General features: G+C 41.7%; 10 protein-coding genes and 2 long non-coding RNA genes across 20 annotated transcripts in view; 5 read left to right on the top strand and 7 right to left on the bottom strand.

Annotated features, from left to right (window-relative positions):
- Positions 1 to 6,355: 6,355 nt before the first annotated feature.
- Positions 6,356 to 15,830, bottom strand: ddx47 (DEAD (Asp-Glu-Ala-Asp) box polypeptide 47). Its single transcript, XM_051885815.1, has 12 exons — positions 15,609 to 15,830; positions 14,871 to 14,964; positions 14,592 to 14,780; positions 14,299 to 14,370; positions 14,080 to 14,198; positions 13,910 to 13,981; positions 13,716 to 13,832; positions 13,474 to 13,620; positions 13,256 to 13,393; positions 7,544 to 7,614; positions 6,969 to 7,098; positions 6,356 to 6,866 (listed from the first exon to the last, which is right to left on the bottom strand). The coding sequence occupies exons 1-12, from the start codon at positions 15,744 to 15,746 to the stop codon at positions 6,717 to 6,719; spliced, it is 1,437 nt and encodes a 478-aa protein (XP_051741775.1). The 5' UTR covers positions 15,747 to 15,830; the 3' UTR covers positions 6,356 to 6,716.
- A 169-nt stretch (positions 15,831 to 15,999) lies between these two features.
- On the top strand, positions 16,000 to 17,300 carry LOC127508238 (uncharacterized). The gene is made up of 3 exons (XR_007928736.1): positions 16,000 to 16,143; positions 16,504 to 16,606; positions 17,048 to 17,300. It is a non-coding gene; the product is annotated as an uncharacterized LOC127508238 (long non-coding RNA).
- LOC127508239 (uncharacterized) lies at positions 16,970 to 18,419 on the bottom strand. The gene is made up of 3 exons (XR_007928737.1): positions 17,720 to 18,419; positions 17,383 to 17,589; positions 16,970 to 17,270 (listed from the first exon to the last, which is right to left on the bottom strand). It is a non-coding gene; the product is annotated as an uncharacterized LOC127508239 (long non-coding RNA).
- Positions 18,420 to 19,277: 858 nt separating this feature from the next.
- LOC127508117 (WW domain-binding protein 11) lies at positions 19,278 to 40,486 on the bottom strand. The gene is made up of 12 exons (XM_051885778.1): positions 40,322 to 40,486; positions 39,542 to 39,627; positions 39,420 to 39,451; positions 39,232 to 39,325; positions 38,926 to 39,122; positions 38,636 to 38,769; positions 22,823 to 22,956; positions 21,084 to 21,281; positions 20,797 to 20,907; positions 20,425 to 20,694; positions 20,093 to 20,278; positions 19,278 to 19,976 (listed from the first exon to the last, which is right to left on the bottom strand). The coding sequence occupies exons 2-12, from the start codon at positions 39,603 to 39,605 to the stop codon at positions 19,399 to 19,401; spliced, it is 1,998 nt and encodes a 665-aa protein (XP_051741738.1). The 5' UTR covers positions 39,606 to 39,627; positions 40,322 to 40,486; the 3' UTR covers positions 19,278 to 19,398.
- Positions 40,487 to 48,163: 7,677 nt separating this feature from the next.
- On the top strand, positions 48,164 to 50,595 carry LOC127508181 (uncharacterized). The gene is made up of 6 exons (XM_051885915.1): positions 48,164 to 48,550; positions 48,931 to 49,248; positions 49,346 to 49,675; positions 49,754 to 49,798; positions 49,945 to 50,025; positions 50,136 to 50,595. The coding sequence occupies exons 1-6, from the start codon at positions 48,490 to 48,492 to the stop codon at positions 50,189 to 50,191; spliced, it is 891 nt and encodes a 296-aa protein (XP_051741875.1). The 5' UTR covers positions 48,164 to 48,489; the 3' UTR covers positions 50,192 to 50,595.
- A 35,741-nt stretch (positions 50,596 to 86,336) lies between these two features.
- On the bottom strand, positions 86,337 to 89,153 carry LOC127508180 (uncharacterized). The gene is made up of 6 exons (XM_051885914.1): positions 88,818 to 89,153; positions 88,132 to 88,446; positions 87,711 to 88,034; positions 87,524 to 87,583; positions 87,295 to 87,375; positions 86,337 to 87,184 (listed from the first exon to the last, which is right to left on the bottom strand). Exons 1-6 carry the CDS (start codon positions 88,876 to 88,878, stop codon positions 87,129 to 87,131), a joined length of 897 nt encoding a protein of 298 aa, XP_051741874.1. The 5' UTR covers positions 88,879 to 89,153; the 3' UTR covers positions 86,337 to 87,128.
- A 6,609-nt stretch (positions 89,154 to 95,762) lies between these two features.
- On the bottom strand, positions 95,763 to 96,786 carry LOC127508186 (uncharacterized). Its single transcript, XM_051885920.1, has one exon. It carries the CDS (start codon positions 96,765 to 96,767, stop codon positions 95,901 to 95,903), a length of 867 nt encoding a protein of 288 aa, XP_051741880.1. The 5' UTR covers positions 96,768 to 96,786; the 3' UTR covers positions 95,763 to 95,900.
- A 4,902-nt stretch (positions 96,787 to 101,688) lies between these two features.
- Positions 101,689 to 106,604, bottom strand: bglap (bone gamma-carboxyglutamate (gla) protein). The gene is made up of 4 exons (XM_051885990.1): positions 105,638 to 106,604; positions 105,492 to 105,551; positions 104,422 to 104,515; positions 101,689 to 104,338 (listed from the first exon to the last, which is right to left on the bottom strand). The coding sequence occupies exons 1-4, from the start codon at positions 105,693 to 105,695 to the stop codon at positions 104,236 to 104,238; spliced, it is 315 nt and encodes a 104-aa protein (XP_051741950.1). The 5' UTR covers positions 105,696 to 106,604; the 3' UTR covers positions 101,689 to 104,235.
- Positions 106,605 to 106,761: 157 nt separating this feature from the next.
- On the bottom strand, positions 106,762 to 118,139 carry mgp (matrix Gla protein). Its single transcript, XM_051885991.1, has 5 exons — positions 117,691 to 118,139; positions 117,475 to 117,552; positions 117,304 to 117,333; positions 117,039 to 117,117; positions 106,762 to 107,987 (listed from the first exon to the last, which is right to left on the bottom strand). Exons 2-5 carry the CDS (start codon positions 117,533 to 117,535, stop codon positions 107,837 to 107,839), a joined length of 321 nt encoding a protein of 106 aa, XP_051741951.1. The 5' UTR covers positions 117,536 to 117,552; positions 117,691 to 118,139; the 3' UTR covers positions 106,762 to 107,836.
- Positions 118,140 to 125,763: 7,624 nt separating this feature from the next.
- Positions 125,764 to 127,402, top strand: pde6hb (phosphodiesterase 6H, cGMP-specific, cone, gamma, paralog b). The gene is made up of 4 exons (XM_051885989.1): positions 125,764 to 125,877; positions 126,642 to 126,789; positions 126,879 to 126,919; positions 127,001 to 127,402. The coding sequence occupies exons 2-4, from the start codon at positions 126,644 to 126,646 to the stop codon at positions 127,075 to 127,077; spliced, it is 264 nt and encodes an 87-aa protein (XP_051741949.1). The 5' UTR covers positions 125,764 to 125,877; positions 126,642 to 126,643; the 3' UTR covers positions 127,078 to 127,402.
- A 906-nt stretch (positions 127,403 to 128,308) lies between these two features.
- Positions 128,309 to 131,969, top strand: LOC127508166 (G-protein coupled receptor family C group 5 member B). Its single transcript, XM_051885886.1, has 3 exons — positions 128,309 to 130,988; positions 131,716 to 131,750; positions 131,830 to 131,969. The coding sequence occupies exons 1-3, from the start codon at positions 130,010 to 130,012 to the stop codon at positions 131,920 to 131,922; spliced, it is 1,107 nt and encodes a 368-aa protein (XP_051741846.1). The 5' UTR covers positions 128,309 to 130,009; the 3' UTR covers positions 131,923 to 131,969.
- A 1,736-nt stretch (positions 131,970 to 133,705) lies between these two features.
- zgc:65811 (uncharacterized protein LOC393524 homolog) overlaps positions 133,706 to 144,179 on the top strand; it is a 92,629-nt gene continuing 82,155 nt past the window's right edge. For 2 of the 9 annotated variants that reach the window (XR_007928710.1, XR_007928709.1), the window contains exons 1-9: positions 133,713 to 133,858; positions 134,038 to 134,116; positions 135,600 to 135,702; positions 135,835 to 135,932; positions 136,031 to 136,105; positions 136,185 to 136,286; positions 136,647 to 136,736; positions 137,459 to 137,542; positions 137,676 to 138,399. Coding sequence is in view for 5 of the 9 variants with exons in the window: in XM_051885923.1 (XP_051741883.1) it covers positions 134,057 to 134,116; positions 135,600 to 135,702; positions 135,835 to 135,932; positions 136,031 to 136,105; positions 136,185 to 136,286; positions 136,647 to 136,736; positions 137,459 to 137,542; positions 137,676 to 137,813 (750 nt within the window). In the remaining 4 variants the exon portion in view is untranslated. Of the gene's footprint in view, positions 133,859 to 134,037; positions 134,117 to 135,599; positions 135,703 to 135,834; positions 135,933 to 136,030; positions 136,106 to 136,184; positions 136,287 to 136,646; positions 136,737 to 137,458; positions 137,543 to 137,675; positions 138,587 to 144,179 lie in introns of those variants that run through there. The other 7 variants (XR_007928711.1, XR_007928712.1, XM_051885926.1 and 4 more) reach the window with 6 other exon arrangements.

Below are 144,179 nucleotides of genomic sequence, written 5' to 3' on the forward strand. Positions count from 1 at the left end.
AAACCAGAAACAGCAACCAAAAAAACTGTCAATAACACTACAATGCGTTTTTCTAAGACCAAACAAAACGTTATCAATCCCAAATTGGAAACTACCTTAAAGAACAGATTAACTTTCGAAACTAGCCTCCGACCCAAAACTGGAATTCACAGTTCCTCCACCCTCACAAACATGCGTCGGCCCGTGCCTTTCCTCGTTCTCCCTACTTTAAACCACACAATCTGGTGAGATTGTGATGGGGGGAGTTCGTTGTAAACCCAAAAAACCTAACCTAACCCTAACCTAACCCTAAACCCAAAAAACCTAACCCTAACTCTAACCTCTAACCTCTAACTCTAACCCTAACCCTAACCCTAACCCTAACCCTAACCCTAACCCTAACCCCACCCCCACCACAACCCCTACCCCCACCACAACACTTACCCCCACCATACAACACTTATATAGCAGAGTGCAATACCGTATCTCGACACCTGGTGGCGCTAGAGCTCCCAAATCAAGTTCAATCAACTCCCCACCCACTAATTAGTATATATACCAAGTTTCAACAATCTATGACCTATAGAACCCAAGATATACAGGATAAGAAGGATCAGTCATTGACTCATCCCCGGTATTGGACCCTATATCCTAACCCTAACCTAACCCTAACCCTAACCCTAAACCTAACCCTAACCTAACCCTAACCCTAACCCTAACCTAACCTAACCCTAACCCTAACTCTGGTGAGATTATGATGGGGGGAGTTCGTTGTAAACCCAAAAAACCTAACCCTAACCCTATGTATATATAGTAGAGTGCAATACCGTATCTCGACACCTGGTGGCGCTAGAGCTCAAAAACCAACTTCAATCAACTCCCCGCCCACTAATTAGTATATATACCAAGTTTCAACAATCTATGACCTATAAAACCCAAGATATACAGGATTAGAAATATCAGTCATGACAGATTCCTATTATTTACATAAATTATAACAACACAACTGCACCCAACTCCAACCCAAGTACTACCCATCCAAAACACAAGTCCAACTTAACCATAGGAGAACCACATATTTGCATATATATGTATATATAGTAGAGTGCAATACCGTATCTCGACGCCTGGTGGCGCTAGAGCTCCCAAACTGAGTTCAATCAACTCCCCGCCCACTAATTAGTATATATACCAAGTTTCAACAATCTATGACCTATAGAACCCAAGATATACAGGATAAGAAGGATCAGTCATTGACTCATCCCCGGTATTGGACCCTATATCCTAACCCTAACCTAACCCTAACCCTAACCCTAACCTAACCCTAACCCTAACCCTAACTCTAACCCTAACCCTAACCCTAACCTAACCCTAACCCTAACCCCTAACCCTAACCCTAACCTTCCCGAACAATGCTAGGAAGATTGTTCCAGAGTTTAGGTGCCAAATAGGAGAAGGATCTACCGCCTGCGGTTGATTTTGATATTCTGGGTATTATCAGCTGGCCTGAATTCTGAGATCACAATAGACGTGAAGGACTATAATGAATTAGGAGCTCGCTCAGGTACTGGGGAGCTAAACCATTTAGTGCTTTCTAAGTAATTAGCAAGATTTTAAAATCTATACGATGTTTAACAGGAAGCCAATGCAGTGTTGACAGAACTGGGCTAATATGGTCATACTTCCTAGTTCTAGTAAGAACTCTAGCTGCTGCATTTTGTACGAGCTGTAGTTTATTTATCAGGCGAGCAGAACAACCACCCAGTAGAGCGTTACAGTAATCTAGCCTTGAGGTCATGAACGCATGAACTAACTGTTCTGCATTTGTCATTGAGAGCATATGTCGTAGTTTAGATATATTTTTAAGATGGAAGAATGCGGTTTTACAGATGCTAGTAACATGGCCTTCAAATGAAAGATTGGTATCAAAGAGAACACCCAGGTTCCTAACTGACGACGAAGACTTAACAGAGCAGCTATCAAGTGTTAGACAGTATTCTAGGTTATTACGTGAAGAAGTTTTTCGTCCAAAAATTAGAATCTCTGTTTTTTCTGAATTTAGTAGTAGGAAATTACTGGTCATCCAATTTTTTATATCAGCTATGCATTCTGTTAATTTTGTGAATTGGTAAGTTTCGTCAGGGCGCGAAGAAATATAGAGCTGAGTATCATCAGCGTAACAGTGAAAACTAACGCTATGCTTCCTAATGATATCTCCCAAGGGTAGCATGTACAGAGTGAACAGCAACGGTCCTAGTACTGAGCCTTGCGGTACTCCATATTGAACTTGTGATCGATATGACATCTCTTCGTTTACTACTACAAACTGATAACGGTCAGATAAGTATGATTTGAACCATGACAATGCAATTTCACTAATCCCAACATAATTTTCGAGTCTATTTAAAAGAATGTTGTGATCAATAGTGTCAAATGCAGCACTAAGATCCAGTAACACTAATAGAGAGATACAACCACGATCTGATGATAAGAGCAAATCATTAGTAACTCTAATGAGAGCAGTCTCAGTACTATGGTACGGTCTAAATCCTGACTGGAAATCCTCACAGATACTATTTCTTTCTAAAAAGGAACATAGTTGTGATGATACTGCCTTTTCTAGTATTTTTGACAGAAAAGTGAGATTTGAGATCGGCCTGTAATTGACTAATTCTCTAGGATCAAGTTGTGGTTTTTTAATAAGAGGTTTAATAATAGCCAGCTTAAAAGTTTTTGGTACGTGTCCTAGTGATAAAGATGAATTGACGATATTGAGAAGAGGATCTATGACCTCTGGAAGCATCTCTTTCAATAGCTTAGTCGGTATAGGGTCTAACATACATATTGTTGATTTTGATGATTTAACAAGTTTAGACAGTTCTTCCTCTCCTAAAGCAGTAAATGAATTGAATTTTTCCTCAGGGACACTACAATGCACTATCTGACGCGATACTGTAATAGACGGTTGCATGGTTATAATTTTTTCTCTAATATTATCAATCTTGCAAGTAAAGAAGTTCATAAAGTCATTACTGCTGTGCTCTTTGGAAACATCAGAAGTTGAAGCTTTATTTCTTGTTAATTTAGCCACTGTATCAAATAAATACCTAGGGTTGTGTTTATTTTCTTCTAAAAGTTTTGAAAAATAAGCAGATCTAGCAGATTTTAAGGCCTTTCTGTACTCAATCATTCTCTCTCTCCACGAATTGCAAAATACTTCTAGTTTTGTTTTCTTCCAGCTGCGCTCCATTTTTCTGGCTGCTAACTTTAGGGCCCGAGTGTGCTTATTGTACCATGGCATTGGATTAATTTCCTTAATCTTTTTTAAGCGCAAAGGAGCAACTGAGTCTAATGTGCTGGAAAAGACAGAGGCAAAAGTTTCTGTTACAACATCGAGGTCTTCTAAGCTTTCTGGTATGCTAAGGCGATGAAACTGATCAGGAAGATTATTTATAAAGTGATCTTTAGTGGTAGAAGTGATGGTTCTACCATATTTATGGCATGGAGGCAGTTTAGCCGCCTTGACTAAATGTAGTATACACGAGACTAGATAATGATCTGAGATGTCGTCACTCTGCTGCAGAATTTCAACAGCATCACTATCGATTCCATGTGACAATATTAGATCTAAAGTATGATTACGACAATGAGTGGGTCCTGACACATGTTGTCTAACACCAATAGAGTTTAGAATATCTGCAAATGCCAATCCTAATGCATCTTTTTTATTATCTACATGGATATTATCTGCAGCCAATACTAACTCCGACAGAAAATCAGCAAATTCTTTGATAAAGTCTGTATGGTGTCCTGGTGGCCTGTATACAGTAGCCAGCACAAATGTCAACCTACATAATGTTACGTAAAGCACCATCACTTCGAAGGAATTATATTTGAAAGACTTTTGACTAATACTGTAAATATTACTATAGATTACAGCAACACCTCCCCCTTTGCCTTTCTGACGGGCATTGTGTCGATAATCATAACCTTGAGGACTAGACTCATTTAAAGTAATGTAATCGTCCGGTTTTAGCCAAGTTTCTGTCAAACACAGCACATCTAGATTATTGTCTTTGATAATATCATTAACAATAAGTGATTTTGAAGAAAGGGATCTAATATTTAACAACCCGAGTTTTATCATTTGTTTAGCATTATTATCTCTATTTTTTATTTGTTGAACATCAATTAAATTTTTACCATTAAATGGGTTTGGAAGTTTTTTGTTTTTACTAATTCGGGGTACAGACACAGTCTCTATTTGAAAATATCTAGGTGTAAGAGTTTCTATGTGTTGTTATCTGAATTTTCTGACTTCTGTAACGTGAGGTAGCTAGCAGACGGTCGGTTTAGCCAGTCTGTCTGCTTTCTGACCTGGGCCCCAGTTTGTCATGTTTCAGTTCTAAGACTATGTGCCATATTACTAGAGAAAAGAGCAGCACCATCCTGGGAGGGATGAATACCATCTCTTTTCAACAGGTCAGGTCTGCCCCAAAAGCTTTTCCAATTGTCTATGAAACCTGTATTATTTTGCGGACACCACTTAGACAGCCAGCCATTGAGTGATGATAATCTGCTAACTATCTCATCACTCCGACGAACAGGAAGGGGGCCAGAGCAAATTACTTCTCCTGACATTGTACTTGCGAGTTCACACACCTCTTTAATGTTAATTTTAGTGATCTCCGACTGGCGAAGTCGAACATCATTAGTGCCGACGTGAATAATAATCTTAGAGTATTTACGATTAGCATTAGCCAGCACTTTTAAATTTGCTTTGATGTCAGGTGCTCTGGCTCCCGGCAAACATGTGACTATGGTGGCTGGTGTCTCTATTTTCACGTTCCGTGTAATAGAATCGCCAATAACTAGGGCACTTTCAGCAGGATTCTCAGTGGGTGTATCACTGAGTGGGGAGAACCTGTTTGATGTTCTTATTGGAACGGAAGAGTGGTGTTTTCCGCGGCTAGGCCGCCTCACAGTTACCCAAGTGCCCTGCTGCGCGGGCTCTACAGCCGGAATCGAACAATGTACAGAGTTCACTAAGCTAGTCGCATCCAAAACAGTATCTGAAGCCCTTGCATTCTTACTATCCTCGATTAAAGTTTGGATGCGTGTCTCTAATTCTGAGATTCTCTCTGTCAGCCTGACTATTTCCCTACATTTATGACATGTAAATCCCTCGTCGCTGACAGAGAGAGCTATGGTAAACATGTGGCAAATGGAACAGGTAGCAATGCTGGGAGAGGATGACATGACTCACCGTGTTTGTAGACTGATCCGACTTACCACAGCTGTTTGAAGAACGCGTTCAAAAACAATTCAAGACTCCAGAAACAATACGGAAATCTAATGCAACTGAAGAAACAGAAACAAACTGAATTAAAAAATAAATAAATAAATAAAAAAATTTAAAAAAAGAAAATAATTCAAAGCTCAAAAACAAAAATATTGGTACAACTGAAAAGAGCAGACAAAACGATATAAAGCAACCAAGGTAGAAAAATTAACAAAACAAAACAAAAAAAAATTAAATTGGAAACAGGACAGCACTGCAGCCATAAACGAACACAGAGCACCTACGACTGGAATGCAGTTACAGGCCGTCACAACACCGATTGTCGAGGGCATTCATGTTTTATGAAGAGCCAACAAAACAGAAGCTTTTCCGGCAAAGGCCAGTACAGAAAACAGCGATCCACCAACTGCGTCAGGTTCTCACAGCTTCTCCAACGTCTATACCCGGTTTATGTAAACAGTAATAAACTACATTGCAGCAAAACTCGAAGAGTCAAGGGAGAAACGCTCTCCAAACAAGTCGCCGTCTCGTCTCGAGCACTCGCATCCAGTTTCGGGAAGTGACAGAAGCGCGTTAATGACGCAGCAGTTAACCAAGTGACGCATCCCAAGTAACGCGAATGTTCCCGTTTTTATAGCCCAGCGACGCTGCCAATAAGCTAAAACAGCACCGTGACGTAAGAAAAATCACCCCTCCTGCCACACTAAGAAACGTTCTGCATTGGTTTTGTTTGGAACTATTTTTGTTGGAACAGACATTATTTCTACCAAAATGTAAGTAACTTATTTAGTGAACTTGCAGAAATTCAAAATCACATTTGCCTGCGCCTCGTTCACAACACCAGTCAGTGCTGAGAGGAGTGAATTCATGGTGCATCGCGTCAGCGTCTCATTATGACATCCTATATCAGTGTTATTTATACAGCTCCATTAAGCACAACCTGAGTTGACCAATGTGCTGCACAATAGAATAACAGACAATTAGAATAATAGACAATACACACGGGTGACACCTGCTGGTGAAAACTGTGTACATGCAACAAAAACCCTGGCAGGACATGCAAAAAAAAACAGCTTTTACAAACACATTGCAAATGTTTTATTGACAGTATATATTAAATGCCATTAACAAATCATCAAATACCATTGATGTGGTATTGTTAGGGCTTGTTTTGTCAGGTCAATATGAGTAACTACTACTCTTCCTTTTTAATTACACAGATGTCTCATTAAAACTGCCAACAAATGTATAAAACTGTTTTGAGATCAGGTAAAAACCCTAGACGCTGGTTCAATGGAGGGTGATCTCGGTGATTCATGGGTTCATAATGCACACATCTTAAAGGGACAGTTCACTCAAAATGGAGAAGAGAATGCAGCATTTATTAGATTTACAGGAAGAAACTACAGATGTCATTCAGACAAGAGACTGATCTTCATCTTCCTCTCTTGGAGCCGCCGCCTCTTCCACGCGCTCCTCTGAACGAGCCGCCCTTGACCTTCTTCCTCACGCCGCTGGACTGCTCGCCGTCATCATCCTCCGCCGCTCTGGGCCGCTTCCTCTTTTCTGCACTTTCCTTCATCTCCTGCCAGAAACACAGCCGTCAGACACACTGCTTCAGACTGCTGTTACCTCATCTCTCTCTCTCACACACACACACACACACACACAGAGAACCAGGACGTACAATGCGTGCGAACCGCTGGGCTTCGCTCACTCGCTCCACCAGCATCATCACTTCCTCTTCCTGTGTGGGGAAGGCGGGCAGTTTCTTCCCGATCAGCGTTTCGATTCGCTGAAACAGCTCCACATCATACCTGCGCACACACACACAGCATCAGAAGCCAATAAGATCATGCTCTTCAATAAACAATGTGCACAAACAGAGGAAGACTTCATAAGAGGAATTACAACCAAGACTTTATCAGATCTGCATTAATGACATGTTTTAAAGTGAATTTAACTTGTGCACAAAATTGGAGGGTTTTCTATGCGTATTTTTGCATTTCCATCCAGTGTTTTTTATGCGATATCCCAAAATTCTCATAAAAATGGGTGGATGGAAACATGGCTAATGTGACGTGGCTGAAGATAAAGCTAGCAACATCGAACACTGAATCTGTGGCATAAATCTGAAATAAGGCTTGAGATTCACAGCAGAATCATCTGACTGAAATGATCCGGACTGATGAGTGACATAACGCCGAGTCCTCAATGAATCTGACGAACACAAGCACAGTGAGGACAGGAGGAGTGACTGACTGTGTGACGAAGGTGATGGATTTCCCAGATCTCCCTGCTCTCGCCGTGCGGCCCACGCGGTGGATGTAGTCCTGCGGAGAACACAGCTAGTGTTAGCAAACAGACCTTTCAACAAAGCCTAACACTTCTTCAAATGACTTTAATAATGTAATTTAAATATGAATCCAAATGAACAACAGCATCTAACCCAAGAATTTATCCATTAAATAAGCAACACAAACAGCCAATCATTAACACTTCTGTTTACCACATGTGACGTGATTAATGTTTATATGAGTCAAAACAGATATGAAAGATCATTCACTTGTGTTTCACATAAGAAAGAAAGTCTGGCAGGTCTGGAACAGCATGAGGGCGACTAATGGATGACAGAATGGCCAGTTTGTGTGCCTTCTGGGTGAACGATCCCTTTAAATGACTTTTTATTAACACAGATGAATCTGAAAAGGAACTGTGAGACTCCTGAGAAAGACCAGAATCAGACTGTGTTTTTCACCAGATTCAAGGACTATTTAAAGCACCTTTTAGTTCATATCAAGCACAATAAAGACAATGAAGGTGCCAATCTGGACCATATCAAAGACCTACTGTACCCTGCAGTGATGTTATGGCATATACTGACAACTGAACTCTCATTTAAAGGTCATGTGACCTTTCTAAAACCCAATGAGAGGGCTGGTAGAGCGAACGAGAGACAGAGAGCATGATTGAGTTTTCTTTTAACATTTATTTCACACTGAAAATTAATAGAAATGTTATTCTGTATAAAGAAATATGAAGTAAACATATGAGAATAAATTATTTATATCTCTTCTGGAATACTTTTCTTTGGTGTTTACATTAGTTTGAAAACAGCGCCACCACTCTCACACTTGTGCAACAGCAGCGGCCCTAGGCACATGATCTAAAGCTCAAATCTAGCTCAAATCTCAGATCTGTTGTTTCGATTCAAGAGTCGTACATTCACGGTGCTTAATCACACTCAGTGTGAACGGCCCTTCAGTCGTGTAATCTTCGCATTTGTCTGACCAAATAATGCGCTGACTGGAAATGCAGTTGATGGCACTTATGGAACAGCAGAAATACAGTGGTGACCCTGGTTACCTCTAAACAAAGCAGCACTGCACTTATAAACACTACTTTATTAGGCTTTGTTCGTGGGAGTTTTGAGTAGAGATGCACCGATATATCGGCCAATAAAGCAAATTTTTTTCACACTATCGGTCAATAGTTTAAAAACAGCCGATAGTCAGGGCCGATATATCCTGTCAATCAAAAGCCCTGCCAAAATCCAACTTGCCCCACCAAAATTTACACTTGACCCATAACAAAAAATTAAGTAAAAGAAAAGAAAATGGGCCTATAAAATAAGCCTAGTTATTGTTTTTGTTGTTTTTGATACATATAGCCTTAATAACTAAGGTTATGACACCAAAAGCTACTAGATTAACTCACTTAATTTAAAAATATTGTTAGTTAAATAAACAGTAAGTAGTAAAATAGTAACAAACCTGATTCATTCAGGAAGTGTTGCTCAAAGACGCAAAACAATGCTGTGAGGACTTTGGAACTAGGGCTGCCACTAACGACTATTTTTATATTGATTAATCTATCGACTCATTTAGCGATTAATCGATTATTCTAAACGATTAATTTCTACCAAAAATCAACGTTTCTTAAGAACATTTTATTTAACTTGCAACTTTGGCATTCAGTGGTGTACCATAAAAAAGTATAAATTTGATAATGATATTCAGGACACTATCAGTAAGAGCTGCAGCCAATTGTGGTGAGCAGTCTTCCTTTTGCAGGAATTCAGTCACATGGCTTTGCCTACAATTGAGAGAAAAATAAATACAACTAAATAAAATGTAAATAATAAATGTAAAAATTCTTTTTAACTTGGCAAACTCTTTTCATATTGTATATGAATAGTATTTATTAACTCTGTACGTAACAACTTTCTCCTCCTTTCCAAAGCGCTTTCGCTCCCGTGGCGTCTGTTGTTGCTATGCAACCATGAACTGCGCTCTCCACGATGACGAGGAAGTATCAGCAAAAGATTAATTGATTTCTAGCCCTTGCATTAGCTTTACTTCTAGATATATTTATGGAGATGAGAAATTTTTCTATAATCGATGCCGATGTTTAGAGGTCAGGGTCAGCCGATGGCCGATATGTGCTGCCGATTTTTAGGGCCGATATCTTGAAGTTTTCCCCTTCATTTGCATGCTAAAATGTCACACTAATAATAAGTGGATGCACAACATTTCTAAACTTATCATCATTTATTGAACACTGACTTGATTTACATAAAAGTTTTAGAGCATTTATCAAGCTGAATTTTTCAAGTCTGTTGGAACATAAATGTAAACTTAAATATACATTTAAATAAAATAAATACAACTTTATAAATAAAAATCAATGAAAAACTTTGTCATGTTGCACAGCCTTGTATGCAAGAACAGTGCTAAACTCTTAGTGATTTCTGACATTCTTGACAGTTAACGTTAGACAGGTTTAATGAGGATAATGCGACATGTCATTGGTCGGAACACATCACTTTATTAGGCTGATGTCCATTTTTATTCGCATTACACAGTTGATGGAAACACACGCAGATGCGCATATTCTTGAGCTGAATTTTCATTAATGCAAAGTTGGATGGAAACCCGGTTATTGTCTGCATCAAACCATGCTTCCGAACAAATGTCATACACTTCTGCGCAGTGGCGTAGCGCAAAACCACGGGGCCCCCCCGCGAGCCGAAAGTCCGAGGCCCCCCGAAGGAAGGTTCAACCAAGAAGGGGAGCCAATGGATATCACACAAGAAGCAACATGCAAACTTTGCGGAAAAGTTATGCCGGTAAAAGCTCAACCTCGGTCAGTATTCAAAGTGAAAGTAAAAGTGACAGAGCTGCCTGACGCTGCATTAACGGAGCATTTTCTCTCAGAGACGAATTTCAACATAATATGCTGATAACGGTATATAACTGTCTTAATGTATTCCATTATTTCTCTTGTTGCCCGTACATATAGTGAAACAAATGAGAAGAATAGTATTTTGTGTTAAACAGCTTGTTTTTTTTTTGTTTGTTTTTTTTTAAAGTTGGTGCTTGAAGTAGCCTAAAGCTGCTCTTAATTTTCATTTATGACTGCAGTGTTAGGAAATATTATAGACTGTTAATAATTATAATTATAGGTCTAATTCATTGTATAATAGACCTAAAAAATGTTTAAAACATTTTCAAAGAGGAGCTGATAGCCTAATCTCTTATCCTCACAGCACGTCAGTTATGCGGTGATGCGCTGTGAAATTATTGAGGGGCAAATTTATTATAATATTAATTTAATAATAAAAGTAGCTTACCTAATAGTAATAATAATAGACTAGAAGAATGTAACAGGCTTACATTAATTGGAAATGCCAAATCCTCTTAATATTGCCAATATTTGTCGGAGTAACGTAGCCCTCAATCACGCTGCAGTGTTTGTCAGAGCTGCCGCCTTCTCCACCCCAAGCAACACTTCATAGTTTACTAGTAATATATAGTAAATATATGGCCATAGGACTTTGAAATATCAGAATTTAAGCCTTAGGCTACCTTTATCTCCCAGTACTGTTGTTGAATCTTCCAAAAGTTTCAATTCACATGCGGCAGCAGCACATTCCACCGCACCAATAACACAGGGCTGCCCGCGGACGTGCCTGGCTTTAAATCGGCGCTACTAAACACGGATATCGGCCAATGCCGATATACTAAAAAAAAGACAAACATCGGCCCGATACATCGGTCGACCTCTAGTCGGTAACGTAGAAATCACGTGACCAATGACAAACGAAGCCTCGCTTTCTGTCCAATTACATGCGCGATTCACTTTCAGTGTCGGAAGTTCGAAACCACCAGATCTTACTTTATGAGTAAGTTTTCATTCAGACTTATTCAATTACATTTTTAAAATACCCAGTCATATACAAGTAATATGAAGAATACAAATTATTTCAGGAAAATAAAATACTTGCCATATGCAATTCATATGTGTGTACATTTATTCTTCTGTTACATCATATTGATATCCATACTGGCATTAAATGCCACAGTTTAATGGGTAAATTAATTTACCACGAAGATAAACGCGTGCGCACTATTAGGCTTTTATTTGAGCACATAACATGAAACTGTGTGGCTGCTTCGTCCGACGAAGCTTCTTTCACAGGGTTTTGGCTGCTTTATTTTTTACTAAACACCAGATACTGCTGTTTTCGACACTCTCGAAGCTTTGAATCTTTTCCCGAAAAAACGAGGGGAAAGCCTCAGTGTTTCATGAGGCTTCATTTGCCCATCAATAATTGCACTCGACTCCACTTCACCCGCCATCCTTGGAAACTTTGACGTCATGTGCGTAACGTTAGCTCACACTAGTGGTTATTTTAGTCAAAGCATGAAAACGAAATTTAAAAAGGTAAAATAATATAAAATGATCAGTCGATTAAAAATATTGATGTTGACTAATTATCAGCGTCGACGCAGTCGATTATATCGACCAATCGCGACAGGCCTATTTGGAACTACTTTAGTCGAAATAGAGCGAAACAGGCGATTTGGTGTCTAAAATGTAAGTCACTTGATATTATGTTCTTGTTCATTTAACTGTACGCTATATAAAATCAACATCACATTTGTAATCATGCTGATATATGGAGAAAAACAGCGCTCTTTGTTTAATATTGGTTAACTATATTAAATGATATAAATATAAAATATATACAAGGTCATTTTTGCCCCTCATCTTGAATTCTGGGGCATTCCAAAGGCATTTTAGTAGACTAAATCACACAGTGAAAGCGTACACTCTAAATATGCACGCGCACTAGTCTAACCTACTAGACTACATCACGTAGTGCATGCGTGCACTCAATGGGTGTTTTTGTACAGTGAGAGATATACTCAATTTCAGATCGTTAAATCAACAATTACAATATCATAGATGATATATAACGCACGCCCTACAGCACAGGCCCGATCAGGCAAGTGACCGTTCCGTCTACTGTCCCGAGCGTCGTCCACACTGGCCCCGGGACATCGGGCAGTCCTTATTGTCGAGCCCTGCTATATGAATTAATAACACTCAGTTTCATTTAATCTTCAGAATTTAGTTAATGTGTGTTAATATTAATTTGAGTAATGTTTATGTTTATAACTGATACCAGTTACTCTGAAACAAGTTGATGAAATGGAGAGAATAACGTTTTTATTTGCATTTCTTTCAAAATATAATAATTAAAATTATGATTAATTATTAATTATTAATTATAATGTAATTATCATTCATTTAAAAGAAGCTATAAAAGGCAGAACCCCCAAACTATCGGTATCGGCAGATATCACTCTGAATTATCGGCTATCGTTATCGATGCATCTCTAGTTTAGAATAACTAATGTTTATGAAGCTCAATACTGAGCCCAGCATCACTGAATGTGAACTTCCCTGATACTGAGCTGGTTCAATAGCTTCCTGCGTGTGATCACAATCCATGCGCTCATGCACTTTTTTCAGGTGCTTTCCCTCCAAACAGTAACGCTGTTCTGGTAGCGCATAAAGGCCGACCTTTATAACAGCACCATGCTACTCTAACAACATTTAGTTAAAGGTTAATTCAAGCACTTTCAAGGACTTGTGTTTGCTGTCACTGCTATTTTTAGCTTTTACCTTTGAATGTGTGGGGATGTCGAAGTTGATGACGCAGTCGACGTGTGGGATGTCCAGCCCGCGGGACGCCACATCCGTGGCCAGCAGGACCGAGCGGGACTTGGACTTGAACTTGTTGAGAGCGCCGAGACGCTTGTTCTGAAGGCAGAGAGACACGTCAGTCACTGACAGACAGTAAATGCTCGAAGCTCGACACAAACAGGGGTCCGGCTCCGTACCTGACTCATCTGACCGTGCAGAGGGATGGCCGTGATGCCCAGGTTTCTGAGCAGCAGCGCCACACGCTGGGCGTTATTACACGTGCCGCAGAAAACCATGAAGGAGTTTCCAGCCAGTTCATTCAGGATAGAGACCAGATAACAGTCCTGCAAGACAAACACAGACTCGCTCGTTCATAAGGCCTGAAACACGTCTGATAAACACGCTTGAGCTCAGAGACAGACGGAGACGCCGGAGGAACCTTGTACTTTGATGGGATGAATATGTAGTACTGCTGCAGTTTCTCCACGGTGGCGTATTTGGTGGAGACGGCGCACTTGACGGGGTCCCGCAGAGCCGCGCGCTGCAGCTTCTGCACCTGAAAGCAGCGAGACGCACGTCAACAGACGCTCAGCCGCATCAACGGCTGCTCCACACACCCTCAGAGTGTCCTACCTTTTTAGTCATGGTGGCCGAAAACAGGAATGTGTGTCTGTCGCGCGGAATGATCTTCAGGACTTTATCCACCTGAGACACAAACAAACAAACAAATACCTGAGCTCATGTTCTCTCATATCATTGAGCTCTATATATAGATGTATGTTTGTGTGTGTGTGTGTGTGTACCTCAGACTCAAAGTCCATGTTGAGAATGCGGTCGGCCTCGTCCATCACCAGATACTTGAGCGCTCGCAGGTTGAATCCTTTGGTGTTCTCCAGGTGATCGATCAAGCGGCCCGGAGTCGCTGAGGGTCACAGGGAAGGATTCGTTACCCATGATTCAAATCAGCCCACATTCTGTAATCACGCCACACACTCGACAGGAAACATCAAGCATTCTCTTACCGATGACCACGTGAGGTTTCTTGGCCAGAACCAGAGCCTGAGACATCATATCAATCCCTCCGACGATGACCGCTGAAACACACACACACACCGCACAAGAAACACTGATGAGTGTGTATTCAAAACAACAACACTTACTGCACACTGTTAGCATCACATGACCTGACGTTATCACTTCACATATTCATGCAGCTCTATTATGAAATGACAGAGATGCTGTAATAGCGTCTGGTTGAGTGGTCACAGTACATGCATGATGGGATGCATTATTTCACACTGGAGACTGAAAATACCGGTCTTGACGCCGATGCTCGACCCGAGCGCGTCGAACTGCTCGGCGATCTGGAAGGCCAGTTCTCTGGTGGGCGTCAGGACGAGCGTGTGCAGCCGCTGCGCAGACGCCAGGAGAGACTGCAGGATGGGCAGAGCGAACGCGCCCGTCTTCCCCGAACCCGTCTCCGCCAGACCGATGACATCACGACCTGCGGTGGACGAACACACACGTGTTAGCAGTGGCGTCACACGTGTGTGTGTGTGTGTGTGTGTGTGTGTGTGTGTGTGTAGCTGCTCACCCTCCAGAGCCACAGGAATGGCCTCGATCTGGATCTTGGTGGGTTTCTTCCAGCCCAGCTGATCACAGGCTTCACACAGAACCTCCGTGACGCCCTGAAACACAGACGGGAATCACATGACTTCCTGTGCAACACTGTGTGTTTATGTAATGTGTTCATGTGTGTTTACGTGTCTCTGCTGCTCTAAAGTTCACTGAACTGTTTACAATAACAATAAAGCATATTTTTATCTTTTTTTCTCACTTAAGGGTGAGTAAATTATGAAAGAATTTTCATTATTTGGGTGAACTATCCCTTTAAGGACAAACACAAAAACATGATGCAAATTACGGTGCAAATAAAATAGAGTGGAGAGAAAACAAAAGAGATATATTTAGGCAAAATATACAAAATGACGATGTACAAAGAAACTGAACACTGTGCTAAAATGACTTGTCGTGACTAGTTACTGTAGTAAAATATAACAACACAAAACCGGCTTGTCGCAGGAGCTGCTGATGTGCGCGCGCTTCTCCTGTTTGACCAGCAGGCGGCGGGAAAGTGAACGCGCACCACAGTTTCGCGAAATCAACATGATAATATTAGCGTTTTAAAGCCTATTTGCTTCAGAAAGGGTCGTTTCGCCTCATTATAATAAGGGGTGCTGACAGCCCGTCTTAATAATAACCGAATCTGATGAAGATCTGTCTAATGAAGACTGTGCGCGTGTGAACTGAATCGCGCACGCGTGTTTCTCACCAGATCTCTGAAGGTCTTGTGCGTCTCTTCGGTGTTCGTGTCTTCACTCGGCTCGTTGTCTGTCGTGATACTGTTGTCTTCGGCTGTATGTGTGTTTTTCTTCTCTTCATCTGAAGAAGCTTCTCTAGGATCCGCCATGTCTGCGGCGCGTTACCCACGTGCTGAAGCCCCGCCCACGAGCGGAAGTGACGGAAGAGCGCGTAAACACCGCGAGTGTGAAAGAACAGCAATACTAGTGTTTAAACTAAACAATTGCTGCGTCCGAAACCGCCTACTCAGTGAGTAGGTACTTAATTTCAATAAGTACTTACTTAACGAGCGCTAAAAGAGTAGGTACTTAATAGCCAAATCTCGTTGAGTATGAATGCGATCCGAAAATAATCCGCCATGTTGACGTTATCATGTGACCTACGACGTTATCACAAGCGCAACAACTTAAAAGATATGAGTGACAGGTTTAATTCATCTATCTGTAAATATCTTGATATTGATCAAACTTGCTTATTTTGTGGTCTTGTTGAAGAAACAACTGCCGGTAATTTTCTAATTGTAGTACAACTAATATATTTTGGGTTAATTTAAAGTTCATATATCTTTATAATGTGAGTTTATTTTTTGTTGAATATGTTGTTAATTTCTTTATTTTATATGCAAAAATGTTCATCCACAAGCAAAAGTGGCATACATCTCATTTGTTTTCCTTTTTTTCTTGTTGAATTAGCTCTAGTTTCATCCCTCAGGCTTATAAATAATAAAATAAATACTTTTATGCATTATGATGTATTCAAAATATTTAACCTTATCATCATGCTTTATGTCTGTGTATATAATCTCAAACTATGATGTATACAAACACGTTTGTTTTTTGTCATTATTATTGTTTATTGTTACCTAGTTCGGTTTTCTTCAGTGTTAGCAATGTCTGATGCCAAAGAAGAGATCAGCAGCTGCTCAAAGATCTCGCCTTTGGAGAAGACTGATTTTATACTCAAAAAAATGTAAGTATAACTACTTAAAATTAAGATTACCCCAGAATGAACTGCTTTGCTAGCCCACCCCAACACTTACACACAATGATATTGATAAATGCTGACCAATACTTCATTATATTACTTTTCATTTTACTTCTTTAGTAAAACAAGCAAAATGTAATGTTTTGTCATATGACATAGTTATGCCTGAATACACACTAGACAAATACAGCTGATGTGAATACATCTCAATTTATAGTCAATTCATGCATTAATTCATTGTTTAATAAAATATATAAATTTACTGATAATAATAGCATAATTAATAAAAAAAGTAAAAGAATTAATAAATGTAATAATGACAATAAATAAATGCATATACAAGTCAACAACACATGAAACAAAGCTTTATTCAAATTTATTGATCTAACAATCACGTATTTACAATCCTACTGCCATCTCACACAGCTGTGCCCATTCTGCTGCTTTATTCTGACGAACACCTTCATCCATCATGTCCCTCACTGCTGCTCTTCTCAGTGGGGACATCGTTGATCCAGAGGATGAGGAAGATGATGATGATGGACCCCTGAACCCCACAACCTTGAAGCAAGACTGGGAGAAGATGTGCAGGACAATCTGGCTGCTGCTGTGTCTGCTGCAAACATTCATGTGCTCTCCATCAGCATGACTAAAACAGATTAAAACATTTTACAATTCATTAATGTCAGCATTCTGTTTCTTGCCATATTTCATTTAATATTTTTACAATTACTCGCTAATTTTTGTCGTAGCTTCATTACTTTTGTGGTGTGGTGGGCTAAACCACTGAGCTGGTCAGCAGAAGGTTGCTAGTTCAATCTCTGCAGCATCACCTCCAGTGTGTCCTTGATCAAGTCACTTGGAAGGAGGAGTGATGGAGGTTCTCGTCCATGGCTCTACACCATTTCCAGGACCTGCTGTGGCTCTCCATCCTCAGTGCTCACACCAGTCTGAGGACATTTCACATCCTACAATAATGCACAAATATAATACAAAAGCAGTCATCTTAACAGCACAGTGTCATTTGATTTCTGTATTAGAAGTAACAAAATGATCTTTATATTTTTGTTTCAGGTTTTCCTTTTTTGCTGCAGTCACCTTGTCTTGTAGGTCCTGCTTCACCACAAAGCTCTGCAGCAAATGCACAGAAATCAAGATTCAGAAAAGTGCTGTAATAACTCTGTTTAAATTACAATAATTAAAATAAACTAGACTTTAGATTTAAATAGACTTTGATGGCAGCATTCCTTCATCAGCAGATAAACACACGTGTGATCATCTGTCCCTGTAACATCAGACAAGATTCAAGTTTCCTCTGAGATTTATGTGCTCAATACTACATTTACATGTTTATACTCTTTTTATCCAATACAAATGTTCCTTAATTTACCAACAGTACTAATGGACAAATAAAATAGATTAAACTTATATTTTAGGTATATTTATTTATTTACATTATTTTCATTCATGTAATGTAAGCAGTGTTGACAACAGTGAATTCTACATAATAGCCCACATACATCACTCATACATAATCCATCACTCTTAAGCCATAATACTTAAAGATGTTCCTGTCAGATTTTAAACATTTAATAAGCACCTTTAAGATGTGGTTTAGGATATGTAAATCCACTTCGGAGAATTAAGTTATGTGTGTTTACTAGAGCTCCCCTGTTATCATAATAAATCGTGTTTTTACTGTAAAATCACAACTATAGTGTCTAGCATCTTTACACATTCAGCGGTTTACTCTACAGGAGTTCAACAAATGCTATTTTAACACAAGGAACCGTGTTTTTAGTTTTCAATACTCACATTTGACAGCATCCGCGCCGCTTTTCTCCTCCGTGTTCAATTATGACGTATCCTCTCCCGTGGCCTCCTGGGATAGAAAAGTATCGATCGAGGAACACTTCAGAATCTGGGCGGAAGCAGTAGGCCATCCGGGAACTTCTCGACTACTCATTTATGATTTCTGAGGTTTCTGACATACTTATTTGCTCGCCTACTGCTTTTTCCCTATTATATAGTAGAGAAGTAGGCGGTTTCGGACGCAGCCAATATGATTTACATAAAAATTACTTAATACAGTGACACAAACCCTAAATGAGAAACTGTTCTGGGGAATATGTACTCGAGTTCTGTTCAAACTGAATACCACTACAATTTCACGTAGATATAAAAGTACGTCATTTTATCCTCTTTCCTCAATGACAAGCAAAGCTCACACAAGTTTAACTTATTTAAACAACCAATTGATTTTTAATATAAATAATAAGGAAGCATTTCTCTAGAACAATAATAAATTATATATATATATATATATATATATATATACAAAATCTTTAACACAATAATAATAATTTCAATAAAGGGTGAAGATAGACACTGCTGTATGAACAATTAAACATGGATACTGTTTACTTTCACGTTTATTTGACTTTTAATGTTGACACGGTGTCTGAACTTCATCTTCAGTAGTTTCTCAGGACTCTCCACACCTCCACTATCAGAGAAACCACTTCTGAACACAGATTCAGCTCTTTGAGCATCTGTATGACTGATCTCAGGCTTTAATGAACATATAATCATTGCTAGCGCAACAAACATCATCACAAGTGACACAACTGCTTTTTACCAGTGAAAAACAGCAGCAGAGGTTTGACTTTTTTATTCATGTTTAAAGATAAAACACAATCCTGTGACACTGCTAAGAGAAAACGTACAAAAAAGCTGCAAAAGCAAAGGAAAGCATGTAGTTTTAACGTAGAGACGAGCTAAAGCAGGCCCTCCATCTCCCTCATGAAGGCCTCGTACATCTGGTCCTTGGTCTTCATGCTGGGCGGCGCGGCCCTTTCCGGCTGGCTCGGGTGGGTCAAGGCCTGGTGTTTGGGCTGCTCGCGCTCATCCTCCCTCCGGCCGGCCGCTCTCTCCATCCCGCTGGCCACCCCGGCCCGGTCCCTGCGCACGCGGAGCGCCGTGGGCACGAAGCGCGTCACCTCCGTTTTGGGGTTGATGATCTGCGGTTTGGCGGAGATGGTGGCGCCGCCCGCCTGGGCCGAGGCCGGGCCGGAGCCGCCCGTAATGTTGGCCCTTTTCTCGATGGTGGGGGCGAGCGGGTTGGAGGTGGTGCCGGGGGGCGGCGGCATCTGCAGGGCGGAGCCTCTGGCGGGAGGCGGGAGCACGGAGGAGCTCTGAGAGGCATCGCTGGAGGACGCCGGCGCCGCGGGAGACTTCTGACGGATGCTGGGCGGGGCGCTGAGCACGTTGGGATTGAGTGGAGGTGGGAAGAGAGAGAGGGGCGGGGCCATGCGGGGCGGACCAGCGCGGGGCGGAGGCGGGGGCGGAGGCATTCCTGCAATCCAACAAACACACATCAAACACCAGTGCTCATTGTTCTGCCACTATTTAATGAGTTAAAATAATTAACAATGCATTTGTTTTCACTTCCTGAAACAGATGATCACTCACCTGGAGGGGCCGGAGGCGGCAGGCGGGGTGGGGGTCCTCGGGGCGGCGGTCCGGGTGGCAGGCCCGGTGGAGGGCCGGGAGGAGGGCCAGGCGGGCGGCCCGGCGGGGGTCCTGGGGGCAGCAGGCGTGGCATGGGGCCCCTGAGGGCGGCGGGGAGTCCAGGAGGCCTCAGGAACGGAGGAGCGCCTGTATCACACCACAGTCATCTCACATTGAGCCCAAAATAACATTCACTTAAATATTTACTGCTTTACTAATAACTCCAATGTTAACGTGCTGCTCATTAGCATAGTGTATATGATAATGAATGATGCGTGACTGATGTAACGCACCTGGAGGCGGGCCTGGAGGCGGGCCAGATGGCGGTCCCGGTGGCCTCATTGGTGGAGCAGGAGGTGGTCCTAAAGGAGGAGGCCCTGTGATTGGCGGAGCCTGCATGTGTGGAGGAGGCTGCTGCGCTGCCATTGGTGCCGATGGAACAGGAAGTCTGGGATTGGCCAATGACGGAGCAGCTTCAGCAGAACCCTGATCCTCAGCATCCGACTCCTCAGAGTCCGAGTACTCCTCTTCATCCTCCTCCTCTTCCTCCGGGACAGACTGACCTGAACACACACACACACACACACACACACACAAACGTCACAACCCCTGTATGACACTTCACCCGTAATGGCCGTCAGTGCTGACAGTGATGAGACACACACCTGCCATCCGGAGCATCATGGCCTGCAGTGGCGTGATGCTCTTCGTCTTCACTACCCTCTTCTTCCTCTTGTCTTTGGGCGGCGGCATGTCAGCGAAGCGCACACTGCGACCTGAGAGATACAAACACTGATCATCAGTTCAACATTCACACACACTGCAGAGTTTAGTCTAGTTGAATTTGTTCTAGCTCACATTTACAGCGGTGTTATTTTTGGCGTTCTGGGGAAAGACACTGGAGTAACAGAACTCGTATTTGTACTCAATGGTTGCAGCAAATGAAGGCCACCTGTGTGTTTCTCGCCTCGGTCTCGCTCCTCCTCCCTGTCGTCATGGCGATCGGCTGTCATTCTTGCACCAGTGTCTGTATTGTCTCTCTCTCCGCCGCTGTCGTCCTGAGAGTCGCTGTCGTCATCTGTGTCGCTCTCGCTGTCAGAGTTTCGCCCTCCGGTGTCCATCATTTCAGTGTCTGAACCGCCGCTGCCCTCTGACACAAACACACATTAGTGAGAGTGGAATTACACACACACACAACATGTAAAACGTGAGCAACAAAACCCAAAGGAAGTGTGAACTGGAACCAGAATGGAAGCTAAAGATCTTGGGCTCAGTGTTAGGATGTATCTGGCGTGCTGTGTGTATCTAACATGTAAGCGTGTATCTGCCGTGTTGCATGTTACATGTATATGACTTTCTTAGTTGGGACCACTTGATATTCAACAATGTTTTTGATCTGCCTGCATTGACACCATTGTATGTGAACACAACTGAGCTGGACGATGACATCACTGTTTTCTCCAGTGCTGATATATAGATAAATTAACTAAATTAATAACTACTGATTCTTACAACAGAATGATTCAATACTGAATTTAAATTATTTTAAAATTATTTGCCAGTTAACACTGTAAAGCTGCTTTGACACAATCTGCATTGTAAAAAGAGTTATATAAATAAAGGTGACTTGACTTGACTATATGGCATGTAGCATGTTGATTGTATCTGGTGTGTTGAGTATTACATGTATTTGCTGTGTAGCATGTTATGTGTATCTCTAAGGAAGTTTGAACTAGAACAAGAATGGAAGTTAAAGATCTTTAGCTCAGTGTTAGCGTGTATCTGTCATGTTGCGTGTTACATCTCTGGCGTGTGGCATGTTGCATGTATCTGCCGTGTTGTGCATATCCGCCGCATAGAGTGTGTGGATGGCGTGTAGTGTATATTTGGTGTGTTTGCGTGTATCTGCTATGTAGCCTGTGGATGGCGTGTTGCGTGTGGCTGGTGTTTAACATGTATCTGGTATGTTATGTGTATCTCCTGTGTTGCGTGTTACATCTTGCACATTACATGTATCTGGCACGTAGCGTGTTGGTTGTATCTGGTGTGTTGGTTGTGTCTGACGTGTTGTGTGTTACATGTATTTGCTATGTAGCATGTTGTGTGTATCTGGTAGGTTGGTGTCTGGAAGTTCTTTGGCTCAGTGTTAGCGTGTATCTGTCATGTAGCGTGAATCTGCCATGTTGTATCTCTTGTGTTGCGTGCTACATCTCTGGCTTATAGCATGTTGTGTGTATCTGATGTATTGCATGTATCTGCCATGTTGCACGTATCTGCCGTGTAGCGTGTGAATGGCGTGTAGTGTCTATCTGGCTAGTTGCTAGTTGTGCATGTGGTGTGTTGCGTGTGCTGGCGTTCAACGTGTATCTGCTGTGTAGCCAATGGCTGACACGTTGAGCGTACCTGGTGTGTAGTGTGTGGTTGGTGTTTAACATATATGGCATGCTGTGTGTATCTGCCGTGTAGCATGTTACATCTCTGGCGTGTAGCATGTTGCGTGTATCTGATGTGTTGCATGTATCTGCTGTGTAGAGCATGTGGATGGCGTGTAGTGTGTATCTGCTATATAGTCTGTGGATGGCGTGTGTATCTGTGTATCTGGCATGTAATGTGTATCTAACATGTTGTGTATTTAGTGTGTTGCGTGTGGCTGGTGTTTAGCTCTTATCTGGCATGTAATGTAGCGTGTACCTGTGCGGCGCGTGTTGGTGTACAGCTGCAGGATCTGTGGTGGCGGCGGTCCTGGCGGGGGTCCCGGCGGTTTGCGTCCCGGCGGCAGGCGAGGAACTCCAGCCAGAGCGGCCGCAGAGAGTGCTGAACCTTTCCTGAAACACACATCAACACACATGAACATACAGTCGCACCGCAGACAGTTTCCTGAAACACACATCAACACACATGAACATACAGTCACACCGCACACTCTTTCCTGAAACACACTTCAACACACATGAACATAGTCACACCGCAGACGCTTTCCCGAAACACACATCAACACACATGAACACAGTCGCACCGCAGACGCTTTCCTGAAACACACATCAACACACATGAACACAGTCACACCACAGACACTTTCCTGAAACACACATCAACACACATGAACACAGTCACACCACAGACACTTTCCTGAAACACACATCAACACACATGAACATAGTCACACCGCAGACGCTTTCCCGAAACACACATCAACACACATGAACACAGTCGCACCGCAGACGCTTTCCTGAAACACACATCAACACACATGAACACAGTCACACCACAGACACTTTCCTGAAACACACATCAACACACATGAACACAGTCGCACCGCAGACGCTTTCCTGAAACACACATCAACACACATGAACATACAGTCACACCGCACACTCTTTCCTGAAACACATCAACACACATGAACACAGTCGCACCGCAGACACTTTCCTGAAACACACATGAACACAGTCGCACCGCAGACGCTTTCCTGAAACACACATCAACACACATGAACAGTCGCACCGCAGACACTTTCCTGAAACACACATCAGCACACATGAATGTAGTCGCACTGCAGACATTCCTGAAACACACATCAACACACATGAACGTACAGTCACACTGCAGACGTTCCTGAAACACACATCAACACACATGAACAGTCACACCGCAGACACTTTCCTGAAACACACACAACACACATCAACACACATGAACGTACAGTCGCACTGCAGACGTTCCTGAAACACACATCAACACACATAACACACATGAACGTACAGTCGCACCGCAGACACTTTCCTGAAACACACATCAACACACGAACATACAGTCGCACCACAGACACTTTCCCGAAACACACATCAACACACGAACATACAGTCGCACCACAGACACTTTCCCGAAACACACATCAACACACATGAACGTAGTCGCACCGCAGACGCTTTCCTGAAACACACATCAACACACATGAACATACAGTCACACCGCACTCTTTCCTGAAACACACATCAACACACATGAACACAGTTGCACCGCAGACGCTTTCCTGAAACACACAGACACACATGAACACAGTCGCACCGCACTTTCCTGAAACACACATTAACACACATGAACATAGTCACACCACAGACACTTTCCTGAAACACACATCAGCACACATGAATGTAGTCGCACTGCAGACATTCCTGAAACACACATCAACACACATGAACGTACAGTCACACTGCAGACGTTCCTGAAACACACATCAACACACATGAACAGTCACACCGCAGACACTTTCCTGAAACACACACAACACACATAAACACACATCAACACACATGAACGTACAGTCGCACTGCAGACGTTCCTGAAACACACATCAACATACAGTCACACCGCACACTCTTTCCTGAAACACACATCAACACACATAAACATAGTCGCACCGCAGACACTTTCCTGAAACACACATCAACACACATGAACAGTCGCACCGCAGACACTTTCCTGAAACACACACAACACACATAAACACACATCAACACACATGAACGTACAGTCGCACTGCAGACGTTCCTGAAACACACATCAACATACAGTCACACCGCACACTCTTTCCTGAAACACACATCAACACACATAAACATAGTCGCACCGCAGACACTTTCCTGAAACACACATCAACACACATGAACAGTCGCACCGCAGACACTTTCCTGAAACACACACAACACACATAAACACACATCAACACACATGAACGTACAGTCGCACTGCAGACGTTCCTGAAACACACATCAACACACATGAACAGTCACACCGCACACTCTTTCCTGAAACACACATCAACACACATGCACAGTCGCACCGCAGACACTTTCCTGAAACACACATCAACACACATGAACACAGTCGCACCGCAGACGCTTTCCTGAAACACACATCAACACACATGAACACAGTCGCACTGCAGACACTTTCCTAAAACACACATCAACACACATGAACACAGTCACACCGCAGACACTGTCCTGAAACACACATTAACACACATGAACATACAGTCACACCGCACACTCTTTCCTGAAACACACTTCAACACACATGAACACAGTCGCACCGCAGACGCTTTCCTGAAACACACACAACACACATGAACGTAGTCGCACTGCAGACGTTCCTGAAACACACATCAACACACATGAACGTACAGTCACACTGCAGACGTTCCTGAAACACACATCAACACACATGAACACAGTCGCACCGCACACTCTTTCCTGAAACACACATCAACACACATGAACAGTCGCACCGCAGACGCTTTCCTGAAACACACATCAACACACATGAACAGTCACACCGCAGACGCTTTCCTGAAACACACATCAACACACATGAACAGTCGCACCGCAGACACTTTCCTGAAACACACACAACACACATGAACGTACAATCGCATTGCAGACGTTCCTGAAACACACATCAACACACATGAACGTACAGTCACACTGCAGACGTTCCTGATACACACATCAACACACATGCACAGTCACACCGCACACTCTTTCCTGAAACACACTTCAACACACATGAACATAGTCGCACCGCACACTCTTTCCTGAAACACACATCAACACACATGAACACAGTCGCACCGCAGACGCTTTCCTGAAACACACATCAACACACATGAACAGTCGCACCGCAGACACTTTCCTGAAACACACACAACACACATGAACGTACAGTCGCACTGCAGACGTTCCTGAAACACACATTAACACACATGAACGTACAGTCACACTGCAGACGTTCCTGATACACACATCAACACACATGCACAGTCACACCGCACACTCTTTCCTGAAACACACATCAATACACATGAACACAGTCGCACCGCAGACGCTTTCCTGAAACACACATCAACACACATGAACAGTCGCACCGCAGACACTTTCCTGAAACACATATCAACACACATGAACACAGTCGCACCGCAGACGCTTTCCTGAAACACACACAACACACATCAACACACATGAACGTAGTCGCACTGCAGACATTCCTGAAACACACATCAACACACATGAACGTACAGTCACACTGCAGACGTTCCTGAAACACACATCAACACACATGAACAGTCCCACCGCAGACGCTTTCCTGAAACTCACATCAACACACATGAACGTACAGTCGCACCGCAGACGTTCCTGAAACACACATCAACACACATGAACGTACAGTCGCACCGCAGACACTTTCCCGAAACACACATCAACACACATGAACACAGTCACACCGCAGACACTTTCCTGAAACACACATCAACACACATGAACGTAGTCGCACCGCAGACGCTTTCCTGAAACACACATCAACACACATGAACACAGTCACACCGCAGACGCTTTCCTGAAACACACATCAACACACATGAACGTACAGTCGCACTGCAGACGTTCCTGAAACACACATCAACACACATGAACGTACAGTCACACTGCAGATGTTCCTGATACACACATCAACACACATGCACAGTCACACCGCACACTCTTTCCTGAAACACACATCAACACACATGAACACAGTCGCACCGCAGACGCTTTCCTGAAACACACATCAACACACATGAACACAGTCGCACTGCAGACACTTTCCTAAAACACACATCAACACACATGAACACAGTCACACCGCAGACGCTTTCCCGAAACACACATCAACACACATGAACACAGTCGCACCGCAGACGCTTTCCTGAAACACACATCAACACACATGAACACAGTCACACCACAGACACTTTCCTGAAACACACATCAACACACATGAACACAGTCGCACCGCAGACGCTTTCCTGAAACACACATCAACACACATGAACACAGTCGCACCGCAGACACTTTCCTAAAACACACATTAACACACATGAACATAGTCACACCACAGACGCTTTCCTGAAACACACATCAACACACATGAACATACAGTCACACCGCACACTCTTTCCTGAAACACATCAACACACATGAACACAGTCGCACCGCAGACACTTTCCTGAAACACACATGAACACAGTCGCACCGCAGACGCTTTCCTGAAACACACATCAACACACATGAACACAGTCACACCGCAGACACTTTCCTGAAACACACATCAACACACATGAACGTAGTCGCACCGCAGACGCTTTCCTGAAACACACATCAACACACATGAACATACAGTCACACCGCACACTCTTTCCTGAAACACACATCAACACACATGAACACACAGTCACACCGCAGACGCTTTCCTGAAACACACTTCAACACACATGAACGTACAGTCGCACCGCAGACGCTTTCCTGAAACACACATCAACACACATGAACATACAGTCACACTGCAGACGCTTTCCTGAAACACACATCAACACACATGAACATAGTCGCACCGCAGATACTTTCCCGAAACACACATCAACACACATGAACATAGTCGCACCGCAGACGCTTTCCTGAAACACACATCAACACACATGAACACAGTCGCACCGCAGACACTTTCCTGAAACACACATCAACACACATGAACACACATGAACACAGTCGCACCGCAGACACTTTCCTGAAACACACATTAACACACATGAACATACAGTCACACTGCAGACGCTTTCCTGAAACACACATCAACACACATGAACATAGTCGCACCGCAGACACTTTCCCGAAACACACATCAACACACATGAACATACAGTCACACCGCACACTCTTTCCTAAAACACATCAACACACATGAACACAGTCGCACCGCAGACGCTTTCCTGAAACACACATCAACACACATGAACAGTCGCACCGCAGACACTTTCCTGAAACACACATTAACACACATGAACATAGTCACACCACAGACGCTTTCCTGAAACACACATCAACACACATGAACATAGTCACACCGCAGACGCTTTCCTGAAACACACATTAACACACATGAACATAGTCACACCAGACACTTTCCTGAAACACACTTCAACACACATGAACATACAGTCACACCGCACACTCTTTCCTGAAACACACATCAACACACATGAATGTACAGTCGCACTGCAGACGTTCCTGAAACACACATCAACACACATCAACACACATGAACGTACAGTCACACTGCAGACGTTCCTGAAACACACATCAACACACATGAACAGTCACACCGCAGACACTTTCCTGAAACACACACAACACACATGAACGTACAGTCGCACTGCAGACGTTCCTGAAACACACATCAACACACATAACACACATGAACGTAGTCGCACCACAGACACTTTTCTGAAACACACATCAACACACATGAACGTAGTCGCACCGCAGACGTTCCTGAAACACACATCAACACACATAACACACATGAACGTACAGTCGCACCGCAGACACTTTCCCGAAACACACATCAACACACATGAACATACAGTCACACCGCACACTCTTTCCTGAAACACACATCAACACACATGAACACACAGTCACACCGCAGACGCTTTCCTGAAACACACTTCAACACACATGAACGTACAGTCGCACCGCAGATGCTTTCCTGAAACACACATCAACACACATGAACATACAGTCGCACCGCAGACGCTTTCCTGAAACACACATCAACACACATGAACAGTCGCACCGCAGACACTTTCCTGAAACACACATTAACACACATGAACATAGTCACACCACAGACGCTTTCCTGAAACACACATCAACACACATGAACATAGTCACACCGCAGACGCTTTCCTGAAACACACATCAACACACATGAACATAGTCACACCGCAGACACTTTCCTGAAACACACATTAACACACATGAACATAGTCACACCAGACACTTTCCTGAAACACATTTCAACACACATGAACATACAGTCACACCGCACACTCTTTCCTGAAACACACATCAACACACATGAATGTACAGTCGCACTGCAGACGTTCCTGAAACACACATCAACACACATCAACACACATGAACGTAGTCACACTGCAGACGTTCCTGAAACACACATCAACACACATGAACAGTCACACCGCAGACACTTTCCTGAAACACACACAACACACATCAACACACATGAACGTACAGTCGCACTGCAGACGTTCCTGAAACACACATCAACACACGTAACACACATGAACGTAGTCGCACCACAGACACTTTTCTGAAACACACATCAACACACATGAACGTAGTCGCACCGCAGACGTTCCTGAAACACACATCAACACACATAACACACATGAACGTACAGTCGCACCGCAGACACTTTCCCGAAACACACATCAACACACATGAACACAGTCACACCGCAGACGCTTTCCTGAAACACACATGAACATACAGTCGAACCGCAGACGCTTTCCCGAAACACACATCAACACACATGAACACACAGTCACACTGCAGACGCTTTCCTGAAACACACATCAACACACATGAACGTAGTCGCACCGCAGACGCTTTCCTGAAACACACAGACACACATGAACACAGTCGCACCGCAGACACTTTCCTGAAACACACATCAACACACATGAACACAGTCGCACCGCACTTTCCTGAAACACACATTAACACACATGAACATAGTCACACCACAGACACTTTCCTGAAACACACTTCAACACACATGAACATACAGTCACACCGCACACTCTTTCCTGAAACACACATCAACACACATAAACATAGTCGCACCGCAGACACTTTCCTGAAACACACATCAACACACATGAACAGTCGCACCGCAGACACTTTCCTGAAACACACACAACACACATAAACACACATCAACACACATGAACACAGTCGCACCGCAGACGCTTTCCTGAAACACACATCAACACACATGAACACAGTCGCACTGCAGACACTTTCCTAAAACACACATCAACACACATGAACACAGTCGCACCGCAGACACTGTCCTGAAACACACATCAACACACATGAACATACAGTCACACCGCACACTCTTTCCTGAAACACACACAACACACATGAACACAGTCGCACTGCAGACGTTCCTGAAACACACATCAACACACATGAACAGTCGCACCGCAGATGCTTTCCTGAAACACACATCAACACACATGAACGTAGTCGCACTGCAGACGTTCCTGAAACACACATCAACACACATGAACACAGTCGCACCGCAGATGCTTTCCTGAAACACACATCAACACACATGAACACAGTCGCACCGCACACTCTTTCCTGAAACACACATCAACACACATGAACAGTCGCACCGCAGACACTTTCCTGAAACACACACAACACACATCAACACACATGAACGTACAGTCGCACTGCAGACGTTCCTGAAACACACATCAACACACATGAACGTACAGTCACACTGCAGACGTTCCTGATACACACATCAACACACATGCACAGTCACACCGCACACTCTTTCCTGAAACACACTTCAACACACATGAACATAGTCGCACCGCACACTCTTTCCTGAAACACACATCAACACACATGAACACAGTCGCACCGCAGACGCTTTCCTGAAACACACATCAACACACATGAACACAGTCGCACTGCAGACACTTTCCTAAAACACACATCAACACACATGAACGTACAGTCGCACCGCAGACACTTTCCTGAAACACACATCAACACACATGAACACAGTCGCACCGCAGACGCTTTCCTGAAACACACATCAACACACATGAACAGTCGCACCGCAGACACTTTCCTGAAACACACACAACACACATGAACGTACAGTCGCACTGCAGACGTTCCTGATACACACATCAACACACATGCACAGTCGCACCGCAGACGCTTTCCTGAAACACACATCAACACACATGAACACAGTCGCACCGCAGACGCTTTCCTGAAACACACATCAACACACATGAACACAGTCGCACCGCAGACACTTTCCTAAAACACACATCAACACACATGAACACAGTCGCACCGCAGACACTTTCCTGAAACACACATCAACACACATGAACGTACAGTCGCACCGCAGACACTTTCCTGAAACACACATCAACACACATGAACACAGTCGCACCGCAGACGCTTTCCTGAAACACACATCAACACACATGAACAGTCGCACCGCAGACGCTTTCCTGAAACACACATCAACACACATGAACAGTCACACCGCAGACGCTTTCCTGAAACACACATCAACACACATGAACAGTCGCACCGCACACTCTTTCCTGAAACACACATCAACACACATGAACAGTCGCACCGCAGACACTTTCCTGAAACACACAAAACACACATGAACGTACAATCGCATTGCAGACGTTCCTGAAACACACATCAACACACATGAACGTACAGTCACACTGCAGACGTTCCTGATACACACATCAACACACATGCACAGTCACACCGCACACTCTTTCCTGAAACACACTTCAACACACATGAACATAGTCGCACCGCACACTCTTTCCTGAAACACACATCAACACACATGAACACAGTCGCACCGCAGACGCTTTCCTGAAACACACATCAACACACATGAACAGTCGCACCGCAGACACTTTCCTGAAACACACACAACACACATCAACACACATGAACGTACAGTCGCACTGCAGACGTTCCTGAAACACACATCAACACACATGAACGTACAGTCACACTGCAGACGTTCCTGATACACACATCAACACACATGCACAGTCACACCGCACACTCTTTCCTGAAACACACATCAACACACATGAACACAGTCGCACCGCAGACGCTTTCCTGAAACACACATCAACACACATGAACACAGTCGCACCGCAGACACTTTCCTGAAACACATATCAACACACATGAACACAGTCGCACCGCAGACGCTTTCCTGAAACACACACAACACACATCAACACACATGAACGTAGTCGCACTGCAGACGTTCCTGAAACACACATCAACACACATGAACAGTCCCACCGCAGACGCTTTCCTGAAACACACATCAACACACATGAACGTACAGTCGCACTGCAGACGTTCCTGAAACACACATCAACACACATGAACGTACAGTCGCACCGCAGACACTTTCCCGAAACACACATCAACACACATGAACACAGTCACACCGCAGACACTTTCCTGAAACACACATCAACACACATGAACGTAGTCGCACCGCAGACGCTTTCCTGAAACACACATCAACACACATGAACACAGTCACACCGCAGACGCTTTCCTGAAACACACATCAACACACATGAACAGTCGCACCGCAGACACTTTCCTGAAACACACACAACACACATCAACACACATGAACGTACAGTCGCACTGCAGACGTTCCTGAAACACACATCAACACACATGAACGTACAGTCACACTGCAGACGTTCCTGATACACACATCAACACACATGCACAGTCACACCGCACACTCTTTCCTGAAACACACATCAACACACATGAACACAGTCGCACCGCAGACGCTTTCCTGAAACACACACAACACACATCAACACACATGAACACAGTCGCACTGCAGACACTTTCCTAAAACACACATCAACACACATGAACACAGTCGCACCGCAGACGCTTTCCTGAAACACACACAACACACATCAACACACATGAACGTAGTCGCACTGCAGACATTCCTGAAACACACATCAACACACATGAACAGTCCCACCGCAGACGCTTTCCTGAAACACACATCAACACACATGAACGTACAGTCGCACTGCAGACGTTCCTGAAACACACATCAACACACATAACACACATCAACACACATGAACGTACAGTCGCACCGCAGACGTTCCTGAAACACACATCAACACACATGAACATACAGTCACACCGCACACTCTTTCCTGAAACACACATCAACACACATGAACACACAGTCACACCGCAGACGCTTTCCTGAAACACACTTCAACACACATGAACGTACAGTCGCACCGCAGACGCTTTCCTGAAACACACATCAACACACATGAACATACAGTCGCACCGCAGACGCTTTCCTGAAACACACATCAACACACATGAACAGTCGCACCGCAGACACTTTCCTGAAACACACATTAACACACATGAACATAGTCACACCACAGACGCTTTCCTGAAACACACATCAACACACATGAACGTACAGTCGCACCGCAGACACTTTCCTGAAACACACATCAACACACATGAACACAGTCGCACCGCAGACGCTTTCCTGAAACACACATCAACACACATGAACAGTCGCACCGCAGACGCTTTCCTGAAACACACATCAACACACATGAACAGTCACACCGCAGACGCTTTCCTGAAACACACATCAACACACATGAACAGTCGCACCGCACACTCTTTCCTGAAACACACATCAACACACATGAACAGTCGCACCGCAGACACTTTCCTGAAACACACAAAACACACATGAACGTACAATCGCATTGCAGACGTTCCTGAAACACACATCAACACACATGAACGTACAGTCACACTGCAGACGTTCCTGATACACACATCAACACACATGCACAGTCACACCGCACACTCTTTCCTGAAACACACTTCAACACACATGAACATAGTCGCACCGCACACTCTTTCCTGAAACACACATCAACACACATGAACACAGTCGCACCGCAGACGCTTTCCTGAAACACACATCAACACACATGAACAGTCGCACCGCAGACACTTTCCTGAAACACACACAACACACATCAACACACATGAACGTACAGTCGCACTGCAGACGTTCCTGAAACACACATCAACACACATGAACGTACAGTCACACTGCAGACGTTCCTGATACACACATCAACACACATGCACAGTCACACCGCACACTCTTTCCTGAAACACACATCAACACACATGAACACAGTCGCACCGCAGACGCTTTCCTGAAACACACATCAACACACATGAACACAGTCGCACCGCAGACACTTTCCTGAAACACATATCAACACACATGAACACAGTCGCACCGCAGACGCTTTCCTGAAACACACACAACACACATCAACACACATGAACGTAGTCGCACTGCAGACGTTCCTGAAACACACATCAACACACATGAACAGTCCCACCGCAGACGCTTTCCTGAAACACACATCAACACACATGAACGTACAGTCGCACTGCAGACGTTCCTGAAACACACATCAACACACATGAACGTACAGTCGCACCGCAGACGTTCCTGAAACACACATCAACACACATCAACACACATGAACGTACAGTCGCACCGCAGACACTTTCCCGAAACACACATCAACACACATGAACACAGTCACACCGCAGACACTTTCCTGAAACACACATCAACACACATGAACGTAGTCGCACCGCAGACGCTTTCCTGAAACACACATCAACACACATGAACACAGTCACACCGCAGACGCTTTCCTGAAACACACATCAACACACATGAACAGTCGCACCGCAGACACTTTCCTGAAACACACACAACACACATCAACACACATGAACGTACAGTCGCACTGCAGACGTTCCTGAAACACACATCAACACACATGAACGTACAGTCACACTGCAGACGTTCCTGATACACACATCAACACACATGCACAGTCACACCGCACACTCTTTCCTGAAACACACATCAACACACATGAACACAGTCGCACCGCAGACGCTTTCCTGAAACACACACAACACACATCAACACACATGAACACAGTCGCACTGCAGACACTTTCCTAAAACACACATCAACACACATGAACACAGTCGCACCGCAGACGCTTTCCTGAAACACACACAACACACATCAACACACATGAACGTAGTCGCACTGCAGACATTCCTGAAACACACATCAACACACATGAACAGTCCCACCGCAGACGCTTTCCTGAAACACACATCAACACACATGAACATACAGTCGCACCGCAGACGCTTTCCTGAAACACACATCAACACACATGAACAGTCGCACCGCAGACACTTTCCTGAAACACACATTAACACACATGAACATAGTCACACCACAGACGCTTTCCTGAAACACACATCAACACACATGAACATAGTCACACCGCAGACGCTTTCCTGAAACACACATCAACACACATGAACATAGTCACACCGCAGACACTTTCCTGAAACACACATTAACACACATGAACATAGTCACACCAGACACTTTCCTGAAACACATTTCAACACACATGAACATACAGTCACACCGCACACTCTTTCCTGAAACACACATCAACACACATGAATGTACAGTCGCACTGCAGACGTTCCTGAAACACACATCAACACACATCAACACACATGAACGTAGTCACACTGCAGACGTTCCTGAAACACACATCAACACACATGAACAGTCACACCGCAGACACTTTCCTGAAACACACACAACACACATCAACACACATGAACGTACAGTCGCACTGCAGACGTTCCTGAAACACACATCAACACACGTAACACACATGAACGTAGTCGCACCACAGACACTTTTCTGAAACACACATCAACACACATGAACGTAGTCGCACCGCAGACGTTCCTGAAACACACATCAACACACATAACACACATGAACGTACAGTCGCACCGCAGACACTTTCCCGAAACACACATCAACACACATGAACACACAGTCACACCGCAGACGCTTTCCTGAAACACACATGAACATACAGTCGAACCGCAGACGCTTTCCCGAAACACACATCAACACACATGAACACACAGTCACACTGCAGACGCTTTCCTGAAACACACATCAACACACATGAACGTAGTCGCACCGCAGACGCTTTCCTGAAACACACAGACACACATGAACACAGTCGCACCGCAGACACTTTCCTGAAACACACATCAACACACATGAACACAGTCGCACCGCACTTTCCTGAAACACACATTAACACACATGAACATAGTCACACCACAGACACTTTCCTGAAACACACTTCAACACACATGAACATACAGTCACACCGCACACTCTTTCCTGAAACACACATCAACACACATAAACATAGTCGCACCGCAGACACTTTCCTGAAACACACATCAACACACATGAACAGTCGCACCGCAGACACTTTCCTGAAACACACACAACACACATAAACACACATCAACACACATGAACACAGTCGCACCGCAGACGCTTTCCTGAAACACACATCAACACACATGAACACAGTCGCACTGCAGACACTTTCCTAAAACACACATCAACACACATGAACACAGTCGCACCGCAGACACTGTCCTGAAACACACATCAACACACATGAACATACAGTCACACCGCACACTCTTTCCTGAAACACACACAACACACATGAACACAGTCGCACTGCAGACGTTCCTGAAACACACATCAACACACATGAACAGTCGCACCGCAGATGCTTTCCTGAAACACACTTCAACACACATGAACGTAGTCGCACTGCAGACGTTCCTGAAACACACATCAACACACATGAACACAGTCGCACCGCAGATGCTTTCCTGAAACACACATCAACACACATGAACACAGTCGCACCGCACACTCTTTCCTGAAACACACATCAACACACATAAACACACATCAACACACATCAACACACATCAACACACATCAACACAGTCGCACCGCAGACGCTTTCCTGAAACACACATCAACACACATGAACACAGTCGCACTGCAGACACTTTCCTAAAACACACATCAACACACATGAACACAGTCGCACCGCAGACACTGTCCTGAAACACACATCAACACACATGAACATACAGTCACACCGCACACTCTTTCCTGAAACACACACAACACACATGAACACAGTCGCACCGCAGATGCTTTCCTGAAACACACATCAACACACATGAACACAGTCGCACCGCAGATGCTTTCCTGAAACACACATCAACACACATGAACGTAGTCGCACTGCAGACGTTCCTGAAACACACATCAACACACATGAACACAGTCGCACCGCAGATGCTTTCCTGAAACACACATCAACACACATGAACACAGTCGCACCGCACACTCTTTCCTGAAACACACATCAACACACATGAACAGTCGCACCGCAGATGCTTTCCTGAAACACACATCAACACACATGAACAGTCGCACCGCAGACACTTTCCTGAAACACACACAACACACATGAACGTACAGTCGCACTGCAGACGTTCCTGAAACACACATCAACACACATGAACATAGTCGCACCGCAGACGCTTTCCTGAAACACACATCAACACACATGAACACAGTCACACCGCAGATGCTTTCCTGAAACACACATCAACACACATGAACAGTCGCACCGCACACTCTTTCCTGAAACACACATCAACACACATGAACAGTCGCACCGCAGACACTTTCCTGAAACACACACAACACACATCAACACACATGAACGTACAGTCGCACTGCAGACGTTCCTGAAACACACATCAACACACATGAACGTACAGTCACACTGCAGACGTTCCTGATACACACATCAACACACATGCACAGTCACACCGCACACTCTTTCCTGAAACACACTTCAACACACATGAACATAGTCGCACCGCACACTCTTTCCTGAAACACACATCAACACACATGAACACAGTCGCACCGCAGACGCTTTCCTGAAACACACATCAACACACATGAACACAGTCGCACTGCAGACACTTTCCTAAAACACACATCAACACACATGAACGTACAGTCGCACCGCAGACACTTTCCTGAAACACACATCAACACACATGAACACAGTCGCACCGCAGACGCTTTCCTGAAACACACATCAACACACATGAACAGTCGCACCGCAGACACTTTCCTGAAACACACACAACACACATCAACACACATGAACGTACAGTCGCACTGCAGACGTTCCTGATACACACATCAACACACATGCACAGTCGCACCGCAGACACTTTCCTGAAACACACATCAACACACATGAACACAGTCGCACCGCAGACGCTTTCCTGAAACACACATCAACACACATGAACACAGTCGCACCGCAGACACTTTCCTAAAACACACATCAACACACATGAACACAGTCGCACCGCAGACACTTTCCTGAAACACACATCAACACACATGAACATACAGTCACACCGCAGACACTTTCCTGAAACACACATCAACACACATCAACATACAGTCGCACCGCACACTCTTTCCTGCATTAACGGCATCACAAACATATGTTGCGATGCTGCGATGTGTACGTTTATATCATTTAACGAATGTGCATAAGTTTATTTAAGTCTTATGTTTTACAAACTGAAGTTTTGTTCTGAATACATGTAATTCACATGTACACATATATGTGAATCAGATTCTGAAGTAAAGTGTTCATATAAACAGAACTTGTGTGTGTGTGTGTGTGTGTGTTCTGACCCGAGCGCAGAGCTCTTCTTCAGGATGGAGGGCGGCTGGGCTCCGGGCAGGGGGATGTCCTGGATGAGGATGCTGGACGGAGCGTGAGGCATGTCTGGAAGAGGAATACTGTCCACCTCCACCGACTCCGCGTTCTGACGGAGACACACAGACAGAAACAAGCATCAGCTGCTGCAACATCTTATCTTTGATAACATACAGCGTTTCATTTCATTCTGCTTCTCTACAGCATCACAAGCGTCGATGTAGTGGCCAGACACCTGCTAAAAGTGTCTGTCTTTGACACGGACCTTGACGGAGTCGAAGTAGAGCGACAGCTGCCCTCGCTTGGTCTCGTAGTCGACCTCCAGCTTCCGCAGCTCTTTGTACGTCTCCGGATTCTCTCGCTCGTACAGACGGACGATTCGCTCGAAGGTCTCGCGCAGCTTCTTGCGTTTGTCACGCAGCACTTTCTCGTTCAGCAGCGGCTGCTGCACCGGGTTGAACTCTGAAATCAACACAGTCACGTGATCAGAATCAGGCGCACGGAATAAACCCAACATGTGTTGCACAGTGATCGGTGCGCTGAATTCACACATTTCACATGACCCACACACCCATCTCGTCGAGCTTCTCCATGTCTCTGATGATCTGACGCGGGTCCTTCATCTTCAGCACAGCCGCTCGGACCATCATCCTCTGCTTCTTGTTCTGCCACACACAAACACACAACGGCCATGTTTGTTTTGGCCCATAAACTGAACCAAAGTCATCACAAACTCGGGGTCAGAGGTCATGTACATACCTTCTTCAGCTCTCTCTTGCGCGCCTCCTTCCCTGCACAAACACACACACACACACACAGAGGTCAGAGGTCATGTACACAGGACTGACACAGATATGAGGTGATCTAGTGTCTGTACTCACTGGCCTGGTCGGTGGGATTCATGAACTTCCCACTCTTGGTGGAGGAGGTGGAGCGGCGGCCCATGATGGCTGACCGTCGGCTTCACCTGAACAACAAACACACAATTAACACTGACATCATCAGACGGGAACAGGACGAGCGAATGATCAGGAGAGTGACGTGTTCGTGTGACGTGTCCAGCCGCGCTGCAGTGAATTCTGATGATTATTTCACCAGGGTAAATGATCTGACGGGATCATTACATTCATCAGCTTCTGTCTTTGAAGCAACAAATGACTCCAAGACTTTTTCCAGCAAAACTGTGTTTATGACTTACGTTTTCAGCTGTCATGCAGTTACATTACAGCAGTATAATTATCCTACTAATGTTTCATTTTTTAAAACAAATCTAATATTTCATGACATAGGAACATATCATTAAAATATATTTTTTTAAATTTTGTCTGGCCAGTAAAATTGAGTAAAAGTCTAAAAGGCAGGAAAACAGCACTTATTGTTGAGTCAAACCCTACATGTGCATCAAGAGACACGAGAAAACCAGAAAACAGCAGAACCAATGCAGCATTACACTGAAACTGATTTCATCGGTCAGTCGATTGTTCGTGATTATCTGATGATGTTTTGGTATCAGCTTTAGTGTCTGTGTGTGAATCTGTTCAAACTGATAATCGTATATTCTTAATTCGCTTCGGATAAATGAGTGAAATGTGTGCATGTTTCACATGAACGCGCCGCGCGGTGAATCAGCTTCATGAGATCAGAGTAAAAGTCAAACTCACCTCAATTACTTTGATTAATATCTAATATTCACGTTAATCACTGATCAACAAACGCATCCAACAGCGCGAGCCATCTCTCCTGAGCGGAAGGACGTCACTGCTACTGGAACACACGTCACTTCCGCTACTTCCGGACTTTTATTATTTAAATCGATACCGCACAGCTAAAATCTAGTGGTGGAGAGATGAATCTTCATGAAGTTCTGAAGCTTTCCAGCCAGATGTGTTGAAAACTGGTTCATTTCTCGAGGGGTTAAGTTGGGATTTGTTCTGTGGTTTCAGGCTCGAGGGGTGCGCATGAGCAAAGCCTACAAAATCTTGTTGACAGAGTCCTCTGCTACAAACACTAAAATGCGGATCAAAATCATTCTAGATGCTGGAAGTGTGCAGAACTACATCTCATGACAATAAAATCTTTATGTAGGCCTAAAGGAGAGCATAAAATAACAAAATACAGGGTTGGGTTCATGTCCTTGTCCTTTGGACAAATAAATCGGTCATTCACATGTCCGAGCTAAAAAGATGCTTGTCTGGAAAAAAGAGGATTTATTTGTGGTGTAAATATAATTTATTCTGAAGCAATATTCTCAACAGTGTTCCATCAGCTTTTACATATTTAAATCTGCATATTTGTGATATTTACCCCAAGGAATTTTATTATTAAATGTATGCTTCATCTGTTATTTCAAATTTTTACATTTGATCAATAAATTCAGTAAGAAAAATAAGGCATGGTTATTACCAATCAAATTAAATCATTTGCACTGAAAAATTACAACTGCATTAAATAATGTTATGAGATTCTACATTGAATGCCTACATTGACAGCATTTTCTTTAAGAGCTGCTGTGCAGCCAAAATTATATACCATTTATCACTGTAAAGCTGCTTTGACACAATCTGCATTGTTAAAAGAGCTATATAAATAAAGGTGACTTGACTTGACTTAAGATTGTTTAATTATTTCCGAATATACAAATAAGAAATGTTGGGAAAATTATACTTTTAAACATGAAACTGAACTGCCAGTAGGTGGTCTTAGTTATTCATTCAAACGATTCGTTCAAACGTCCGATTCATTCAAGAATGAGGCAGGTGTTTAGGAACATAGACATAATAAATACATAGACGCCCCATTGGCCACTTTGGACCGTTGCTGCGATACGTCAACGAGTCCGCCATATTGCTAAGGGCAAGACTCCTCAATAAACAAATGCAAGTAAACGGGGAGCTGCGGTTTTTCTGGACAAAAAGCGCAAAAAAAAGTTTACTTTCCTCAACCAATTTCAATGGTTTATGATCTGTGTGGAGTACGAAAAAGGTTTTGTCTCCAATTACTCAGAATCTCGCTAGTTTGAACTTGAGAATTATTAATTGTGATAAGGAATTGTGAAAACTCACACTTCTCAAGCATAGATTTGGTTTATTTTTCCAGGTTAATAATTGTGGAGACGTTCCTAATGTAATATAATTTAATGTACATGAAATGTGCACATCGATTTTAATTGTGGAAATGGTTCAACAACGGCATTTGAACTTTTTCCCTCGTGCCTTTAGATTTTCCTCTTGAATCACCTCACAGGATGTCACAGGACAATTTCAAATGACATCTCAAAACCTTATTAATCTGAAGCATTTATCTTAAGGCCCTTTTCATTTTTATAATTTATTTCTGTACGTGTTGTCTCCTAAACTTATGCTGCAGTTTAACACACAAATGTTTGCTTTATTATTCATAACACAACAACAATTGTCTTTATACAAATTTTACATTATAATAAAAAAGACTGGAGAAAAAATTCTCCATTTTAAATGGACAGCATTATATTTAACTGTGTCTGGCCACTTTAATGGGGTCTAAAGAAAGTTAAACATTAATTATCTATAGGCCTAAGCATTTCACAGATTTAATGTCAGTACACCATACTTAATGTATGATGTCGCTCTAGTGAAAACATTAAAAGCACAGCTTGTACTAATTATAAGACAATCCTTAATAGATCCAGTAAAACATCTGAGATACAGCGGTAGAACATTTTTTTAGTACAATTACAGTACAATATAAATTGTATGTGGTTTTATTCTATAGCATATTATTATTATTATTATTAGCCTATATTATTATTATTTTAAATAACCTAAAAATACAATTGAGTAAAATCAGTAAAATATGTAGTAGTAATATAATAACTATGAATAAAATAGCAGATAGTATATCATAAATTGTAAAATAATATAGTCAATAAAATAAAAATAGCAAATAAAATAGTGAGTAGTGAATAGTACAATCATATAATAATATAATAATAATAAAAAATAATTTTTTACATTTATATAGCGTTTTTCTGGGTACTCAAAGAGCTTTACATATGGAAGGGGGAATCTCCTCAACCACCACCAATGTGCAGCATCCACCTGGATGATGCGACGGCAGCCATATTGCACCAGGATTATAGGATTATAGGGGACCTGTAGTCCGGGAACTGACAGGAACTGAAGGTGATCATAACACATCCGAAGGATGGTGCTTTTTTTTTTTTTTGGACAGTATAGTGTCCTCATCACTATACTGAGGTGTTAGGACCCACACAGACCACAGGGTGAGCACCCCCTGCTGGCCTCACTAACACAAAGTCATATAATAATAACATTATAATAATAATAGGCAGACGAGGTCTCTTGGAAAAGCAGAGAAGAGTCCGCTGACAGTCTTTCTTCAGCCTTCCTTGAGGTTTGTGTTGATCTGGTTCCACTGGATAAACTGGGGTAAAAATATAAATGAGGCACGATTAGATAAATCAAATCACCTGCTCTTCGGGCATGAGTCGGTTTAGGTCTATCTGTACTTCTGTCCTGTCAAAGTCCTCTGGCTTCATTGCACGGAAGACTCACTTGCGATTTTGATCAGTTAATAATATAAACTATAATATAATCTGAGACTTCATATACTTTGAATTCAAATACTTTGAATGTTTAAATACTTTGAATGTTGCGATCCTATCGGGCTTATGATAGCTACCTGAATCGTAACAAAGCACTGTTGGCCAGAGGAGAACTGGCCCCCCGACTAAGCCTGGTTTCTCCCAAGGTTTTTTTCTCCATTTTAACACCTGTTTGCCACCTGATGTTACCTGTTGAAGTTTGGGTTCCTTGCCGCTGTCACCTTTGGCTTGCTTAGTTGGGGACACTTGACATTTGATATTCAACAGTGTTTTGCATCAGCCTACATTGACAGCATTTTCTTTAAGAGCTGCTGTGCAGCCAAAATTATGTACCAGTTATCACTGTAGAGCTGCTTTGACACAATCTACATTGTAAAAAGCGCTATATAAATAAAGGTGACTTGACTTGACTTGACTTCATAAGAATCATGTAATCTTTATATTATTTCTTATAAAGTCTCAGTTTTCATAGATAACTAGCGTTGTCATTAGCTTTTAATAGTCTGACTTTGGTGGTCAACTAGCTGTCAAAATAATGTTATAATGACCAAATACAACCAGAAACAACTGTTCAGACTTACATGTGAAAGGTCATTCCCCGATATGTGCGTTTGGATTGTGCAACGGTTTGTAAAACCTCAAAATAGTCAGGCATCTTTTCTTCAGTCCACTTATGAGAGTTACGGCATGTTGCCCCGCATAATATGGTGGCGCTGTTGACGTGCAATCCATCGGCCAATGGGGCGTCTATGTATTTATTATGTCTATGTTTAGGAATGGGTCATTGAATCTTTGACTCAACCGATTTGTTCAAAATGCTGAATCATTCAGTAATGAAATGAGTGTTGCTGTGAGATGCGCTATGGTTCTTCTGTGATCTTTGTGTGATCTTAGAACAAAAACTGTCAATATTGTGTCTAAAATGTAAGTGACTTTATTGAATACTTGTTTAATAAACTGTTGTATAAAAGAAGTGTCACATTTTAAGTCGTAATTTCAAATACAGTTGCGGGCAGCAATTATCAGGGTTCAAGTGTTTCAAGGCCTTTAAGCACATGCGTAAAAAGGTAATAAAGGTTTTAATTAGCAAGCCTGTAATCATCTCGATCATAGATGGAAAAGACCATTTACGGCAAATACAGGCAATTACCATAGGAAATATGTAGTTTTTTAACAGTTATTGAGATTGGATTAGTTATTGTATTACTACTACTAGGACTAGATCGCCAAAGTTGGTTTTTGAAATAATCTCCAATATTTAATGAACGATTCGATGGACGGTGGTGGTCCTAGAGGCAAAGTTGCTCAGAATGAGGAGTTCTATGGAGGTATGATGGCGGACATGTTTTTCAAGATGCATCAACATCCTCATAGGCAGTCGTGGCCCCTCTGAAAAAGACACTGCACGCCAATTTTCAAGTCAATCGAAGTGAAGTAGTTATAGCCGTTTTCATGTTTTTTACTGTTATAGCACAACCAACAGAATGACGCAACCACAGAATGAGCTCTTACATAGGTGTGCCGGGTTTAGTGAAAATATCTCATTCCGTTCACGAGTTATATCCATTTTAGTAAAAGTGCCAGTGCCTGGCCGGATTTTTCAAAGAACCATATCCGCTACCGTTGGTGCAACCGGTACAGCCAGTCCCTACCTCGCACCAGGTTTCAAATTCAGGGCTAATCACCCGAATTTGAGTAAAAAACCTCAATGATTCTGAAATTAACAAAAGAAGCACCCATTCCGGGCAACAAAAACTTGTTTTCGTTTGGTCGCTGCTTGAAATCTCACCAGAAATCTTAGCCTATGACAGGGCATGCAAATGCTCTTGATAATGCAACGGTCATTCGAAGACAAAAACAACAACATCAACATCTACGAAACACAAACCTGAAGGCCCCGTTTTCACCAAGGTCGGCCACAATAATATCAACTTACAACGTTCGAACACTCAAGAAGACTGGCAAACTACATCAGCTAATTCATGGGTGTATCGAAAATGGAATAGAAATCGTCGCCATACAATAACATTGGTGGCAAACGAATCAACAAGTCGACACACACATGGAGACGCTCGAAGATGGAAACACCTGGCGTTTTGACTTTTCCTCAGCAACTCAGAGGGTCAAGGCAGAATAGGCATCCTAATGAACACCAGACTTTCGAAGAGTCTCAGCTCTATGGTGAAGATATCTGAACGAATAATGGTGGCAAATTTCGTAGGCAAATCCAGCAACAACAATAGTAATAGCCTATGCACCAACCGAGGACAAATGTGACTCCGAGAGAGATAAGTTCTACGATGACCTCCAAAAGTGTGCGAAAGACGTCCCAATCCACAATGTCCTTCTGATACTAGGAGATTTCAACGCTCGTATCGGCAACGACCGACACTCGACCAACTCGAAATCAATCGGGCCTCACACTTTCCACGAAGAAAGTAACAACAATGGCAAGAGGCTAGTTGACTTCTGTGAAATGGCCAACATGAGACCAACTCAAGCAAGATTCCCGCATCCCAAATCTAGAATATGGACTTGGCAACACCCAAGCAACAGAGACAAGGATGAAGGAAATAGAGCTCAGTTGGACCATATCCTAATCAACGGGAAGTGGATCAACTCAGTTGAGAATACAAGAGCATATAACACAGTCGAATGTGGGTCAGATCACAGAATCGTCAGTGCCCGTATCAAGATCAAGCCACGAGTTGAACGACAGAACAGGTGTATCAGAACCAAATTTGAATGGGAAAAGCTCAAAACGAGTCAAGAGCTTCAAGCCCAGTTCAACGTAGCAGTGAGAAACCGATTTGATGCTCTCTATGAAGAAAACGAAGTCAACAACTTACAAACCAAGTATGACAACTTCGAAAGGTCCATGGAGGAGACAGCAAGCAAACTGCTCGGAAAGCTAAGAAAACCCAAGGTCAAGCATTGGGTCTCAAAAGCAACAACTAGCATACTAGAGAAGAGAAACTGAGCGAAAAAGGCCTTCAAAAGTAGTCGTCTGGAGAGAGACAAGGAAATCTGGCAAAACCTCAATCAAGAGTTGGAATCGGCCTATGCAAACGACCAAGTTCAACATCTCGAAGGCAAGCTACAACAACTCAAATCAGCAGCAGCCTCTGGTCACCTTAAAGCAACATGGAGATCGTCAACGAACTTGGCGGGGAAGAACATGTCAAAACATCAACACAAAATGAAAAGAGCAGACGGAAGTAGTATTAACAACAAAAGGGAACTACGAGATGAGTGGATCAACTACTTTAGAGATCTTCTCAATGTTCATTCCAATTTATCGAATGCCGATTCAATACTCCCGGCGCCAAGTGACATGGATATAAACGTTGGTCCTATCTCAGTCTAATGTCGATGGCAACGAAAGTCTACAACAAAATTCTACTCAATCAAATAAGAGAGCCTATAGACAAGATCTTAAGACCCAATCAGGCGGGCTTTCGTCGAGGAAGAAGTTGCACCGACCAAGTACACATCATACGCAGAATGATCGAAAGTGCCGATGACAAAAACCTGCCTCTCTACATAACCTTTGTAGATTTCAAGAAGGCATTCAATTCAATAGATAGAAGAAAAATGTTTGAGATCCTGCATCATTATGGAATCCCAATCAAGTTGGTCAGCGCAATCAAGACCATATACAACAACTCCAAAAGCGCAGTCCTAGTCGAAGGAGAACTAACAGACGAATTCGACATAACAACCGGAGTCCTACAAGGAGATACTCTTGCACCTTTTCTCTTCATCGTCATCGATTACGTCCTGAAGAACACAGAACTCAATCATGCGAGATCTCATGGCATCAACAAAGGTGAAAACGGCTTTGTCACTCAACCAAGATAATGTCGACGAGAACCAGCAACAGCAATTTTCGACCTTGATTTCACAGACGATCTCGCACTACTGGTAGGTAACCTAGAAAGAGCTCAATCCCAACTCATTGAAACTGCCAAACAAGCAGAACAGGTCGGGCTCATGGTGAACGTGAAGAAAACAGAAGCCTTCACTAACCAAGATAAGAGTAAAAACTTGGAGCTAGGTAGCCAAAGGATTGAGTGGGTCAACAACTTCAAGTACCTGGGATCAATGGTCAAGGTGAGCGAAACCGACATCAGCACAAGAAAGGCTCTAGCGTGGGCAGCCTTCTGGAAAATAAAGGACATATTTCACTCAAAGAACCTTCCCATCCGTCTCAAAACAAACATTTTCCAAGCAGTATGCCTATCAGTACTTTTGTACGGTTGCGAAAGCTGGATTATAACAGAGAAGCTCAAACAAAGCCTCAACAGTTTTTCCACCAACTGCTACAGAGTAATGCTCAACATCAAGCGCTTGGACAAAGTCTCAAACGCAGTGATATACCAAACGATTGGTATTGACCCGCTAGACCTCCAGATACAAAGGAGGCAACTTAGATATATCGGTCATTGTCTGCGCAAACCAGAGTTCGAGCTGACCAACAAGTATGTTCTCTATCAACCAATTGAAAGACACAGGTGAAGAAAGTATGGTAAACCAAAGCTTCTCTACCCGCAGTACATAGGCAAATTGATCAACAGTGAGATACCACCATCAGTTGATGAAATGAGAACAGCAGCAAGAAACAGAACGGAATGGAAAAAGATTGTTGACGCCTACAAACCACAAATATTTGCAGCCGACTGATGATGATGAGGAGTTAAAGTGGCTAAATTTAACACCTGCATTTCTCAAAGCTTTGAATGAACGCAGCGACACCTGCTGGTCAAAGCAAATATGGTGCAGGAAAAAAACTGTCAGGAGTTCATGACACATTAACATATACACACACATAAACACATGTATGAATAAATAAATAATAGTTGTGTGAAGTATTTGTGCTCAGATCTGTTTCATAATGTTTCATAATTTTGTAACTGGGCAGTGCTTTTGTTGAACACACAGAAATGAAGTTGTTTAGACTGGATAAAGAAGGTGAAAGTGATGAAGGTGGACTGGACAGAGAGAAGTGGAAGAGCTTGTGTAACATGAGAGGAAAAACTGTGTCTATATGAGCCCAATCTACAGAGAGTAAAATGAGTCTGAGTCAGTGTCACTATATATCAACTCTAGCTGGATTTAAACACTCAGTTCAGATCAGAGGAAGTTCACAACCACAGGAGGAGCTGATGATGATTAAAGGAGGAGCTGTAACTATATAATGAAGAGAGAGACTGACAGAAACAGAAAATGGCTGATAAGTGTGATCTGTGTCTGCTGGGACTGATCATTCTCTCTTCACTGCTCACAGGTAAAGAAATCTGGATTTTCTCTAAAGACATTTAGTGGAATTAGTCTGGAAAGAGTTGATTTGAACATGCTCAGTTTATTCTTGCACACATTCACGTTGTGATCTCAGAGTTGTGTATTGATACATACAGATCATACTGTATTATTCCTGATACTGGACATAGAGTCACTCAAACATCTGATGATCAACAATTATCTTCATATTAAGAGATTTCAACAGCTCTCTGATCAAGACAAATACTTTATTCTGGAGAGTGTGATGATTGTGTTCATGAGGAAAAATGATGGTATTTGAATCTTCTGCTTTTTAATGCTGATACATTGTATGTCTTTATTTATTAATATAGATCATAATGATCACTGAGATGTACTGTGTTTCAGGGATCAGTGGAGTGATTGAGAATGTGTTCATCAGTTCTGGTGAAAATGTCCGTCTGCCCTGTAATAATGCTCTTTCTGACTGCAAATCAACTACATGGATCCATAAGAGATTCAGTCAATCTGAGTATGTTGGAGTGATTGTTGGAGGGATAAAGAATAAACACACAGAGAGACATGAGAGACTGAGTCTGGGGTCTGACTGCTCTCTGAACAGAAAGAACGTCACAGAAGAAGATTCTGGATTATACACCTGCAGACAATATGTGAATGGAGAAAAACAAGGAACTGATGTAGGTGTTTATCTGCATGTTCTTCATGGTAAGTTTATGATTATGTGGTCAATTTAAAAACGGCAGATTCTCCCTTTAAACTCACATGATGATTGAAGAGTCTGTGATTTGTGTCTTGTGTTCAGTTTCAGTGTCTCCATCATCATCATCATCATCATCATCCTCACAGTCTGAGATCAGTCCAGGTCGCTCTGTGACTCTCTCCTGTCAGTTGTATTCATTTGCTGGACTTTCCTGTGATCGTTGGGTCCGTTATGAGGGACTTCAGCTGTTGTGGGTGAATCAGGCTGGTGTTAATCTGACGACAGACTCCAGATATCAGATATCATCAGATCACTGTATCATCACTCTGACTACAACACTCCTGAATGAAGATGACAACAGAGAGTGGAGATGTCAGCTTACTCTCAGAAATCAACTCAAGACCTCAGTCAGATACACAGTCAAGTATTCAGGTGAGAAACAACTATTACTACTGTAAAATATGATGTTAATGTCCTACAGATGAACATCTGAACATTCATCTTCTGCAGCATCAGAAACTGAAGTCAGTGTGACTGCTGGATCATTATTCAGAGGTACGACACGTTCATTTCTACTGACAGCTTTACACTATTAAACTATCAGTCAGTCTGTAAATGCTTCATCAATAACTGTTCATAGTTTAATCCCCTTGACTTCAGTCATGTCCAGTTTCTCTTCTTCTTCCACACGTTTCCTGCAGTGATTGTGATTATTGTTGAGATGGCAGTGTTTGCTGCTCCTACTGTGATTCTTCTTCAGATCATCTGTGCAAGAAGAGCTGGTGAGTTTGAGCTTCACACAATCTGATGATTCACACTCATCTGATCTGGAACAATCTGCAATCATGGTAAAAACACATACGAGAGGTCAGTCCATGCTTTTATTTTGCAGGGAGGAAGGACTCGCAGCACCCAGAGGAAATAGAGATGCCTACAATATTACAATAAAATACTGCTGCGTTTGGAGACAATCTGAAACAAGATTTAAAACAGCAGAAACTCTCAGAGGATTGTTCATTGATTGATTTTCTTCTTCTCAGAAAACAGAGAAAAAACTCCCTGAAGAAATAGTGACACCATCAAGTTTAGATTCAAATATCTTTTACAAATAAAAGGCCAGATTTATGTTCATTTATATGGTTTATGGATATTTTCCTACAGTGTTGAATGTCATTTACTTGTGGTTCATATATAAACTGCTTTAAATATAATATTAAATACAGTAATGGACAGACTGTTTGCAAAATCCACTCTCTGTTCTGTGTGATGAAGATGATTTGGTGATTCTCATATCTTGTCTTTTCATTCCTGTTTTTGTTCATTTTGAATGATTGCTACTAATTTTCTTAATAAAACCGCTTTAATGAAATCTCCTTTCCTGAGATGTTTGTTACAGATATGGTGATTCATAAGCTTGTAATGTGAGGATGAACAGCAGCAAAGATAAACTAATAATGAAATGATTCATTCGTGTTCATAATAATTCATATAACTTTATTCTGGTTATTTCAGAAATCCACTTTGATAAACTAATGACTTTAACACACTCCCTTCTTTAGAGACGCTCATGTAGTGTGTGCAAATACTTTCTGTTTGACCAATCTGGAGCTGATGATAATAATTACTTTACAATACTTTAAAACTGTTTTAGATTCAGGAGTCATGGATAGTGGAAACCTTTTCAGTAACAAACCAGCTTTTACCAGCTAATAATTTAATGATTTTTGTAGATTTAAATGGCATGCTAAAAGAAAGAAGTGAAACTAACAGTAATGCACGAGTTTGTGTGCAAAAGAATATCTTATAAACTGTGTTCAGATCAGATGTGTGTTGAGTCAGTGTGAGTGCTGAGTTTACAATATAAACTTTCTCACACTGAACAACATGTTTCACACTGATGTAAAGCAACACTTCACTGTGGTATAGTGTCACTATATTAACTCTAGCATGATGTCATCACTCAGATCAGGAAGAGCTGTAACTATATAATGAAGAGAATGAAGCTGTTAGACTAATTTTGAAATGGAGAATGTTAGGGTTAGGGTTAGGGAAATATGCAAATGAAATAATGGCTTTCTCCACTTTTTCTTTTGTCCTCTTTGAGTTCTAGTGTTTGCATGACCTTTTGTCTAGTTTTATACATGTGCTTTCTGTGTTATTTTCAGAGGTGTGATCTCACTGTTGAGGTCTGGAAACATGTTACTGCTGAGTGAGAGAACTCAGTTAGTTTAACCACACAAGTTATTAAAGAAACTCTTAAAGAAAGAAGAGGAACTGAGATCTTAACCCACACACATCTCTGAACCCAGTTTGAACTGCTAGGAGTGGGTTTCTTTAATAACCAGTGTGGTCAAACATCATTTAGTATCATACAAAATACTAAGACACTTAGAGGCTCCTTTCAGTGTTCATTTACAATGGAAACTTGATGTCTGAAGTCACTTATGGACGTCACGTTGATGTTTGCATCGTCTTACTAAAGCAGCAATAACAGCAATTCCTCTCTGTTCCACTCTTCTTTCCCCAACAACCTGATCCATATTTCCACACAAAATCAGTTCCAAGCCTAAAACACTGTAATGAGACTGAAGCAGGACACCTGGGTCAAATGATTATTATTTCATTTTCTGATAAGATTTTCTTTATTTCAATATAATTTTTAGCAGAAATGCTCAGAGTTCATCATCATTCTGATCTGAATGTGCTTTTATCAGTTTTAAATCAGTGTGTTAGCATTAGAAAAATCTGCTGCAGATATACAGTTTTACAGTTTTGTGAAGTATGAATGACAAAAGTGTTCATGGATTTTGGGAAATGTGCTCATTGAATGTGAAAGCAATGAAAAATGATTGACAGTTCAGTCCACACAGACTTCTGTTTGACTGAATGTGTGAAGAGTTTTGAACATGTGGCTTCAGTTTTGACCAATGCTTGTTATCAACTGAGAAACAAACTGTAAACCATCCCAAACAAAAATATAGTGATCACATAGTGATTTTTGATCACGTGTCACTTAAGGTGTGGTTATGAGTGTATCAGATGACCCCTCCCCCTTTTGTAATACGGGGCACCAGTCAAGAATACTAATCCGGTAGCAGAGACGTCTTCCACTGATGATGCAGGCTGCATGCAGTGGGAGGGCGCGGAATTGCGATCCAGTAGTCGTGCCACACTGGGCTGGAGGATGCTGAACTTCGGTTGCACCAAGAGGGTCTTTTGGGATGGCCTGGGCAGCTGGGTCAGATGAATCTTCACAGGTTCCTTTGCAAGCTGGCTGCGTCGCTGAGGAGCCGTGTGGTACAGGCAATGCCTGCCGATGCAGAGGTCCTTTACGGACTGGGCTGCGCTGCTGTAGGAGCCTGTAAGGGTCAGATGAAGTCCCTCAATGCTGGGGCTCTTTTTGCAGCTAAAGTGAACATTTGTTAATGTTCATTTATGATTGTGTAAATAATCGTAACATTGAGGGCTAGACTCATTTAAAGTAATGTAATCGTCCGGTTTTAGCCAGGTTTCTGTCAAACACAGCACATCTAGATTATTGTCTGTGATAATATCATTTACAATAAGTGCTTTTGAAGAAAGGGATCTAATATTTAACAACCCAAGCTTTATCATTTGTTCATTATAACTGTTTTTTATTTGTTGAACATCAATTAACTTTTTACCCTTAAATGGGTTTGGGAGTTTTTAGTATTTACTAATTCGGGGTACAGACACAGTCTCTGTGTGATAATATCTAGGTGGAAGAGTTTCTCTCTGTCAGCCTGACTATCTCCCTGCATTGATCACATGTGTAAATCTCACCGCTGACAGAGAGAGCTATACTATGCATGTGACAGGCAGTGCAAGTAACAACAGGATGAGAGGATGACATGACTCACCGTGTTTGTAGACTGATCCGACTTACCACAGCTGTTTGATGGACTCGAGTCGTAGAAAAAGGAGCGCGTGAGAGAAAAGGATGGTTTGTGGTCCGGATGACATGCTAACAAGCTAGTGAAATGCTAATGTACCGTGTAGCGGGTCTGACGTGTCACACTCGTATAATGTTCAATATGGGCCAGCTGATCAGAAGGAAGGTGCGACTACTGAAGAGAGGAAATGCCACACAGCAGGTAGGTGAAAGACCAAGAGTCTTGTTTGCTGATTGAGATTTTGTATTAAGGAAACATTCTTAATTGTAATTTGTTTGAAGTGTGTAAATCTCAAATACTCTCAATTAACAACATGCAATGAATGACAATATTTGTAGTCAACCCTCTTTTTGAAATTTTTAGGTACTTGGACTCAACAGCCCAAGCAGTTCAACTCAGTTGGGAATCAATTCTCATATACTTTGTACAATAAAATAATAAAATAAAAACATTTGGAAAAGACCCAACAGTCTCAGTGTGTTTGTAAACCCAGCAAAATTGAAGAAAACAGTAAACGATATTCTCAAAACAAAATATTACACACTCAATAATTCAGAAGTTATTTGAACAGTCAATCTGAATCAATGTACAGAATGTAATTCTGAATTTTCACTTTCTCAATTCGATAAATCATTCTTTCCCCTCAAAATTCAATAGTCTTTTCAGTTAGATGAATCAAATACTCAAGATTCACTGAATATATAAATATCAGTCCATGAATCAACTGATTCAGTTCAAAAGATTGTTGATTCTTTAGAATCGTTCAGTTCAAAGTTAATGTCTCTCTGTTGAAAGTTTGAAGGAAAAAATAGGCAAAACAAATAAGATCTCAGCGAGTTTGCGTCCTGTTTGTCCAAAAGCAAAAAGAAAAGAGTTTTCCTACCAGTTTGGATGAGTTCAAAAGCACAGTTCAACAGGCGAATTGAATCCATTTATATACGCTTAAACGTGTCTCGTGTGTCCAGGATGGAACAGGAGAAACTTTCATAGATGATCATAATCTCTCAAAAAACCAGAACAATAATTAATCTTCCATTCAAACACTTTCATCAACAAATACCATGCATACACTTCAAACAACATATCAACTCAACATCTCGACACTTATTGAACACGTTGACACTTCAACATGACACTTTGTCACACCTCATTGACTCGTTAGCATTTTCACATGTAACTAGCTTTAGCCCACGTGCAAATTAGCACTAGCTTGCGCACTATGCATAAGCGGCCTATAGAGAATGCGAACCGACGTCATGCCTCGTTGCATGCCGGGGCGGCGCCGCCATTTACTTGCACTGAAGTTGATACGGATACTTGCTTACCTTTTGTTTTGTTTCTGCCATTAAGTGGAACATTCATTTTTAATCGTATCATTTGCAGGGAATAGAAGGTATTTTCTCGCATCGCATGATAATTTAATTTTTTTCACTGAAGTTTTGTAGAATTTCGTTTACAGTGTTCATCTGTTTATTGTGTCGCACGCTGGACGCTCGCTGCTGCTTCAGCCATCAAATGGTAGAATATCCAAATAAAAGTATGTGTTCAACACACTGAGAAAAGTCGATTCAGTTATTTGTTGGAAACATTTAAATGATGCTTAAATGAGCATATTGAGTAGGCCTACAACTGTTGTCACTGTAAATATTCCCCTTTTCCACGATCCCATGGTCACAGAGGAGAATGGGTCACATTCAGTGGACAGGCAGACACAAATAATTATTTCAATAAATGACAACCAAAATCAAAACCCTAGGAGCTTGTGAAGAGTTTAGTAGTGGCTCCCTGCAAGGGGACATTTTAAAAACACTGGCTTAGTGTACTTATATTAAAAGATGTGCAGAGGAGCCCAGAATATGAACACAGCACGTTTAATTACACATTAAACAATTTCTTACCTTTATAAAACAGTTATGAAGAAAATGCTTAAAATGGCTTATGCATTTTAAGTGATACTGAAAATTTATAGTTTGGTCTCATCCGTTTTTCTGCACATATGTGCTTTATTAGTAAACATAATTTGGTCTCTTTAATATCACAGTCTCAGTGCATTAAGTGTTTTCTTTATATAAGAGGACATGTAAACGTGTTGTGTTCATATTTTGGGCTCATACGCGTATTGTTACAAATCCTCATGTTTCTGTTTTCCCCTGTGACCTAGTTTTCCCCATTCTGTTGATTAGTTCATTTGATTCACCTGTGTCTAATTATCTCATCACCTTGTTAAGTTCCCTTTGTTTGCTTCCTGTAATTAAGCCCTGTGTTCATCCTTATTCCTCGTCCGTTCTCGTCCTTGTATGGTGTATGTTATTCCTACGTGTTATCATTAAAGCCTGTATTCATCTAATCTTCTTCCAATACTGAAATGGACTTACCGGCTGTCCAGCTGTTATACCTCGACCAGGAGCAGCAGTCCCTCGAGACCCACACCCAAAGATTTTTAGATCTGGCGTGCCTTACCAACATCCCGGGACGAAAAGCTGAGTGTTTTTTTTCTACACAGGCCTCAGTGCGAAAACAAGAGCTCGTCTGCCCGGTGTGGGTCCTCGGGGGAATTTCACCCAGTGGGTGCTGGTGAACTGTGATTCTCCATTCACCATCGGCATCGCTGAGGAAGTCACCAGCCCCGCTCCTCATCCAGAGTACAGCCTGCCTTCACCCAGCGACACGGACAACAAGCCAGAGCCCACCGCAGATGGAGGTAATCAGCCGGCCGCGAGGAACGAGCCGGAGCTGACAAGTGGGACCGAGCTTCCCATCGCCTCTGGTGTGTGAGTCGGCAACAACGTGCGCCATCGTGGGAGTCCTCGTGGAGTTCGATGGGATGGAGTGGAGCCCCGCCCACATTCCCACCAGAGGGTGAGCAAGCGCTGGACAATTTGTTTTCTTTTTACGAGGACTGTATTGTAGAGGAGGATTCCCTGAATCTCCTTTCCCCGCTGGTTCCATCCAGCCCAGAACTGTCCGTATCCCCGCTGGTTCCATCCAGCCCTGTGTCTCCGGTGTTCCCTCCCAACCTCCCTCTCCCGCCTCCTCTCCTGCTGCCATTCAGTTCCTCTGCCCAGTCGCCGCTGTCTCACGCTGGCACCTCAGTTTCTCCTCTACCAGCCCTCTGTGGTGTGGATCCACCTCGGGCCAGCCAACAACGCCGTCTCAATGCCTGGACCCCTTAGCTCCGCCTCTTGCCTCCGATCCAGTCTCTCCACCTCGGCTCGTCATGAAGCGTTTTTTCTTGTTAAGCATTTTAATGTGCCCGTTCAAGCTCTGCTAATTCACGAGCGAGTGAGAGTCAGACTAGAGGTCTGCATTAAATCTGCAGAGCCGCGGGAACCGCGGGACCCGATAAGATTTCTTGCTGCGTGGGATTACATTTTGAATGAAAGACGGATTGCGGTCGGTAACTTTAGTGTACTTTAGGCGGGAGCGGGCGGTCTGACAATAACCCGGTCGTTCCTGAGATGCTTTGACATCAGCGCATCTGTGCTTGAACTTGAAGTGAACAAAACTTTCTGCAGTGGTGGCGTTCACACAGTCACCAGTTTCCTGTCCTGAGAAACCTGGCAAGACATGTTCTTTGCATTAGAGGTCTAAGCGAGTGCACCTTCAGAGATCATTCAACCTTTGTGATCGGATTTTGAAGGAGAGACGTTCTGAAACGGTCGTCTGTCAGCATCATTCTGTTCTTGCGTGGATGTTACAAAAGATTTCATTTGCAGTATAGCTAGTAAGCCAACAGTTTTCGTTTATAATTTTGGCTTAGCCTATAGTTTTGAGGGACATGTTGTAGGCTATTTAATTTAGCCTATTTTTCTCTGTGATATTTAGCCTATTATTCTTTGTGACATTTTTTTCTCTGACATTTTTTAGGGTGTTGACAGCATCATAGACAAATAACAAATACAAATCTTGTATATGCAACATTTTATATTTGTTATCCCCAATCACTCTCTTTCTTTAGGGGAAGTTTAAACACGAGATTCTGGAAACGATCTTTAGCGGGACCCGTCGGGTCCGGAAGAAAATTACTATATGCGGATAGCGGGTGAACACCGAGTGAATTTTATGCGGGAGCGGGTGCGTGCGGAGTTTAACCATTGCGGGAGCAGGCGGGAGCGGGACGAAAAAAAGTCAGTCCCGCGCAGACCTCTAAGTCAGACTCGCAAAAGGTAATAATGTTAATTATTAAACTAAACAAAATCAAAATGTTCAAAAACACTTAGCAACGTGATTCTTTTATTGAGTGATAAGCAGTGGGTTTAATCAGTGCCATTACTAATAGATTTGCCATCCAGCATCTTCTCGTCATCTCCTCGACCTGCTTCCCTTGGTGTTTTTATATGTAGAAAAGGTGAAAAAACGTTTTTCACTGTCCAGTTTTCTCTCAGAACGATGATCTGAGTTACTATCGCCATTATCGATGCAGCATTAATGACATACAATGGTGACATTTTTTTTTTTACAATCATGACAGAAAACAAATTACTGAAATAAACTCTATGAGGGAAAGGCTGTGTGATCCTGTCAATATGGCGGATAAACAAAGAAGTTACCCACAACTCAATGCGGCGTGACGTCAGATTCGTATTCTCTAAACACTAATATCACTTATAAAGAGGGTGGCGCAAGATGGCGCAGAGAGAAGACGTGCTTTAATTAGCTCTGCTTTGCCAACTTTTATTTTGACCGTGAAAAAGTAGTTTTTTTGTTATAAAAGACCCAGTTTTCTATCGTTCATCTCAAGTTAATTGTTTATATGATACTTGGTTGACTTGTGGTGGAAACATGTCTTTAAAGCAAAAAATAAAAAGGATTGAACACAGGTGCTAACTTCCTTGCTACTACCAATGTCTTGATGGACGTCTGTCATGATTATGTCGAACAGTTGATTACTGTTAATGATGAAGACTTACCTCAATTGCAGGTTACTCCTAGGGAATCTCCTGCTCCAAAAAGAGAAAGAAGAAAAGAAATCACAATGGATAGTGACAATATCATCACCATGCTCTCACAGCTCATTAACAATCGGGTGGACGGAAATGAAAAAAAAACTGGGTGCTAGATTGGACTTATTGGAGAAAAAAATTGAATCAAGCTGTGCTGAAGTTGTTATTCTTAAAGAAAATGTGTCCTGCATGGAACAAAAGGTACAGAAGTGTACTACTTCGGTCGATCTGATCGAAAAGCGTGTGTACGATTTGGAAGCGTACACTAGGAGACGGAACCTCAAATTATATGGAGTTCGCGAGACCGAGGCAGAGGACGTCCGGAGGGAAGTCATAAAGCTTTGTTACCGGAGGAGAAATCTAGGCTTGTGGATGGCATAGAAGCAGTACACCGCCTGGGTCCCAAGAGGAAGGAGCAGAAGGATTCCAGAGTGATCATCATGAAGTTCATCTCTTGTGCACTTTGTGACGCAGTTTGGAAAGTGGCCAAAAAATCGTCTTTTCTGCAAGAAAATAAGCTTCGTTTCACCGAAGACCGGTGTAAAACTGATCGCGAAAAGAGACAGCTGTTATGGGCAGTCATTGATACCGCATGCAAGGCTGGTAAGAAAGCGTACTTTGTGGGTGGCCGAGCTTTTATTGAAGGGAGGGAAGTGTATCCCCCTTCTGTGGCGATGTCTGACTAATTTGAACGGTGCAATGCTATGAAGCCATGACTGTTTGTTGTGAACTTACTTGGTGTAAACATTGATTCTCAGGTCTTTCTGTATCATGTATATAAGTTACTTTTTCACAGTTTATTTTGTTTATTGGTTAAGTAGCCTAATATTGTTCAGCTGACTGAAGCAGCTCTTGTTCAAGGTTGGTTGTTGACATGTCGTTGTCTTTTGTTTCCTTAAATGCCAGGGGGTTAAGATGCAATATTAAACGTAAGGCGTTATTTTTGTTCACTAAAACCCTTAAAACAGATTTTGTTTTTTTCTAGGAATCACATTCTACCATTCAGGATGTAAATTTTTGGCATTCACAATGGGGCAATAATCTTTGGGCTCATGGTTCAGAACATTCAGCGTGTGTTTGTACTTTTCAAAATAATTTTTCTGGTTGCATCTTACACAGCGATTGTGATCCTACGGGACATTACTTTCTCTTAGTGATTGAGTTTAACTCACAGTGTTCCAAGATTATTTTGCTTAACTTTTATGGGTATAATTCCAAATCTGATAAGGAAGGCTTACTAGACTGTGTTGAAGAACGGTTACTGTTTTGGCTAGATAAATATCCTGATTCTTTAATAGTTATGGGAGGCGATTTCAATACTGTTCTTGACAACACTCTTGATAGATGGCCTCCTCGCTTTTCCACCTCAGGAAATTATTTAAAAGAATTTATGGAACGCTTTGAACTGGTGGATATATGGAGGGAAAAATTTCCTTCTAAAATATCATATACATGGCAAAATAAAGTAGGCTCCTACCAATCTCGTACTGATTTTTGGTTAGTTTCCAAACAATTTATTAACAATTCATCTGTTGATATTTTAGTGACCCCTCTTACTGATCATAAAGCTATATATACAGGTGCTGGTCATATAATTAGAATATCGTGAAAAAGTTCATTTTTTTATTGTAAATTATTTTAAAAAATGAAACTTTCATATATTCTAGATTCCCTACATGTAAAGTAAAACATTTCAAAAGTTTTTTTTTTTTAATTTGTTGATTAGAGCGTACAGCTAATGAAAGTCCAAAATCCAGTATCTCAAAATATTAGAATATTTACATTTGAGTTTCATTAAATGACCATCCCTACAGTATAAATTCCGGGTATCTCTTGTTTGAAACCACACTAATGGGGAAGACTGCTGACTTGGCAATGGTCCAGGAGACAATCATTGACACCCTCCACAAAAAGAGTAAGTCACAGAAGGTCATTACTGAATGGGGTGGCTGTTTACAGAGTGATGTATCAAAGCATATTAAATGCAAAGTTGACTGGAAGGAAGAAATTGGGTAGGCAAAGGTGCACAAGCAACAGGGATGACCGCAAGCTTGAGAATACTGTCAAGTAAAGCCAATTCAAACACTTGGGAGAGCTTCACAATGAGTAGAATGAAGCCGGAGTCAGCGCATCAAGAGTCACCACACTCAGACATCTTCAGGAAAAGGACTACCAAGCCACTTCTGAACCAGAAACAACGTCAGAAGCATCTTACCTGGGCTAAGGAGAAAAAGAACTGGACAGTGAACAGTGGTCGAAAATCCTCTTTTCAGATAAAAGTAAATTTTGCATTTCATGTTGAAATCATGGTCCCAGAGTCTGAAGGAAGACTGGAGAGGCACAGAATCCAAGCTGCTTGAAGTCTAGTGTGAAGTTTCTGAAGTCACTAATGATTTGGGGGGGCCGTGACGTCTGCTGGTGTTGGTCCATTGTGTTTTATCAAGTGCAAAGTCAATGCAGCCATCTTCCAGGAGATTTTGGAGCACTTTATGCTTCCATCTGCTGACAAGCTTTATGGAGATGCTGATTTCCTTTTCCAGCAGGACTTTAGCATCTGCCCACAGTGCAAAAACCACTTCCAAGTGGTTTGCTGACCATGATATTACTGTGCTTTATTGGCCAGCCAATATGCCTGACCTAAATCTATGGGATATTTTCAAGAGAAAGATGAGAAACAGTCGATCCAACAATATACAGATGATCTGAAGGCTCAATAGTGCCTCAGCAGTGCCACAGTCTGATCACTTCCATTCCACACTTCACTGATGCAGTAATTTGTGCTAGGAGCAAGTCATTTGCTGTAATATGTCCTGCCGATCAAGTATTGAGTGCACAAAAGAACATACTTTAAAGAACTTGAACTTTTCTGTTTTGCAAATCTATTTTTTGATTGATCTTAGGAAATATTCTAATATTTTGAAATACTGGATTTTGGACTTTCATGAGCTGTACGCTCTAATCATCAAAATTTAAAAAAAAAAACTTTTGAAATGTTTTACTTTACATGTGGGGAATCTAGAATATATGAAAGTTTAATTTTTAAAAATAATTTATAATAAAAAAATGAACTTTTTGATGATATTCTAATTATATGACCAGCACCTGTATTAACCTGTCTCTTACTCAGGATTATAATTATAGAGCATCTTTCTGGAAAGTGAACAACTCTCATTTAAAACATGAGTCTGTTAAACTTAATTTAGAAGCTTTAATTTTAGAGTATTTAGTTAAAGCTACAAAGGTAAAAAGAAAAAATTTAGTCTTTATTGGGAACTGTTCAAATTTGAGATGGGCAAATATCTAAGAAGATATGGTAGTGACTTAGCTAAAAAGAAGAGGTCTGAAGAAAATGAGGTAATTTCTAAGATAGCATTTCTTTCTCAAAAACCCATAGTAACATTGTCTGACCAAGAAAATTTGGAACTGTCTAATTTGCAGGATAGACTAGACGTGATGTACTGAACCAAAGCCGAAGGAGCTTATATCAGATCTAGGCAGCGTTGGTTAGAGCATGGTGAACAAAATTCATCTTATTTTTTTAAACTTGAGAGACATAATTCCAGTCACAATACAATTCATAGATTAAAGATTAATGGACATATATGTGACAGTCCGAAAGAAATTGCACAATTCTGTGCTGATTTTTATAAAAAATTGTATAGTTCCTCTTTTGATTATGAAGCAGCTACAGGTTTCTTCAATTCATTACCTAGTTTCTGTCAAATTAACGGGTCAGACAAAAATGTGTGATCTGCCGCTTAGTTTGAAAGAAGTCACTGAAGCTATTAAAGGATTAGTCCACTTTTAAATAAACTTTTCCTGATAATTTACTCACCCCCATGTCATCCAAGATGTTCATGTCTTTCTTTCTTCAGTCGAAAAGAAATTAAGGTTTTTGATGAAAACATTCCAGGATTATTCTCCTCACAGATATGTGAGCGGGCTAATTCCAAGCCACATATCGTCACTTGGACGTCACTTCCTGTTTGTTGCTGCCGCGCTGTTTTTGAGTTCGAGCTCCGTCGAGTTGATTCCTAATTGCTTGGTTTTTTTTTTCTCTTAAAATCAAATTTATAACCTATCATTCTCTCTTTTACGGCGGGGGAACACATCCCAGACACTATTTTATATAAAAAACACTCGGATTGCCTTGATATCGCTAGTTTTATCCGACTTCTCGAACATTCGCTACTAGCTTTAGCCCGTTAGCAATAGCGGCGTGGTCACACTAGCGTTTGTACTCTTCTCACTCACAATATTATTGTTCATCTATACTAATGGCGAGCGTATCGAATGTGTCTCTATCTTTGAGTGCAGGTGAGGACACGTTCGAGCTGCATGCGGTGCAGTTGGAGCTGGAGGCCGTGGAACGACAGATCCGGACCCTTCTGGAGAAGCAGGCCGAGCTACGGGAGCGGCGAACAGCGCTGGAAACATCCCGTGCTGACGCTCACCAATCCTCGGTAAGTTTGCAGTGCGTTATTAACATTCCTGCTTCCTCTACGCCGTGTGCTTCTCTGCACAGGGCCCGAGAACCCAGAACGCGTTCATCCCAGCCCTCGTTCACTCCGGCGCCGTCACACCAGGGACCTTGGGTTCTTCAGCAACGGAAGGCGCGAGCCAGGCCTCGGACCAGGACCTCTCCCCCTCCGCCGCCCCCGGTCTTCGAGGTCTCGACGAGGAACCGCTTCTCCCCTCTTCGCGAGGCAGAACGCGACGCCGTGGTCATCGGAGACTCCATCGTCCGTCACGTCCACGCTACCACAACCAAAGGTAAGGTGCGCAGTCACTGTTTTCCTGGTGCTCGTGTTCTCGATGTCTCTGCGCAGGTTCCCGCGATCCTGAATGGCGCTGAGAGCATCGGAGCTGTTGTTCTGCACGTGGGGGTGAACGACACCAGGCTGCGGCAGACGGAGGTGCTGAAGCAGGACTTCAGGAGCCTGATCGAGACGGTACGAGCCACATCGCCCGCGACGAGGATCATCGTGTCCGGACCGCTTCCGACGTACCGACGTGGACATGAAAGGTTCAGTAGATTATTTGCTTTAAATGAATGGTTAATGTCTTGGTGTACTGAACAGAAGCTGCTCTTTATAAATAATTGGAATCTTTTCTGGGAGCGACCTAGGCTCTTCCGTGCTGATGGCCTGCACCCCAGCAGAATCGGAGCTGATCTTCTGTCGGAGAACATCTCCAAGACGCTTCGCACCGTATGACTAGTAAGTCAAACCTCAAATCACAGTCTGTGTTCTACCCACTTAATTGATAGAAATGTGAGTGTAGTACAGTCTATAGAAACTGTGTCTATTCCCCGAATAGTGAGGTTCAACAATAAAAATAAAGGATCTAGAAAAAATCTGATCGTGATCAAACCAGAAATTCGCAAAATTACTGAACAAAAACAATTTCTAAAGCTAGGGCTACTAAACATTAGATCGCTGACACCTAAGGCGGTTATTATAAATGAAATGATCACAGATAATAGTCTTGATGTAATTTGCCTTACTGAAACATGGCTTAAACCAAATGATTATTTCGGTCTTAATGAGTCTTGTCCACCTGGCTACTGTTACAAAAATAAATGCCGTCCGGTTGGCCGTGGCGGTGGTGTTGCAACAATCTATAGAGAGATTCTTAACGTTACCCAGAAAACAAACTACAGGTTTAATTCATTTGAAATTCTCGTGCTAACCGTTACACTCTCAGATATAAGTAAAAAGTCGCTACTATCTCTTGCTTTGGCTACTGTTTATAGACCTCCAGGGCCTTATGTTGATTTCCTAAAAGAGTTTGCAGACTTTCTCTCAGACCTATTGGTCAACGTTGATAAAGCGCTGATTGTTGGAGATTTTAATATTCATGTAGATAATACAAATGATGCATTAGGGGCTGCGTTTACAGATTTACTAAACTCGTTTGGGGTCAAACAAAACGTCACTGGACCCACTCTTAATCATACACTAGATTTAATTATATCACATGGAATCAATCCTACTGATATACAAATTCTACCGTAAAGTGATGATATCACTGATCATTACCTTGTAACATGCGTACTGCATACTGATGATATTTGTCAAATTGCGCCACGATATCGACTAGGTAGAACAATTCTTCCGACAACTAAAGATAAATTCACAAATAAACTGCCCGATCTATCTCAGCTGCTCATTGTACCCAAACACACAAATGATCTTGAGAAAATTACTAGCAGTATGTGCACCACTTTCACTAGTACATTAGATACTGTTGCACCGATGAGATTAAAAAAGGTCAGAGAGAAAAATACTGTACCATGGTACAACAATATTACTCACGCTATCAAAAGAGAAACTCGTAATCTAGAACGCAAATGGAGACAAACTCGTTTAGAGGTCTTCAGAATCACGTGGAAAGACAGCTCGTCCCGTTATAGAAAGACTCTAAAAGCAGCCAGGGCCGAGCATCTCCGCAAACTCATAGAAAATAACCAAAACAATCCAAGGTTCTTGTTTAGTACAGTGGATAGATTAACAAATAAACAGACATCACCAGAACAAAACATTTCATTACAGTTTAGTAGCGATGACTTTATGAATTTCTTTACTGAAAAAATCGAAAGCATCAGAAATACAACTGTAAATGTACAACCCTTGACAGAGTTTTATGATTCAGCCTCAATTATCGTCCCTCAAGAACAGTTGCAGTGCTTTACAACTATAGGACAGGAAGAGCTAAATAAACTTATCACAGCGTCTAAACCAACAACATGTTTATTAGATCCAATACCCACTAAACTACTGAAAGAATTGTTACCTGTAGCAGAAGAGCCTCTTCTCAATATTATTAACTCGTCTTTATCTCTAGGTCATGTTCCAAGACCGTTCAAGTTAGCAGTTATTAAGCCTCTCATTAAGAAACCACAATTAGATCCAAATGTATTGGCAAATTACAGACCCATTTCAAATCTTCCATTTATATCTAAAATACTAGAAAAAGTGGTGTCGGTCCAATTGTGCTCCTTCTTGCAAAAAAATGCTATCTATGAAAAATTTCAGTCAGGATTCAGGTCTCATCATAGCACAGAAACTGCGCTCGTTAAAATTACAAATGACTTACTTCTAGCTTCTGACCAAGGCTGTATCTCAATACTAGTGTTACTTGATCTCAGTGCTGCGTTCGACACTATAGATCATAAAATACTCCTAGATCGACTACAGAATTACACTGGTATCCAGGGACAGGCATTACGGTGGTTTAGGTCGTATCTATCAGACCGTCACAATTTTGTTTATTTAAACGGGGAAAAATCTAAGATAACGATAGTAAATTATGGAGTGCCTCAAGGATCTGTGTTAGGCCCTCTGCTATTTTCAATATACATGCTGCCACTTGGTAATATTATAAGAAGACATGGAATTAGTTTCCACTGCTATGCCGATGATACTCAGTTATATATTTCAACACAACCAGATGAAAACTCTAAATTATCCAATCTGACAGAGTGTGTTAAAGAAGTAAAACATTGGATGACTAGTAATTTTCTTCTATTAAATTCAGATAAGACTGAAGTATTACTTATTGGGCCAAAAACCTGTACACAGAATCTCTCAGACTACAATCTGCATTTAGAAGGATGTACTGTTACTCCATCCTCGACAGTTAAAGACCTGGGTGTTATATTAGACAGCAACTTGTTCTTTGAAAATCATATTTCATATGTTACAAAAACAGCCTTCTTCCACCTCAGAAACATTGCTAAGATACGGAATATGTTATCTGTTTCTGATGCAGAAAAGTTAGTTCATGCTTTCATGACGTCTAGACTAGATTACTGTAATGCATTACTAGCTGGTTGCCCTGCTTCCTCAATAAACAAGCTACAATTGGTACAAAATGCAGCTGCTAAAGTTCTTACCGGGTCAAGAAAATATGATCATATAACACTAATTTTATCATCTCTTCACTGGTTACCTATTAAGTTCCGTATCGATTATAAAGTACTGCTAATGACCTATAAGGCTCTAAATGGTTTAGCTCCTGTGTACTTAACCGATCTTTTATCGCCCTACAATCCTTCACGCTCTTTAAGATCACAAAACTCTGGACTTCTGGTTGTACCTAGGATAGCTAAGTCCTCTAAAGGAGGGAGAGCGTTTTCACATTTGGCTCCTAAACTCTGGAATAGCCTTCCTGATAATGTTCGGGGCTCAGACTCGCTCACCCAGTTTAAATCTAGATTAAAGACACATCTCTTTAGCCAAGCATTCACATAATCCATCTCATATCAGATCAATTGCACACAACTATCTTTGCTTAATGTTATGAACAGCAGCTATGCTAATTATTCAATTTGCTTTTCTGTTTTACCTCGGGACGCCCGTCCCGAGGTGACTAGAGAGTACATCAGTTTCAGTTTGGATCCAGCCTCTTAAGAAGACCTCAGATGACTAAAACTTTGGAAGAGACGGCACCAACTCCTGCGATGACTTCAGAAGATGCAACATCTGGATCAACACGCACATTCGCAAATTCTATATATCCTAATTATTGTTAATATGTAATTCATTTTTCCAGGAGCTCTTTGCTTCTACCTTCAATTAAATTGCAAACAGTGATTGTATATTAATCGCCTAAATTATTACATTATTAGCTAACTGCATTCTCCAAATTGTAATGTTGACATGCATTCTCTGTAAAGCTGCTTTGAAACGATATGTATCGTGAAAAGCGCTATACAAATAAATGTGAATTATAGTGGACTTCAGTGGCCTCCAAACGGTTGAAGGTCAAAATGTCAGTTTCAGTGCAGCTTCAAAGGGCTTTAAGCGATACCAGATGAGGAATAAGGGTCTTATCTAGAGAAAAGATCGGTCATTTTCGAAAAAAATACAACTATTTATGCTTTATAAACACAAAATATCGCCTTGAACGTACTTCCGTTTTCCGCATTCTTCAGAACGCTTACGCTGTATGTCCTATGCCTTCCCTATTCAACTTACGGAAAAAAACGAAACTGGCGCCGCGTTCGTTCCGATAAAAGTCACTTATTTGGGTATAGTCGTTTCTAAGGATATGAAAAATAGATGTTTTGATAACTTTTCTCCGATTATGGAAAAGACCAAAAAGAAAGTAAATCTGTGGTTACACAGAGATTTGTCTCTCAAGGGTAGAACGTTACTCTCTAAAGCAGAGGGTCTTTCACATCTAGCTTATTCCACTACATCTCTTTATGTTGATGCTCAGACTTCTAAGACAGTTGACCAATGTTTGTTTAATTTCTTATGGAAAAATAAAAAACACTATATTAGGAAATCTGTAGTTATGAATTCTTATGAAAAAGGTGGTCTTAATTTCATCAGCTTCTCCACCCTTAATTATACTTTTAAAATAAATTGGATTAAAGAACACTTAAAAAATCCCACCTCTTTATGGAACTTTACACCAAATTTTGTTTTTTTCTAAATTAGGTAGTCTAAATTTTTTGCTCGTATGTAATTATAATCCTGGCAAAATTCCTTCCAAATTATCTCACTTTCACAAACAATGTCTTCTTCATGGTCTTTAATTTACAAGCATAATTTTTCCCCACACAGTTATATAATTTGGCACAACAGAGATTTGCTTTACAAGAATAAATCAATTTATTTTTGATAATTGCGTTAGAAATAATATTATTTTACTGAGTCAGTTATTTAATGACCAAGGAATTCCTTTAAAATATGAGGAGTTTTTGTCACATTATAAAATCCCAGTTATACAGCAAAAGAATATGCTATTGTTTTTGGAGCTATCCCTTCTGGGATTGTTATGTTTATGAAAGTAATAACAAGCTCTCTCAGATCTTAACCATATCTCAATGTATTGGATACATATGTTGGTAAATTTTCCCTTACCACCAAATCAAATAATAGGAGTATTCGTGACTGTAAATTTTGTGTAAGCCTTTCTTTAACCTTTTTCTGGAAGAGTTAAAATTGTATATGTATTTGATTTCTGACTGTAAAAACTGTGAATCTTTTTAAAAGGTATATTATTTTCCTGCTCCCTGGCATATAGTATATTATTGTCGTTCTGTGTTTGATGTTATTATAATTATAATAAAAAAATAATAATAAATATATATATATATATATATATATATATATATATATATATTATATATAACTAATAATTTGCTGCCGAATTTGCAACAGTTCTTGCATAATGTCAAGTTAATATTTGAAATATAACTCACCAAGGCAAGAATTTGGTATCCTATTTCAAACAAGTAAGTTAATTCGCGGTGCTTTGAAGCTCCGTGGGTCTGCATCGGCCTTTATTTCTAATTTTCTGCCTCGTCCTCTTCTCACTCTGGCGACAGCTTCTCCAAGTTATTGCATTCACTCAAAAATCAAATCTTTTCATTATATTTAGGTCACTTTTCTATCGTTCGATGCGGAGTTTCTGGAGATCACTCAGTGTGCAGCTGCTCCGTCTGACCCAATCTCTCTCTCTCTCTCTCTCTCTCTCTCTCTCTCTCTCTCTCTCTGCTCATGTGACAGTGGCGGCGGCGCAGCCTGTGGGCGGGACTTATGAAAGTGCTGCTTACATTGGCTCTTAGTAGAGTAAGTCATTGCAGCACGATCAAGGATTGGACTAAACACTTTTCCTTCTTAAACACTCGTTTTTCTCTCTTCTTTCCTTTTCTTAATTTTTCATCTTTTAACCAGGGGTGTTTCCTCCGAGGAGGCAAGGGAGGCAGTGCCTCCTCAAAAAAAAAAAAAAAAAAAAAAAATAGGATGAGAAAATAATCCATATTACATATAAAACAACACAAATATTACAAATTATGACATTAAAAAGAGCGCAAGTCACTTGTATTTCTAAAGGAACACTGCCCAACAGCGACACCTGCAGGTAAAGTTACAGCAGGAGTCATGCCTCCCTTTGCTCTCATAGAAAACCATCAGACCCCTATAGCGTGCGGTGGGTTTTGAGGGGGGTAATTGAAAATGAATGGGGGAAAGTCACGTGAGAGGAGGCAATGTCTGATTGGTTTGTGCGATAAATCCCGCCTCTTGTTGACGTGCACGTTCCGCGCGTCAGTTTGAATGAACAAATGATGGCGTCAATGGGAAGACTAATTGAAAAGTAAGTAGACAGATCACCTGTTAGATATCGTCTCGGTTACGTATGTAACCCTCGTTCCCTGAAGGAGGGAACGGAGACGTACGTCAGTAGTGACCGACGAATTGGGATATCGCTAGAGAGCCCTATCAGCTTCGAGTGAACTACAACAGGCCAATGGAGTTGGCGTGCGATATTTGCATAATGCGCACCGCCCCCGCCAGGTGGTATAAATAGGGGAGCAGATGCAATCGCACTCTGTTTTTCGCTGAGGAGACAATCTAGTCCGCACTACAGCGAGGGTACAGCAACTGTGGCGACGGGACGTACGTCTCCGTTCCCTCCTTCAGGGAACGAGGGTTACATACGTAACCGAGACGTTCCCTTTCAGTCGGTCACGTTCGACGTACGTCAGTAGTGACCGACGAATTGGGATCCCAAATAAAGCGCCACAGTATGAACCCCTTCCAGTGCCCAGCGCAAGCTCTAGCCACCCGGCGCACCAGTGGGACGGGGAAGGGGGCGAGCTTACGCCGAGAGAGTCTACTGCTGTTCCGATATACCCACTAAGTAAACTAGACTACACTGGGGAAGCGAACCCGTAGGGGACGCTGCGGAGACCACTACCCACCCGTAGGGGAGGAATTTACGTGGAGAGTACACATATGGACTGGCCGAGGGCAGTACGCATATGGAGTCCCTGGGATGGCTCCACCTGGGTAGGGGGAGACTCATCTGACAGGTGACAGCAGAGCTGGCTCTGCTAGGGAAAGACACGGGCTCGCCGTAGGGAGTTGACCGTGGACAAATACACACATGGGACCACTCACGTGGAGGGGTCACGACATGTGGAACCCAGCCAAACGTCAACGTCGGTGACGGAGGTTTGGCCTGGCATCAGACACTCCGCAATGTCCGAGCCGAAGGGGGAGGCGGAGGAACTCGACAGGGCTCGCCAAGCGGGGAACTCGACTGGAGTAAAAAGGATGCACGTATCCGGCCCAGGGGGCGGGAGTGGCATTGCAAGCCGACACTAGAACGGGCTCTTCGCGTCTACCGGCTGGTGGAAGCGAGTACACGGGAAGATACCGGTTCTACACGAAGGCTATAGAATCTAGCGAACGTGTTAGGTGTCGCCCAGCCCGCAGCTCTACAGATATCTGTCAGCGAGGCGCCGTGCGCCAGCGCCCAGGAAGAGGCCACTCCTCTGGTGGAGTGGGCTCTCAACCTGAACGGGCAAGGCACGCCCTGGGACTCGTACGCCAGGGCGATGGCGTCCACTATCCAGTGGGCCATCCTCTGCTTGGAGACAGCCTTTCCCTTCTGCTGGCCTCCGTAACAGACAAAGAGCTGATCTGAGGTCCTGAAGCTTCGCGTTCTGTCCACGTACAGGCGCAGCGCGCGGACGGGACAGAGCAAAGCTAGGGCTGGGTCTGCCTCCTCCGAAGGCAGCGCTTGCAGGTTCACTACCTGATCTCGAAAGGGAGTGGTAGGAACCTTGGGCACATATCCAGGCCGGGGTCTCAGGATAACGTGAGAGTCACCGGGCCCGAATTCCAGGCACGATTCGTCAACCGAAAATGCGTGCAGGTCCCCTACCCTCTTGAGCGAGGCCAATGCAACCAGGAGGACGGTCTTTAGGGACAGTACTTTTAACTCGACTGATTGCAAAGGCTCGAAGGGACGACCCCGGAGAGATGTAAGAACCAGGGTCAGATCCCAAGAGGGTACAGAGGGGGGCTGGGGAGGATTCAGTCTCCTCGCCCCCCTCAAGAACCTGACGATCAGATCGTGCTTCCCTAGCGATTTACCATCAACTGCATAGTGATGTGCGGCGATAGCGGCAACATACACCTTGAGGGTGGAGGGAGACAGCCTTCGCTCCAGGCCCTCTTGCAGAAAGGAAAGCACGGTTCTGACCGAACATGATCGGGGGTCCTCTCGCTCTGGTTGAGAGGAACACCATTCGACGAATAGGTTCCACTTCAGCGCATAGAGGTTCCTCGTAGAAGGAGCTCTAGCGGAAGTGATGGTGTCTGCGACCGCTTGCGGGAGATCACTCAGAACCTCCGCGTCCCGTCCAGGGACCACACATGGAGTTTCCACAGGTCGGGACGCGGGTGCCAGAGGGTGCCCCGTCTCTGAGTCAGGAGGTCCTTCCTCAGAGGAATGGGCCAGGGAGGTGCTGTCGCGAGGAGCGTGAGGTCCGAGAACCAGGTCCGAGTGGGCCAATATGGAGCCACTAACAAGACCTGCTCCTCGTCCTCCCTGACTTTGCACAGGAGCTGTGCGAGAAGGCTCACTGGGGGAAACGCATATTTGCGTAGGCCCTGGGGCCAGCTGATTGCCAGGGCATCCGTGCCGAGCGTGCCGCCGGTCAGGGAATAGAACAACTGGCAGTGGGCAGTCTCCGGGGAGGCGAACAGATCTATCTGTGCCTCGCCGAAGCGCTGCCAGATCAGCTGGACCACCTGGGGATGGAGCCGCCATTCGCCCGGAAGCGGAGGCTGCCGTGAGAGCTCGTCGGCTGCACGGTTGAGCACGCCTGGGACGTGAATGGCACGAAGCGACCTCAGATGCTTCTGACTCCATAGCAAGAGATGGCGGGCGAGTTGCGACATACGGCGGGAGCGTAGACCACCCTGATGGTTGATGTACGCAACGGCCGCAGTGCTGTCCGAGCGGACCAGTACGTGCTTGTCTGTCAACAGCTCCTGGAAGCGGCCCAGTGCAAGACGTACTGCTAGCAACTCGAGGCAATTGATATGCCAATGCAGTTGGGGCCCCGTCCACAGACCCGACGCTGCATGCCCGTTGTACGTGGCCCCCCACCCTGTGGCAGAGGCATCTGTGTGGACCACAGCATGCCTGGACACTTGTTCGAGGGGAACTCCAGCCCGCAGGAACGAAGGGTCCGACCACTTGGTGAGGGTGCGACGGCAGTTCGGTGTCACGGGAACACGGAACGTACCGCGCTGCCACGCCCATCTCGGGATCCGGCCGCGGAGCCAGTGTTGAAGCGGCCTCATATGAAGCAATCCGAGCGGCGTGACTGCGGCTGCGGATGCCATATGCCCCAGGAGCCTCTGAAAGAGTTTCAGTGGGGCCGCTGTCCTGCGCTTGAGCGTACTCAGGCAGGTCAACACTGACTGGACGCGCTCCTCGGTGAGGCGCGCAGTCCGGGCGACCGAATCCAGTTCCATACCGAGATAAGAGATCCTCTGCCCGGGGGAGAGTTTGCTCTTGTCCCAGTTGACCCGAAGACCCAACCGACTGAGGTGAGCTAACACCATGTCCCTGTGTTCGCACAACTGCTCCCGCGAGCTGGCCAGGATGAGCCAGTCGTCGAGGTAGTTGAGGATGCGAACGCCCTGTTCCTTGAGCGGAACAATGGCCGCCTCCGCAACCTTCGTGAAGACGCGGGGCGACAGGGCCAGCCCGAAGGGTAGGACTTTGTACTGATATGCCCGACCCTCGAACGCAAACCGTAGGAAGGGTCTGTGACGAGGCAGAATCGAGACATGAAAGTACGCGTCCTTCAGGTCGATCGCTGCAAACCAATCCTGGGGACGGACGCATTCGAAAATGCGCTTCTGCGTAAGCATCTTGAACGGCAGCCTGTGAAGGGACCGGTTCAGGACACGCAGATCCAGGATTGGCCGTAGCCCACCGCCCTTCTTTGGTACAATGAAGTAGGGGCTGTAGAACCCTGACTTCATATCGGCTGGAGGGACCGGCTCGATTGCATCCTTCGCCAGGAGGACAGCAATCTCCGCCCGGAGAACAGGTGCATTGTCCAGGGACACCTGAGTGTAGTGGACACCCCTGAAGACCGGGGGACGCCGGGCGAACTGAATCGCATAGCCGAGTCTGATAGTGCGAATGAGCCAGCGGGACGGGCTGGGGAGCGCTATCCAGGCTTCCAGACACCGAGCCAGCGGGACCAAAGGCACCACAGACGCACCGGGGGTGGGGCAGCGAAGCAGAGTGCTGGAACCCGACTCGGACGGCGCAGCGGCCCGAAGTGGGGTCAGACTCTGCGAGGTGACAGTGTGAATGGGAGACGGCTGGGGGGCGGCCTCGACCATCACACTGGGACCTGCTGGCGAAGTGAGAGTGGGCTGCGAGTGGCAAGGCGGAGCCTCGCGCGCTGACAGCCACAGTCTCTTGTGACCTGGAGGATTGGGAAACTGCTCTTTTTGTGATGAAGTGGGTACCGCTGGACTCCGGAGAGCCAGCGGCGGGACAGACAATTTCACAAATTCCCCCCGGCCCTCCTCCGGGGGTGGGAGAGACGATGGAGTCCTCTCCCGAAGAGCAGGAACCTTCCCCTCCAGGTCGCCCGTCTCAGGGTCGCGTCTTCCTCGACCTCTTGCCACCTGGCTTGGCCTGAGCGGGCTGGGCGCCGCGTCCGCGACCGGCACCCTGCTGTTTGGCTGGTGTAGGCTGCTGCTTTGCCAACTTAGCAGGGGCGGAGGACGACGCAGGCGGGCGCCCTCGGCGACGAGCGGGCTGAGGCTGTGCTGCCGGCGGCGGGGTGGAGGCAGCAGCGGACCGCCGGGGCAGGACGTGTTTGATAGCCTCAGCCTGCTTCTGGGCGGCAGAGAACTGCTGGGCGAAGCTCTCTACCGCGTCGCCGAAAAGGCCGACCTGTGATATGGGGGAGTCCAGGAACCGATATTTGTCGGTATCCCTCATATCAGCAAGGGTCAGCCAAAGGTGGCGTTGCTGGACCACAAGCGTGGCCATCGCCTGACCAACAGAACGTGCCGTCACCTTAGTCGCCCGGAGGGCGAGGTCCGTGGCGGCACGCAGCTCCCCAAGCAGCTGCTGGTCAAGACCTCCCTGGGGCATTTCCATCAACGCTTTTGCCTGATGAACTTGCAAAAGGGCCATGGCATGCAAGGCAGAGGCAGCCTGTCCGCAGGCTCTGTAAGCTTTCTCTGTCAAGCCTGACGAGAATTTACAGGCCCGGGATGGGAGACGCGGCTCACCGCGCCAGCCAGAGGCCGTTGGACACAGTTGCATCGCAACAGACCTCTCGACTGGGGGAATCCGCGTATATCCCCTAGCCTCCCCGCCATCCAGGTTGGTGAAGGCGGACGAGGGACCAGGTCTCGCACGAACGCTATAGGGCGTCCGCCAGGACCTGGTCACCTCATCATGCACCTCCGGGAAGAATGGCATCGGGGCGGGGCGCTGGGGACCAGCGCGGGCCGCCCCGAGGTACCAATCATCGAGCCGAGAAGGTTCGGGACACGGTGGAGGGTTCCAGACGAGCCCGACCTTCTCGGCAGCCCGGGAAAGCATAGCCGTCAACTCAGGATCAGGCTCGGACAACGCTACGGTCCCGGAGGGAGGTAACGCAGCCGAGTCTTCATCTCCCGAGGACTCTGGCTCACCTTCCGATGCCGCGATCGACATGCAGTCATCCGCCGGTGCTCCGAAAGAAACGGCTGGTCGCTCCGTAGAGGGACCAGCACGCTCAATCGGTAACACCACCGGTTGCAGTGAGGTAGAGGGGACAGGGGCCCTGACCGTGATCCTCAGATCACCCTGCCTACACGCCGGCGCACCGTCACCCCGGCCGAAGCCAGAGAAAACGGCGGCACGGGGCATAGGGGAGGGGACCCCCGCTCCCTGAGAACCAAGGAACGAGAGTCTCGATCTCAACACTGCAATAGTCATGTTCCCACAGTGAGAACATGAACTATCCACAAAAGCTGCTTCAGCGTGCTGAACGCCCAGGCACGTGATGCAGCGATTGTGGCCGTCAGCGGGGACCAATGAACGACCGCATCCAGTAACGCACAGACGAAATGACATCTTGAAAAAGACGCAGGGTTCGTCTGTGAAGCTCTTTTAGGAGGGGAAAAATTCAGCTCTCTTGTGCTGAAGCACACAGGGAGTGTCACGATGTGTTCGGGTACACCACTCCCCGAACACAACGGAGGAACCGGCCCAAATCGCAACAGACCACAATGCTGGGAAATGGAAATTGAATGCTGTAAAAACAGCAGTTGAGAGCTTTAAGCTCAGGCTCCTCGGAAGCTCGCGACCTCGCTGGAGTGCCGTTGCACCAACACAAGAAAAAGAAATTTTCCTTTTTTTTTGGCTTGAAGAATTCACTGAAGTCTGAAAGCTGGAAACACACTAGATGGCTCCGAAGCGAAAGACAGAGTGCGATTGCATCTGCTCCCCTATTTATACCACCTGGCGGGGGCGGTGCGCATTATGCAAATATCGCACGCCAACTCCATTGGCCTGTTGTAGTTCACTCGAAGCTGATAGGGCTCTCTAGCGATATCCCAATTCGTCGGTCACTACTGACGTACGTCGAACGTGACCGACTGAAAGGGAACGCTGCTTTATGTCACGTCAAAATCAAACTTGAAATGGCCTGAAAACATGATGACTGCGGGGGTTTTAGTGCAATCAGCTTGGTGATATTAAAAACACAATTCGTAGACGGTGTTTACGGAGCATGACTGATGATCCAAAATAGCCTAAGTTGACTATTAAAAAGAAAAACATCAATACACAAATAAAATATATTTATTATTGCCTTTAGTTATTATTTTGGAATGAATGTAGAAATGCTAAAAACACTAACTTGATGAGATTGACTTGGTTTTGATAAATAGAACATTACATTGATAATGTAAAATTGCAAAATAGAATTGTCTTTGGTTTCTTTTTTGATGTAATGTAAAGTAATGTTCATTTAACAAGGAAGATGTGTCAACGTTAAGAGTAATGCACATGAATTTACGTTTGATTCATAAATAAATAAAAAATGTGCCTCCTCATTTCAGAACACCACTGCACGCCACTGCATTTAACATAACTCCTTTACTGGTAGCCTGGATTACCCTGGTTACACTAACACACTGTGATATCGATTTGGTTTAGAAGATTAAACGCTAGCGACGTCAGATTAATGTGATAGGCATTATCAGATATAATATATAATATGATGATAAAATAGACAAGTAATGATAATAAACAGATTCAAAACAAAGCTCTAAAACAAAGCTCTACAAAGCTGTACGGAGCAGACGCAAACTATTCAGAAGAGAGGAGCAGACTGGAGCAATCAATCAAAAAGGTGTGAAACATATAGTGATAATAATTTAGACTGTAATTTAGACTGTAATGACACCAATATCTGTAGAGATACCAAGATCATCAAGACATCAATTGCACAGAAATATTACAGGACAACCCTCCAAAAAATGGGGAGAAAAAAAAGAAAAAAGTCTAAATACAAAATGGCCAGCTGAGGGAACATTTGATGTGGCTATGTGCTGGAAAAGCTGAATCAACAGCTAAGCTTCCATTCCATGTTTTGTAATCCTCAAAGTGAATATGAGTAATTAAAAAAAAGTGCTGCAAAAATTGCTGTCTCCAGATTGTTTCCATCCAGTTGACCTTTACTGAAAAAATGGTGTTCATTCATAAATTCACATATATCATAGATTATATTATATCTTTAGCATCCCAAATATTTGTAAAATGCAGAGAGTAATAAGACAATTGAAATTCTCCAGTTTACTGCTTACTATTTTGACAAATAATAGGCCTATTACTAAGTTAGGAAATGTTAATCAGAAGATAATAGTGGGACAGTTTTCTGACAGGACTACATGATGTAACTGTATGTGACTAAGATTGTGGGTTTGAACACAGGGCAGCTCATTTGACCTGTATGCAAAATTGTAGAATCCATAAAAAGATTAATATACAGTGAAATGTTCAGTCGTACAGTAACAATCTTTAACGTAAGCCTTGAACATGAAGTCAAACCAGTTGCAGTTGACATGACTGATATATATTATTTAAGTTATTTGTTCTGGTTTCAGAGTTCAGAAACATCAAATCGATCAAAAACATAAAATATCATCTGATTTTGTTCCTCAGTTATATTCAAAACATCAAATCTCTGCAGATTTTTTCCTTGTTATAAAACAAGTTATATTAAAAAACAGTACCAAGAGAAATGCAAAACAAGTACTAATGTAGATTGGTGAAATCTGTTAATCCAGTCAGAATTAAAATCAAATTAAATTGCACAATTACCAAAGAAAGCACCAATAAAAATTGATAAGAGATTGAACTGAAAGACAATAATAAAACTGCATTACATTAGGGAATTAAATTAATAAGCAGGCCTGCTGACAGGGATTGATCCGGAGGATTGCACTTGCTCTTTTCTGCAAAGAAGAACTTGCTTTACTAAGATGAGACTTGATGAGATGAGACTTCTGAAATTAAATTGAAAATTGAAAAAGATCAAGGATAAATTTGATGAATGCGGATCTCTGAGTGTTTAATTTACAGATGACACCAGATGACTTCTGGGACGGCTGCCTCGACATAAACGACAGAAACTGGACTGTGCAACATGTGAAGAACATGTCTGCAGAGAGAAGAAGAGGCATAGGTTGATGGACCTTCATCGCCCCTGAAAGAGGAAGTAAAACTCCTGAGGGGATGATATGGACAAAGACTGAGTCAATACAGAAATGACCAAGAAAACATGCTGTCATCATGCAAAAACTGCCTCCACAGCTCGATCAAAAGTCAGACTGAGGAGAGTCAGAGAGACAACAGCATCCAGAATCAAACCACTGTCACACCATGACACCAGAGCCTTGAACACCATCAGACTGACAGAGCAAACACATCGGATAAGGAGGGAAACACTCAAACACCAGCTCAACCAGTTCAACTGATCAATGAACTTCATCCTTTCCTAAGTGGACACAGGTGACACTCTTTCAATGGTCACTACAGAGATTGCTTCAGATTTATTGATTGGCCATATTATTGTGTTTTGATTATTAACTGGTCCAACAGCAGTTCTCTGTATTCTGTCAAGCAAACACTCTCTATCTGCTTTCTCTCAATAGACATCAGTCCAGCTGTAAGCTCCATCTTGGTTCGAATCTCCTTAGATCTATAGATATTCCAGATTTGAGGGTCAGCAGCAGGGTGTAAGGTCCAGGGGCAGTATCTAATGGAAGTATCTCCTCAGGTCTTGTTCTTCAGAAGAGAGAGCAGGAATGCTGCACTAGTATCTGGTTGTCCTTCATCCTTAACAAACCAGCTACAGTTTGTCCAAAACACAGCTGCTAGAGCAACGTCCACTAAAGGAGCTAGAGCTTTTTCACATTTGACTCCTAAACATGATCATGTTCAGGGCTCAGACACAGTCTTCTAATTTAATGCAATTATAATGCATCTCATAACCTTGTACTGTGGTTATATTAGATCACATGCATATGACTATCTTTGGCTTGAAATGCTATGAACAGCAGCTATGCTAACTATTCTCCATATGCTTTTCCGTTTCTACTTCAGGATGCCCACATCTGTGTCTGACCCCACTAGCACTATAGAGGGTATGCATTGACGTCACTTTCCCACGTGATCACACCGGAACACGCCCCCTTCAGTGGCAAAACATTTAGCAAAATGGCTGGTTGTTATAGCGGCGACTGTGAAAACATCAGTATAACTGACAATTATCAGCTTAAATTAAATTTAGTTGGACTTGATAGTGACCCTAGCAACTTGCCAAACCACCAGTGGTCAGTGGACACTGGCATGTGGCCAGACATCGCTTTTCCCGACATTTATACGTACCTTATTTGAACGCCGGGGAAGTACACTAAGGAGAGTTTAAAGGCCTACAAAAGCCTCGACGCTTGGTCGTACTTCAAGGCAGGATTTGTAGGAGGGATTAAAGTGACACGAACACAAAGAAATATTCTGGTTGTAAGTGGACAGGTATGTACAAATATTTTTCATTTTATTAAATGGTAAACCATAAGCTAGTGCTAGTTTGTTTATAGCTAACACTGCTTCAACTTACAAATGTTACATATTTGTGAAGGTAAAACAGTCAGCGAATGCATGAGCCACCGCTAAATCCTTGGATAGCTGCAGAGCAGACAGGGACAGTGTTGACAGGCCATTGTACCTGTATGGCAGGGCTTGGAGAGACTTGTTCTCATGTAGCAGTGCTGATGTTTGCTGTAATGTCAGGAGTGAGGATGCGAGATGACATGCCATGTACTTCATTGCCATGTCAGTGGCTTCAGCCAGCGCAAACTAAAAAAATCTGCTGCTCTGAACTGTCTTCTATAGATTTGTTCAGCCCCATAATGCAGAAAAGGAAGATATTAAGTCCAGTGGACGTGAATGTGGTCAGCAAAGCTATGTCAGGGCACTGTAATGCTGCGGATACACCTAAACCCACTAGAAAAGAAATCGCAGACTTCTTGGATAAACTCAAGGAAGTAAACCCAAGAGCTGCTGTGCTCCCTGTAGCTCCAAAACACTCAGAAGACTTTGTCCCTACAGCTCTTAAAGACGGCTATCCTACACCCTTAGGAAAACTTTATGATGCTGAAAATATACCTTTGACCTACAGTGAGCTTCTTGTCAAACGTGATAAGGTGTTTAGGGACATGTCAATCACAGATGCTCAGTGTAAGCTAGTTGAACAGAAGACATAAAAGATGTGGTTTACCTATAGATGTGGCAGAATAACTGCTTCCAAGTTTGGTGCACTTATAAAGAGTGATGAGTCACCAGGAGAACAAGGCAAAGGAGGCATACATCAAGGCCATGTCATCAAAACACTGCAATTTTCATGTAACCCCCGACTGGACTCTGCATTTCTTCACAGCACCCTCATCTTGGTGCATCCCCAGATGGGAAGGTGTATTGTGACTGTTGTGGCTCTGGCTGCTTGGAGATCAAGTGTCCCTACTTGGGAAAAGACAAGACACTGTTAGAAATGTCAAAAGAAAAGGACTTTTGCTTGGTTGGATCCTCATCCTCAGATGTGATGCTGGAACTTAACAGACAACACCACTAATACTCTCAAGTACAGTGCCAGATTCTTGTTACAAAAGCACTATTCTGTGACTTGTGTGTGTGGACTCCTTCAGAATTACATACTGAAAGAATAACCCCAGATCCCAATTTTGGAACACACATTACAAAGGCAAAAAACTTTTTCAAGAAGGCAGTGTTGCCAGAATTACTGGGAAAATGGTTTACATGAAATGCAGTGCTGCATGATGACCACAACTATGCTAATTTGACCACTGTTTAAAAATTAAAATAGTCCTAATTGTTAGAAAAAACTGTCAGCAGACCTCATCTCGCAGAGTATCCCTTTTATTTGTCAAGCGTACTTTACAAATGTCAGTCACAATTTTCATCGGAGTACTACAGGGATGTTTCAGTCAGCCAAAAATGTAAATATATTACATTACTGTGAAAATACTATAAATACATCACTGTGAAATATCATTATCATATTTATAATCATGTATCACAGTCAAGTTATGACGGGTGGTTTGAATAAGACTTTACATGAACTAACACTCACTTCATCAATCTGAAGGCACTATGGTTTCACAAAGCTTACACCGAGCACAACATGTTAACACAATATCTATAAGGCTGTCCTCCACTCTGCCGTTTTGTTCAACTCTAATGAGGCTTACAGGCAGAGTTGAGCCCAGAATTGTGTATTTCTGCCTCAACATTTCAATCACTCTTTCAACATGTATTCTCACACGTGAAATTTCTCGAGCTGATTCAATCTCTTTGCGGCTAAGCTGTTTCTTCCCTTCTATAATACATTACATTACACTAAACATATGTGCACTGTTAGTTAAGAGGCATAATGTATAAAGAAATAGCACACTATTCAACAGGGTCCCTACGCAGTGTTCACTGTTCCCTACTCCCTGAGTACGGTATATCAGTTGAAGTGGATTTCGCTGACAATAATCGCTCATTTGGAACGAAACGTCATCAAAGAAAGTCAACGACGGGGTCCCGCAGATTATGATATAACAAATAGAAATTGCAATTTAATTTTGAATTTAAAATATATAAAATACATATACAAAGACACAAAATACATATAAAAACACATTATGTAATGTAATATAATCAAAACTTGTATCTTTATTACTACTCGAATTCCAGAAATGTTGGGACGTTTTTTAAATTTGAATAAAATGAAAACTAAAAGACATTCAAATCACATGAGCCAATATTTTATTCACAATAGAACATAGATAACATAACAAATGTTTAAAGGGAGAAATTTTACACTTTTATCCAGTAAATGAGCTCATTTCAAAGCTCATTTTGTCTCAAAAAAGTTGGCACAAGGGCAACAAAAATGGCTGAAAAAGCAAGACATTTTGAAAAGATTCAGCTGGGGGAACATCTAGCAACTAATTAAGTTAATTGATATCAGGTCTGTAACATGATTAGCTATAAAAGGGATGTCTTAGAGAGGCAGAGTCTCTCAGGAGTAAAGATGGGCAGAGCTGTGAAAGAGTGGTTGATGATGATCTCTGTGAACCCAAGAATCCAATGGTGAACCATTGAACAAAATCTCTGTGGGTTTACAGTTTTACCTGATCTCTGATCAATTTTATATACATTTCATCACCTTGGAATTATAAGGTTCTATCTGACATTTCTGTCAAAATTGAGTTATTCACATAATCTTATTCTGTGACAACTTGTTTATATTATGTGATATTTTTTTGTTAAGTTGTGTACATTTTGGGACTTTTTATTTAGAAAACAAAAAATGTTCTATATACAAAGTCAAATGGAATGCAAAAACTTTGAAGCTCAATATCTCTGAACTGTTCAGAATGCAGAACCTTATAATTCCAAGGTGGCGATTAGTAGATGTTTTAATGAGACATTAGTATAATTAACATTTATAATAGTAGTTAATAGTCTCTTATTGTCTTGTTTAGCTGAGCCGTTCATTGAACAAACAATACAAGCCCTGAAAACTGCTAAAAGAACACATATTACACAGACACTTGATATTTAGTCTTATTATATAATTAGTTAATTGCATTTGATAGATTTTACTTTCAATAAAACATTTGCAATGGGTTTGTAAAAGGTGTTTTTAATCATGTTTGGTCTGAGTTTTTGTTGCATTTACACTGTTCTGACCAGCAGGGGTCACCAGCCAGTGGTGTTTCAAACGCTTCGAAACAATGAATCATTTTGTGAAGCAAGTGGTTCAATTGATTTGAAGCTTTAAAAAGCTTCATTTCTCCCATCGCTATTAGCAACAGTAACATAACACAAGAGGCACAACAAACTGGAGAAAGAGGGAAAGAGAGCACATTAGCTGTCCTGCGGAGGTCACATTTGAAGGCTTCATACGTCATCAAGGATGTCTTATTTAAGAAAAGTAAAAGTTGCCTCATTAGTAAAAGTTGCAAAATAGAGCCAGCTTTGGTGATAAACAAGTGAATATTTAATTACTACAATAGTAATTTCCATATAGTAAGGAGCACATGGCCAACACAAACAAAGACAGAGTCATGTGATCAAGAACAACACAAACATAGAGACATTGAACAACGACACGACAGACAGAACTGTCAGAGGAGAACAGAGAGAAGTGAAGAGAGAATGATCAGTCCCAGCAGACACAGATCACACTTATCAGCCATTTTCTGTTTCTGTCAGTCTCTCTCTTCATTATATAGTTACAGCTCCTCCTTTAATCATCATCAGCTCCTCCTGTGGTTGTGAACTTCCTCTGACCTGATGACATCATGCTAGAGTTGCTATTTATTGACTCTATAACACAGTGAAGAGTTGCTTTACATCAGTGTGAAACATGTTGTTCAGTGAAATAAAGTGTATGTTGTAAACCACACTGACACACACCTGCTCACGGTTTATAAGATATTCTTGTGTGAATCTCACACTCACACACACACTTGTGTTCTTCAGTCAGAGGGAAGTGTGTGAAGCAAACCTGGCCTGTGAGGACATGATGGACACGTCCGGCATCATCGCGGCCTACACTGCGTACTACGGGCCCATTCCCTTCTAGAGACCCACCGCAACAACACTGTCCCACATCACAGCGCATGATGAGCATCTGTCAAAAACCATAAAAAAACATAACCAGAGGAGACATGCAAGATAATAATAAAGAAAGAAAGAAAACACTACAATGTTGTCTGCAGCTTCTGTTCAGTTTTTGTTTGGGATGGTTTACAGTTTGTTTCTCAGTTGATAACAAGCATCGGTCAAAACTGAAGCCACATGTTCAAAACTCTTCACACATTCAGTCAAACAGAAGTCTGTGTGGACTGAACTGAACTGTCAATCATTTTTCATTGCTTTCACATTCAATGAGCACATTTCCCAAAATCCATGAACACTTTTGTCATTCATACTTCACCATCTGCAAAACACTGTATATCTGCAGCAGATTTTTCTAATGCTAACACACTGATTTAAAACTGATAAAAGCACATTCAGATCAGAACGATGATGAACTGCAGGAATTATATTGAACTATAGAAAACCTTATCAGAAAATGAAATAATAATCATTTGACCCAGGTGTCCTGCTTCAGTCTCATTACAGTGTTTTAGGCTCTGAACTGATTTTGTGTGGAAATATGGATCAGGTTGTTGGGAAAGAGGAGTGGAACAGAGAGGGAGAGAGTGTGGAGGACAAAGAGCGCTGATCTCTGATGAAATAAGAGACACATTTATTGACCATGTTGTGAACAATGAGAGGACAATCTAAGAGTGAAACTAAATCTGCATCGTTCAACAGTTGAATTAATAGTACGAGTTTTCTGGCAAAACAACAGGGGCCTCATTTATAAAGTGTGTGTACACACAGATTTGATCTTACGCAATAATAATCCACGCCAAGGCTCATATTTATAAAAATGTTCTTTGACGTGGAAAAGTGCTTAGATCCACGTCAGGGTCTGAGCAGAAAATAAGCAGAAAACACTTATTTAAAAATAAAAAAGACAATAATTACCACTATAACCAGCAGGGTGGCAGAGGAGCATTTATTTGCGCTTACTGTATATCAGCCATTTCCTGTAATAGTTTTTCACTTAGTTTCGCTTTTGAATAAATATTAAACATTATGAAATAACTAGGTTTAAAAATACATTTTGTCAATGTGTATGAAGTACTCACAAAATCTCATGAACAACAATAACTTTTCTTGTGAATGAATGACACAGAGAGCGAGCGCCGCTCTCCCTTTGTAATCAAAGCGGCTGTCAGTCAGTGCAGCACAAGATCAATGATTTTGGCACACTTATGAAAACTCACATTTTATTCAATGAATCTAACTAAAGTGCACAATAAATATTTAATTTTTGACTCTTTTTTTTCACTTGACCCATTTTTCACTCCTATGTGGAATGAATGACTGGAAAGTGGTCTGCTGGGATGCCGGATTGAATCAAGATGGATTTAAGGTGTTTTTTGGAACCAAGACATTTGACGGGGCGGCTGGAATCAATGGCGAAGAGTGGATCAGATGGGAATTTAGCCTGTGCATTTCTAAAAAGTAAATAGGCTGAAAGTATGGCTGAACCGGTGCAGGGAGATTAGTCAAGAGAGTAAAGAGGCATTTATTTATCATTTGCATAGTTAACACTGGGGAAAACTGTGCATTGAAATGCTTGTGATGAAGCTCAGACATACAGTGACAATAACAGGATCATACATAAACCATACATAAATAATCAAAAAGTAAACATGAACATACACAAATATAGACATAAGTGAGATATTAAAGTGGCATGTGTGTTCCACAGGCATAACAATAAATGCAGACAGAGCAATAACTACAAATAAGTGGCGGTAACAGATACAATAAAGGTAGACAGTGTTAAGAGTATTAAGTAGTCCTGAGGTACTGAGATAAGAATACTGGGGTAGATCAGTGTCCAGATTTTCAGTGTAGAGAGTCACAGAGCCCCTACCTCATCCACATCAATCCGTCTATCCATATCTGCACCTCTGACATTTCTATCCACTCTCAAGACACTCTCGTATTCACTCTTCGGAGAAGCAAACAGAACAATTAGGAGTATCATACCCTATATACCCATTCTAACCTAACTCTGAATACGTTTACTCCCGGCATGTTGCCTGAGCAAAGATCCGCTCTTTCTTACTGAAACCGGAAGATTGGCCACAAGATTCTGGTTTAGTAAGGGCTTCTATCAAATCTTCCGTATCACTGGAATATCTCCATCAAGCCACTCAATCTTCACAAGCATATCGCTCTTACATCCGTAACAATATCAATGATCTCTGTCAAGCCAAGCCTACCTCAGCTCTTCCCAATCTTTAGGGGTCCTAATCACTCAGCCTACATTTAACTGTCTCCCAGCCGCCAACACCAGATGCCCGGATCAACCTGATTACCATCCCTTTCCCCTTCCTCTTCATCCTCTCCCTATTCATCCCTAACTTTCTTTAATAAATAATTCTCCAACATTTATGGTTGTGGCACGGTCCTTGTTCATGAACCTGAGTGTAATGACGGGTCGACAGAATGAGGATCCATTTGCAGCTTTATTAAGATAATCACCAAAGCAGACAGGGGCAAAGGCAGAGACGCAAACAGGGACAGGCAATGGTCAAGGCAGGCGGCAGACAAACAGAGTAAAGTCACAGGCAATGGTCTGGGCAGGCGGCTAACAAACACAGTCCAAATAACAGGCAAGGATCAGGGCAGGCGGCAAACAAACACAGTCCAATAAACAGTCCAACGGCAACAGAAATACAATCCACAAGAAAACGCTCAGTAGTGATCACCGGGGCAAATCAAGACTTCGCGGTGAGGTGGTGTGTGTGTAAGTCCTTTATAGTCAGGTAATGATCTGCAGGTGTGTGTGGCAATTGGTGATTGGTGTGGAGTGTGCATGTGATTGGAAGGGAGGATTATGGGAAATGGAGTCCAGGAACTGACAGGAACAGACGGTGATCGTGACACTGAGTGTTTAAATCCTGCTAGAGTTGATGTTTATTGACCCACAGTGAACTGTTTGCTTTACATTTGTGTGAAACGTGTGAGAAGTGCATATTGTAAACCACACTGTCAACCCACATCTAACCACTAACCTGAGGGAGAACAGACTTTGACACGAAACTGGTTGTGAAACATGTTGTTCAGTGTGAGAAAGTGTATATTGTAAACCACACTGACTCAGCACACATCTGATCTGAACACAGTTTATAGGAATAAATTAGATAAAATTAGAATTACATGAGCATCAGACTTTGCCTGTATAGTGTTTACTGTACTGTTATATTATATTGTATTAACACACAGAGTGTCTGATGTGAGCAAATATCTTCATTCTCAAACAAACTTTATATTGGTGAAATTAATTTGGGCAATATCTGTATGCATTTAAAGAATAATTGCACTTACAAGTCTAAACCAATAACTGTGCTCTTGTGACCGGCTGTGAGAGAAGATGAAGTGTGTTAAAGTCATTAGTTTATCAAAGTGGATTTCTGAACTAACCAGAATAAAGTTATATGAATCATTATGAACATGAATGAATCATTTCATTATTAGTTTATCTTTGCTGCTGTTCATTCTCACATTACAAGCTTATGAATCACCATATTTGTGACAAACATCTCAGGAAAGGAGACATATTAAACAATTACAGAGGTTTAATTAAGAAAATTAGTAGAAATCATTCAAAATGAACAAAGATGCTAAAAACAGGAATGAAAAGACAAGATATGAGAATCACCAGACCAACAGAGAGAGGATTTTACAAACAGTCTGTCCATTACTGTATTAATATTATATTTAAAGCAGTTTATATATGAACCACAAGAAAATGACATTCAACACTGTAGGAAAATATCCATAAACCATATAAATGAACATAAATCTGGCCTTTTATTTGTTAAAGATATTTGAATCTAAACTCTTTGATGTCACTATTTCTTCAGGGAGTTTTTTTCTCTGTTTTCTGAGAAGAAGAAAATCAATCAATGAACAATCCTCTGAGAGTTTCTGCTGTTTTAAATCTTGTTTCAGATTGTCTCCAAACTCAGCAGTATTTTATTGTAATATTGTAGGCATCTCTATTTCCTCTGGGTGCTGCGAGTCCTTCCTCCCTGCAAAATAAAAGCATGGACTGACCTCTCGTATGTGTTTTTACCATGATTGCAGATTGTTCCAGATCAGATGAGTGTGAATCATCAGATTGTGTGAAGCTCAAACTCACCAGCTCTTCTTGCACAGATGATCTGAAGAAGAATCACAGTAGGAGCAGCAAACACTGCCATCTCAACAATAATCACAATCACTGCAGGAAACATGTGTGGAAGAAGAAGAGAAACTGGACATGACTGAAGACAAGGGGATTAAACTATGAACAGTTATTGATGAAGCATTTACAGACTGACTGATAGTTTAATGGTGTAAAGCTGTCAGTAGAAATGAACGTGTCGTACCTCTGAATAATGATCCAGCAGTCACACTGACTTCAGTTTCTGATGCTGTGTCAGCTGGATCTGTGGATCACGTCTGTTAGTTCACTTCAACACATCATGACACTTAGAAACATCATCATCATCATCAACAACACAGAAATTATGGACATTAACATCATATTTTACAGTAGTAATAGTTGTTTCTCACCTGAATACTTGACAGTGTATCTGACTGAGGTCTGGAGTTGATTTCTGAGCGTAAGCTGACATCTCCACTCTCTGTTGTCATCTTCATTCAGGAGTGTTGTAGTCAGAGTGATGATACAGTGATCTGATGAGAATAATATCTGATATCTGGAGTCTGTCGTCAGATCAACACCAGTCTGATTCACCCACAACAGCTGAAGTCCCTCAGAATAGACCCAATAATCACAGGAGAATCCAGAATACAACTGACAGGAGAGAGTCACAGAGCGACCTGGACTGATCTCAGTCTGTGAGGATGATGATGATGATGATGGAGACACTGAAACTGAACACAAGACACAAATCACAGACTCTTCAATCATCATGTGAGTTTAAAGAAAGAATTTGTCCTTTTTAAACTGACCACATAATCATAAACTTACCATGAAGAACATGCAGAAAAACACGTTCATCAGTTCCTTGTTGTTTGTCATTCTCATATTGTCTGCAGCTGTAATATCCATAATCTTCTTCTGTGACGTTCTTGATGTTCAGAGAGCAGTCAGACCCCAGACTCAGTCTCTTACGTCTCTTTGTGCCTTTCTTCTTTATGCCTCCAACAATCAGTTCAACTGCTGCTGAATGTCTGCTGTAGATCCATGTAGTTGATTTGCAGTCAGAAAGATCATTATTACAGGACAGACGGACATTTTCACCAGAACTGATGAACACATGAACATCATCCACTCCACTGGTACCTGAAACACAGTATATTTGAGTGATCATTATGATATATATTAATAAATGAAGACATGAAACATATCAGCAGAAGATTCAAATACAGTCTTTTTTTCCTCATGAACACAATCATCACACTCTCCAGAATAAAGTATTTGTCTTGATCAGAGAGCTGTTGAAATCTCTTAATATGAAGATAATTGTTGATCATCAGATGTTTGAGTGACTCTATGTCCAGTATCAGGAATAATACAGTATGATCTGTATGTATCAATACACAACTCTGAGATCACAACGTGAATGTGTGCAAGAATAAACTGAGCATGTTCAAATCAACTCTTTCCAGACTAATTCCACTAAATGTCTTTAGAGAAAATCCAGATTTGTTTACCTGTGAGAAGTGAAGAGAGAATGATCAGTCCCAGCAGACACAGATCACACTTATCAGCCATTTTCTGTTTCTGTCAGTCTTTCTCTTCATTATATAGTTACAGCTCTTCCTTTAATCATCATCAGCTCCTCCTGTGGTTGTGAACTTCCTCTGATCTGAACTGAGTGTTTAAATCCAGCTAGAGTTGATATATAGTGACACTGACTCAGACTCATTTTACTCTCTGTAGATTGGGCTCATATAGACACAGTTTTTCCTCTCATGTTACACAAGCTCTTCCACTTCTCTCTGTCCAGTCCACCTTCATCACTTTCACCTTCTTTATCCAGTCTAAACAACTTCATTTCTGTGTGTTAAACAAAAGCACTGCCCAGTTACAAAGTTAGGAAACATTATGAAACAGCGCTGAGCATAAATACTTCACACAACTATTATTCATTTATAAATGAAATAAATAAATAATATAGATTCACACACGGACACTAAAGCTGATACCAAAACATCATCAGATAATCTCGAGCAATCGACTGACAGAGATGAAATCAGTTTTAGACTTTTACTCAGTTTTACTGGTCAGACAAAATAAAAATAAAATAATGTTCTTGTCATGAAATATTAGATTTGTTTAAAAAATTAAACATTTGCAGCTATAGTAGGATAATTATACCACTGTAATGTAACTGCATGACAGCTGAAGACGTCATAAACACAGTTTTGCTGGAAAAAGGCTTGGAGTCATTTGTTGCTTCAAAGACAGAAGCTGATGAATACAGTTAGTTCATGCGTTCATGACCTCAAGGCTAGATTACTGTAACGCTCTACTGGGTGGTTGTTCTGCTCGCCTGATAAATAAACTACAGCTCGTACAAAATGCAGCAGCTAGAGTTCTTACTAGAACCAGGAAGTATGACCATATTAGCCCAGTTCTGTCAACACTGCATTGGCTTCCTGTTAAACATCGTATAGATTTTAAAATCTTGCTAATTACTTACAAAGCACTAAATGGTTTAGCTCCCCAGTACCTGAGCGAGCTCCTAATTCATTATAGTCCTTCACGTCTATTGCGATCTCAGAATTCAGGCCAGCTGATAATACCTAGAATATCAAAATCAACCGCAGGCAGTAGATCCTTCTCCTGTTTGGCACCTAAACTCTGGAACAATCTTCCTAGCATTGTTCGGGAAGCAGACACACTCTGTCAGTTTAAATCTAGACTAAAAACGCATCTCTTTAACCTGGCATACACATAACACATTATCAACTTATGTTTTCAAATCTGTTAAAGGATTATTAGGCTGCATAAATTAGGTCAGCCGGAACCGGGAACACTTCCTATAACACCAGATGTACTCGTTACATCAGAAGAAGAATGGCATCTACGCTAATATTAGTCTTTCTGTTTATCCCGAGGTTCACCGTAGTCAGCCGGATCCGGGCAATATCCAGGTGAGATTGAGGACCTACGCCTTGACACGACCACAACGCAGCCCTGACGTATCAGCAGAGATTGAGTCAACTAGATCATCCACTGTGAGGGCCTCATCGACACGACAGCCACGACACAGTTCCTCAACAACCGTCCATACCGGCGTGATGAATACGATCCTCAACTGGAATGAACTACAATAAATACTTTGACTGTTGCGATCCCATCGGACTTATTATGATTCAGGCAGCTATCATAAGCACTGTTCGCTGTTGGCCAGAGGAGAACTGGCCCCCCGACTGAGCCTGGTTTCTCCCAAGGTTTTCTTCTCCATTTTAACACCTGTTTGCCACCTGATGTCACTTGATGGAGTTTGGGTTCCTTGCCGCTGTCGCATTTGGCTTGCTTAGTTGGGGACACTTGACATTTGATATTCAACAGTGTTTTGATCTGCCTGCATTGACACTATTGTATGCGAACTGAACTGAGCTGGATGATGACATCACTGTTCACTCCAGTGCTGATATAGATAAATTAACTACATTAATAACTATTGATTCTTACAACCGAATGAATCAATACTGAATTAAGTGCTTTGAGAAAGACACTTTTAAAGGCGCTATATAAAATAAATGTATTATTATTATTAATTTACTTAAGATCGACAATGACACCATTTTCTTTAAGAGCTGCTGTGCAGCCAAAATTATATACCAATTATCACTGTAAAGCTGCTTTGACACAATCTGCATTGTAAAAAGCGCTATATAAATAAAGGTGACTTGACTTGATCAGTGTGGGTCACCCTGGGAGTTGGCATGATGCCAGAGCATTTCGCTTCACAGAGGTTGGTTGTGTTCTTAAAGGGGATTCTGCCTACCCTCTGTTGCCTCAACTTATGAGGCCTTATAGAGAGAATGGCCACTTGTCTGCTAGGCAAAGACACTTTGATAGAAAGCTCAATACTGCCCGCGTGGTCATTCAGCATGCATTTGGCATTCTATTTAGGAGACTCCTCCTCACTGTGAATAACTAGGTTATTTTGGTCATGAAAAATGAAGAGTAATAAAACAAATCAAGCCACAATGGTCTCACATTTTTACAGATTTTTATTCAAGAATATTAATTGCTCTGCTGTGGAAGGACTTAGCCTACTTCTTTTTTTTTACAGATTTCTCCAGCCTTTGAAAAAATCCTCTCACAAGGGACACTTGTTGCTGGCATACACAGATATTTTTTAGCAAGGACATACAAATGAGGGAAAATTACAGCTCTCTCTTTCCAGTAACTTCAGTAATGTCGAAAGTGCTGTTCCATCTCGTCTCAACTTCCTGTACCAGTTTCAGAGTTGGTCTGCCCATCAAGCCCTGCATCTCCACAAGCTTGTCCTTTGCTTTGCAGCTGGATCTAAACAACCCCACTATCTTTCTGGCTTTCTGTCATATTTCATTGATGACTGGGGTTTGATCTAGGGCCTTTTTCACAATTAAATTTAAATTATGGGCAAAACATGGGAAATGCCGAAGGTTGAGTAGCTGGGCACTTAGGATCATGTTGGATGCATTGTCAGTCACCATACACTGAACTTTGGAGGTTATTCCCCACTCAGCCATTAGCAAAGCTTTAGCCTCCATGAGATGCTGGGCTGTGTGGGTTTGGTAAAACCTCCTTACACCTAGTACAACAGTTGCCAACTTTGCCTCTGGTGTTATGTAGTGGCAAGTTACACCAAGGTATCCATCCATATTAATGGAGGACCACGTGTCAGCTGTTAGGCAAACAAAATCTGCCTTTTTTAGGTCCTCCATTGTCAAGTCAAGTCAAGTCACCTTTATTTATATAGCGCTTTTTACAATGTAGATTGTGTCAAAGCAGCTTTACATTGATAACTGGTACATTGTTTGGCTGCACAGCAGCTCTTAAAGAATAGTGTCAATGCAGGCAGTTCAAAGCACTGTTGAGTATCAAATGTCAAGTCAAGTGTCCCCAACTAAGCAAGCCAGAGGCGACAGCGGCAAGAAACCCAAACTCCATCAGGTGACATTAGGTGGCAGACAAGTGGCAAATTGGTGTTAAAATGGAGAAAAAAACCTTGGGAGAAACCAGGCTTAGTCGGGGTGCCAGTTCTCCTCTGGCCAACAGTGCTTTGTTACAATTCAGGTTGCTATCATAAGTCCAATAGGATCGCAACATTAAAAGTATTTATTTCAGTTCCATCCAATTGAGGATCGTATTGAGGATCACGCCGGTATGGACGGTTGTTGAGGAACTGTGTCGTAGCTGTCGTGTCGATGAGGCCCTCACAGTGGATGATCTAGTTGACTCAATCTCTGCTGATACGTCAGGGCTGCGTTGTGGTCGTGTCAAGGCGCAGGTCCTTGGTCTCACCTGGATACGGCCCGGATCCGGTTGACTACGGTGAACCTCGGGATAACCAGAAAGACTAATATTAGCGTAGATGCCATTCTTCTTCTGATGTAACGAGTACATCAGGTGTTATAGGAAGTGTTCCCGGTTCCGGCTGACCTAATTTATGCAGCCTAATAATCCTTTAACGGATTTGGAAATATAAATTGGTAATGTGTTATGTGTATGCCAGGTTAAAGAGATGCGTTTTTAGTCTAGATTTAAACTGACAGAGTGTGTCTGCTTCCCGAACAATGCTAGGAAGATTGTTCCAGAGTTTAGGTGCCAAACAGGAGAAGGATCTACCACCTGCAGTTGATTTTGATATTCTAGGTATTATCAGCTGGCCTGAATTCTGAGATCGCAATAGATGTGAAGGACTATAATGAATTAGGAGCTCGCTCAGGTACTGGGGAGCTAAACCATTTAGTGCTTTGTAAGTAATTAGCAAGATTTTAAAATCTATACGATGTTTAACAGGAAGCCAATGCAGTGTTGACAGAACTGGGCTAATATGGTCATACTTCCTGGTTCTAGTAAGAACTGTAGCTGCTGCATTTTGTACGAGCTGTAGTTTATTTATCAGGCGAGCAGAACAACCACCCAGTAGAGCGTTACAGTAATCTAGCCTTGAGGTCATGAACGCATGGACTAACTGTTCTGCATTTTTCATTGAGAGCATATGTCGTAGTTTAGATATATTTTTAAGATGGAAGAATGCGGTTTTACAGATGCTAGTAACATGGCCCTCAAATGAAAGATTGGTATCAAAGAGCACGCCCAGGTTCCTAACTGACGACAAAGACTTAACAGAGCAGCCATCAAGTGTTAGACAATATTCTAGGTTATTACGTGAAGAAGTTTTTGGTCCAAAAATTAGAATCTCTGTTTTTTCTGAATTTAGTAGTAGGAAATTACTGGTCATCCAATTTTTTATATCAGCTATGCATTCCGTTAATTTTGTGAATTGGTAAGTTTCGTCAGGGCGTGAAAAAATATAGAGCTGAGTATCATCAGCGTAACAGTGAAAACTAACGCCATGCTTCCTAATGATATCTCCCAAGGGTAGCATGTACAGAGTGAACAGCAACGGTCCTAGTACTGAGCCTTGTGGTACTCCATATTGAACTTGTGATCGATATGACATGTCTTAGTTTACTACTACAAACTGATAACGGTCAGATAAGTATGATTTGAACCATGACAATGCAATTCCACTAATGCCAACATAATTTTCGAGTCTATTTAAAAGAATATTGTGATCAATAGTGTCAAATGCTGCACTAAGATCCAGTAACACTAATAGTGAGATACAACCACGATCTGATGATAAGAGCAAATCATTAGTAACTATAATGAGAGCAGTCTCAGTACTATGGTACGGTCTAAATCCTGACTGGAAATCCTCACAGATACCATTTCTTTCTAAAAAGGAACATAGTTGTGATGATACTGCCTTTTCTAGTATTTTTGACAGAAAAGTGAGATTTGAGATCGGCCTGTAATTGACTAATTCTCTAGGATCAAGTTGTGTTTTTTTAAGAAGAGGTTTAATAATAGCCAGCTTAAAAGTTTTTAGTACGTATCCTAATGATAAAGATGAATTGACGATATTGAGAAGAGGGTCTATGACCTCTGGAAGCATTTCTTTCAATAGCTTAGTCGGTATAGGGTCTAACATACATGTTGTTGATTTTGATGATTTAACAAGTTTAGACAATTCTTCCTCTCCTAAAGCAGTAAATGAATTGAATTTTTCCTCAGGGACACTACAATGCACTATCTGACACGATACTGTAGTAGACAGTTGCATGGTTATTATTTTTTCTCTAATATTATCAATCTTGCAAGTAAAGAAGTTCATAAAGTCATTACTGCTGTGCTCTTTGGAAACATCAGAAGTTGAAGCTTTATTTCTTGTTAATTTAGCCACTGTATCAAATAAATACCTAGGGTTGTGTTTATTTTCTTCTAAGAGTTTTGAAAAATAGGCAGATCTAGCAGATTTTAAGGCCTTTCTGTACTCAATCATTCTCTCTCTCCACGAAATACGAAATACTTCTAGTTTTGATTTCTTCCAGCTGCGCTCCATTTTTCTGGCTGCTAACTTTAGGGCCTGAGTGTGCTCATTGTACCATGGCATTGGATTAATTTCCTTAATCTTTTTTAAACGCAAAGGAGCAACTGAGTCTAATGTGCTGGAAAAGACAGAGGCAATAGTTTCTGTTGCAACATCGAGGTCTTCTAAGCTGTCTGGTATGCTAAGGCGATGAAAATGATCAGGAAGATTATTTATAAAGCAATCTTTAGTGGTAGAAGTGATGGTTCTACCATATTTATGGCATGGAGGCAGTTTAGCTGCCTTGACTAAATGTAGTATACACAAGACTAGATAATGATCTGAGATGTCGTCACTCTGCTGCAGAATTTCAACAGCATCACTATCGATTCCATGTGACAATATTAGATCTAAAGTATGATTACGACAATGAGTGGGTCCTGACACATGTTGTCTAACACCAATAGAATTTAGAATATCTGCAAATGCCAATCCTAATGCGTCTTTTTTATTATCTACATGAATATTAAAATCACCAACAACAAGGACTTTATCTGCAGCTAGTACTAACTCTGATAGAAAGTCAGCAAATTCTTTGATAAAGTCTGTATTGTGTCCTGGTGGCCTGTATACAGTAGCCAGCACAAATGTCAACTTACATAATGTTACGTAAAGTACCATAGTTTCGAAGGAATTATATTTGAAAGACTTCTGACTAATACTGTAAATATTACTATAGATTACAGCAACACCTCCCCCTTTGCCTTTCTGACGGGCATTGTGTTGATAATCATAACCTTGAGGACTAGACTCATTTAAAGTAATGTAATCGTCCAGTTTTAGCCAAGTTTCTGTCAAACACAGCACATCTAGATTATTATCTTTGATAATATCATTAACAATAAGTGATTTTGAAGAAAGGGATCTAATATTTAACAACCCGAGTTTTATCATTTGTTTAGCATTATTATCTCTATTTTTTATTTGTTGAACATCAATTAAATTTTTACCATTAAATGGGTTTGGAAATTTTTTGTTTTTACTAATACACAGTCTCTATTTGAAAATATCTAGGTGTAAGAGTTTCTATGTGTTGGGAGTTATCTGAATTTTCTGACTTCTGTAACGTGAGGCAGCTAGCAGACGGTCGGTTTAGCCAGTCTGTCTGCTTTCTGACCTGGGCCCCAGTTTGTCATGTTTCAGCTCTAAGACTATGTGCCATATTACTAGAGAGAAGAGCAGCACCATCCCGGGAGGGATGAATACCATCTCTTTTCAACAGGTCAGGTCTGCCCCAAAAACTTTTCCAATTGTCTATGAAACCTATATTATTATGCGGACACCACTTAGACAGCCAGCCATTGAGTGATGATAATCTGCTAACTATCTCATCACTCCGACGAACAGGAAGGGGGCCAGAGCAAATTACTTCTCCTGACATTGTACTTGCGAGTTCACACACCTCTTTAATGTTAATTTTAGTGATCTCCGACTGGCGAAGTCGAACATCATTAGTGCCGACGTGAATAATAATCTTAGAATATTTACGATTAGCATTAGCCAGCACTTTTAAATTTGCTTTGATGTCAGGTGCTCTGGCTCCCGGCAAACATGTGACTATGGTGGCTGGTGTCTCTATTTTCACGTTCCGTGTAATAGAATCGCCAATAACTAGGGCACTTTCAACAGGATTCTCAGTGGGTGTATCACTGAGTGGGGAGAACCTGTTTGATGTTCTTATTGGAACGGAAGAGTGGTGTTTTCCACGGCTAGGCCGCCTCACCGTTACCCAAGTGCCCTGCTGTGCGGGCTCTACAGCCGGAACCGAACAATGTACAGAATTCACTAAGCTAGTCGCATCCAAAACAGTATCTGAAGCCCTTGCATTCTTACTATCCTCGATTAAAGTTTGGATGCGTGTCTCTAATTCTGAGATTCTCTCTGTCAGCCTGACTATTTCCCCACATTTATGACATGTAAATCCCTCGTCGCTGACAGAGAGAGCTATGGTAAACATGTGGCAAATGGAACAGGTAGCAATCCTGGGAGAGGATGACATGACTCACCGTGTTTGTAGACTGATCCGACTTACCACAGCTGTTTGAAGAACAGGTTGAAAAAGGAGCGCGCGAGAGACTGTTAACAAGTTAACAAGCTAGCGCTGCAAATGCAAATGCATTGTAACAGCGATTTAGATTCAAAGATTACAAGCTAGCGACGTCAGATTAGTGTGGTAGGCAATATTACATATAAGGTAATAAAAAAATAAGCAACAATGAATAAAAGTAAGAGATTCAAAACAAAGCTATACAGAGTTACAGACGCAAACCAATATGAGCAGCGAGCAGCGAGGCAGACAGGAGCCTTTGTCTTCTCCTCAGTGTTGTTGTACCTTTCGGTGACCATCGTTTTAAGCGCCTTCTGGGATGGGAGGACATAGCTTGGAGCAAGTTTGTTCACAAAGGCCATGAAACCCTCATCCTCCACGATGGTGAAAGGATGCAAATCCTTTACCACCATGTTTACAAGAGCCTCATCCAATTCCCTCTGTCTGCCTTTTAAAAGGAGATAAAGATAAAAGATTAAAACTACTTTCACAAAAATACATTGAAAAAACAATATATATAGCTTGAAATATTGCACAGCTATTAAGACTATACTACTGGTTCATTATTTCTAAACAAACAAGTTTGGAAAAGTTTATGCTCAGTGTGCAAAGACAGATCGAACTGAATTACAACAATTAGGAAAACCAAAATGGTGTCTTCAGGTGTATAAAAAATTTCTATGTAATACAGTGGCTAAGTTTGTGAGATGTTAAATCTACATATTCAGAGTGAAGCTGTTTTTAATGATTGGGAGTTGGGTTGTAAGGCTGGTTGACACAAGCCTAAGCCTATTTAAAACTATGGACTTTCTAAACAGTTAATGTATACCTTCCTTAGATGGCGCAGCAGTGTCAGTAGCAGGCCTAGGTACAGGGGGAATGTTACCATCCTCTGCACCCTCCAAAATGGCAGGATAAGTGCTCCTCAAATGGCGCATCATGGATGATGTATTGTTGAAGTAAGCTAGCTGCCTATCACAATACATACATCTTACTTTATTTGGGATTTCCAAATGGAAATGCTCCCACACCACAGATGTACGGCATCTCTTACGTGGAGCCTCCATTTTTATCTATTCTATTAATGTCTATCTATCTATCTATCTATCTATCTGTTAATCTATATATCTATGAATCTATCTATCTATAAATCTATCTATCTGTTAATCTATATATCTATATATATCTATGAATCTATACATCTATATATCTATGAATCTATAGCCTATATCTATATATCTATGAATCTATCTATCTCCTATGAAATTCTATATGTCTAACTACTGTGCTATCTGTTAATATCTAACTTAGCCTATATGAATGTCACTTTATCTATCCTAACTATCTGTCACTGTCTCTCGTCTATCAGTCAATATATAAATTTAAATCTAGCCTAAATATAACTAACCAAATCGCACTATAAATGTCACTATATCGCAAAAGCTATCTCAAAATCTCTCTCCTCTCACAAAAACTCACGAGATGAAGGTGCATGAACTTCTCTTTAAACTTTGTGGGAGTTGAGACAGATGTGTGATTGTGTGGTTTGTTCCCACCCATCAATCAAACGCAGACTCGGCAAGCATGCCACCTGTCAAAACACTTGTGAAACGCGCCAAGGCTTCGTTTAGCCATAGTCACGTGACATGGTGTTTTGAATCACAGTTCGGAGCAGTGTTTCGAAACATCTACACTTCGGGATCTCGACACTGCGTCGAAACGTCAGTTTCGCGTCAGCCATCCCTACTTACCCGCTACTTACGTGGATTACCTGCCATCCATCTTCCCCTGTCTACCAGTCTGTCTTCTCCTCGCCATCCCTGCAAAAGAGACATTACATTACCCACTTCAGCTAAGTCTTCACTCCACATGTTTACTGTTATCTACATACCTGTCACCTTCTCTGCCAAATCCGTGCCTCTGTTCCAAATAAACATCCTGTTTAACACTTACCTGCCTGCCTCCGTTTGTGTGCCTGACAATACCCTTCCAGTTGACCTTTTTTTTTTTTTTTTTTGTTAATTAAATAAGAATGTTCTTGTTCTTTGAGACTTGGTGACTTTTTCTTTACTGGCTGAACACACAAAGCAAATTGGACTCAATTTGAGTAAGTGGTGGTAGTGTGCCGATTTAATTACAAATTTATATATTAAAATATGACATAATTCATCAATGCCTGTTTGTCATGTGTAATACACCAACCAATCGTGATCTGGCACAACAAGTTCAAATTTCATTGGACAATGTGAAGTGGAGCGGTAATTTTCCGTTCTAATTCATAAATCAGTTGAAAATTACATGGACAGACAAACTTGCATTCTGCGGTTTATCTCATTTTATAAATCAAATTGCATCGCTGATGAAATGGATGTTAACTGACAACAAAGCACTGCACAAAATCACGCAGAACCAAAAGTCGCATTAATGGTAAGTAGTGTTCAGTTCAATAAGTGTATTTATGTCTATTGATACACTGTTTACTATTTGATGAAACTAGCATAGTTAATGAAACCCAAGTGCCATCTATTATGTGAAGTGTAGGCTGGAGAAATGGTGACGTGAAAGGACTTCATTATATTACCATTTTTGATAATTAGCCTATGCAGCATTATGAAATAAGTCTCTTATGCTCATCAAGTATTATGCTCATTGATGAATAAAAAGATAAAAATAACAGTATTTATTCAAAATAGAAATCTTTTCTAACAATATAAATCTTTACTATTACTATCTTACCGTCCATATCGGCGTGATGAATACGATCCTTAATTGGATGGAACTGGAATAAATACTTTGAATGTTGCGATCCTGTCGGACTTATGATAGCAACCTGAATCGTAACAAAGCACTGTTGGCCAGAGGAGAACTGGCCCCCCCGACTAAGCCTAGTTTCTCCCAAAGTTTTTTTTTCTCCATTTAAACACCTATTTGCCACTTGTCTGCCACCTGATGGAGTTTGGGTTCCTTGCCGCTGTCGCCTTTGGCTTGCTTAGTTGGAGACACTTGACATTTGACTTGACATTTGATATTCAACAGTGCTTTGATCTGCCTGCATTGACACTATTCTTTAAGAGCTGCTGTGCAGCCAAACAATGTACCAGTTATCAATGTAAAGCTGCTTTGACACAATCTACATTGTAAAAAGCGCTATATAAATAAAGGTGACTTGACTTGACTTGACTATTCCTTTTTATGAAATTAACACATCCTTGCTGAATAAAAGTATTAATTTCTTTCAAAAAAGAAAGAAAAAAATACTGGCCTCAAACTTTTGAACGGTAGTGTATTGTTACAAAAAAGTTATATTTTAAATAAATGCTGTTTTTATAACTTTTTATTCATCAAATAATCTTGAAAAAAAGTATCGGGTTATAAAAATATTAAGCAGCACGACTGTTTCCAACATTGATAATAAATCAGCATGACTGAAGGATCATGTGACACTGAAGACTGGAGTAATGATGCTGAAAATTCAGCTTTGATCACAGGAATAAATGTATATTAAGTATATTAAAATGGAAATATATATATATATATATATATAATTTATTTATTTATTTATTTTTACATTGCCCCTTTTTTACATTTGAGCCCATGCCCCTGAGGAACTCTCTGCACAGGGACAGTGTGGTTTACAATATACACTTTATCACACTGAAGAACATGTTTCACTCAAAACATGCAACACTTCACTGTGGCACAGTGTCACTATATATCAACTCTATCTGGATTTAAACACTCAGTTCAGATCAGAGGAACAACAATTACTGTAAAATGTTTCAAATGTCAGACATATTGTATTGTACTGTAATGTGTAGTTCAGTTCTCATCAAAGGATGCTCATCTTACCTGTTGTTTTGCCGGTGTTTCACTCTTAGATCGTCCTTTCATGGTTCACAACATGGTCAATAAATGTGTCTCTTATTTCATCAAAGATCAGCGCTCTTTGTCCTCCACACACTCTCCCTCTCTGTTCCACTCCTCTTTCCCAACAACCTGATCCGTATTTCCACACAAAATCAATGTTTTTCTGGTCCAGCCCCTTTTCCCTCAGCCCACATCCCGCAAAGATTGATGGCCCTGGAGTGGCCCAGATCTGGATTAAAGACAAGGGCCACACATGGGCCATAACTGGCTCGAGTCTCAGCCAATTACTAACCCATAACTGAATAGGTTTTAGTGTTGGTACCGATTCTCAACCTTAAGCAAACCAGAAACCACAAAACTGAGCCACACCTGAACCTATCTACACTGTAAAAATAAATAAATAAAAAAATCATAAAAACCCGGTCAATGACTGCCGGCTACAGCTGCCAAACAAAAAATGTAAAATATACTAATTTAAATAAAGTGCAAAAAAATTGTACTGAAATTTCCATTAAACTTCTTTACAAAAACACTGTTATTTCACAGGTATTTTCTGAATTTTTACTAACAAACACATTCACTGTAAAATGTGAATCACTCGCAGTTACTACATGCATGAATTCATGTAACTACATGTCGCTGCATCAGCAACGACACAGTTACTGCCTTTGAAATAAAGCAACACGCAGCATAACATCAGTGTTTTCTGGCTCATCCTGGACTGAAGCACAGGTTCTACTCTTCAGCACAGTGGAAACCCATGAAACATACGATACAGAAACCCATTAAATCCCAACAGAACATTAAACACTAACAGGTCTCTGAAGATCTCAGCATCTTCACTTATTACAATCCTGACTACATCGCTTTTATACTAAAGTTCTTACTGAGAATTAACAGATATTTAGATGTTAATGTTTTATTGAAAATAATAAAGTTTGGAGTCATCATTATGGAAATCGGTGTTTGCTGTAGTTGGTATCTTGATCCTTGACTTTTTATCAGTTTTTCTCTTGCTGCTTTAACTTTGTGTTTCTGATACACATTTGTTATAGCAAAACATACATGAGAAAATCTGATCAGAAGATATTGGACACTTAGTGATGGTATGGTTATCATGTAGTGGCCTGATTATTTTTTTTTTTTTTCATTTATTTGTATAGCGCTTTTCACGATACATATTGTTTCAAAGCAGCTTTACAGGAAATGCATGTCAACATTACAATTTAGTGTAATCTGTTATCAGAGGTGACTGTGTCCAAATTATATAATTTCAGAAATGTACATGTACAGATCATGCAGTTAGCTAACAATGTATTAATTTAAACAATGTGTTAATTTGATGTAGAAACAATCAGCTCATTAAAGTAATTAATATGTGTTAAAAATGATTAGGATATATAGCAATATTTGGAATGGTGCATGTTGATCCAGAGTTTGCGTCATCTGAAGTCCTCGCAGAGGTTGGGGTCATCTCTTCATGGGTGTTGGTCATCTGAAGTCTTCATAAGAGCCTGGATCCAAACTGAAGCTGATGGACTCTCTAGTCGCCTCGGGACACACGTCCCGAGATAAAACAGTAAACATTAAGCAAAGATAGTCATGTGCAATTGATCTGATATGAAATGTATTATGTGAACGTTTGGCTAAAGAAATGCGTCTTTAATCTAGATTTAAACTGGGTGAGCGAGTCTGAGCCCCGAACATTATCAGGAAGGCTATTCCAGAGTTTAGGAGCCAAATGTGAAAACGCTCTCCCTCCTTTAGTGGACTTAGCTATCCTAGGTACAACCAGAAGTCCAGAGTTTTGTGATCTTAAAGAGCGTGAAGGATTGTAGGGCGATAGAAGATCGGTTAAGTACACAGGAGCTAAACCATTTAGGGCCTTATAGGTCAGTAGCAATACTTTATAATCGATTAGGAACTTAATAGGTAACCAGTGAAGAGATGATAAAATTAGTGTTATATGATCATATTTTCTTGACCTGGTAAGAACTCTAGCAGCTGCATTTTGTACCAATTGTAGCTTGTTTATTGAGGAAGCAGGGCAACCAGCTAGTAATGCATTACAGTAATCTAGTCTAGACGTCATGAAAGCATGAACTAACTTTTCTGCATCAGAAACAGATAACATATTCCGTATCTTAGCAATGTTTCTGAGGTGGAAGAAGGCTGTTTTTGTAACATGTGAAATATGATTTTCAAAGGACAAGTTGCTGTCTAATATAACACCCAGGTCTTTAACTGTTGAGGATGGAGTAACAGAACATCCTTCTAAATGCAGATTGTGTTCTAAGATTTTTGGTCCAATAAGTAATACTTCAGTCTTATCTGAATTTAATAGAAGAAAATTACTGGTCATCCAATGTTTTACTTCTTTAACACACTCTGTCAATTTGGATAATTTAGAGATTTTATCTGGTTGTGATGAAATATATAACTGAGTATCATCGGCATAGCAGTGGAAACTAATTCCATGTCTTCTTATAATATTACCAAGTGGCAGCAAATATATTGAAAATAGCAGAGGGCCTAACACAGATCCTTGCGGCACTCCATAATTTACTATCGTTATCTTAGATTTTTCCCTGTATTGTAAATCATGTGAAATTAACAGCTAATATACTCAGAGATTTGACTCTGAGATGAGATCAGCGAATCAGGCCACTACATGATGACTATACCATCATTAATACGTGACCAACATAATGTCATAAAGAGACACACAGTTAAAGCAGCAAAAGAAAAACCTATGCTAAAAAGTCAAGGGTCAAGAGCCCAACTAAAGCAAACACTGATCAACATAATGGTGATATTCAACTTTTTTTTTCACTAAGACATTAGCATCAAACAGCCTGACTGTTTTCTGGCTGTTTTTTTATGATCAGTAGTGAGGAAGGAGATAAATATCCCTAAATAAAAGTATGAATTTGGGTCTGTTCCTGTAATAACTCGAGAGAGATAGGTCTGAGAATTAAAGATTGGGTTGAGTTCAACAGCAAGCAGTACAATCAACTGCATCACAGATGGACTCCACATGCTCAAACAACAAGCTTCTTTGCTGCTTTTTAAGCTAAGTTCAACTGCATTAGGATATGTTTACACAACACAGTTTACAACTGCCGTTCGTTTACATGACAACAAAGTTTTGGGGGCCTGAAAACACAAACTTTTGAGAACAGATTTCAAAGTGCGAGGTTTTGAAAACGATGCCTTTACCGTCTCCATGTAAACAACAAAAACGTGAAAATTTGGAAAATGTGCTCATTGAATGCATTTTGTGTGAAAGCAATGACACAGACTTCTGTTTGACTGAATGTGTGAAGAGTTTTGAACATGTGGCTTCAGTTTTGACCGATGCTTGTTATCAACTGAGAAACAAACTGTAAACCATCCCAAACAAAAACTGAACAGAAGCTGCAGACAACATTGTAGTGTTTTCTTTCTTTCTTTATTATTATCTTGCATGTCTCCTCTGGTTATGTTTTTTTATGGTTTTTGACAGATGCTCATCATGCGCTGTGATGTGGGACAGTGTTGTTGCGGTGGGTCTCTAGAAGGGAATGGGCCCGTAGTACGCAGTGTAGGCCGCGATAATGCCGGACGTGTCCATCATGTCCTCACAGGCCAAGTTTGCTTCACACACTTCCCTGAGACTGAGACAACACAAGTGTGTGTGAGATACACACGTGTGTGTGTTTAGTGTGTGTGTGTTTAGTGTGTGTGTGTGTGTTTGTACCTCTCCAGCTGAGCCACACTCAGGTCTGCAGCAGCCACTCCAGCTCTCTTCTGTCTCACCAGAGTTGAGGCCTCGTCACGCTTCACAAACAGTCCTGTGAAGGACATTCAGACTCATTCACTCGCCCTATGTGGCGTCAGAGACTTTCTTTCTTCCGTAACGGATCATAAAATCATCCTGTGAAAGCTTTGTGTAAAGAAAAGACCCACATTCATATACTTCTGATAAACTCCTCATACATGATACTTCTGTAGATGTTTTTGACAGTCCCTGCACTGCAGAAATGATGTTCTCCCTCAGTATTGCTGTCTTGTTTTCCAGCACAAATATCTAAACACTCTTAAATCAACATACATTTATTGAGAAGCAAACTTACTTCAGATATTAAGTCTTGTTTACTGAAAAAAAATATCAAAATGAGTGAGTTTGTGCTTAAATCAAGAGCAAATATCTGCCAATGGGGTCAGAAAAATAAACAATTCAAATGGAAAAAAAGATTATTTTTCTGACTCCATTGCCAGATATTTGCTCTTGATTTAAAGCAAAGTTTAGAGACTTGTATAGGAAAACAAGACAAATATTGCATATTTTTATTTATGTTTTTATGTATTTTATTTTAATATAATTTGACAACGTTTCTATCACTATTTGTATCTAACAACACATGCATAAAGAAAACTGTGAAATAGGAGTGTCTGACTGTACGTTTTGTATATAATGCCTTAATTATTATTATTTCAGTAGAGTTTCCCACTTTTGGCTCAATCATTCGTGTAATTACGATATTTCCAGCTCCACCTGAAGGGCAGATATCTTCCTCTGAAGTTCAGCTGGAACTCCAAACAAACACACCTGAAGCAGCTGATCGAGATCTTCAGAAACGGCTGATAATTACAGACGCTAGAGCTCAACGACTGACACCAACCCGTGAACAACACGCTATTCAATTTACCGTTAACAATGAGCAGATTTAACCAACATACAACACATATAAACTACAGCACAGTAAACACACACACATACACACACACACACACACACACACACACACACACACACGGGTGTCTCACCATCATCACTGGGAGCTTCTGCAGGACTCACTGATTTAGTGTCTGAGGAATCAGGAATACCTACAAGAGAACAACACAGAGAGAACAGTCATACACACACTATCACACACACACACTCGCATAATCACAAACACACACACACTGACCTGCGCTCAGACACGCAGCCGTCATGCAGCAGAAGATCAGGAGCGTCAGGCTCTTCATGTTTGTCTCCGTGTTTAGTTGATCTGTGACTGTGTGTCTCTGTGTCACTCACATCATTTATAACGGTGACATCACAATGGCCGGACATCATGATTGGACGAGGAATCGAATATCCACACACACACACACACACACACACGCGCGCGCGCGCGCACACACACACGGGTTTGTTTTGCTATCTTAGTGGGGACATTCCATAGGTGTAATGGTTTTTATACTGTACAAACTGTACATTCTCTCCCCTACACTACCCCTACCCCTAAACCTACCCATCACAAGAAACTGTCTGCATTTTTACATTTTTAACAAAACATTGTTTAGTGTGTTTTTAAAGCTATTTTAAATATGAGTACTCATGAAATGTCCTCATATTTCATGTTTACGTCGCAATACCAGTGTAATACCCTTGTCATTATACAAATTTGTGTCCTCATAAATCACAAAAACGTGCACACACACACACACACACACACACACACTGATGCAGTAGCAGGCGAGAATCCAGGTGGCGCCGTCCACCTGATCACAAACTCCACAAACTTCAAATATCGTGGTTGCGTGTGAGCGGCTCGTCAGCGGAGGAAACCGGCTTCATATAAACGCTTCATATAAAGACTTTAATTACAGACGTTCTTCCAGTAATGATGTTTAGGGCAGAGCAGCATCTGACGCTCCTGTGTTTTCATCACCTGGACGTTTCCTCACATACGGACCCACCGCAGTAATGCGTGTGCCACAGGATTGCACTGAAGCTCGTGGCTTTGGTCCAGGGTTCAGATGCTGAGCTGACATGAACCTCGGACATCAGAGCGTGTTTTTGTGTTCTGGCTCTACCAGCCGTGTCGTGTGCTATTTATTCCCACAGAGACCGTGTTCTTGGACTCCATCTGTGTAATTTTGCCGTCTGAGTTGCGAATCACTGAAGTGCAGAGGCCACAAAAGCTGTAAAAGAATTCTGCGATTTCCGTTCAGGCAGCTCAGAATAAACCGCTTGTACACGTGGATGTTCATAAGATCCAGAGAGACTCACTGAGGTCAGCATGAAATAATGAGCAGATGAAGGCCGTTTTAGGTTTGCAGGAGTTTAATTGTGAAAGCACTTTATTGATAAACAAAGACAGATTAAAAAATCAGCATAACATACAAAGCAACTGATCTCTTGTATGTGAAACATTTGGCTTCAACATTTAGTCCTCAGAGTCAGACTAGGTTCATTTTTGTAGTTTGAATCTATTAAGAAATAAAGTTGCAGTCATGCACTCAGCTTTGAATAACTGTTAATGCGTAAACTGTTAGTAATGCGTAAGAGAAATTGTTAGTATTGCGTAAATATCTGGGCAAACTGGCCCATTGTCATTAAGTGAGAGGACATTAGTAACATACACATGACACAGAAGGATATACGCGTGTGTGTGTGTGTGTGTGTGTATGTGTGTGAATAGGGTTAAATTGACCTATAAATGATTATTTAACCTGTACCTGTCACCTCTCTTTTTGAACATAGATCTGAACTCAAATAGTTGTAATTCATGAAAGCTCTTTTTAAAGAAGACACTCAGCAGATTAGAAAGCACTTCAAGTTTAAGTTCACTGTAAAGCAAATGTACTAAACATTTTATAATTTTATACAAAGATTTTATTTTTAACAAAATAGTCTAAAAATCAAAGCCATATGTCTAAGTTGTGTTCCAAATTTGAAGTTGATATCACAAAAATTGAGGTTCCTGTGAGATTTTGTTTAGGCGCTTTACCAAAAAACCTGTCACCTGTGTTCTCCTGTCAAAAAAATAACAAATTTCTCTTACAACATCACTTCTATCACAAAACAGCAGCCGAATATGGAACCTTGAGACTCGGACCTTTCCATCAATATGCATTTTGTCAAGATTAGAAAATGATTTGATTATAAAATAGTGTAGTAAACTTTGTAAAATATGAAACATGACACTAGGGGTGGGAGCCTGCGAAAAGATTTTAAAGTATGTTTCCATGGTAACACAATGTCTAATTTTAAAACAGTTTTCACAGGATGAATTTCGAGTGTTTAAGCTTTCCAATGACACCTAATTTATGATAATTGCTAAAATATGTGACGGTCAACAGGTTAAATGAAGAACTTCATGCAAATGTGGAGGCGGGGCTCAGTATGGACGCAGATGTGGGTTTGGCCTGTGCTGCTGAGCGCTGAAATACGTTTGATAGGCCAGTTGTGAGCCGAAGCGGAGTGCAAGCAGACGGCAGGGCGAATAATCTTCACAGATCTCAGCACGACGTTCAACCGGAGACTTCAGCCTGAAAAACACACATAAGACGTGTCTGAATGAGCGTCTGACGTCACGTCATTGATCTTACTGTGCATGTCTGTGTTCACATAGAAAATAAAGTGAATTTATTCTCATCCACCAACTTGATCTTTTCAGTTTTTTTTTTTTTTTTTTCAGAAATGGCTCTTTGATACAGGTTCGTTGGTGTTGGTGTCCCCTTTTGCGTCCAAGTTATGCTATGGGAACGCTCCTGCGTGATTGCATCTGAAGCACTTGTTCAACAAACTCCAATGTCATTGGTGCAACATCATCCTGTGACGCGTGACAACATACCGTGGAAGCTATAAAGGATACCCAGAACACAACAGCTGTGACTTCAACAAGCGCTCTGTCAACTGTCTGTCTGTTTAGTGTTTGTTTGTCCTGTAGGCCAATATGTTGTCATAAATAAGTGAATATGGTGACAAAGCAGTTTAGATTTCCCTGTCCCCTGTGCCATCTTTGTGTTATCTGCTTGGGAGCAGAGTAGGCACAGTCAGCTCTCGAGGGGGCTGTGTGCACTGCGATCATCTTCCAACGAGGAGGCTCCACTCCCACCTGGCGAGCAGAGCAACCAGGCTCGGCCCCTTGTGGGGCTCAGATCCTGAGGGTCACAAATGGAGCTGTCAGAGGAGCTCGAGGTGGGTCTGTGCCTTGTCACCTGCTGGTTCCAGTGCTTTTACTTGGAACCCAGAAGCACACTCTGCGGTTTCTTCCACCCTGAGTGAAGGCCCGGTGTTTAAAGTTATCCAGCTCTGAAGAGGTGGATATCATCAGCATTGAGGCAGGGGAATCTGAGGAGTCGCCGACTCTCTCCCTACTTATGAGGAGCTAGTAGAGGTTGTGACTCATGCTGTGGCAAAGTTAAACATTGGCTGGCCAGTCGAGAAGCAGGAAGTCCATTGTAAGAGCAAGTTAGATGAGCGCTTCCTGCCTAAAAGATCACAGCCTCTGGGTTACAGCCAGCCATTCTTTCCAGACCTTCACACTGAGGTGTCTAGGTCCTGGAACAATCCTTTTCTGCCTGACTCTTTAGCCCTATGGTCTCAAACTACTCTACGATCATGGGGCTGAGAGAGCACAAGTATGGGGCAATGCCCAGGACTGGAGACGTTTGCAAGCTATCCCTCCCCTGAGGCTGCATCATCCCTCAAGGCCCCAACGTTGCCACCAAGACCTGCAGAACGACATAACTTGGTGGGCAAAGCTTATGTGGCAGCAGGTCATATCTGCATTCTATGGGCATCTTGCAGGCATACCAGGCTGACCTGCTAAGGGACCTGGATGAGGGCAAGGGTGTGATACCGAGTTGTGTCTCTCATAAAGACATCTTTGGCTGAATCTATCAGGCATCAAGGAAAGGGATAAAGTCTTCCTCTTGGATGCCCCACTTTCCCCTCCTGGCTTCTTTGGCGACGTAGTAAACACGGTCATCAAGAGGTTCCAGGAGGCCAAAAAGCAAGTGGCTGTGTTCCATAGGTTCATCCCTCACCAGAGCCAGGCCCCTGGGGATGGTGCTGCTCTTCTCTCTAGTAATATGGCACATAGTCTTAGAACTGAAACATGACAAACTGGGGCCCAGGTCAGAAAGCAGCAGACAAACTGGCTAAACCGACCGTCTGCTAGCTGCCTCACGTTACAGAAGTCAGAAAATTCAGATAACTCTCAACACATAGAAACTCTTACACCTAGATATTTTCAAATAGAGACTGTGTCTGTACCCCGAATTAGTAAAAACAAAAAACTTCCAAACCCATTTAATGGTAAAAATTTAATTGATGTTCAACAAATAAAAAATAGAGATAATAATGCTAAACAAATGATAAAACTCGGGTTGTTAAATATTAGATCCCTTTCTTCAAAATCACTTATTGTTAATGATATTATCAAAGATAATAATCTAGATGTGCTGTGTTTGACAGAAACTTGGCTAAAACCGGACGATTACATTACTTTAAATGAGTCTAGTCCTCAAGGTTATGATTATCGACACAATGCCCGTCAGAAAGGCAAAGGGGGAGGTGTTGCTGTAATCTATAGTAATATTTACAGTATTAGTCAGAAGTCTTTCAAATATAATTCCTTCGAAACTATGGTACTTTACGTAACATTATGTAAGTTGACATTTGTGCTGGCTACTGTATACAGGCCACCAGGACACAATACAGACTTTATCAAAGAATTTGCTGACTTTCTATCAGAGTTAGTACTAGCTGCAGGTTAAGTCCTTGTTGTTGGTGATTTTAATATTCATGTAGATAATAAAAAAGACGCATTAGGATTGGCATTTGCAGATATTCTAAACTCTATTGGTGTTAGACAACATGTGTCAGGACCCACTCATTGTCGTAATCATACTTTAGATCTAATATTGTCACATGGAATCGATATTGATGCTGTTGAAATTCTGCAGCAGAGTGACGACATCTCAGATCATTATCTAGTCTCGTGTATACTACATTTAGTCAAGGCGGCTAAACTGCCTCCATGCCATAAATATGGTAGAACCATCACTTCTACCACTAAAGATTGCTTTATAAATAATCTTCCTGATCATTTTCATCGCCTTAGCATACCAGACAGCTTAGAAGACCTCGATGTTGCAACAGAAACTATTGCCTCTGTCTTTTCCAGCACATTAGACTCAGTTGCTCCTTTGCGTTTAAAAAAGATTAAGGAAATTAATCCAATGCCATGGTACAATGACCACACTCGGGCCCTAAAGTTAGCAGCCAGAAAAATGGAGCGCAGCTGGAAGAAATCAAAACTAGAAGTATTTCGTATTTCGTGGAGAGAGAGAATGATTGAGTACAGAAAGGCCTTAAAATCTGCTAGATCTGCCTATTTTTCAAAACTCTTAGAAGAAAATAAACACAACCCTAGGTATTTATTTGATACAGTGGCTAAATTAACAAGAAATAAAGCTTCAACTTCTGATGTTTCCAAAGAGCACAGCAGTAATGACTTTATGAACTTCTTTACTTGCAAGATTGATAATATTAGAGAAAAAATAATAACCATGCAACCGTCTACTACAGTATCGTGTCAGATAGTGCATTGTAGTGTCCCTGAGGAAAAATTCAATTCATTTACTGCTTTAGGAGAGGAAGAATTGTCTAAACTTGTTAAATCATCAAAATCAACAACATGTATGTTAGACCCTATACCGACTAAGCTATTGAAAGAAATGCTTCCAGAGGTCATAGACCCTCTTCTCAATATCGTCAATTCATTTTTATCATTAGGATACGTACCAAAAACTTTTAAGCTGGCTATTATTAAACCTCTTCTTAAAAAACCACAACTTGATCCTAGAGAATTAGTCAATTACAGGCCGATCTCAAATCTCACTTTTCTGTCAAAAATACTAGAAAAGGCAGTATCATCACAGCTATGTTCCTTTTTAGAAAGAAATGGTATCTGTGAGGATTTCCAGTCAGGATTTAGACCGTACCATAGTACTGAGACTGCTCTCATTAGAGTTACTAATGATTTGCTCTTATCATCAGATCGTGGTTGTATCTCTCTATTAGTGTTACTGGATCTTAGTGCAGCATTTGACACTATTGATCACAATATTCTTTTAAATAGACTCGAAAATTATGTTGGCATTAGTGGAATTGCATTGTCATGGTTCAAATCATACTTATCTGACCGTTATCAGTTTGTAGTAGTAAACGAAGAGATGTCATATCGATCACAAGTTCAATATGGAGTACCACAAGGCTCAGTACTAGGACCGTTACTGTTCACTCTGTACATGCTACCCTTGGGAGATATCATTAGGAAGCATGGCGTTAGTTTTCACTGTTACGCTGATGATACTCAGCTCTATATTTCTTCGCGCCCTGACGAAACTTACCAATTCACAAAATTAACGGAATGCATAGCTGATATAAAAAATTGGATGACCAGTAATTTCCTACTACTAAATTCAGAAAAAACAGAGATTCTAATTTTTGGACCAAAAACTTCTTCACGTAATAACCTAGAATATTGTCTAACACTTGATGGCTGCTCTGTTAAGTCTTCGTCGTCAGTTAGGAACCTAGGTGTGCTCTTTGATACCAATCTTTCATTTGAAGGCCATGTTACTAGCATCTGTAAAACCGCATTCTTCCATCTTAAAAATATATCTAAACTACGACATATGCTCTCAATGAAAAATGCAGAACAGTTAGTTCATGCGTTCATGACCTCAAGGCTAGATTACTGTAACGCTCTACTGGGTGGTTGTTCTGCTCGCCTGATAAATAAACTACAGCTCGTACAAAATGCAGCAGCTAGAGTTCTTACTAGAACCAGGAAGTATGACCATATTAGCCCAGTTCTGTCAACACTGCATTGGCTTCCTGTTAAACATCGTATAGATTTTAAAATCTTGCTAATTACTTACAAAGCACTAAATGGTTTAGCTCCCCAGTACCTGAGCGAGCTCCTAATTCATTATAGTCCTTCACGTCTATTGCGATCTCAGAATTCAGGCCAGCTGATAATACCTAGAATATCAAAATCAACTGCAGATGGTAGATCCTTCTCCTATTTGGCACCTAAACTCTGGAACAATCTTCCTAGCATTGTTCGGGAAGCAGACACACTCTGTCAGTTTAAATCTAGACTAAAAACGCATCTCTTTAACCTGGCATACACATAACACATTACCAATTTATATTTCCAAATCCGTTAAAGGATTATTAGGCTGCATAAATTAGGTCAGCCGGAACCGGGAACACTTCCTATAACACCTGATGTACTCGTTACATCAGAAGAAGAATGGCATCTACGCTAATATTAGTCTTTCTGTTTATCCCGAGGTTCACCGTAGTCAACCGGATCCGGGCCGTATCCAGGTGAGACCAAGGACCTGCACCTTGACACGACCACAACGCAGCCCTGAAGTATCAGCAGAGATTGAGTCAACTAGATCATCCCCTGTGAAGGCCTCATCGACACGACAGCCACGACACAGTTCCTCAACAACCGTCCATACCGGCGTGATGAATACGATCCTCAATTGGATGGAACTGAAATAAATACTTTTAATGTTGCGATCCTATTGGACTTATGATAGCAACCTGAATTGTAACAAAGCACTGTTGGCCAGAGGAGAACTGGCACCCCGACTAAGCCTGGTTTCTCCCAAGGTTTTTTTCTCCATTTTAACACCAATTTGCCACTTGTCTGCCACCTGATGTCACCTGATGGAGTTTGGGTTCCTTGCCGCTGTCGCCTCTGGCTTGCTTAGTTGGGGACACTTGACTTGACATTTTGATATTCAACAGTGCTTTTGATCTGCCTGCATTGACACTATTCTTTAAGAGCTGCTGTGCAGTCAAACAATGTACCAGTTATCAATGTAAAGCTGCTTTGACACAATCTACATTGTAAAAAGCGCTATATAAATAAAGGTGACTTGACTTGACTTGACTGCCAGAGAGAAGCCCAAACTGTGAATGAGCTTCTCACACCACCAACAACAGAAGGAGAGTGTTGTTTCTTAAGCCCCCCCTCAGTGAGACTCACTCTCACTCGAAGCCTTCCCAGGAGAAGACAGATCTGAGGACTATCATTCTTTCTAAGAAGACCTCAGGAAATCGGTCTGCTACCCCCACCATGCTCTGTGTTTTGGGGCACAGCAGTTTCCAACGAGACCACTGCTCAGTGTCCGCCCGGTCCCGTTGTGGCACTGGGAGAGTTGCCTCCTCAGAGGAGGGTTATAGAGCAGTATGTTCGGTTGTTCCCTCCCAGTCATCCACTTCAGGGCATCGGACTCACTGCTCACAATGTGAGAGACTGATTCCCTTGGTAGAATTTTTGGCAGCATGGAAAACAAAGGTGTCTCGATGGGTCTTGCAGATGATAGAAAAAGGGTACAGGGTTCTGTTTGATTCTCGTCCACCTCGATTCAAGGGGGTATTATCCAAGGTAGTCATCCCCGAGCAGGCTCAGGTGCTGGAACAGGAGGTTCAGTCTCTCTTGTTGAAATAGGCCATAGAATGTGTTCCTCTTCCTGAGAGAGAGTATGGATTTTTACAGCCAGTACATCATAGTTCCCGGGACGGATGGGGGATTACGTCCCAATTTAGATCTTCAGCAGCTGAACTGAGGACGTACAGGTTCAAGATGTTGACTATCAGCCTTATCATGACTCAGCTCAGATCTGAGGACTGGTTTGTCACAATAGATATAAAGGATGCGTATTTCCATATATCCATCGTTCCTTAACACAGAAAGTTTCTCAGGTTTGCGACTATTTGCGACTCCGGGGCAACTGTATTCTCAACTACATAGGCGACTGGCTAATTCTAGCTAATTCTAGGCTAATTGTCACAGCCTCTTTGCAAACTGGCACACTAGATCCTCCCCAGATCCACTGGGGCTGGATACCATGGTGCAGATGTGGCAGAGGCTGCGTCTATATGCATTTCCCCCAATCGCTCTGCTCCTGGGAGTTCTAAAGAGAGTTTGCCAGGACGGGGTTTGTCTACTGTTAGTAGCCCCATTCTGGACGGCCTGAGAGTGGTTCACTGACATTTTAGCTTTCCTGGACGGCTCTCCTTGGGAGATTCTCGTCAGGAGGGACCTTCTGTCGCAGGCCAGGGGCACAATCTATCACCCCCGGCTAGAGATGTGGAAACTATGGGTTTGGCCCTGAGGGGTACCAACTCCTGAACTCTTGTCTCTCAACAGAGGTTGTTGAGACCATCCTAAACACTAGAGCTCCCTCCACGAAGAAACTGTATGCCTTAAAGTGGAGAGTATTCACTTTATAGTGCAGAGAATGCCAGTTGGACCCAGTTAATTGCCCAATTGATTCAGTGCTGGAGATCCTACAGGATCGTTTTTCTGCCGTTTATCTCCCTCCACGCTCAAGGTTTAGGTAGTGGCCATACCTGCTAACCACGCTTCTCTAGGCCAGTGTTTCTCAACCCTGCCCCTGGAAGACCCCCAACACTCTTATTTTGAAAGTCCCCTCTGTCTGACACACCCATTTCCAGGTCCTGGAGTTTCTTCTGTTAAGGCGATGATTCGAATTAGGTGTGTTTCATAAGGGAGACAAACAAAATGTGCAGTGTTGGGGGTCCTCCAGGACCAGAGTTGAGAAACACTGCTCTAGGTGATGGGTCTTTGGGTAGACACCACCTAGTATCTTGTTTCCTTCGTGGCACTTTGAGGTTAAGGTCTGCTACACACGCAAGAGTCCTGGCCTGGGATCTGGCCATGGTTCTAGAGAGGTTGTCCCTGGCACCCTTCGAGCTCATTGATTCTGTTTCGGAGAAGTTCCTCACTCTCAAGATGGCTGCTCACTATTACTTCTCTTAAGAGAGTAGGAGATCTGAAGGCCCTGTCAGTCAGCTCATTCTACTTAGAGTCTGCTCCTGGTAGGGTCAAAGCAATCCTTCAGCTTAGACTGGGTTACGTGGGTTAAGTCCCAACTAACATTGCATGCTCAGTGGTCTTGCAGGCCTTTAATCCTCCTCCATTCGTATCTGTGGATCAAGAGAAGCTAAACTTGCTGTGCCCTGTAATGGCTCTTGAGTGTTACATCCACCAGACTGGCATACGAGTGGCATAAGACTGAGCAGCTGCTGGTGTGCTTCAGTTTATCCAAGTGAGTTTCTCTCCAAGAAGTGTGTGACGCAGCAGGCTCGGTCTCTCCGCACACTTTTTCTCCATTTTTATCACGTGTTTGTCACCTGATGTCACCTAGAGTTTGGGTTCCTTGGGGCCATCGCCTTTGGCTTGCTTAGTTGGGGACACTTGACACTTGATATTCAACAATTTTTTTGACCTGCCTGCATTGACACCATTGTATGCAAACTGAACTGAACTGGACGATGACATCACTGTTTTCTCCAGTGCTGATATATAGATAAATTAACTAAATTAATAACTATTGATTTTTACAACAGAATGAATCAATACATAATTTACTTAAGCTGGACAATGACACCATTTTCTTCTAGAGCTGCTGTGCAGGCAAAATTATTGACCAGTTATCACTGTAAAGCTGCTTTGACACAATCTGCATTGTAAAAAGTGATATATAAATAAAGGTGACTTGACTTGACTTGCCTTTCATCAGATTTTATATAGTCTGGAATTGGATTCTGCACCAAAGTCTCAAGAGCTCTCATCCGAAGCTGTGCTCAAGTGACTCACACTAGGACAGGCATCTCGTCAGTATGGCGCAGTGTATATATCGTTCCCATGGTGTCATCACTTGGACACAGTGTAGAGTTCCCTCAAAAGGGATCATCTCAGTTACGACAGTAACCTTGGTTCCCTGAGAAGGGAACGAGATGCTGCGTCACCTTGTCATACTTTCTGCATGCTTGTGAGAGACTTGCTTCAGCCAATCAGAAGCTGACTCTGTTGTGTTACAGGTATTAGCCACAGGGTGACATTGCACCAATGACATTGGAGGTTGTTGAACACGTGCTTCAGACACAATCACGGAGAAGTGTTCCTGTAGCGTCATTATTTGCATGCAGCGTCTTGTTCCCTTCTCAGGAACCATGGTTACAGTCGTAACTGAGACGTTTTCAGTATGTTTTTGTCCTCAGGACTGATACGCAGATGAATCACTAAATTCTATAAACATCAGCTGCTTTTCACAGTCAGTTCCTAGATTTATGTTTGTGTGTTTTTGTACATACTTAGCTATTGTTTGGGAACAAATTAGTTCCCAGAAGTGAGCTAGATCTGACAAAACCTTCACCTTCAATCTTATTTTCAAAAGCAATATATAAATAAAGTAAATTATGGTTTTATAATATTTTTGTTAAAAATGTAACAATACAGTCACTGTTCTCTGAGAGTTTGGTTACAGTATTTATAACTAGATGTATATAAATGCAAGTCTGTGGAATGTGTGTATGTATGTGTGAGAGAGAGTGTGTGTGTGTGTGAGAGTGTGTGTGTGTGTGTGTGTGTGTGTGTGAGAGAGAGAGATAGAGAATGTGAGAGAAAGAGAGAGAGTGTGTGTGTGTGTGTGTGTGTGTGTGTGTGTATGTGTGTTTGAGTGTGTTTACTATACCTCCTGTAGATGTATGGGTTGTACATGGCATCTTGTGGATTCCTCATGAAAGCATTTGCTTGATACGGATTCACAAACACTGAAATGAAACAGATCTTTAATATAAAACACAATAATATAGGAGAAACGAACATCAACAACGTCTCATCATGGCACTGATCTGGAGTCATTCATATGAGCCAGGAATTTAAACACAGACGCGCTGCGGTCGACCAACACATGAAGCCAAAGCAAACAGAGACCGAAGCCAATCAAGAATGCTTACCCTCAAATGACTCGCGGCTCTCCTGGGAATCTACAGGGAGAGAGACACTTCTATTAGTGTGTGTGTGTGGGTGTGTGTGTGTGTGTGTGCGTGTGCGTGTGTGTGTGTGTGTGTGTGTGTGTGTCTGTGTGTGTGTGTGAGCTAGCAGTTTGTTGACAGCTTCATACAGACCATAAGCAGCAGTGAGTGCCAGTGAAACACACAGTAACACACAGTGAAGAAAGACACTCATGACTGCAGCAGAACCGACTGAAACAGATGAATCAGACACAATGATGCACTTTACACCATCAACACACTCTCACACTCACAGCTATGTAACAGAAGAAATATCACAGACATCTTTTGATTTTATATAGAGCTGATAGACAGACAGATCTGACGTACCTGAAGAGCTGAATCTGTCTGTGGATCTTCTGCATCAATCTCTGGTTGTTTTTCACGATTCGCGAGCTCTTATAAACCCTTCACGCCCCCCACCCTGTCTGTCTGCTGTTTCCACCGACTCAATCGCACCATGATCACACAAACAGATGACATCACAGGTGTGTGAGCATGTTTTTGTCACATCTGGAGTCAGACAGAGAGTAAACAAACCAGAATAACACCAGAGAGAGAGAGACAGCAGTGAGCTGAAAAACAGGTCCTGCTCTGAAGCTGCTCAGATGAGCTTGAGATGGTGAAGCAGTTCATTTATTTGTGGTTAAACTGGGACAAACTACTGCTAACCACCCAAAGTCCACGGCAGGGAGCGTCACGAGGGTGGAAATGAACAACTGAAGCAACTCGTGATGGACAAACACTGAGAAATAGAAACCAGAGACACTGGAAATATTGAGCGTTTAGTCCTCCATCACTAGATCATGTCTATCTGACTGTCTGTCTTTCTCAGTACAAATCGCTGCTGCTCTAAATATTTGACACACGCTCGAGATACAGAGCTCGGCCCAACACACACACACACACACAGTCACAGTGTGTGATCAGGCATGAGTCATGAGTGTGTGGGATGTTTGATGGCAATGGGAAGATTTATCTATGTTTATCTCACTCGCAACAGTAGTAGTTTGTGTAGTAACTCTCAGTTTGTTCATAGTAACTTAAAGACAAACATGCCAAAACAACCACACAGTTTATATGGAATACACTCATATTTGCATCAATAACCTGATATTTGACAGTAGATGTGTGTCAGAAACAGGGACAGATCCTTTCTCTCTCAAAGCTAATCATTTTAATAACTTGAATAGCTCTGTGTTTGGAGGAAAATGCCAGATCTGAATCACTTTAGGTCTCTAGTGCGAGGCAGCATCTGTCCACTATGAGGCGCTACACTCATATTAGAGCGGCGTTGATGTATTTAAACAGCAGTTTCATCACTGTATGGATGATCGCAGCGGTCCTTCCTACAGCTGGATGTTTAAATATTATTTGATATATGTGGAAATATGATCACAGATGAGCTCATATGTCCATACGGATCAGTTCAAGCAGCATCATTTAATCACTTACAGATAGTTTTCACTAGTTCACAATCAGGTTAGAATAATATTAAAGAATGTAAAATATTACAAAAGAGCAGAAGAGAATGCAAAACATAAATGTATAGTTTTCTTCAAATAAGAAAGCTACTTTGCCTCTTGTTTGGTTATAACAAACACATATGAACTGTATGAACACTACTGGTGCATTTCTGGAATAAATGACTGAATACATTATTAAAGGAAATCAATTTCATTTTCCAACCACCTTCTGTCAGTGTAAATAGACCACGGGTTAGGTTAGGGTCACATGACTACAGTCAGCCAATAACACGCTTCATAACACACCAATAACTGACTTTTAATGTTCCAAATATGAGCTAATTACAAGTATTGAAGACTAATCCTAACTTACATTTTTTTGAAAGTTAAATATATATATATATATTTCCAGATTTAGATCACAAACACACACTCAACCACACTAACACATGCTGAATGTGTACACAACAACCCTCAAACCACACACACACGCACACACACACACACACACACACACACACACACACTTAGACACTGTCACACACACGTCTGGTTTACTACCTTTGTAGGGACTCTCCATAGGCGTAATGGTTTTTATACTGTACAAACTGTATATTCTATCCCCCTACTAACCCTACCCCTAAACCTACCCATCACAGGAAACTGTCTGCAATTTTCGAGAAAAAAAAAAACAAAAAAACATTCTGTATGATTTATAAGCTTGTTTCCTCATGGGGGTCAAAAAGAATGTCCCCACAAGGTCCAAATTTACTGGGAATACTATACTAGAGGGGACATTTGGTCCTTATAACATAGGTACACATGAACACTATCTAACACACACACACACACACACACTTTTCTGTCAAAAATACTAGAAAAGGCAGTATCATCACAACTATGTTCCTTTTTAGAAAGAAATGGTATCTGTGAGGATTTCCAGTCAGGATTTAGACCGTACCATAGTACTGAGACTGCTCTCATTAGAGTTACTAATGATTTGCTCTTATCATCAGATCGTGGTTGTATCTCTCTATTAGTGTTACTGGATCTTAGTGCTGCATTTGACACTATTGATCACAACATTCTTTTAAATAGACTCGAAAATTATGTTGGCATTAGTGGAATTGCATTGTCATGGTTCAAATCATACTTATCTGACCGTTATCAGTTTGTAGTAGTAAACGAAGAGATGTCATATCGATCACAAGTTCAATATGGAGTACCGCAAGGCTCAGTACTAGGACCATTGCTGTTCAGTCTGTACATGCTACCCTTGGGAGATATCATTAGGAAGCATGGCATTAGTTTTCACTGTTACGCTGATGATACTCAGCTCTATATTTCTTCGCGCCCTGACGAAACTTACCAATTCACAAAATTAACGGAATGCATAGCTGATATAAAAAATTGGATGACCAGTAATTTCCTACTACTAAATTCAGAAAAAACAGAGATTCTAATTTTTGGACCAAAAACTTCTTCACGTAATAACCTAGAATATTGTCTAACACTTGATGGCTGCTCTGTTAAGTCTTCGTCGTCAGTTAGGAACCTGGGTGTGCTCTTTGATACCAATCTTTCATTTGAAGGCCATGTTACTAGCATCTGTAAAACCGCATTCTTCCATCTTAAAAATATATCTAAACTACGACATATGCTTTCAATGAAAAATGCAGAACAGTTAGTTCATCCGTTCATGACCTCAAGGCTAGATTACTGTAACGCTCTACTGGGTGGTTGTTCTGCTCGCCTGATAAATAAACTACAGCTCGTACAAAATGCAGCAGCTAGAGTTCTTACTAGAACCAGGAAGTATGACCATATTAGCCCAGTTCTGTCAACACTGCATTGGCTTCCTGTTAAACATCGTATAGATTTTAAAATCTTGCTAATTACTTACAAAGCACTAAATGGTTTAGCTCCCCAGTACCTGAGCGAGCTCCTAATTCATTATAGTCCTTCACGTCTATTGCGATCTCAGAATTCAGGCCAGCTGATAATACCTAGAATATCAAAATCAACCGCAGGTGGTAGATCCTTCTCCTATTTGGCACCTAAACTCTGGAACAATCTTCCTAGCATTGTTCGGGAAGCAGACACACTCTGTCAGTTTAAATCTAGACTAAAAACGCATCTCTTTAACCTGGCATACACATAACACATTACCAATTTATATTTTCAAATCCGTTAAAGGATTATTAGGCTGCATAAATTAGGTCAGCCGGAACCGGGAACACTTCCTATAACGCCTGATGTACTCGTTACATCAGAAGAAGAATGGCATCTACGCTAATATTAGTCTTTCTGGTTATCCCGAGGTTCACCGTAGTCAACCGGATCCAGGCCGTATCCAGGTGAGACCAAGGACCTGCACCTTGACACGACCACAACGCAGCCCTGTAATGTCAGCAGAGATTGAGTCAACTAGATCATCCACTGTGAGGGCCTCATCGACACGACAGCCACGACACAGTTCCTCAACAACCGTCCATACCGCCGTGATGAATACGATCCTCAATTGGATGGAACTGGAATAAATACTTTGAATGTTGCGATCCTGTCGGACTTATGATAGCTACCTGAATCGTAACAAAGCACTGTTGGCCAGAGGAGAACTCGCTCCCCGACTAAGCCTGGTTTCTCCCAAGGTTTTTTTCTCCATTTAAACACCTATTTGCCACTTGTCTGCCACCTGATGTCACCTGATGGAGTTTGGGTTCCTTGCCGCTGATGCCTTTGGCTTGCTTAGTTGGGGACACTTGACATTTGACTTGACATTTGATATTCAACAGTGCTTTGATCTGCCTGCATTGACACTATTCTTTTAAGAGCTGCTGTGCAGCCAAATAATGTACCAGTTATCAATGTAAAGCTGCTTTGACACAATCTACATTGTAAAAAGTGCTATATAAATAAAGGTGACTTGACTTGACTTGACACACACACACACAGATGCAAATGAAGTGTCATGACGCCCCCATCTGTTCAAATCATGAAACTGCATCTCACTTCATCTCACTCAAACTTTACAATGAAAAAATAGTTTGGTTTTCTGTCTTCGAGTCAAACTTTGAACTCCTCAGTAATGACTTTATTTACCTGCAAAACATCTCTTTTTAAATCAGCGTTTTCCTTGATGACAACAGACACTTGTTACATGGACAAGATTATAAAAAGTACTTTTCATTTCTTCAGGCTTCAGGAGTGCAAATGGTTTGTTTGCATCTATTCATGTAAAATGAGAAAACAGCTGAAACTCACGGCTCTCACCGGGAACAAACTAAGTAAAGAAGTGTTTGCGTCAGCTGTAAATCCCCACTAAACCTCTTCCTGACTGGATCTTCAGTCCCATATAATCACATTAACAGCCTTCTATATATAAAATGCCATCAGATGTAATGATTATATAAAGAGAGAACACAAACACAGCAGGGATTCAAAAACATCTGAGACCACATAGAAAATCTGGAGCTCAAAAACACCTGTAAATAAACAGAGACATTACAGTAAAATAAAGAAGAATCTTCTGCTCTAGTTCTGTGTGATGAGTGTCATTGATCATGTGACTTTCTGTACAGTTTTCACATCTCAGATCATCAGGTTTACTTCATGAAGCTCCAGTGAGACACACAAACACTGAGATCACTTCATTCATAATCAAACTTCTCGAAATGAACAACAGAAACATTCTGAACAGCAGTCTCTGGTTTCTGAACCACACTTTCTCATGAACGTGACGAAACCCAAACATCATGTCACAGTTAGAATAATCAGCCTGTTTTAAAGCGTTCAGGCCTCTGCCGTGCTGTTTACAACATTTACTGTGTTAAGCATGTTATGTGGAGAACACATCATGCTTTTCTGAAACGTCAGGTCCCGTTTGGTCGCATCCAATTACCCACAACCCCCCTCGTCTCTTCACTCGCTGCAGGACAATCTAAAGCTCTAAACCGGATTATTCTGCTCAAGCCCGACGGCTTCGCTGGTTCCAGATCCGTCTTCATGACGCTGTTGATGCAGACACCAGAGAAACAGATCAAGAGCCCAAAACCTTTTGTTTTTATTAATCAACAAAATAAATCTGCAGTGACAGAAATGAGTCTGTCCTTCTCAAACTAAAGAAGATTTCAGTCATTACACACGTTTACTGTCCCAACATTCATAACGAAGAGAGGAATGGTGGGATGATCCGTGTGTCAAAACGACAGATCTTGAACACCGTCTCAGTGACGTTCCTGAGGTTTATTTTTAGATAAAGCCAAGAAGAACTTCACAAGACTTGTAGAGTAACACCAACTAACTAACGAACTAACCGACCAACTAACTAATTGACTGACTGACTAACTTCGCTCTGTGATATGAATTGCACGCTTTAATGGCGGTTTTATCCTCAGGTGCTAAAACACTAAAACTTAGTCTCTTCATGAGCATCACAGTGTCCCGCTTTAGTCATGTTTTCATTCAGAGCTCCAAAGAATTCAATAGAATTGACTCAATATGGCTGACAGTATCCAGAACAGGTCTGGTTTAGACTGGTTTAGTTCAGCATAACAGGTCTGGTTTAGTCAAGTCAAGTCAAATTTTATTTATATAACACAAATTTAACAGAACCGTAGTTGATCCAAAGTGCTTTATAGTAAATCAGAATTTAAAATAGAAGAGGAGGAGGAAAAAATTGAGATAAAATCAATCAAGCAAATTGTATATACATACAAAACATAGAACAGCAACTATTCAAAAACACATACACAGAATCACTCAAACGCTAAAAATAAGTCTTTAAATGGGATTTAAAAGCATCCAGTGATGGAGAGGCCCTGATGTTCAAAGGTAGACTGTTCAAGATCTTTGGCTACAGAGAAAGCTTGATCACCTTTTGATTTACAAGAACGAGGGACAGATAAAAGTAACTGATCACATGACCTTCATGACCTAACAGCTGTGTATGGCTTAATAAGATCAGAAATATAATCCGGGGCCAATGTCAATGCCTTGTATGAGAAAAGAAGGATCTTTAAGTCGACTCCAAATTTTATGGGGAGCCGATGCAATGAGGCAAAGACAGGGTAGGTATGATCCCTTTTCCTAGTTCCTGTCAACTATCCTGCTATTCTGAACCATCTGTAACCGAGACAGTAGAGTTACAGTCGTCTAATCGAGAATAAATTAGTGGATGGATCACAATTTCAAGGTCTTTACTAGAAAGAGTTTCAATTTTGAAGTGAAGTGGCGTGAAGTGACAAGGAGCCATGTATGATGTCCCGTATTCAAAATTTGTAATCTGCATTTATCCCATCCAAGTGAACACACACACCCGGAGTGGGTGGGCAGACAATTTTTGCTGTGGTGCCGGGGAGCAGTTTGTGTTTGGGTCTCACCTCAGTCGTGGTATTGAGGGTGGAAGAAAGCGCTGTCCATTCACTCCCTCCACGACAATTCCTGACGGTACTGAGACTCGAACCCGCAACCTTTGGGTTACAAATCCAACTGTCTAACCATTAGGCCATAACTGCCTCTGGTTTGGTTCAGCTGAGCAGGTTTGGTTTAGTCTGGTTTAGTCCGGTTTAGTCTGGTTTTGGTTTCTGGCATGTCTGGTTTGGTCTGGTCTTGGTCTCTGGCATGTCTGATTTAGTCTGGTTTGGTCTGGTTTTGGTGTCTGGCAGGTCTGGTTTTGCTCTCTGGCAGGTCTGGTTTAGTCTGGTTTAGCCTGGTTTTGGTCTCAGGCAGATCTGGTTTAGTCTGGTTTTGGTCTCTGTCAGGTCTGGTTTGATCTGGTTTGGGTCTCTGGCAGGTCTGGTTTATTCTGGTTTTGGTCTCTGGTAGGTCTGGTTTAGTCTGGTTTAGTCTGGTTTTGGTGTCTGGCAGGTCTTGTTTTACCTGGTTTTGGTCTCTGGCAGGTCTGGTTTAGTCAGTGTGTGTTTGTAGTTACAGTACAGTGCGTCACCGTTTCTCTTTCAGGTCTCTGTTAAAGCTCAGAGATTGTTTGGCGCTAGTTTAGAGCAGATTAGCCCAGATTATTAACCCAGATGATGAGCCGCATCTTCAGACAACGTGTTTGTCTCTGAAACCAATGAAAACTGCTCACAGTCACATTATATAACACACTTCATGACCGTCTGCATTCGACACATGAATCTGCACTACATGATGATTTCACAGTGACTGGAGCTCTACTGCATTAAATCATCTGTCATATAGAGTAAGAAGTGCAAATGCTGTTAATCTCAAACTTATATTCATAATCTCAATCTCTTCTGAAATGTACAACTGTGAAATACAATCCCCAAACTGTGTGAATCAGTGTACAGTGCTGCGGTCACAAACTCAAATTATAGACATCAGTTCACATTTTCTACATGCATTCATTTTAACTGGTAAAAAGGAACATTTTATTTGACAGTAATTACATTATATATATAAAATGGGCTGACAATTAAACAACACAACAGACTGTAATTTTCAACTACAGTAGAAGTCAGAGAAGCAAATAATTGAAATTAAAGTCATACTCTATATTTCTTAACATCATCCCTGAAATGACTGCAATATTAAATTTGTATTGATTCTTTGACAAACGTCTATTTTTCACCCAAGACAACCAATCATTTCTTCATTTATGCTTTATGAGAATTATCATGTTTAAAACAAAACCATCTACTATCTAAATCTCTTATTTACTTTTGAATGTTCAGGTGTGTGTCCAAGCATCAGACTGCCAGTCAAACATTATTATTTGTCCATTTCATGAGTTTGTGTGTGTGAAGTGAACTGCTGCACCTTCTCACATGTTCGAGAAACGAGACCATAACCCAGAGATTAAAGTGTCATGACCGCACACACACACACACACCTAATGAAGAAGTCTAAAGAGCATTAAGTCCATTAGTGTTTCCCTATCGGGAGACGGCCAGCGGAGGGCGGAGCTGCTCTCTGACCTTCAGTGAGACTATAAGAGAGCGGAGAGACAGACAGCCATCACTCCACACACACAGAGACGGAGAGAGAGAGAGAGACACACACACGCGCCGCTCACGGACAGCAGACGCAGGTAAAGACGTTTCACTCCTAACTCTAGAGAATAACTCAGATCTCTGTTCTGATCTACTACCTCTGTGTATTTGATTTTTGTATTATTTAGGTTTGTTTATTAAGGTTTCTATTCTACACTCTGATGCTTAAAGCGGAAAAACTGACATGCTGTATTGTATGAAATATTACGATCATTGTATCTGACAGAACGACAGAGAGACAAGCATCTCACATGTGTTATCTCTGCTACTATATGATCAGTCAGATGAAGGAAATCTCATAAGTCTGTTATGTTAATGAGATTAACGGTCTTAACAAGGCAAAGAATCTGATGTGGATTATTGTGAGATGATAATCTGATGGAGCTCACAATCAACCTGAAGGGCTTTATTTTGTGATTATGACTGGCTGTATTTATTACGTGAGAAGAAACACACACTCAACTGCGATCAGTCCGAGAGGACGAGCGATAATGGAAGGAGAGAAGTCTCTGAATGGAGAGGAAGGCAGTGATCCTTTAATCCCAGATGAGTGTGAACGGCAGGGTTGCCAGGTTTCCACAACAAAACCCGGCCAATTGCTACTCAAAACTAGCCCAATCGCATTTCAGAGGGGGGTCCCACAGTAAAAAAATCCATATTTTTGGCGGGGCTTCCCTGGTAAAATTCGCATTCCAAGGGCTAAATACCCACGGGTGTAAAAAATGCCCAATTCTGCTGGAAAACCGTGGACATGTCAACACTGGTAAGCGGCTGGGATGATGAGTGTGGCTCTGTGTTTCAGACATGAACGCCGCTCCTCCAGCGGGAAGCGCTCTGGCCACGCCCGCCAGCACCACCGGCCCCACCACACCCAAGAAAGGGCCACCCAAGTTCAAGCAGAGACAGACACGCACCTTCAAGAGCAAGGCCCCCAAACCCGGGCAGAAAGGGTACAGACATGCACACACTCACACACACACACATGCACATACACTCACAGAAGTGTAGAGTCATTGACCGCTCTCGCTCTCATCTGCAGGTTCGGCGATGATATTCCTGGTATGGAGGGTCTCGGCACAGGTGAGTCCCAGTATATGAACATTAAAGAGTATATCATGTTTTTCTTTGTCCTGTTAACACCTGCGTTTCGTCCCATGACAGATATCACCGTTGTGTGCCCATGGGAGGCGTTCGGAGACATGGAGCTCAGCGATCTGGCCAAATACGGCATTATCTAAACCCCGCCTCCTCCACATCACCGCCTTTGACCCCGCCCCCATCGCCCTTTTGTTTGATGTTGTCGTGTGGTTATGACGTGTGATGGTAAAGGACTGATTCAACACAAGGACTTTGTCATTATTGATATGATTGCTATTATTATGATTATTATTATTATATAATATTTTATATTTTGTATAAGTTGCGATAAGACGACAACCTATCCCCTCCCCCACACCCCTGTTGTCAATCGACACCCCTAGCCGTGACTCCGCCCTCACAGATCACAAAAGGCATTTTTCCTGTAACAGCGACGACATCACTTCCTCTCGTAGAGCCCGTCCCATAAACACATTTATATTACTAAATGTGTCACTTGTGATTGCTGGAGTAGAAATCCAATTAAAGTTTCTATTTTCAGTAAGTCTGTTGAATTCATTGCAGCAGAATAAAATCAGATGATGAATATGATCATGAAAACACACTCAGATTCATGTGATTAGCATATCTGCGTGAGTGATTGTGATGAACGGTGTGTGTCAGGAAGAGCAGAAACTCCTCCCATCCACCACACCTGAGAGACACAGAACGTGTGTGAGTCTGGGATGGACGGAGCAACGGGCGGCAGGTACGACTCTTTCATCTCTTAATTCTATGAATCTGACAGACAGATAATGAATGAATGAAAGCAGGTCACAATATTCATGACTGTGAGCGATACATCATGTTGCACTGTGTGTGTGAGTGTGTGATAGACATCCAAAACTCTTTTCTGCATCGTTGCTCAAGTGTTTCCTTCAATCAGATGATCAGATTTCATCATGTTCATGTAAAGAGTCATTGGATGCTCGTTTCATTCAAGACACACAAACGTCAGATGCGTCATTTCTGAACATTTATAAACTGTTTATAACTGCAAAAGCAAAGGAGAAGCGACATGTGAAAGAGTGAAAATGATCACTAGCACTGTATGAAGCAGGAAAGACCTTTGTTAAGCCAGAAGATAACATCTCTGATAGCAGAGTCACAACTGCGCTTTTGTCCTGGAGAGGAAGAACAGCACATCCGTCAGCTTCAGTGCTCCACAGGTGTGATCCTCAACCTTTACAGTCCTGCCGGAGCACACAAACTACATGTGTTCAGTTTAGTTAGGATAAAGGTCATAAATACAAGTGAAGTAAAAGATAAGGAAAATAAGAGAAAGGATAAAATGAAAGTGCTGAAACACTATACAGTGAGAATTAACTGAAATACAATGGAAAATAAATATACACTACTTTTCAAATGTTTGTTTTTAATACTAATACTTTTATTCAGCAAGGATGCATTAAACTGATCAAAAGTGACAGTAAAGACATTTATAATGTCTATAATGAAAAAGATTTGTATTTCAAATAAGAAAACTTCTTCAAGCTTTCTGTGAATCTGCATCACAGTTTCTACACTTCATTACCAGCACAACTATTTTCAACTACTACTAATAAGAAAGGTTTCATGAGAGTGATTTCACACTTGTAGTTCGGTTCTCTTGGGTTTTTTTGGTCCGGACAAAAAAAAAAAAAAAAAATAATAATACATTTAGGTCTGGCTCGCTTAGTGTCATTTTTAAGACCAAACCTCAAGATACAAAACAAAAGAAAAAAGTATTGTGCGACAGAACTTAAAGGGGACATATCATGAAAATCAGACTTTTTCCGTGTTTAAGTGCTATAATCGGGTCCTGGTGCATCTACCAACCCAGAAAACGTGAGAAAGGACAACCCAGTAACTTTGTTTTGGCAAGCCTTTCTCTGCAAGCATGTGAAAAAATGAGCCGCTCAGATTCCGCTCCCCTAGTGACATAGGAAGGGGATCTTATTATAATAGTACTGCCCCTTAATCTGCACGTTTCCACCCACGACGCCGCCATTTTGTTTTAGCAAGCGAAAACGGTGTACCAGTTCTAACGCCATGGCAAAAGTTTGGCAAACAGGTACGCTATGTATAGTGGGCGTCCATACGGGTTTAGCACAAAAGATTAACATGACGGCACATGCTAGTTGATGAGCTGAATCAACTCCACAGCAACTACATAAATTTATCCACTAACCATTCAGAAATGTCCAGTTTCATTCTAAAAGTTGTACCTTCTTCCTGAGTCTCTCCATCAGTGTCGACTCCGGTTTGAACAATGTAAGGCTGAACAAATCCTCATTTTGGCTGCGTGAGATTCTCCAGCTTTGTTGTTGTTGAGCGACCGAAGCGTGAGCTGTTAAAGCTCCGCCCTCTTCTGGAAAGGGGGCCGGGAGCAGCAGCTCATTTGCATTTAAAGGGACACACACAAAAACGGCGTGTTTTTGCTCACACCCAAATAGAGTCAAATTTGACAAGCTATAATAAATGATCTGTGGGGTATTTTGAGCTGAAACTTCACAGACACATTCTGGGGACACCAAAGACTTATATTACATCTTGTGAAAGGGGCATTATAGGTTCCCTTTAAAAGCAACTGAAAACGTAGTTAAGTTAGTAGTGTCAATATTTGTAGTTAGCAACTCCCCAACACTGTCAGTCCCTTACCATAACCGCCAGTTTCAACACACTACTAACTAACTTAACCAGGCCCCACCCCTTTATTCTGCATATGAATTATTTAAATGAGGAATATTGTGAAGAAAACTCAAGACTACAATGGAGGCGTTTCAGGGAGTTCAGAAACCCTGACACTGATATAGAGAAGAACTCCCACTGGAGGGACTTTGGAACTTTGCAGAGCTTTTGTCATGCTCAAACAGCAACATTTAGATAGATAGATAGATAGATAGATAGATCTTCTGATAGCATCTTTTGATCAAATCAAATCAATTTGAGCAAAAGCAACTGAAAATAAGTTGTAAAACTCTGTCTTTCCTGTAGATCACTGTGAGAATAAGAGAGAAAAGAGAAAATCACGTCATCATCTTCAGGATCTCCATGGATCTTCTGGTCCGGGTTCAGCAGTCGAACGGCTCCAAGCCCGCGGGCTGCGGCTCCGGTCTGGATCAAGCGTACTGGCCACTGTGTGACACGTGGGGCATCGTGGTTCAGGCCATGGCCGCGCTGGGCTTCGTGAGCTGTGTGGTTCTGATGCTGGCTCTGCTACTGTGGTCGGCGTGTGCGTCCTGCCGTCGGTCCGGTGTGCTGGCGGCGCTGCTGCTGTTCCTGCTCGCCACGGCCGGCATATTCGCTCTTCCGTACTCCTTCATCATCTCTCTCTCCCCGCAGACGTGCCCGGTGCGGGTGTTTGCGTTCAGCGTGTTGTTCAGCGTGGCGTTCGGCGCTCTGTTGGTGCGCAGTCTGGCCCTTCTGGGTGCAGCGCTGGTGCGCGGGTGGAGGCAGGTGTGCATGACCGCGGTGCTCACGCTGGTGCAGGTGATCATAGCGGCAGAGTGGCTGCTAGTCGTGCTGGTGCAGGACAAGAGGACGTGCCATTTCTCACAGCCAGAGTTTGCCATGCTGCAGATTTACGTGATGGTCCTACTAGCCGCGGCGCTGATGCTAGCGTTGCACCTCCTCCGGCGCACGTGCGTCACCTACAGCTACAGCTACAGTGGACAGACGCATCGGCAGGACAAACTGCAGGCCGGGCTGCTCGTCCTTACGCTGCTGCTGAGCGTCTGTGTCTGGATCGTCTGGATCACGCTCCTCACCTACGGGAACCGCGCCATGGGGCGCAGCCCCATTTGGGACGATCCCGTGATCAGCGTCGCACTGACCGCTAATGGTTGGGTGCTGCTGCTGGGACATGGCTTCACTCAGGTCCACTTCATGTGCAAGAGCGAAGCCCGTATGAAAGACCCGCCTCTGGACTTCACGGGCTGGACGAGCCCCAGAACGCAACCAGCGGCTCCAGAGGACCCGAAAACAGGCACAGACAACATCGTCTTCCAGATGGACACGGACGGGAGAAGAGGTAGGGAGAAACATACAAAACATATAAACATATATCTTAAACAAGCAACAAACGTATAATTAAAAACATACAAACTTTTGTTCCAGAACAAAACAAATATATTGTATCACATATTTATTAGCCTTTTTTGTCTAAGTCTTAAAAACAAAATCAATTCCAGTGTGTTTTCACTGACGAGTCTATTCTGTCACGCGTAACATCACAAGTGTTTTGTCTCACTGCACTTTCAGATTCTTTCACTTGTTTTTAACATGTTTAAACTTGAAAAAAATCGAAGTGTCTGGCTTTGCGTGTGGGATCTTTAGTCCAGGTTAGCTGGCACAGTGTTTAGTGAGTCAACATTTTTAGAAAAGACACAGACTTGGGTAAGAAATGACACCTGTAAAGAAAAAATCGTCCTTTTAGGAACATTTTGAGTTGATAAAATATGCATTAAATGTCCATGCTTTATGGTTGTTGTGAATATTTCAAGCAGCAGATGGCGCTGTTGTACAATCTTTTCTCAGGACAATCAGATTCTTACTGCACTGAAAACAATATATTGATGCTTCTCAAGAAATGTGTCTTGCTTTAAGGATTTTTAGACATTTTTACTGGAACATTAGACATTAATAAATCATAGACTAGTCATCAAATATAGAATGCATTGTGAAACATTTACCAACAAAGCAACTTTGGCTGCTGCCTATGTAGGGCTCAGGTTAAAGGTCACGTGTTTCTGTTGCAGGTCAAGATGTGGTGTCGTCTGGAATCTTCATGAGTGTGAGTTCTCATCATCCAATCACAATCCTGATGATGTCACTGTCACATGGTACAATCTGCAGTGTGTTTTCTGTTTCAGGAAATCAGTGCTGAAAAAGACTACAGCATCCCGCGTCCCACGACCACCAACATCAACGGGCCGTACGACGACTACTACGGGAGCAGAGCTTGACGACTATATTATGACTTTTGTGGTTGAATTTGCACACTCTTTCCATCTCCTAAGTTCACGCCTGTGCAAAAGTTTACACCCCCAACTTAGTGAATGCTTGCTGCTTTTGTAACAGTTGTGTATGAGTCCCTCAATCCTCCTCAGTGTGGAAAGATGGATCTCAATTATTCTGTTGGGAAGAGCTGGAAAACCAGAGAAGGTGCAGGAGCTGGAGGAAAAACGTACATGTTCTAAAGCAAATACTGGGAACTTTAATCTATCTAGATTTTTTTCCACTTAAGGATTATTCCTCTAATGTATCCTGAGAACTTTCTCCATGTGAATCTAGTCCCAGCACAGGACTGCTCATCTCTCAACTCCACAGACAGGTTCTTTATAGTGTAAAACTGTTCTTTAGATTATTAAAATGTTCTTCACACTTAGAGAAAATGGTTCTTCTTTCAAAATTGTTCACTGAAAGATTCTGAAAGTCTTTAAAGCAGGCAAAGTTACTTATTAAGTTACATGGAACAAGAAAAACAGCTGTAGTAATCCTAGATCAACATTAGCTTTCCTTCTTGTACCCTGAGCAAAGCATTGTGAAACATGAGTGGAACGCAAACAAACATCGAAACCAAGCGACAGGAAACCAGAAGAACATAACAAATCAGTTATCTCTATTTGGTTCACCTCGACAAGCTGTCAGATGAGCCCAAACGTGATGTAGTTACACACAAGTGGTTAAACAGCACGTGTCCTGTGAGACAGAGCAACTCCAGACAGAACCATATCCTGAGCCTGGATCGAGCCTATCGATCAATCCCTAAAGCAGCAGATGGCATGTGTGATGATGATAAAGGCCATTGTGCCATGGTTAATTCACGAGTACACCTGTAAAGAGTCACTGTTAACTAGAGCAGTTACAGAGTTCCACCCATTACTGTCCTCTAATCTGTCCAGCAAACATGAAGCTCATTTAACACAATGAAACCACGACGCTGCTTTACATTGACATCAGTATTATTACTACCTAGATTTAAAGGTTTTTCTCACGTGACGCCCCGCTGTCATCACTGATCCAGATTCTGTCCTGGTGTAACAGAACTGTATTGAGTTTCATAGACTGGTGTAACCAAATGTAATCTGCTATATTCTAATTTTCAGCCCAAAACAAGGTCAGAATTGTACACAATTTACATAATTTAAGTGTATTATTATTATTATTATTATTATTATTGGCGTTTGAACTTCCGTTGTCAACGCGCATGCGTGGATCGCGTTCCTCTGCTCGCACGGGCAACATGAATCCCTATCGTGACCACGTGTTTATTTTGCTTTCTTTTTTTCACATAAATCTTTCAAGTCCGCTTCAAATGCATGTTGTAAAATGACCATGTAGCATCTTAATAATTGTATCTGATCTAATTAAAAACATAACCCCATATGTCGAAAGTCCTGTCTGGATGGATGCCAAATTTATTATACATGAAGACAGATGACAAAAAAGTGGCATCTGAAATTTTCTTCTAAAATGAGCATTTTTATCAAGTTCGTATGTTTAGTTATGAAGTTATTTCACTTCAATGCCAATAAAAAAGAACCTATTATTTTCCATTAAAGTGAAATTAAAGTGCAAAAATTGACAATGAGTTTTGCTTATGAATTGACTTGCTAGAGAACCTTAAAGTACAGCAGTCCTGAACCATTCAGGTTTTCCGCGTAAATGTCTCTTTTCAGCAGAAACAGGTCGGTTATGGTTTCGTTTCCGCAGTACAGAAACTCTTTTCGTCAGCCGATGTCACTCGAGCTGAGGACCAATGAGCGCGCGTGCTGCGAGGAAGAAACATGCGCGTGCGTGTGAGGAAAAGCACATTTGACCGCAGACAGTGATCATATCAGTGGCTACCCAGTGTCGATAATCTTGACAAAACCACTCTTCTCTTCAGTACTAGGCAAGGCAAGTTTATTTCATAAACAATGGGCATTCAAAATGCTTTACATAGAAATTATTAAAATGCATTTTTTAAGAAAAGAAAAAAAAAAAAAAAAAAAACTTAGTTTGTTTATTATTTGTTCAGTCAATTAAGACGTTGGCAGTGTTCGTTTACGGTCATTTAACAGAATCTTTTGTTGCAGGGAAATAAATCGGCTCGTGATGGACGGGTGCGCGCAGATGTGTAAATGTTTCCTGATCCTGTTTAACATTCTGTTTGCTGTGAGTATGTCTCAGTTTTTATTCATATTTACTTGTCTGTTGGTTAAACACTATGACTGTCATATTTGATAAAAAAAAAAAAAAAGTCTTATAAATGTAAATATGGAACTTGAGTGCTAGTTTCACTTTCAGCCCATTTGCAAGTAAAAGCCTGCAGGTGCAGTGACATAGCGTCTGGGTATGAACGGGCATATGGGGATTGGAGAAAGCGATGGGGGGGATGGGGGGTGTCTACAATATGCTGTCTACATATTCAACGGAACATTCCTACAACCAAAGTGAAAACTGAAATAATCCCCCATTCATTCTCTATGTACTGTATTCTGTCTATCTATCTATGATTGTAATGTATGTATTTACTTACCAAGATCAGTCTTGTACAGCAGCCAAGCTGGGTCAAAACTAGGAGTGCAGCGATTCAAATTACTCACAGATCATGGTTTTAGGGTCACGGTTTCGGTACGGTTCGGTATGTGCTATGTTTAGGGAAAAAAGGACAACTGTCAAATCAAAATAAAGAAAACAAGAACAATAATCAACTACATGCAACAGCACAAATAAATACAGTAGAGCAAAGATACAAATAAATTAAACAGTGCTTTTCAGGTTTTTCAGGTATCTAACAGCCGTAACAGCATTACTGACTAATGCAGTGATGATGACTGTGATGCAGTGATGATGACTGTGATCTGGTGATGATGACTGTGATGCAGTGATGATGATTGTGATGCGGTGATGATGATTGTGATCTGGTGATGATGATTGTGATGCGGTGATGATGATTGTGATCCGGTAATGATGATTGTGATGCGGTGATGATGATTGTGATCTGGTGATGATGATTGTGATCCGGTGATGTTGATTGTGATGTGGTGATGATGATTGTGATCCGGTGATGTTGATTGTGATGCAGTGATGATGACTGTGATGTGGTGATGATGATTGTGATCTGGTGATGATGATTGTGATCTGGTGATGATGACTGTGATGTGGTGATGATGATTGTGATCCGGTGATGTTGATTGTGATGCGGTGATGATGATTGTGATGCTGTGATGATGATTGTGATGCGGTGATGATGATTGTGATGTGGTGATGATGATTGTGATCCGGTAATGATGATTGTGATGCGGTGATGATGATTGTGATCCGGTGATGATGATTGTGATCCGGTAATGATGATTGTGATGATGATTGTGATCCGGTGATGATGATTGTGATGATGATTGTGATCCGGTGATGATGATTGTGATGCGGTGATGATGATTGTGATGCAGTGATGATGATTGTGATCTGGTGATGATGATTGTGATGCGGTGATGATGATTGTGATCCGGTGATGTTGATTGTGATCCGGTGATGATGATTGTGATCCGGTAATGATGATTGTGATGATGATTGTGATCCGGTGATGTTGATTGTGATCCGGTGATGATGATTGTGATCAGGTGATGATGATTGTGATGATGTGTGTGTCTTTCAGCTGGTGGGGTTCGGACTAGTCTCTCTGGGAATGTGGCTCCGGTTCGGCGCTGAAACCAGAGGATTCTTCGACATCGATCTGAACACAAAACAGTTCACTATCGGTTTGTGCTTCTATGGTTTCTCATTTGACATCAGTTGAACTGTTGATATCTACACTCACTTTACGCTGACACTGTTTCAGTCTGTAAGCTCATCCATGACTTGACGTGTTCTGTCTGTCGTCTGTCTGTCAGGTGTGGTGGTGTTGGTCGTCACCGGTGCTCTGATGCTGCTGGTCGCTGTTATCGGCGATTGTGGTGCATGTAACCACAGTAAATCTGCTCTTGGTGTGGTGAGGAAAATACTCATTTTGTCAGAATATTGTCTGACCTGAATTAGGATGAACTCTGTTTATGTACTGAACAAATATTTCTGTTTTTCTGATGTTAGTTTTCTGGCCTGCTGTCCTTTCTGATCATCATTGAAATTGCAGCTGGTGTGATGGCCTTCATGTGGAGTGAAACGGTAAACACACAGAGATCATGAGCACATATCTGTATAATAGGGCAGATTTGAAGGCAGTTGTGTGTTTGTTGTGTTGTAGCTGTCAGAGGAATTGGCGAAGTTCTACATGACGATCTACACTCAGTATCTGAACACCAGGAGTCCCGGTCAAGCCATGACCCTCAAAATATTCAACAACGCTGTAAGCCACCCACACTCACACACACTCGCACACACACACACACACACACACATATTGGTACTTTAATCGTTGTGATGACATTCCACAGACATAATGGTTTTATACTCATCTAATCCAATTTAACCCTTTAATCCTAAACATATTAATCACACAAAAATGACTGCATTTATACACTTTTATTAAAAAATAATTTAGTATGTTTATTTAGTTATTTGAATTATGAGGACATGCAGATGTCCTGTAGCGGGCGTGGCCTGAAACCTGAATACATACTACATTATGAGGACATTGGTTTAGGGCTCATGATGTAGGTAAACCAGTGGAAACATCATCTAACAGCTGTGTGTGTCTGTCTGCCAGTTTGACTGCTGTGGCATCGGTGGACCGATTGAAGTGTTGGTGCGTGACACCTGTCCAGAAGGCAACTTCCTGAAGCAGCTCTCATTTCCTGTGAGTCACTTCCTGTTTTTCACACCAAAAACTATGACCATAAAGATAACTACAACTATATTAGCATTCACACCAGTGTACGATAACTATAATAACTATATTAGTGTTCACACTAGCGGATGATAACTATAACGATAACTATATTAATGTTCACACCAGTGGACGATAACAAAAACAATAACTGTAATAATAACTATATTACCATCCACACAAGCGAACAATAACTGTGATAACTATAATGATAACCTGCTTGACCCTCTTCATCATTACTGCTATCTGGGGCTGATTCGGGCTCAAATTGATACAGCAATAGAGCGTTTTTAGGAGAAGGGAAACAATGGTGTAGAATAAAGGTAAAATATATGAAAAATATGGCATTTTTTAAAAAAAACAAAGCATTAAGACATGTTAAACTGCGCAATCAAGCCTAGAAAAAAACAGTGAACCACCCCTTTAAAGCAGGATGGATTCTGATTATCGTTCATCAGCTGGAATAAAATCGTCCTGAAAGTGATTCTAATGATATCGTTCCTCTGCGCTGTTATCGTTATAGTTGTGCTGTGGACTCCCTACTCTTTTACATTTAGAAGGATTTTGAAAACTACTATATTTACAGTTATCATCCATTGTGTGAACGGGTCTTTACTTTTATTTCTGCATGTGTGATGTTTGAGGAACGAAGCAGACACTCATCTCTCTGTGTGTGTGTGTGTGTGTGTTAGAGCTGTCCCAGTGTGATCCTGGACATGTTCAAGTCAAGCGCTCCGCTGGTGTTGGGAGGGTTTCTAGGGACGGCAGGAATCATGGTGAGTCCATCTGAACACACACTGAAGTTCATGTCCGTTCACATCCACTCACACTGGAAGCGTGTCCAGTGCTGCAGCATGCTGATCGTCTGTCTTTGTGTGTTTGTCTGCATGTGTTCCCGCTCCTCATCAGATGGTGGCACTGGTGTGCAGTGTTGTCCTCAGCAGACACGTCTCTCGGTCTTACACATCTCCTCCTGCATACGTGCTCCTCACCTCCCAGCCGTCAGTCCTGATTCCTCCTGTTCCTCCAGCAGCCCAGCAGATATAACTCTCTCTCTCTCTCTCTCTCTCTCTCTCTCTCTCTCTCTGTCTGTCTGACAGTTGGCGGCGCTGTTGTGCAGCTCCATTCTCTATAATAGTCTGAAGTCGCCTGTCTACTCATCTCCTGCCTACTACTGAGAGCAGACCTGACCCTCCACTCGTCTGTCTGATGGAGGGATGAACACTTTCATCAGCCGCGCAGGTCAAGGAGAACCACACCTGAGTGTGTGTGTGTGTGTGTACCTTCCAGAAATTAGTGTTTTAAAAATGTTTTTTCTTGGTTATGCAAACGTTCCATTTTATCATTCTGCGAACATTATGGGAACGTTACATTTGAATGTTTTCAAACGTTCTAAAACAAGTAGAAACATTTAACAAATGTTAGACGAACATCCAACTAACATGTTTCAGAAAAACATTCCATGAACAAAGTATAGATAATATTTTTGTACTAACGCTTTGAGAACATTATTGAAGACCAGATAACTCTGAACGAATTGTTTGTTTATAACTTTGAGAGAACGTTGCCAGAACGTTAGAAAGGTCCCTGTTAGCTGTGCAGAAACATGTTCAGACACAACCTATAGTCTAAGGTTAGGGTTCATTTCATTTTATTGCATTAACCTTCATTTAATGGAACTTTTCATTTCTGAATTCTGCATAAACGCCGTCTGTTACAATCCCATCCTGAATATTTCATTTTCTTGTCTTGTTGCACGATTAAAACTTTTAACTTTTAAAACGTTTTTTAGTGTAAAAGATTAAAGAAACTTCCACAAACCCGTCTCAGTCGAGTGTGTTTCATCAGATGTTGAGCTGGATGGTGGTGAGGGGTCAAAGGTCAGGGGTCATCAAATCTGTGATCGGCACATGAAACGTGAGAAGATCATGCTGTTTTTTGTGTTGTTGTTTTGTTTTTTGTTATTTATAAGCTTGAGGGATGAACCGAGAGTTAAATTCAACAAGAAAAAGAGGAAAATGTAAAGGAGATTTAAGCCACTTTTGCTTGTGAATTAAATTTTTAATCAATATCAGGATATTCACGGATTGATGAATTAAACCTGTCGCTCATATCTTTTAAGTTGTCGCGCTTGTGATAACGTCGTAAGTCACATGATAACGTCAACATGGCGGATGATGTCCGGTGGCCTGTTGCATGAAGCTAGTTGAACAAACTCTGAGTTTCAGAGTAGGTTTGGAGTTGAAGAATCCAGATAAATCCAACCTGGTTTAGATCAGGATCAACTGTTGCACAACGCTCGGTATAAACTTTCTCTGTCAACTCAGGTTTAATCCAGAGCTTGCAAAGCGCGTGCACCTGAAAGTGTGACACGTGCGGCAAACAGCCAATCACACGGAACAAGGAGAACGTCAGTTTGATTCACTTCTCGCGAGAGAGCCACGCAATTCATGTCTCTTCCGAAGATTAAGAGATCGTCATGAAAAATATGAAATTAAGCGCATTTACAAAGCAGGAATAAACACTGATGTAGTGAAAGTTTGAGAAGGCAGCTGAAAGAAAATATCTGACTATATCAATGCATGTCAATCAAACAAATAGACCAAATAATTAATATAGTTTCACAAAGAGCTCGAAAGAATACGTGTAAACTTAATCTGTTTAAAAGCTTTATATATTATGCATGTATTATATTTATTTTAATTTAAAAGCAAAGTTTAATATTGTTAATTAATATAATAGGCCTAATTATATGAATATGTCATGAATTATTCATAATTTTAATTTATTTAATGTAAATATAATGAATAATTAACAGCAAATGCTGAGCAATTTTGTCTCTAAAATGTTTTCACCAATAAACTGGAGCGAGAGATACAGGGGGAGTGGCTTTATTTCATCAGATACATGTCACTTTACTCACAGCTGATTGGTCGAGTTTGGGTTTGTGATCTCTAACTCAGAATAAAACCTGCTCCGGAGCAGGTTAGCCGTGAAGCGTAAGTTACCATAGAAATGAACCCCGCTAAAAACCAATCCACCGTCATAAACCCAAAAAACCAGAGTTTGCTCAAACTAATCTTGAACTTACCTGGGTAGAAACTGAAACCGGCTTTGTGCAACAGGCCACGGATCGCATTCATACTCAACGAGATCAGGCTATATAGCGTTCGTTAAGTAGCCTACTCATTAAGTTAAGAAATTAAGTTAAACTAGAAATTAAGTTCCTACTCATTCAGTGGTTTCTCCGTCTCGCCTGCACTTGTTTCACTCCTCCTTCACCCTACTCTCGCCTACATTTCAGGCGAGGCGCATCTCTCTTTTTTTTAAATTGCAGAAAAAACATCAAACAGCACTGCATTGAAATACAATAACAAAAAGGAAAAACAAACAAACAATAACACTTAAATCAGTATGAAAAATATCACCATAAGTCTTAAGAAACCTGTTATTCTTCTTATTATCAATGAGTTTAAGAGATTTAGCAACAAGCAAAATCTCAGCAAGAAAGACATCTCAAACAAGCCTATACTCTTGCGTCATCAGAACAGGTGTTCAACACACCAGTTTCCATTTTAAAAAACGCTTCGGGGCTGAACACAACCGTAACAAATGTGACCACAGGTTTCTTTTTCACATAAATCTTTTATATCCGCTGCAAATGCACGTTGTAACATGACCATGTGGCATCTTAATAATTGTATCTTATCTAATTAAAAACATAACCCCATTGATTATACAGTTTAATGTCGAAGTCCTGTCTGGATGGATGCCAAATTTCTCGTATATAAAGATTTCAGAGGCAAAAGTCCCATTTGAAATTTTCTTCTAAAATGAGCATTTTTATCAAGCTTATCGTATGCTTAGGTTCAGTTATTTCACTTCAATGGCAATAAAAAGAACCTATTATTTCCCATTAAAGTGAAATTAAAGTGCAAAAATTGACAATGAGTTTTGCTTGTATATTGACTTGCTAGAAAACCTTAAAGTACAGCAGTGCTGGGCTGCGTTTCAAAAGCATCGTAAGCCTAAGCTGATCGTTAAAACAATCGTACGAATGATCTTAATATTACGGTCTGTTTCCCAAAAGCATCGTAACTTAAGTAGCACTTGAAAATAGTGCTCTGGAGTAACTGTAAAGCCCTAAGCGCAGAAGACAGAGTTACGAGGTCACCTGCAGGACAATCGGCAAATTACACCTTTAACTTTATTCATGTGCAATGTGATTCAAATATAAGGTTTTGCTTGTACTTTATTGTACACTTTATTACTCGTTTTTTGTTTAAATGAGGGCAGAGAACAAACAAAAAAAATATAAAAACACATCTAAATTAAATGACTGAACAAACATTGAACATCCACAGATGGTGTAAGGATCGGGAGCAAGGTACCATCGATCACTCCGATGTCCTGTGGGATGTGATGATGCGTTACAAAATACACATTTCTGTGATGTCCTGTCTTGAGGCTGGAAATTTAATGTGTTCCACAGCAAGTGGCAGTAATGCAGTCGTGACCGCTTGAACTGCTCTTGACACTGATGCCTTACACAGTCCAAGCCCATCACCAAGTACCTGGAGAAAACTACCTGTTGCGTAAAATCTCAAGGCTGCTAAGAGTTCAGGGGACAAGCCAAAAATTCTCCTGGTGCATCAGTTGAGGTCCAATGCTATTCAGCAGTTGGGCTATTTGTCCTATTGGCAGACGGCATCTCCCAATTATAACCATGTCATCAAGGATGCCCAACATAACCACACACGGAGTAACTCAAACGATCGCGAATAGAATAACAGGGAAAATAAAACACTTTAAGCAGCAAAGCAAAATAAAAGGTTGGTTCCATTTGCACTTTAAGGCTTATATAAGGTGTTGTCAGGGGAAACGCCAAAACACACATCAACAGGTAATCGGGCATCCCTGCCGAACATGAGAAAATAGAGTGAGAACCCGGTGACCCCGCTGACAGTACAATTATACGCATGCACAAGATGCGCTAGTGCTGACTCCACTTGCATTTCTGGCTAGGCTCAAGAGTACCCAGCATGTCCAACAAGGTCCTGTTGAACCTCTCCGGCTGAGGATCACCTTGTGGATGATAAGGTGAGGTTCTTGACTTCTTTACATCTAGCATAGTCAGCATGTCAGACACCAACCGGCTCTCAAAATGCCTGGCCTGGTCCGAGTGTAATCAAGTTGGAAGGCCATAATGGATGAAATACTTTTCCCAAAGAGTCTTTGCCACAGTAGGAGCTTTTTGGTCCCTTCTGGGAAAAGCTTGAGCATAAAGCCCGGAACACACCAAGCTGACGGTCGGCCGTCAGGCAGTTTTTGTGTTTCGGTCGACGGCTGTAGTTGGTTCTCATCGGCTTTTTTTCGGCCGATTCGACATGGTGAATCGGCGTCGGGCCGTTGGTGAGAGAGAGAACTCTGATTGGCTGTTCAGTACAGAAAACCAGTCAGTTCACAAGAATATAAGCAAAAGTTATGAAAGCAAGCACATAAGTCATGATGAAACAGACAGAAGGTTGGTCTAATTTTACATCATCTTACCTGAGCACTCGAATGCACGAATATTTTCATAATAACATGAGCGGAGTGGAATAAAGAATGCTTTGTTTATGGTTTGCAGTCTTAGTTTCGCTTTCCCTTAGAAACGTTTTAATAACTCAGAACGTCGGTGGAGAAAGGCATACTGTTCATCATAACATTGTAATATATTTTGCTAAATCTACATGATGTTTCATATCAACAGAAAAATAGATTTTGTCATTTTCACAGCATTGTTACTGTATTCTTAACAGTTTCCAACTGTATAAGCTGTGTACAGTATGTTACTGTAGATTTTCAATGCATTCTGGAAAAATATTAGCCTACTGTATATCTAAATACAGTACCTAATGACCGCGAAAAACAACCACACACGTCCTCACGCATGACACACTCATCATGAAGATGAAAGCCCACAAGAGTATGGTGGGTTAACTTTTCTTTTTTCACTTTATATGTTTTATTCTGATGATGAAATTGGTGGGTGGGTATACTTGTATTTTGTTCTGTGATAAAATTAATATGCTGGTAAATCTGTATTGAAGTTCAGCTATGAAATGTAAAAGATGAAACCTGAATAAAGCTGTTGATGTGAAGCAATAACTTGTGTTATTGAATATATAACAGTAAAATTCAAATAAATTAATAATAATAATAATAATAATAGCAGTATAATGCTGTACTTTATTTTACAGTATGCTTAAAACTACTGTAATTATTTTTATGGTAATTTTACTGTGGTATGAAATACAGCAAATACTGGATAATTGTTGCCAGTAAGTTACTGTTAATTTGACAATAAACATTGTACAGTGTTGACTGATGAATTTGCACATGGTTTGCCTTAAAAACACCAGACAAATAAACAAAAAATGTAAATTTAAATACAGAAATACATTTTACATTACATTTTATATTGAATATTGCTACAAATCAGCTTTCATATTATGATGTTTGTTAAATGCTCAATAGTGTGAGATCTAATGTTGTGGCTAATCTAATGCATCAAACTGGGAATTTAATTCAAGGGTATTGCATTGTGGGATACAGTTTACATTTACATTAAATCTGTACACAAACCTTATAGGTGATTTATTCCTCCTTAGAAAGCACTGCCAAGAAAACCAAAATTATGTAAATATTGTAGAGTTTTAACCATAATTCAGCTTCGGTTTTCACTGTTTATGTCATAGCCAGGCCTATAAATTATTATTACTATTATATATGCATGTTAAATCAGTTTATATCATTAGTGTTTAGTAGAACAGCTGACAGAAAAAAGTCAGCCACAGAATGAGATGGATGACAATCAGTGAATCATTTAATATGAATAGAAGAATAGATTTGATCTGTGTAAAACATAAAATCTTTTTGCTTATTACTGTGTTTATGGAATTAGTTATTGATCTGAACAGCAGAATGTGTGTTTGTGCTTTACAGTGTCCACAGGAGGGCGCAGGTGAGTTTATATAGAGCAGTTGAGCTCGTCGTGTTGAGTTTTGCTCTACAATCCTAACAGAGCTGCTGATATAATGACACACAGTGCTGTCAGGTTTGACTTTAGCACATCACATGTGTGGACTAACATGCTTCATGACTATCTATCGAAACAAACACTTATTAAAGACGTATAATCTCACTTAACCGCTAAATCCTTTTCTGTCCACTGTTGTTGTGCTGCCTGTGTTAGTGTTTATTTCGGGTCCGTGTATCTTTTGGTCATTCGTTTTTTGATTTAATATAGAAATCAGAAATGAAAAAAACGGCACCTTTTTCGTTTTTAATTTTTTTTTTTTTTTTAACAAAACGAAAAACCAGAATTCCGCTTGAGTTTTCGTTTTTCGTTCAGGGGGTAGAAAATGAATA

Source organism: Ctenopharyngodon idella, chromosome 3 (assembly GCF_019924925.1).
Source record: "Ctenopharyngodon idella isolate HZGC_01 chromosome 3, HZGC01, whole genome shotgun sequence".
Taxonomy (NCBI): domain Eukaryota; kingdom Metazoa; phylum Chordata; class Actinopteri; order Cypriniformes; family Xenocyprididae; genus Ctenopharyngodon; species Ctenopharyngodon idella.

Coding starts and splice junctions, on each gene's coding strand:
- ddx47 (XM_051885815.1), bottom strand. CDS start 15,746: ATGGCGGATCCTAGAGAAGCTTCTTCAGATGAAGAGAAGAAAAACACA. Junction 13,621..13,715: donor TCATCCCATCAAAGTACAAG/GTTCCTCCGGCG, acceptor TTTGTCTTGCAG/GACTGTTATCTGGTCTCTAT. Junction 7,615..13,255: donor ACATCCCCACACATTCAAAG/GTAAAAGCTAAA, acceptor TGTTCTCCGCAG/GACTACATCCACCGCGTGGG.
- LOC127508117 (XM_051885778.1), bottom strand. CDS start 39,605: ATGGGCCGCCGCTCCACCTCCTCCACCAAGAGTGGGAAGTTCATGAAT. Junction 21,282..22,822: donor CACCAACACGCGCCGCACAG/GTACACGCTACA, acceptor TGTTTGTGTCAG/AGGGCAGCGGCGGTTCAGAC. Junction 19,977..20,092: donor GCCGCCTCCGGCCCCTCCAG/GTGAGTGATCAT, acceptor GTTGGATTGCAG/GAATGCCTCCGCCCCCGCCT.
- LOC127508181 (XM_051885915.1), top strand. CDS start 48,490: ATGGCTGATAAGTGTGATCTGTGTCTGCTGGGACTGATCATTCTCTCT. Junction 49,676..49,753: donor ATACACAGTCAAGTATTCAG/GTGAGAAACAAC, acceptor CATCTTCTGCAG/CATCAGAAACTGAAGTCAGT. Junction 49,799..49,944: donor TGCTGGATCATTATTCAGAG/GTACGACACGTT, acceptor CGTTTCCTGCAG/TGATTGTGATTATTGTTGAG.
- LOC127508180 (XM_051885914.1), bottom strand. CDS start 88,878: ATGGCTGATAAGTGTGATCTGTGTCTGCTGGGACTGATCATTCTCTCT. Junction 87,376..87,523: donor TGCTGGATCATTATTCAGAG/GTACGACACGTT, acceptor TGTTTCCTGCAG/TGATTGTGATTATTGTTGAG. Junction 87,185..87,294: donor CATCTGTGCAAGAAGAGCTG/GTGAGTTTGAGC, acceptor TTTATTTTGCAG/GGAGGAAGGACTCGCAGCAC.
- LOC127508186 (XM_051885920.1), bottom strand. CDS start 96,767: ATGTCATCCTCTCCCAGGATTGCTACCTGTTCCATTTGCCACATGTTT.
- bglap (XM_051885990.1), bottom strand. CDS start 105,695: ATGAAGAGCCTGACGCTCCTGATCTTCTGCTGCATGACGGCTGCGTGT. Junction 105,552..105,637: donor GGCTGCGTGTCTGAGCGCAG/GTCAGTGTGTGT, acceptor GTTCTCTTGTAG/GTATTCCTGATTCCTCAGAC. Junction 104,516..105,491: donor AGAAGCTCCCAGTGATGATG/GTGAGACACCCG, acceptor TGTCCTTCACAG/GACTGTTTGTGAAGCGTGAC.
- mgp (XM_051885991.1), bottom strand. CDS start 117,535: ATGAGTGTCTTTCTTCACTGTGTGTTACTGTGTGTTTCACTGGCACTC. Junction 117,334..117,474: donor GGCACTCACTGCTGCTTATG/GTCTGTATGAAG, acceptor CTCTCCCTGTAG/ATTCCCAGGAGAGCCGCGAG. Junction 117,118..117,303: donor GAGCCGCGAGTCATTTGAGG/GTAAGCATTCTT, acceptor GTTTCATTTCAG/TGTTTGTGAATCCGTATCAA.
- pde6hb (XM_051885989.1), top strand. CDS start 126,644: ATGAACGCCGCTCCTCCAGCGGGAAGCGCTCTGGCCACGCCCGCCAGC. Junction 126,790..126,878: donor CCCAAACCCGGGCAGAAAGG/GTACAGACATGC, acceptor TCTCATCTGCAG/GTTCGGCGATGATATTCCTG. Junction 126,920..127,000: donor TATGGAGGGTCTCGGCACAG/GTGAGTCCCAGT, acceptor GTCCCATGACAG/ATATCACCGTTGTGTGCCCA.
- LOC127508166 (XM_051885886.1), top strand. CDS start 130,010: ATGGATCTTCTGGTCCGGGTTCAGCAGTCGAACGGCTCCAAGCCCGCG. Junction 130,989..131,715: donor GGACACGGACGGGAGAAGAG/GTAGGGAGAAAC, acceptor TTTCTGTTGCAG/GTCAAGATGTGGTGTCGTCT. Junction 131,751..131,829: donor CGTCTGGAATCTTCATGAGT/GTGAGTTCTCAT, acceptor TTTCTGTTTCAG/GAAATCAGTGCTGAAAAAGA.